The following is a 144,179-nucleotide window of genomic DNA, read 5'->3' as shown; positions in this document are numbered from 1 at the left end:
TGTGTGTGTGTGTGTGTGTGTGTGTGTGTGTGTGTGTGTGTGTGAGTAGCCAGACAAAGTGTCTGGGTTCACAGAAAACCAATCGAGACACCTGCCGGCTATCACTGCCAGTCGCTGATAATGTGAAGAAAAGAATGCTTTAGGCCTCCGGCACATACTGCCGCCTTGAAAAGGGCAGGCTGGGCTTGGAAGAATGTTTTTCTCATCCATCGTTTGTTTGTTTGCCCTCCACACCTGTGACTCTGGCCGCCTGGTGAACGGACCCTAATGAAATAAAACACATTAAAATGGCAGTTTTGCTCTCTGATCATTTTTATTAGAAAAAAGAACGGCGGCTCCAGGCGGAGAACAGATTGAAACAAAAAAGGCTCCAGTACAGACAGGAAAATAGCTGCTTGAGCAACTGACCCACAGTTACAACATCAGGATTAAAGCACTTCACCATTTATCATGCAAGGAGGGGATACTCTGCAAGAAATACATGCGGGGGGGACGACACATCACCTCTGCACAACATCGCAACATCTGCGATAGGTAGGAAAAGGCCACAGCAGATCACAAGAACATCACACGTCATCGACAGGGGCAGAGTTCACTTCCTGTCCCGGCCACAACAAGAGCAGGTTAACATGTTTTCTTCTTCTTTTTTTTTAGCGGGTTTGTATGACATCTCCGTGAAGTGCAAAGACCGGCTGATTTCCAGCGTCTCCGCAACACCGACGATACTGTAAACAATCTACACTATAAGGCGCACAGTTGAAACAAATTGGCCAACGAAAGAGCCACAAACATCAGTTAGTAAAGGGTTTGACGTGAAAACGCATCGTCATCTTCATCATCGACACTCTGCAGATCTGGCATACCAACTGTCAATATACCAACTGCAGGCAGTTAAATGCTGTTTAAGTGTATCCAAATGAGCACTACGCAAAAAACAAAAACACAAACACATTGAAAGACCAAAAATTCTTCTTCCTAAAACATCAATCTAAACTTTGTTTTTTTTCTTCTAAATTAGGCACACGGTACAGCACAGTAAACGTTTTTTTTCTTCAATACCTCTTTTGGTTGTTGACATCGAAAGGACGTGGACACCGAAGGGCCCTTTTTTTTCATCGCACACACAGAACACTTGTCGTCCCTCACTGCTGGCACTTATCTGTCCAAACCTTAAACATTAAAGGGAGAACTCTTCCACGACAGTTTCCTTCTTTGTGATATTTAACCTGCTTTAGGACCCTAAAAACTAGTCTTATCCAACTATCTAGAAGGTAACAACCACCACGGAATATCCTACAAAGACATAAGGCATTAAAATTCCTCTTCGCCTGAATTACATCAGTCATACAAAGTCTGTGGGACCTCTTGCGTCCGTCCACAAATTAAGACAAAATACGCTAAAAACGAAATACCTCAACAACCTCGACTATCCACGCGTTTTTTGTTTTTTAACACCGATTGTCTACATGATCAATAAAAATCTAAGGACGTAAACATGATAAGATGTAAACACTGTTAGTATCCAACTGGCTTGGACCTCTAAAAGATATTTGACCCTGTGTGAGACGTGAGAAAACACCAAGTCTTCCGCACATGAGATGGAGGAGGAACGAGGTAGTCCACTGGAGAACTGATGGGAGGGAACGGCAGTTATGGGGGACTGGCTCTTGTGCATCGCTTGGACTGAGGGTTTGATCCGTAATCTTCATAGCATAGTTCTGGTTGTCTTGTTAGTAGTTGAGAATTTTCAGATTTGGCAGGGAGAAGCTGTTGAACTCTGGTTAGCGCTCATCTCGACGACAATCCGCCATCGAAACTCTGAACTTTCAGAGGATTTTCTGAAAGCTGTTGTTTTCCTGGTGAATCTGCAGACATTTGTTGTTTGAGCATCAGAATCAGTCTTTTACTTATTTATTTGTATGTTGTAATTAATCAGGGCTCCTCAGACGATGCGGTAATCGAACGTGTCCTTCTCGGTGTGGTCTGTCCAGTTGGACGAGGGCATGCTGCGGTAGGGGTCCAGCAGGATGCGGAAGCAGCGCACTATGAGCAGGGCCAGGAAGATGAAGAGCAGCAGCACGAAGACGAAGGCCGCCTTCTGCTCCAGCGTCAGGTAGGAAGGCACGTGATGGCCGCCGCCTGACGAGGACAGCGTGCTGCTGAAGAGGCCCTCGGCCATCCTGGGCACATCCATGCTTGACCGTCTCGGCTCCAGCTCTTTTGTTGGTTGAGTAAAGATTTTTGGAGGTGAAGATGGGCTCGGTGGACCTGTGAGAGAATCCAAACAGACGGATTATACTGGAGGTATTGTCCTCTGTGGTTTGACAAATATATGAACTCCATGTAATCGTAGAAACAGAAAAAAGTCCTCGCTCTATAAAGGCTCTCTATTTCTGGAACTCCTGGTAAAACTCCCGCTCCGTGAGTAGAGGAGGCTCAGGGGACTCCTTTGGCCTTGAATGTCTGCAGCTCAGGGGGTTTGAATTGGCGCTTTGAAACCACAGCCTGCTATTATGAAATATCCAACCTTGTCTAGTTAATTATATTCCTATGCAACCAATCTGCATCAGCAGTTTGTATTCAATGCCACCATTTAGTTTTAAAAATGTTGTTGGCATACAAACAAACAACGACGGTTTGATTACCAACCAGGTAAAGCGGGCAACTGCCGCTGGTTTAAACTAATGTAACCGAAGATATGTTCACTTTAAAGGTGCTACAGTTTAAATTCAGAGCATCTATGATTTGAGACATTGCCTCCACCCGGCTCTCAGCAACGGTGCCAACAGCGCTAACAACTGCAACAGTGCTGGCAGAGCTAACAGTGTTAACCTGAGGGGAGAACCAGAGAGGACATTCTCTGCTCAGGTAGACATTACTCCACTATATCTTTACACAGCTAATTGTTGTTTGCTGCTATGTGAATTTAAAATTGAGCACATTTAATTTCAATATCAACTGATGTGATGAATTAATGAGGCTCCTCCTGTATTTCTTAATCTTGAGGCTCTAAAGATTAGTCTTATGTTGGTGCCCTGTGTCAAAAAGACATGGCTGGTGATATTCTACATTTGTCTGTTTGTCAACCAATCCCATTGTCTCCTGAGACGAGTATTTTGTGTGCATCCAAAGCCCTCTGTGCCATAGAGCTCTATTGTTATCCAGAAACTACGGAAAACACTTTTACACCAGATGACATGTTCCTGCCGTAAATGTTCACAAGAGCACCACATGTGTATTAATCCACAGCTGAAGATAGTCCTCAACAAATGCCTCATTCAATCATGTTTGAGGGGAATGTGCTAAAAGCTACAGTGCCCAGATGTTTGAGGAAATTACTGAGACTTTTAGAAAAAATAAAACAACATATTTGTAATCTTCAGTAGGAACCAACGGGTTTAAAGCTGAAAGGTTAGGAAGTCGGAAGGTTTTGAGAGCAGCTTACATCTTTGGTTTTAGTTTTAAATGAGATTTGTTGACAATAAAAAAAGGGACCTGGGGGGTTGTTAGTCCCGTTATAGCATTGTGCTAGAGTGAGTTTGCTGCTGGTCACAATGGGCAGAATGCAGAAACATTCACCTTGAAACCCGACAGAACAGAGAGCCCGCAGGGGCTTGTGTTAGTTAGTTTAGTCAGCTTTAGGCGCCTCGGCTTTCTTCTCAGCAGTGGACACCATTTTCTCACGACTGATTTTGAACAGGAGTAACAGCTTGCAGCTTTTGTGTGTGGATCATTTGTTCTGGCAGAAAGAGGCCCCAGCACAAGACATTTGGAGAAAAGCGTTGACTCGACTGTTCTACGAAGAAGAGGGTTGGAGTTTAAATGTATTAATCCAAAAAGAGCCAGCAGGACTGCTCATCGTTTCATGTCTTTTCTCCTGCTGAGCAAAGGGATTGCTGCAAACCACTTCCACATTTTGTCTTATTTTTTTCCTACAGTACAGGAGCACTACACATACTTGTTTATTCAACCCTTATGTGAGACTTTTTGCTCGTTATTTCTGAAGCTTTAGGGATAAATCATGTTTGTTTACCAACTTAATTGAGGACAAACAGCAAGTCTATCAGAACAACAAGCAACATGAGCTGTCAGATATAATTATATGAACCAAAGTTTGCTCAAACTTTCTGGCTTGTAATCACTTAAAACAAAGTGACGTCTACCGTTGCATCTCTACCATTAATAGTGTCCAGTTCAACCAAAGGAGCATGTTTCATTTCCTTCATGGAATTCATTTAAAAAAAGCATCAAACACTGTAAACTAGAAGGGCACTCGGAGAGCGCAGACCTCCGCCAACGCCGTTTCCATAAGTGAAAAGTAAGGTGTGTATCCGCCTCGTGATTCGGATCCGCTTTAAAATGTAATGGGTTCTTCATTGGCCCGCGCTACACCCACCCACCAAGTCTCTGCAATCCTGCTGACAGACAGAAAACATGAACGCCTTGGCGGAGGTGAATAATCCAACAAATTTACAAGAATAAAAATTGCAAAGATTAGAGGAACATCTGAATAATTTATAGAGTGCGAGGTTGCAAAACACGGTTTTCCTTCTTTTCCTATTCTGTTAAACTTCTCACGTCTGCTCCGAGTTAACTTTCCTGTGGCTGTTGGGGAAACACTTATCTGAACCAAATTGTCTGGATATGTTAAATTGTGGTAAATGTACCCAAACGTCCTTCACAGTACGTCCATTGCATTGCCTAAATGTGCATGCACATAATTCCAGTAAGCACGGTAGATTGAATCAGAAGGTATACTCTGTAATGTGAGTGCACATTACAAGACATTATGTTTGGACGGAGGCGGAGGGTTTAATTATTATCGCCTTTCACAGCAATAAAACATATTTTTCCACTTTAACTTGTATGTAAATAACATTTTGTAGAGCTCAAGACATGGAGACAGCAGCTTGGGGCGGCCAAAGCGTTCGAATGCCAGTAACCCGGCTTTGCTTTGCTTAATGAGCTCCACCAATCAGATCAATCAGATCAGTACCAGGTTATCAGCTGCCTCCGAGAAATGTTTGCATAACCCAGACTCCAATCTTTTTTTCGGGTTGTGTCCTTCGGTCACGCTCCTGTAAGCATGAAGATCCGTCAGAGAGATTGATAACCACTAGAGAGGGGGGGGGGGGGGGGGGGGGGGGGGGGGGGGGTTATGAGGCTTCTTGGAGTGACAAGACGGTCAGAGGATCTTTCTCTTTCTGCCGAAAGAAATAATAAAAACCATCTCTGTAGGCCACTCTCAGGAGACGGAGCAGCCTTCAGTTCTGCCTCGCTGATCAGCATCCTGTAATCCATCACACTTACAACTCAAAAAAATGATATTTCAGAGCTGCGATTCATCGCCCTCTTCGCGAGAAACGATAAGTAACGGGCTGCTTGTCTTTGTCTACCGCTTCTCCCCCCCATCATGTCAAATCATAACCTCGTCTTCTTGTCAACCACAGGCCCAGCGGTGTTTGCTGAGTATTAGCACATTGGGCCAGAGACCAATCTGCTATTCTGCTACTCGCACCTCAAAGACTCCCATCATCAGCGGCTCTACATGACGAAGAGTTTAGAGCTTTCCTCGACAGTCGTACACGGAGATACGCTCAACATGTAAGCTATTAATGCCTCGACAAGTTTTGAGAGATTTAATTTTTTTCAAAATGAGATCTCCGCCGTTTGAAGAAGGTCATGTTATCTGTCTGCTTTGATCATCAGCAGCTACATTTCAGGAAGAAAATTCATTTAAAAAAGCGCCCGGAAATAGCAGAAATACACACACGCCCTCTCTGATTTTTAGAAAGTGGCCTGCATAATGTAAGTGCACAAGTTTATTTTTAGTCCAATGGTGCCGCATCAGCGATGGCTCCTGTGGTGAGGAGACGAGATGAAACGATGTCATGCACGGAGAGTAGAAATTGACAAGGAAGTGAGTGTGACACGGACACGGAGCCAAATTTAGAAATGAAGCAGATTATGTTGAAAAGTTGATTTAACCGGCTGCAGGCCTCTGTGTGTGTGTGTGTGTGCGTGTGCGTGTGTGTGTGTGTGTGTGTGTGTGTGTGAGAGATGACTATGACTAATGGAGAATTCAAACTGCATTAGAGGAGGTAAAATGAAATCGTTGAGGGGAATTATTGGACTTCATTTTCCAGTATGCTGTCAATCATTTCTCAATATAAAATGTCCTGCGTTATTAAGTGACTGTTGAACGGTGACTTTGAGTCATACAATGTACCAATACAGCATAATACAGTAGTTCATTATTAAATAAGAAAGAAATATATAGAAATGTACATTTGTTCTTTGTTTTCATCGCACATTTATCGTATTTTCTTATTTTAAGAGAACATTGTATTTCACTGCACATACTGTTTGTGTATGTGACAAATAAACACATGCACACCTTTTAATACCAAACCTAGTGAAACAGCAAGAATTTGAAAATTGTAATAGAAAATATATATCTAAATTATAATTTTAAAAAAGCATTATATGCAAATGTTTATAGTTCAAATGATAACTCTCATTTTCTATAATTTTGCATCAGGAGATTCAGATTTTCTGTGTAAAGAAATGCAGGCAACAGAGGATAAAGGGTGTGAGCAACATTACTAAATATGACGCCAGGGTGGATAAAAGCAAAGATATGCATGTAATAAAACTAAAAATGCTGCAGAGTAGTAAGCTATAATGCTCGTACTGATGAAGTCTAATGTATTTAGTCTGATCCATCCAAACGCATGTAATCCTACTGTGATCAAAGGTAGACGCACCCGCAGCTTCAACGCACGAAAGAAAAAAAGCTCAACAACAATTCAACGCAAAACGAAGAGCCGCCATTTAAATGCACGTATGTAAAAAAGAAACTGCACATTTTCTGTCCGATATACTGGCTTATACTGGTTTATGATGCGATGTCTGAACACGAGCCGGTACACGGGGCACACGCAGCCGGACTCCCCTGCTGCACACGTGGATGCATCAAAACGTCGGAAACCTTTCACACCTTTCACAGCAAAATGAATCAAATTATGACATCAACATATTTAAAGGGGGAGGAAAAAAAGAAACGCTCCGAGCTGAATGTTAATGTGGTCGCGAGGAGTGATCAGTGACCGAGTCTGTAAACACTAACCTGTTGGTGTGTGAGGAGGGGAGAGCTCGGGAATCTCCGTCAGCGGCGGCTCTCCATCCTGTTCAGATCCGACGTTTCTGTTTTCAGACTCCAAATCACTCCCGCGCGCTGGTCCTCTGCAGACCGCAGGGCTCCTCACTTCTGGTCAGAACGAACAAAACTAAAGAAGAACCTCCAAAGAAGCCTCGCAGTGGTGCTTCTGTTCCAGTTTGCTGACTGAGCAGACCTCACCCTCTGCTCGGCTGCTCCCCTTGTTTTTGTCTCCTCGTCGCAGACACGCAGGGATGTAGTGGGGTACCCCGTCGCCCCTGGCAACCTGTTGCCATAGCAATCCTCCAGGTAGGCTACTGTGTGTTGAGGATGAGATGAAAGGTGTGGCCCCGAAATATGAGAGTATAGTTATCAAATATAGAAAAATAATATAACACGTTACACATACAATTATATTTGATTTTGAATGTCTTATATTTGTGATTATGAATCAATGTAATAATATATATGTATATATACACCTATATACACATATACATATATATACATATATATAATCACATATATACATCTCTATAAACATATATATACATATATATAAAATCACATATACACATATATACACCTATATGCATATATATATATATATATACATACATATACATATATATGCATATATATGCATATATACACATACGTATATGCATATGTATGTATAAATATATATACACGCATATATATATATATATGTATACATATATACATATATACATATATACACGCATATATACATATATACACATATACATATACACATATACATACGCATATACACATATATACACCTATATGCATATATATATATATACATATACATATATATGCATATATATATATATATATATACATATACATATATATGCATATATATATATATATATATACATATACATGCATATATATGCATATATATATATATACGCATGTACTGTATATACATATACATATAAATATATGTGTATGTAATTAAAAATGCACAATATCAGTGGAGGTTAAAGGTGAGTATATAGTGACTTTTATATTTAATTATCTTCTTCCTTCAATCATTTAATGTATAATGAAGACACATTACCATGATGCAATATTAATAACATACTGTATATACTGATATAAACAATATCCAGGAGAGATATTCACACCCAGTGCATCAACACAGACTTTGCTGCAGATTGTACGACTAGTTGATCTGGCTGGATGTGGGCAGCCACGATGTAGAGCTGAAGGTGTGATGGGCATCTCAAGCAGAAAACACTCCCCTGTGTGTGTGTGTGTGTGTGTGTGTGTGTGTGTGTGTGTGTGTGTGTGTGTGTGTGTGTGTTTATTTTTTTTACGACAAGCTTCAGAGTCTTTGCTGTCTTATTCTGACAGGAGGACAGTCCATGAAGGACTCTCTGAGGAGGTCAGAGAGTGACTGTGCAGAGCAGTTTTAGTGGGGGGGGGGGGGGGGGGAGGGGTTACATAATGTCCTCAGTCAAATGCTGTGCAGTGTCTCCACCTGCTGGAGGACAGTGAGGACTGCAGGTGAAGACAGATTGAGATGTTTTTCTACTTTTATATTTGTCAGGGGCATACATCATTGTGATAAGTATCCGAAGCTCAACTGCAGGAGAGGATGTCTTTTAAAATGAAGCTAACATTAATCATCTTTTTATTTATGCACCCGGCTTTAGCTCTTCATTTTGGGTGATATGCGCTTATTCGCTTTCCTGCCAAGAGTTTGATGAGAAGATAGATACCAGTCTCATGTCTGCATGTTAAATAGGAAGCTTGAGCCAAGAGACAGTTAGCTTAGCTTAGCACAAAGACAAGAGACAGCCACCACGATGGAACAGAATCCCCTGGTTTTATACTTTAAAGCCCCTTTTTACACATTTTGTATTCAAATGAAGGAGATCTAAGGGGGGAAACACATGTATTGTATGTATGAAACATAATACATTTATGTATTACAAGTATTTTATCCTCAGTGGGCTCATTTTGACTATACATGACTAAATTGATCCTTTACAATGTCACTTAATGAATAAATCATCTTCATCTTAAAATGACAGGCTTTAAAGGGGCTTCTGTTACATCTTGAGGAGTGTGAACAATACAGGTATCAATACAGTGGCAACAACCACCAGTTTGCCACAAAATCTGAAAAACAAATCTCTCACCAATTCTATAAAGGCAACCGTACTTGAATTATAACCAGATTATACAACCTTTTTTTTCTACATCATGTTTAATAGTTTAATATCTGAAATGAGGTCTAAAAAGTTTAACAAAGCCTGTTTTAAGTCATCATTTGCTTTTGAGACGAGCATCTGAGTTACTGTCACTCTATCATGACATTCTAAAAAAAATCAAGACCTGATTGTTGCAATTCCCCTGACTTCACTGAACATAAAGCTGCTAACAAAAAATGTATTTCACACCCTCAGTATAAAAATACTAGACTGTGCACAACACGATTATGAAAGCCTGGGTGAGGGAGTTGCCGATTGGACGGCAAGGACAGCGGAGGCAGCCGATTGGCTCTTGCTGCTGCTGTGTCAGTCTCTCAGTCCTCACGCTCCAGAAGACAAAGATCAGAGAGAGAAAAAAATCAGAGCCCACTTTTGCCCAATTTCACCATTAATAGCAGGTCGCTGGAGCAGATCTGTGCATCAGCGGCATCACAGAACTAAACTATGTGATCTATATGAAAGTATTTGTTTCTCCCCTGAACTACACGTGTGCCTGACACATGAACAAAGAAAGCAACAGTTTTATTGTACTGCATTTCTTTGTGTACATTTGTATAACTTATTTGCTGAATCTTGCGTGCACACAAGGCAAATACGCACAAACCACACAGCTGATCTCAGACGAAGTGTAGGCTACTACTAATTAACAAGATTGTTCCACTTGGAGAAATCCCTGATTGGAGGAAAATGATCGCTACAGTCAACAGAAGTCACCGTTGGGCAGATGGCTTCAGAGCTTTAAGTGCAGATTTGATGCATGACACATGCAGCTGTTTGTATCGAAATGAAGGGGCAGGTGCACAGATAGGATTCACAAGACACAAGAGAGAGTGTAAAGAAAAGAAACAGGAATGATCCTTTAATCTGCAGAAACCTTACTGACGGGCCGAGAGAAATATAGTTAATAAACACTCCCAATGCGTCAAATACCACAGTTTAGGTCAGCGATGCTCAGCGTCTGACACACGGAGACCCTGTTCAGCGTCAGTATTAAAAAGCGCTAAGAGTAACTGATGTAGTGCGAGATAGTCCACAAAAGGCGGGTGGGTCAAACAAACACAGGACTTCTGCCCAGGAGACCGCTGTTCCTGTCCCGTGCAAAATACAAAAGTAAAGTAAATGCTGACATTTTGGATCATTGAGTCGTTCGTCTTTTACGCTCTTTCCCTCAACCAAAGTATTTTTGTTGCCTGAACCTAACTTTGGAAATCGAGCGTCTATTGACACGCCGTCCCTGACACGCCGTCCCTGACACGTCCAAAACTGACGCCATTGGGGGGGGGGGGGGGGACGGGGGACGGACGGACGGACGTAGAGCATCATAGTTTCAAGCTTATATGGCCACTGACCAAGCTGCGGTACTTGACGCATCGGGGGTGAGAATGTGATGCGTATGCTTAACATACTGGCAGTATTAACAACTGCGTCACCACAATCTGCCGCTACTGAACTTCACAACTGAATTTTTAAGTTCATATGCAGCTGAATCATTCAGACGAGTTGTTTCGCTTCTAATCTTTCCTCATGCATTAGTCACCGAGGACCGAGGCAGGGCCAGCTCATCTTGCAGCCCCCGCTGGGCGAACATCTCCTCTGCTCTCTGCTGTCAGTTCTGCATAAAAGAAGAAAATAATCTTGTGGAGGGGCTCTACCTGACCTTGTCAGCCCTAATGCCTCCTTCTACTAAAGGCATCAAGTCCTAGTACAAGTGGATGAGAGGGAACAGATCCGTCTGCCAAAACCAACGGGGGGTACATGATCGGTTACAGGTGGCAGTGAATGTTAATTTATACGGACTCAGTTGACTGCTCTCAAATCACATGCTTATGAGCACATACATATTCAATGGTTCTTTTAAGGTAAAAAAGGTACCGAAACGTTTCAATATAGAGAGCTGCTCATTCGTGCAGGTATTTAAATATATAAATAAATATGTTTTTGAAAATACGGTGTCAAATATAGTGTCATCCCAAATTTAATTATCTTTGCCGTGAAAAGAAATTCTAAATTTAGACCATCACGTGACATTAAAGTGTCCACACTGAGCAGAAATAACGATGTGTCTTAAACCTGCATTCTGTCTAATGTCCACCAGGGGGCGACTCCTCTGGTTGTATAGAAGTCTATGAGAAAATGACTCTACTTCTCTCTTGATTTATTACCTCAGTAAACATTGTAAACATGAGTTTATGGTCTCAATCTCTAGTTTCAAGTCTTCTTCAATACAGCATGATGTTCATTTAGTACATTATGGTCCATTTAGAGTCTAACAGACCATAAAGCAGGGGATGCTTTAGGGCGGGGCTACTGTGATTGACCGATCACTACCACTATCAGAGTATACGGCTTCTCTACGTCACTCCTCCGCCATCCAAGATGGCAACGGCCAACTCGCCCAACACAAGGCTTCAAAAATGACAGTCCCAATGGGTGATGTCACGATGACTATATACAGTCTATGGTTTCGACGCCCTTCTCCCTACCTTACCGAAGTCCTGGCAAATCGTTTAAAGCAACAAAGACTTGAACCTTCAATAGTTTCCCTCCTGCAAACACAGAACAAGCAGAGAGCACTGCTGCCTGGAGCTGAACTCTCTCACTATTTTTTTCTGTGTCTCTTTTTGCGGATTAGGGGAGTGTTACGATTAATTAATTCACTGCCAGATGCTGCAAATTTAGATTTTTGGGGTTTTAAAAGAGCACTTGTGTTCGTGTTGACTTTTGACAGCCATTACCAGTCAAATGCTTCAACGAAGCTATCTGTCGGTGATCTGTTATCTACATATCACACTATTAGCCCGCACCTCAGTGCTCTGCATTTATCTACAGTTTCCATTCACTCTGCAGCAGCTGACCACAGACAGAAGAGCACAGAGCAAAGCAGACTCTTTTTCTCATGAACAGCACCCACCTAATATTTAAACTCCAGCTTTTTTATCTTGTTCATGTGTTTAAGTTGACAGGTTCAATACGTTGCTGTTCCTTCCAACTGCAGAGATCATGTGTACACCTTTGACTCTTTCTTTACTTCACTACTAATGAGAGTGTGTCCTCTGATGTTGTTCTGAGTCCGACTGTGGTTCCTGATGTGCTCTGTGTTACAGTGATACAGCGTCAGGATGACTGGAGAGTGACTTACACTCCTACTGACGTCTGTGCTGTAGAAGGATCAACAGTGGAAATACACTGCACTGTTTCTACGGTGGCAGGTTTACGTACATTAGTCGACTATAAATGCCCACATGATCACATCTCAGCCGCACTTTATGGAGGAAGCAGGTTCTTTGAATACTTCTTAACAATGTTGGGTCGTGACACACTTTTTTGCCATGTAAACTATTGATGACCTCATCGCTGCTGGTGCGTTGTGTCTTTACATTTTGTGTCGGCATGTCTGTTTGGTAACTGTGCACAGGGAGTGTGAGAGGGAATGATGGCAGGAAATAAAAGTGTATGTTCAGGAGACTATCTGCTCAATACTAATATTTCTTTGTAACGTCTCTGTGTGTTTACTGTTTTCCTGCAGACGTCCAGCAGCTGTTGGTGGTTCAAGGAGAGGTTCCCCCTGAGCAGCAGGAGTGGAGCTACAGTCTGGAACAGGAGGACCCAGAACCCCCACACATTAAAGAGGAACAGGAGGACCCAGAACCCCCTCACATTAAAGAGGAACAGGAGGACCCAGAACCCCCACACATTAATGAGGAACAGGAGGACTCAGAACCCCCACACATTAAAGAGGAACAGGAGGAACTCTGGACCAGTCAGGAGGGAGAGCAGCTTCAAGGGCTGGAGGAGGCTGATGTCAAGTTCTCATTCACTCCTGTGAAGACTGACGATGATGAAGAGGAAGCTCAGTCCTCACAGCTTCATCAAAGACAAACTGAACAGATGGAAACAGATGCTGATGGAGAGGACTGTGGAGGACCAGAACCAGGCAGGAACTCAGATCCAGATAGACATCCAGAACCAGATACTGATGATGGTGATGATTGGAAGGAGACCAGAGAACCTCAGTCAGGTTTAAACTATGTGAAACCTGATGAAGTTCATGTCAGTGATTCAAGACGTAGCGCTGGTGAGAAACTATTTAGCTGCTCTGAGTGTGAGAAAACATTTCACCAGAGTGGAGATCTGAAGAGACACATGAGAATCCACACAGGAGAGAAACCTTTCAGCTGCTCAGTTTGTAAGAGATCTTTTAACCAGAGTTCACATTTAAAGAGACACATGAGAATCCACACAGGAGTGAAAACTTAGAGCTGCTCAGTGTGTGATGAAAGATTTCACCACAAGTCAGCTCTAAAGCTTCACACGATTACTCATACAAGAGACAACCGGCTTTAGTGGTTCAATTAGTCATTCAAGAGAAAATTAATTGGCAGCAAGTTTGATAATCGATTAATCGTTTCAGTCATTTGTCAAGCATAAAATAACAAATGGTTATATGAGGATTTGCTGCTTGTCTTTGACCTTCATGATAGTGAAGTGAATATTTTGGGGTCTTTTGGACCATTGTTCAGACAAAACGAGACATCTGACGTAATCAACTTGGCCTCTGAGCAATTATAATGAGCATATTTCAGCATTTTCTGACATATCGATTGATGGAGAAAATAATCAGCCGATTATTTACACACTTTAACATTAAGCTCGAGTGAATATAGCTAGAGCTGCAACTACAGTGAAATAGAAACGTGTAACCAAAAATGTGTCTCTATCAGCCATGTGAGCAGCTCCTTAAAGCAGGTTTCACTGCATCTTTTACAGCTTGATGCTACCGACGCTGGCTGAGTAAAGTCAGATATTCCCCCCTGTCACATTGGCAGCCGACACCGCCATCTCTCCCAACATCTGGGATTAACAGCGAGGCCGATAGCGGCATCGGCGAACTGATAACATTGCTGTAACCTTAATACATATCCATCTCACACATTGCCAAAAAAACTGGCAGCCAACACATGCTGCATGATGCGATGCCAGCGACTTGGCAGCTGCCGGCTCAAAGAACCTGTTCATCGCCACTCGATACCTCTCAGCGGCTCAGCTGTCCTTTTATTTTGTAAATCGCACCTGGCTTGTGTCAAGATGGCTGTGAATCAAGAGGAGAAATCCATTAAGTACACCAGCGCTGATGGACCCCGGCTCGGATGCCTGACGCTGCCCCCAAAAACACCGGTGTCTGATAATGCGTACAGAATAAAATATATGTATCCCATGCTGCTTCACTTTCACATATTTCCTTTACACATTCAATTTTGCTGTTTCTTCTTTTATGTTTTTGTAAATTTTTAAGAGAAATAAGAGATATTGATGGTTTTCTTTTCTTTTTCGTGTTACACAATGTAATGCAAATAAACAATTTTCGTGCATGAAAAGAGTTATCTGAATACCATAACCAGCCCAGAAGTAGATCTCTATCTGATTAGGTGTTTTAATAAATTAATACATAAAAAAAAAGAAAAGAAAAAGACTTACTTGGCTGTGTGCAGACGGTCAGATCAGGCACACAGTTCCAAAGGAGGCTGAGGCAAGAAGAGCAGTAATCAGACACATAGAGAGAGCAGTTAAGAGGGAAACAGGTAAACAGGTACAGGAAAGGCTGGATGGAAACTGGCGTTCATAGATGAACACTGAGGGTGATTGTGAGTGGGTCGGATGGTCTCCGACACTCTGATACTTCTCACTTGATTTATTACCTCAGTAAACATTGTAAACATGAGTTTATGGTCTCAATCTCTAGTTTCAAGCCTTCTTCAATACAGCATGATGTTCATTTAGTACATTATGGTCCATTTAGAGTCAAACAGACCATAAAGCAGGGTATGCTTTAGGGCGGGGCTACACAGTGATTGACAGGTCAGTGGAGAGAATGCTCGTTAAGAGAGATGGGTTCATATTCAAGATCAGACCAGAAAAAAAAGAAAGCGACCCGGAGTACTGGGAACTAATAGATTGGGGAGACAAGAGGAGAATGCTCAGACTGGGAGCTTAGCCGACTGACAGACTAGCTAGAGGAAAGGCAGGAGATGAGAAATTTATAAGCGAATTTGCTGCAGTGAAACGAATATGCTGGGAGACAGACAAAAGAAGAATTCCTGACCGGGTAGGCAGAAAGGCTGGATAATGAGGGAGTGGGGTTGAACAACCAACTGGGAAGAAGAGGAGTTGACTGAGTGGATAACTCCGGGGGTGGCCGGTAGCAGAGGATCTGAAGAGCTGCACAGCAGAAAATGTGCCACCGGAAACCACGGGGAACAGGCTGGGATCCTCGGGGGGGGGGGCTGACTTGAAGTGAACCCTGGAAGATGACAAGCAGAGAGTCCACGAATGATTCCTGCTGGGAATGGATCTCCAACTGGTTTGAAATATATGAGAATATGAGAACAAATGTGTTCTGTTTATCCCACTAAACCCCCTCCATCACGGCTGTGCATCATGAAATATGATCCTCGAATTTCCAGCAGCAAAATCATAAAAACATTTTTGATCTTAAACGATTTAACCAAACCTTTCAAATGGTATCTTTAACACAGACAGCTGCACAGGAGCTTTGCCAAAAGACAATATAATGATTCAAACCAGAAACTATTTGATAAAAGAATAACTGAACAACATGCCAAATTTGATCGGACATCCAACACTAACTTGGTTCGATGGCCAGTCCACCCTACGGAGGTCAAACACAGCAAACTGGTGCCCAGCTGAAGATCCATCCTTCTTCAAGGACATTTGTCTTAAGTCATATTTTCAATTCAACTCAGAAGAAAAGCACATTTCCACCCATTTTTGTCTGCCCGCCTCTTTTATCTTGCAGTTTTCATTGAAAAAAAGTCCAACTGAGTCAGAAATCTCCAAAATGATGTGAGACACTGACTCCGTGTAGCACAAACCTGAGAGCGGGCAAAGAAGTGAAGTTGTTCCCAAATGTGCTGCTCAACTTATGACTGTAGTAATGTGTGAAAATAATACTGAATCATATCAGGGTATGAAACTAAATGGCTTTTTACACGTCATAGCAAAATCAATGTTTGGTTACATTTAATCCCTGTTACTACAGTTTGCACCGAGGGAAGTCGTGTTGACTTTGCTGCTTTAAATGCGTGAAAATTGTCTGAAAATGCACAAGTGAAAGTATTTCTTTACCCTCCAGTTCTCTTCTTTCACTCCCCTGACGGATGCCTTTCATGTTGCCTGTTTGGCTCTTTCACAAAGCCCAAGAAACGTAGAACTAATGACTTATCATTTTGTGTTATAAAGTCAACACTTGTTTGGTTTTTCATGAAAAGCACAAGCGCTGACGAGGGTTCTCATCATTTGGAGACGTCGTGCTTCTGCAGGAATAGTTCTCATCTAAAAGCTCTCTTTTATATCGAGCATTTCCAGAAAAGGAAACCTCAGTTGACCACATCACTTAGGCTCATGCAACAACGTTACGCAACCCAGCATTTGCATTTAAAAAGGTATGTCCAACACTTGCAGGCGGTTCACATTCAACCTGAGTGCACTTGACTCCGGGCAGCTGCATTTGTGGACTGACGAGACAATTCCTGGGCTCCCGCGGTCTCTTGCCCTGTCCCTTTCATGACGCCCGCATGCTCAGCTCGCAGAGATCTCAAATGAAATTTCTAATGAGGCCGCTAAGTGTGAGGAAAAACACGTCAACCACACACTTTACAAACTTTGGTGATGCTAAAGTCCCCCCCGAGTGCCTCCCTTCAAGCATCCAAGTCAGCCATCAAGGGTACTAAAAGCACAGCTCAGGGCGTTATTGATTTCCTCCTCTGATGGGTTACTTTGCTTGACACCTCTTCTCCCACAGCAGCTCGTCTTCATCGCTACTGTATGAACTCAGTGGCACCCCCCCCTCCCTGTAGCTTTAATTAATAGCTTTGTGCTTTCCTTCAGCTCATCTATCTCTCAGACTAATTGCTGGCAGAAGCGTTCTCTGCTAATCCAATTTGGAGCCTTGAATAATCTTCCAGGAGCGTCCCGAGCATTATTGAGTATTTGTGGGAACCTGCAGGTCTAATGGCTACTGTGTGTGTTTCATTTATCTGAGAAGGATATCCTCTTTGTGGGGCTGTTATCATCATTACCGAGCTGACTGAATGGATATGTGTCACTGACAAAGACTGTTTGAATTGAGCATTTTGGTCGTCGCCATCTTGTTGTTTTTTTGGCAACCACAAGCGACACCAGAGGTTGAAGCTAAATACAGACGAACGCTGAATAAGACATTTATAGGCAATTAAATTGTTATAATTAACTGTCATGAAGTGAAAACACACTGTGAAAGGTGGTCTGTTTGACTTGAAACTAGAGATTGAGACCATAAACTCATGTTTACAATGTTTACTGAGGTAATAAATCAAGAGAGAAGTAGAGTCATTTTCTCATAGACTTCTATACAATCAGAGGAGTCGCCTCCTGGTGGACACTAGAGAGAATGCAACACAGCAGTTTCATCTGTAAAGTCCAGAAAACAGTAAAGGCTGTTAGAGGCTGTCCTCTCAACAACAGTCACATTCACACATCAGTATTTCACCAATATAAATGAGGTCATGATTTATTAATGTTTTGTCTTCTATTTTATTTGTTTGCACATAAAAAAATACAAATATTGTAAAAGATCATCGTTCATCCACATTTTAAATGAGCTTAAAAAGTCTTTTGTGTTTGGGTGTGGTGAAAGAGTTAATGCTGTGGTACCCTCTGCTTCTTCTAGTGTAGACAAAAGCATTCATCTCATGCTGCCACTCACTGTCAGATGCATCTTCTTCACCATTAAGCCTGAAATACGAAGAGTAAAAAGAGCCAAGTAACTGGTAAAAACATAACTGCAAAGGCCACTGGTGGAGTTAGAAGAAAGGATTGAGACTCGTGCAGCTTTGTGCATCTGGATCAATTTATTTTTACTTCTAATTACATTGTGTCCTTGATCTACATACAGAAAATGAATCAGTTCATATACAGTCATATCATGCACTGTATGTAGGTGTCTCTGTGCACGTTGTTGAAATGTGTCTGTGTCATTGATACAAAGTCCTGCACATTTAAATTGATTATTCAAGACCAACTTCGGGAAGCTGAACATGAGGATGTTGATTAAGCCCATCAGACTTCATGAAGACGTCCTGCACCACCAGTCAGCAGCCACATGGTGTCAGTATGTAGCTACGAATCCCTTTCAGGAGAAACAAACCGCCTCAGAGCGGCATCTTTCCACAGAGGAGTCCAGTGTGTTTGAGGAATTAATGGCCGTGGTTCAGCATTGTTTGGATGGGAGTCTGGGGGCGTTCAGTACAGACTGATTGCACACTGTCCGCTGAGAATGCCGGCGCTGATGAGCTTCGGCCAAACTGGACAAGTGTTTAATTTACTTAAGTGACTTTCTGGAAGAATTGTGGGCCCTTCAACCACAGGACACAGCAGAGAAATCAGCCACATACTCCATCTCACGCTGTCTAGTCCACATCCCCCGCATGGCATAAACACAAAGCCTTTGTGTTTCTGGGATATAACATCATTCCCGACCTCTGCCCCCCTGTGAGAGGAAATCACAGTTTAGCTCATAACTCAATGCCTTCGCCTTCATCTGGTCCGACCACTCGAAGGCTTAACTAACCTTCTGATGGTCACGACAAGGTTTTGTTGTGTCGCATTCTTTGAATTAATGAGGCAAGCTGAGGAAGCCTCACCTGACAGAATGACACTGATTGCATTACATACATTTAAAGGGTCTTTCAGTTACACGTTTGGCCGTACAGACTGAGGGGTGTCTGAGTGACATTTTTCAATCCGGTCAATCAGGCCGAAAGCTTGACTTATATATCGCACTGACAATTTAATTAATATAATTGATTTCACGTCACTTTGTTCAGGAACTACATCTTCTCCTTTAAAGGTGCAGTATGTAATACCTAGAGGGCAGCATTTCACTTCCAAACTGGCTCCATACAGTCTGCATTTACAGCCATCAGTCAACAAAGCAAACCGTCCGGCAAGATTATGCAAAATTCAACCAAATTGCTAAAACTCTGAACGCCGGTCAAAATAACACTGCTGTATTATAATCTCCTGGTGTGCCGTTGATTGACGTTAGCCTCCTGTGTGTCTACTGTGTCACTACCCGGGGAGGTACAGTCCATGCACGTTTTGACAGTTTGTTTATTGGGCTGAATCCAAAGTGGCAGAAACAAGAAAAAGACCCACACCTTCCTCCCCATAGAGACCACCCTACGGGGAGGAGAGCGGTCGGCACTCTGCTATCACTTCCGGGAGTCGGACCCTCAGTCGACAACTGCAGCAATGGATGGAGGCTGGTGGAGCGCCGGGTCTAAGTTGTGTAAAGGTAACGGAAAGTTAGCTGATCCGGTGGGGAGTCGGGGCGGTTCTCGGTCCGGGGCTTTGCACTGGCTGAATTCGAGCTAACTGCTAACTGGGAGGGGGGGGGGGTACGTCTCCTGGAGCTGCCGCATGCTCTGCTCCCGGCGAAGCAGCCTCCCAGCGGCGGGTAGGAGGAGGCGAAGGTGCGAGTCCTTTTCTTGTTTCTGCCACTTGGGGTTTAATAAACAATAATGCAATAATGTTGCAGACTGGATGCTACGGAGGGTCATTATTGCCTTTCGAGGTACAAGTGGTATTACAAAACAGGACGGTCCGGGGCTTGCTGGTTAGCATGCTCATTTCAGTAGATTTGTTTTTGGAATACTTTTAAACTAAAATTCTGGCCACATCTTACACATTACACTTTGAAAACATTCCTCTGGCTAGACTGACAAAAAAAGGCAAATCACTTCCGTCATTATAAGTAGGTTAACAGTCTATTAAAAAAAAAGAAGGGCACTTGTTTATCCGCCTAAAACCACAGAAACTGTCTTAATGAGCATCATCTCATTACAATCATCACCATAATGAGCGTTAACTGATGCATTAGTGCAGCAAAACAGCCTGAAGTTGACTAAAAGCTCAATAACAAACCTTTTTACATTCTCAAGACTATTAATAAGTCTGTGTAGGTTCGGATTTCAATAAACACAAGTGAAGCTTTTAAGCACACGTTAGCCGAATGTTTAATAGTGTTCTTAATCATCTCCAACAATGCTGTGGCATGCAGAGCTGAGAGCCTCTCTGATACTCTGCTGCTGCAAACTGTGATGGTCTCCTCCTACATGGTCCTCATCTTCGTCTCAACAGCTCCGTCTGTGTTTTTCTTGTCCACTCTCACTTACTGTATAATTGCAGTTTAATTATTGTGTTATGTTATCGCTGATTTCCTGCTGCTGCTTCTCTTACCGAAGGACCAGTGGATGGCCTTTACTGTGAGGCCGCTATTACACCGTAGCTCTGTCTTTCATCACTTGTCAACCTCAGACTATTTGATAATATCTGGTCTACGCAGGAATGCACATTTTTCCACAGTGAACTGACAGCAGATCATGTTTTTCATGTTGAAATGTTTCAATGGCAAAGAGGGAAAAGAAACAGCAACCGCAGATTGGGCGCACAATGCGAATCAGCCACAGGGCTTTATTGTATTATCCTGACTTTTTCCTTTTATGTAAGCACTCACTGAGCTCAGCTGGTGTGTGGTTTTGTTTTTTTGTCGGTCAAATAAAACCAATCAATCCAGCAATTAATTAATTGATGAGGAAAATGGCTGCAGGCAACAGATGCTTACTCCTGTAACACAATGTTTACCATGCCGTCCCGTTGTATGAAAACACAGCACAGGCGCCAGGAAAACATGTCGGCATTGTTTCTTTCCTGCAAACAATGGATACGTTGAATGTGGACGTTTCTTTTTTTTTTGTTGCTCTTTTTGAAAGTGGATGTTTTTTTGCATTTGTAGTAAGTGACGTAGTACACCGAGCCACGAGCACAGCGAGTAAGGGTACGTGGAGAATGCGTCATTGAAAGTTACGCGGTTTAGTAATGAGCATAAAGTCCACAAAGGAGGAGGGAGGGGTCGTTAACGGCATCGAACAAACACAGGACCTTCACCCAGCAGACCGCTGTTTGTGTCCCGGGAGAAACCAAAAGTTAACAGGACGTTTACTGTTACTGTTACGTGTAACGTTACATAAGACATTATTTATTTACTCGTCGTCACGTCGCGTCGTCACGTCGCGTCGTTACGTCGCGTCGCATTGTGCGTTTCTGAAAGAGCGACACGAGGCTGATATGAAACATACTGGCAACACCATTAAGGTTACACAGAAGCATTATGTGAAAGCATGGACAGTGTTGATGGGTTGGAAGAAGTCCATCACTTCTGGGTTTTCTTACATTGACGACAAAAAGGGACACGAAAAGGGTCGAGGAAGTGCTACTGATTGTTATATAGTACACCCTACTGCATTGCGGTTCGGTTGACGTTCGGTGGAGGTAAACCTTGCTGCGTGGAATGGCGGACTTTGCCGTGAGTGACAGCATGAATCTGAGTGACGGGCAACACACCTGGCATTTGAACAACTTTTCAGAGTAAATACAACAATAATGTTTGTTGTGTGCATTTACTGAAGAAGATTGGCTGGGATGACAATGTCTTGTCATTTAAACAAATGCAGATGAAGTCCAGGACTATACTCTTTCTTGTAGAGATGAAAACATACATTTTCATTGTTAACATCATATATTTAATTGTGTTACATTTACATCTTCTCATAATCACTTTTATCAGTGTAGTCGCTAACTTTGTCTACAGTTTGGTGATGAGGCCGCTGGAGCACTGAGGGTCATGCAGAACTGTAAGTGTGCTGCAAAACAAACAAGCTAAGAGGCTAAAAAGCTCCGTAAAGCAGCAGAATGGGGAGTCAAGAATATCACACATTCATATCACACATGCTTATTTAATAGCTCCTTAATATGACAATGTTGTTTAGTGGAGCTTTTATAGAAAAAGAGCTCGCTGTGGGTGCTTCAAGGCTGGTGTCCTGCTTTGACAAAAATCTGTGCTTCACTTTTCATCTCAACATCTTCCACATGTACGTTTGTGTAACCAAAGCAGCACAAAGTGCCAACCGTGCTGCACGTGTGCAAACTACAAGGAATAATCACATATTCATAAACCAAACACTTTTCCCTGCTCCCCCCCCCCCCCCCCATGTGTGATAGCAATATGACTCATATGATGCACGTCTGTTGATTCATCGAACGAGAAAGCAAATGGGCGGCGAAGACAAAAATCAATGAGGTGAGTCCTCAAAATCAATCCTGTGGCTGCGCTCCTGGCTTCCATTTTCTCCTCACACACACACACACACACACACACACACACACACACACACGCTCCACATGACCCCCAAACTAATTTAGGCTGACAAAGACTAAACATGTTACCGCCTGCACAGAGAAATCTACATTCCTCAAAACTGTCATCTCTTCAATCTCACACCGACAGTAATGATCCTCCATTTTGGGACGTGCAATTTCAAGGAAAAACGAGTTTGAGGGGGGAGAAGACGTGTCTCAGAGTGAGGAGGGGAGCGAGAGAAAGAAAGAGAGAGAGAGGGAGGTTTTTTTTGTGCTCTGAATCATTAGTTCGATGGAAGCGCCGCTGTTCCAGGACTAATTGAGTATCAGCGCGAGCCATGGGTGGGTCAGCCTCAGAGCTGCTGTCGTCAGCATGAGCAGGTGGGCGGCTGAGAGAGGTGAAGCTAGCAGAAATGGAGCCAAAATGGAATCCCTCAAGTTCAAGAAGACGCTAGCTTTAACGGCTACAGCGGACGAGCTACAGAAGGGCCCCGGCTGTGGAAAGTTCAACATCTGCATTTGTCCTTCAAAACTAACGATGCACAAAAATCGGAGAAAAAAAGTTTGGAAATATTTGGTTTCACTCATCAGAGCGACAGCTTTCACCATTCTGCCCCTCTGTCCCTGGAGTCACTTTCCTTCCAAGTAATATTAGTTCAGTCAGCGTGGAACGAAATCATAGGGAAAGTTAAACTCGTAACACGAAAAAAATCCAGACAACTTCCAGACCAGACAATGCTGTAGCGACCTGTCAATCACTGTGTAGCCCCGCCCTAAAGCATCCCCTGCTTTATGGTCTGTTTGACTCTAAATGGACCATAATGTACTAAATGAACATCATGCTGTATTGAAGAAGACTTGAAACTAGAGATTGAGACCATAAACTCATGTTTACAATGTTTACTGAGGTAATAAATCAAGAGAGAAGTAGAGTCATTTTCTCATAGACTTCTATACAACCAGAGGAGTCGCCCCCTGGTGGACATTAGAGAGAATGCAGGTTTAACACACTTCAGCATTGGCTTCACTTGTCAGAACCAGGAGGTTGATGCCGGCTGAAAACTTATATGTTAAAACTAAATATGTCCACAGTCAAACCTTTAGAATCTGTTTTATTGAGTTGTGATGTTAGAAAGGCACCGCTAAAATATGAATTCAACCCCGTTGTCTATGAATTAAGTTTATACGCTTCTCATTCGTTTTTTTCCAAATACATTTAGACGGAAATTAACTTTTTTCCAGTGAACTATGTGGTACATTCTTGTGACACAAAGCGTAAATCAGGGTGGATTGTGGGTAAACAAAGCAGGAGGGCATTGACTTGACAACAAAAGCACTTCTGTAAAAATGTCTCCTGCTTCAAGTCACTGTAAACACGATCATGATCTCTACCCAAGTAAAGTAAAAATATTTTATATATATATATATATATGTATATTCACTTTACTTAGAGCAAACTATGACCATGTAGAGTAACTCATAATCACATTATAATGCACTTCCATCTGGCAGGAGGCTGAGGTCCATCTGAAGCAAGACCTCACGCCACACAAACAGTTTCTTCCCGTCGGCAGTCGGGCTCATTAACAAAGCCCGGGTCCCCCACTGACTCCATCATCCCCAGGACATTTCCTTCTGGTCTCTCCCCTGCACATCCCCGTTTCTATATTTAAACACACTCATCACTTTTAACATTTCACTTACACTTCACTTGTTTTACAGTCCTGTTATCTGTTTTGTTGTGCACTTTATTTTATATTTTACTGTAAATTTGAATATGTTTCTATTTCTTGCACTGTGCTGATTGTGATAGTTTAATGTTATTGTTTATTGTTAAATGTTACGCACCACCCGCCACGACAAATTCCTTGTAGGTGCAAACTTCCTTGGCAATAAACGGTTCTGATTCTGACAACAGTGATTCTGATCAATTATAAATTATTATAATGTAAACAACTACGGGAACTATATGCTATGAATTTTGCAAAACAAATGTCAGTAAGTGACCAACAATTATGATGCATCTAAGTCATTATAAAAGGCTTAATAATGTGTTATGATTATTACTATAAAGCATTGTGACTATTTATGAGTGCTTACAACTATAATTATACAGCGCTATAAACAGATTATGGATTATAGGTATATTTATAGTAGATTATAGGTATATTTATAGTGGATTATAGGTATATTTATAGTGGATTATAGGTATATTTATAGTATATTATAGGTATATTTATAGTGGATTATAGGTATATTTATAGTAGATTATAGGTATATTTATAGTGGATTATAGGTATATTTATAGTGGATTATAGGTATATTTATAGTAGATTATAGGTATATTTATAGTAGATTATAGGTATATTTATAGTGGATTATAGGTATATTTATAGTGGATTATAGGTATATTTATAGTAGATTATAGGTATATTTATAGTGGATTATAGGTATATTTATAGTGGATTATAGGTATATTTATAGTGGATTATAGGTATATTTATAGTAGATTATAGGTATATTTATAGTGGATTCCGGATGTAGATATGGTATCAGTTGAAAGGTTTAGTTTGTTTTTGTTTTGTGCAGTAAAACATCTGTGTTAAGATGAACAGGGCTGTGATCTGTGATCTGTGGGTTCATTTCTGACTCTGACACGTTGCAACAAAGCACCAAACACGGAGTTTGTTATCGAGATCCAATTACGCTTCTTTTTTTCTCTCTTTCACTTACTTTTTGTCGTCTGTGCACTCTGAAGTCAATGCAGTGTCAAGGTTTTTATCCCACTCTCAAGGATGCAGATGACATATTACTCGACCGACATGCGAGTCACATAAACAATTAACTTATGACCTGCAGAGTAATCAGCTCCGCAAAGCACAACTCAGGATAGAGGCAGAATACAGAAAGAGACAATTTTCTCCCTCCCTGCGAGGGAGGCAGCACAAACCGGCCTTTAACCTTCACTCAGCGATTAGAAATAGAGTCGAGGGGGAAATGACGAGTTTACGGGAGCAGCTTTAACCTCAATATAGTCGGAAAATAAGAGCGTGATCACGACGGAAGAAACGATCGAGACTTAATTTAAGGTCGTGACTGTAATATTTCGCGAGGGGAACTGCGACCGCTACACAATTTGGTAAACTATCCGTCAGCAATAAAGACTGCACTCTGCAGAGTCTCATCAGCTCGCTGTTTTTTATTTATCTTTTCTAAAGTTTGACATCTTCGACTATGAATATAGACTCAGGACAGCACCGTTCTCAGCGAGGCAATAAATGAAAATTCAATGACACACAATCAGCAGTTCATCGATCGTGAGTCTAAAATCCATCAAATGTCACTTTGGATGAGGAGCGACCTGCAGCGAGGTGTTTGTTTAGCTCAAAGTCAAACTTGATCAACTACTTATATCTGCCTGAAGTTCTCATCAAGAAGGACTCACACGTTGTTATGTGCAGGTCAAACTGAATCTGACCTGCAGTGTTTTGTAACTTTACCTCCGATGGACTCATCTGCACTCTTTGCCTTTAACTGAGGAGGAGAGAAATGTGATCCTTGGCCCTTCAGGAGGAGTTTCACCTCATCTTGGCTCCATGATTTCCTTCACCTCATTTTTATTGCGCTCAGCTTTCCAAGCATGAGGAACGGCTGGATATCAGACGCCAACATCTGTCTCCTTATCCCCATAAACCCTTGAGTTTTGGGTCGTTTTCTGTATGTGTTCGGGATTATCTTCTCACTCTTTTACTGCTTCAGCAAGCCACACTCGCCGCTATCCTGTTAGCCCGCAGATACTTAACATTTTGACTTTGTCTGTGTGGCTCTTTGGGTACAAAATAGTAGAATTAACAGGAATACACACTGCAGAGTTCAAATATATATACTCCAAGCGTGCTTATTTGAGTGCCCAATAGGTATAAATATACAGTAAGTATGGAGTTATGAAACAGGTTTGTATGATGTCCAATAAAAAGTGACATCATCTTTATTTGCTACATCACGCTCGCTGCTCCATCGCTCTCATCAAAAACAGCAGCATCAGATGTTTGACACCCGCTAAAAGAACAATAACTGGTCAGTCTGGTCAATAGGCGAAACAATAGCAAAGGATTACAATTAAAGCTCCGTTAATATACTTTTAAATACAGTATATAAATGTATATCAGTACACGGTGCTGTTTGTGGTTATGACTACACAGAAAGTACTCACCTAATCGGCAGCTTTTAGCCTCTTTATATGCATTTGTTTTGCTTTCTCGGCACATTCACTGTTCGGTTCAGTACATCGGCCTTGGATCCAGCGGTCAGTGGCCCTCGATGTCTGATACCGATGCACCGAGGGACCCTTCAGTGTCTGTGTGACACACTGACAGATCTCAGAGTACTCATAGGGTTTGTGGGAGGGGAGGTTAGATGGGTCAAACAAACACAGACCTTTCACCCAGGAGGCCACTGTTCATGTCCTGCGTGAAACCAAGTCAGCACGATTTAATTTTACCTTTGTTTCGAACTCAAGTAATTCCAGTTACTTTAAACTTATTTCATGTAACAAACGTACGTGTTTTAACTCAAGTGACCTAACAAACCTGACCAAGTATTTTTATTGCGTAAGTAAACCTTCGTTGGAAGTTTATTTTGAAAAGACACTATGCATGTAACAAGTGGAAACTGACGCTAGAGCGGGAGTTGGGAGTGAGAACGTGTTGGAGGTGAAGTCAATTTGTACGGAGCTTTCACAGAGAATCCAAATGTGGTGAACACACAATAGCACACTGTTAATTACAAGATGCTACTGAAATAAGCTTTATGGACTATTGTAAAAACAAACTATGTGAAACCAAGCGTGTGCAGAATCCACGTTTGCATATTTTCCGACATAAATCGAGGCCGGTCATGAGTGGAAATTCCTTTCAAGCTCTGGGCGTCGACTCTTTTAATAGCCGATCCAGTCACACAGACTACCGTCACACTGTCAGCTCACACAAGCGAGAGATGTTTGCGAGACGGTGAAACCCCCCCGGAGCTTTCCTCTCGTGGAAAGTTGATCCGGCAGCATCAGTCAATCAGCTCATCGATTGTGTCTCCTTCGGCACATCGCAGAGAGAAAGAGAGGAGCTCTCTGTTTGTCTGAAGAGGAAGGGGTTGAACTAAGAAATAAATGCTTATTCTCTGCAGTACTTTTGACCTTAGATAGTCCTGGTATGCTCTGTTTTGAAATGGACAGTTGGTCTGGCAGGCCGGACTTGTGCTGACTGAGCTGTTGGATGATGGTTATCACTCTGGACTGGGAGGGAGCGCCCATAACCGGTTGTGGAGGGGGATTTCCAGCTGGCTCCTATACTGGTCCAGTCCAGGTCTGCAGAGGGGGAGGAGGTGGTGGGGTGGGGGGAGGGGGGCCGAGATGTTCCCCGATGAAGACAGGTGTGCAGGGGTGAGCAGGTTGTGGCGGGGTGAGGAGAGAGTGAGCACAGACGAGCCCCGCGTGTGAAACCAGAGTCCTCACGGAACAGACAAGCACAGGTGGGTCCTTGTCTCCGGGCGAAAGCGCCTGAACCGCTGAGTCGAGACCTCTGCTTCGCCTGACTGTTCTGGATTGAACCGGTAACACACACACACACACACACACACACACACACACACTGGGTGTGTGCGTGTGTCAGGCATCGGGCCACGAGTGCCATGCGTGCCGACCATACCAACCATAGCCGCCTACTGACCTCAGCTCTTATCGAGACGAATAAAATACAAGAGAGACACGTTAGCTGCAAGTACACTTACTCAGTGCAAGTACAACTTCAAGGTACTTGTACTTTTTACTCCATTTGTGTGACCGCTTCAGTTACTTGTTCCACCCTCTTCCTGTCCAGGTTGTGATGAACTGAAGGATGAAGTGTTCCTTTCATGTGTTGTGAAAATCCTCCTACTTCTTTATCTAAATAAACTATTTTGAGAAGCCTCTTGGATCAGCTGGAAAGTGCATCGTCACACAGCTGGAAACAGGCTGTTTGTTCTTTCTGGAGATGTGATGATCTTATAGAATACGGTGCATTGATGTAGATTCAACGAGCCAACAGGATATGAAGGAGTTAAAAAGAAACAGTTAAGAAACATCAGATATGATAAAATAGTGAAAGGGAACATTTAAAGGCACTATGAGTACTTTTACTTTGTACTTTAAGTACATTTGGCTCATAACACCTTTACTTAAGTCAGGTTTTGAATGCAGGACTTTTACTTATTTTCAGTGTGGTATTAGTACTTTTACTTAAGTAAAGAATCGAAATACTTCATCTATCACTCGCTGCAACGTACACTGTTTCCAATGAAAGTTTTCTGTTTGTTAACACAGTGAGGGGCATCAATTGGATTTATTTTTAGTTTCTGTGAGTGTTATTGCCTCTAGATTACCGTGAGTGCAGATGATGGAATTATTCAGAAATGTTGGTTCGATGTCTTTATAGATTATTTTTGTATTTATTGTTTTATTGTTATTATTATATATTTACAATAACACATGTAAGAGTATGTCACACTTTCACTAACCAGCAGGTGTAAATTGCAAGACATGATCAGATGTCATTATATAGATAATACATTGACAATGATAATAATTTCATATTCTGCATCTGTTGTGTGTAACTTGACTTACCTGTCGGCATCATTTTCAGGATGTGTCGCAACACGGAAAAAAGGAGACTGTAAGAAAAACCAGACAGAAAGCAACAGAAGGTGGATTTGAGCCTCCAGCTGAGCCGCTTGTGACTTTTACAGATGAAGACAAAGTGAGACAAAGTGAACCCATCTCACCACTGAACAATAGAAAAGGTAACGTACAGTAGTGAAGCTTTGGAAGGCTCTTCTGCTGCCCTCTCTTCTTCTCTTCTTATTGCCTGTGAAATTAAATAACACTTGAACGCAGTTGAAGAGATTGAAGAGAGAAGACTAAACGGGATGAATCAATTTGTCGTTATCGAGGTATGAAAACACTGCGTTGATTCATTTCCTCCCCGAAAAACATGGTTTCACTCAAACATCTGCGGTATTTCTCAGTAGTATTAAATAATCATCACAAAATGTGCAACAATCAACGTTTAACAACAACCCCAGGCCTTGGTGATAAAATCCTGATTGCGTGACAGAGATGCGAGACGTCACCTTTATAACCTTTGAGTCTCGCCACCAGTGAGAAGAGCTCTGAGTAAAACACAGACACAGAAAGTCTGTCATGTGAAACAACCAAGAACCAATACTGTTCGATCTCTGGATAATGCCTGACGAGGTGTCTCTTATCAGGACTTAATGGACCATGTGGAGGCCACGCTGCACGCATAACATGCGACTAGTTGGAATCCCTCTTTTCTCTTCCTGTACAACGTTTAGTACTTTTATTGACTCAGCACTCGAGGACATATACACAAATGTGTCCAATCGTTATTTGGGACGACAAGCTAACCAGCTGATCGTATGAAATCTCATTTGACAGTCAGCTCGTAGGTCATAGCAGCGAGCAGACAGGTTGGCTGTGTGTGTTTGGACATAAGTCAGCAAAAACTGAGGTGGAATTTATCAATTTCCTCCCTCGTCCTCCACATTCCTAACAGACCAGGTGACGGAGAGCCAACAGTCCTCGACAGCTCTGTGTTCAGAAATCGAAGCCCAAGATTCAGGGATCACATCCGAACGGTTCGATATGAATCCGTCTCATAACAGAAACACATCACATCATAAAAGATAAAGAGGCTCGAACTGCCATTTCACTGTGACGGTAAAGTGAGACCTGACTCAGGAAGAAGCATCAACAACTCACACAAAAGACACAAAGAAAACACAAAAACAACATAATCATGGAGGGAAATCACATAATAGGTGAACTTACTAAAGCAGATAAATATGATTTTCCCACCAAAATGAATGCGTGTATGCAGGTTTTTGAAACGTGTGGAAACCTTCTGTTAAAAGGTAAATGGGACAAATACGACTTTCCGGTGTTTTTTTCTGGCGTATCCACTCTGGTGTCATATTTCATCTGACGAAAAAGCCACATTATTTGTTTTCCTACAACAGTCCAGCCACACGTGTCAATTCCTTCCAGTCTTTTCAAAATAAACTTCCGTCTTCACAATGAAAAACTTTGTTAGGTTTAGGAAAAGGTCGTGGTTTGGGTTAAAATGACTGCGGCAGTAACGTGACAAACAAATCAACCTTGACTTCTTGTTTAATCGTGGCACAGACAACATTCTCCTGGGTGAACGGGTTTTGCGCTCGATATATTGCCCGGTTAATTTTTTACGTGTGGTATCTAGAAATGACAGTGAATACATGTTTTCGTAGTTATAGCTGAACGTTGTATGAGAACAGCCTGCATGTTTCCACCGCTGCCGCTCGGAGCCGGAGCGGATAAATACCCGTGATTACTGCAGTCGTTTGTCCCGTGAGTAAATGCCGACTGTGACCTTTTCCCACTAAAGACAAAAGCCACATGGGTGTTGGTGTTTTTGTGTTTTTTCTCAGAAAAGTGGCGAAGGGGCCAAAGAGGATCGAGCACGCTGAGCCAAACACAGCAAAGATGGCTCCCCCTCTATAAAATGTGCTGAACAAGAGGCGGTTAACCAAACGCTTGTGAAACAGCCGTCACTGACTGCTGGAAGGTTAGACACAGGCCAGAATCACATGTGGGTCAGCTGAGAGTCAACAATCGCGTGTGAGTCAGTTAAAACAACTGACTACACTAACAAGCAGGGCTTTAATCAGCTGCTTCTGAGACTCCATATAGTTAGAAGTTTTTTTTGGATTTTGTAACCATTTATCTTCTCCGGCTCCGTCCGCTCCATTTTCGATCAGTTAGGAAGGATTTCAAACAGAGGACAGATCTGTGTGATGTTCCCGGCAGCCCAGACGTCGTATAACAACTGTAATTTCTCCTCTCGTTCGCCTCAGCATGAAAGGCTCTTTCATGGAAATGCTTATGAAAATGGAGCGAACGGGCGTATAAGATTGAGAAATGTAATAGTTTTCACTGAAGCCATTTTCGGGGAAAAGGGAGTCTGTATTTTGCTCGGTGGGGGTGGGTGGGGGGGTTGGGGGGTTAGTGGGACGGATGTCTTGTCACTGTGTGCTGCAGCTCCGCGTGTCTCTCCAACGGTGTTTATGGAGCATTTAAAAAGCCTCCAAATGTGCTGCGGTTTGTGGCCTACAAGTCCTCCCCAAACCTCTCCGGGCGAGCCGCCAACGCGGGCTTACAGTGAAAATAAACAGCACAGACACCGTGGGGTGAGAGTTATGGGGGGGGGGGGAGTTGCTGACTCTTTTCTTGGCTTGTAAAATAACCTCTTCCACTATTTTATTTTTATCCGGGCAATGTGAGCAGCTTCCTCTGGTAGTATTTCCACGCGCTGGATATCAGGACCACCTCCTAAATGTGCTCCACGGCTCGCAGACCCTTATTTAGCCTCCACTCACGGAGCTGAACGAGCAAAATGAAAAGGGATCAAACTCCTGGTCCTTTAATTTGCCGCCTGTGTATTTGCACACGCTTTAATGAGCCCCTCTTTGAAATTGCCAGATCATGAATAGCAATTTGTGTTGTTTACAATCTTGTTGCTTATCCTAATGGCATCAAACTCCACTTTGTAATTATATCATCACTCGGTGCATTTTGTACATAATAATGTCGTCGATGTCAGACTAATGCTTGGGATCAGGCATCAGCCCAAACATGGGCAGATCTAAAAGGCATTCCTGCGTAGAGTGTCATCTTGGAAGACGACCAGTACTTTCTTCCTCTTCTCTCGCTGTAATCGCTCGAGGTTCAACATGTCGTCGATCATTGTGCGTCATGCAGAAACATTCCTCTTGATTTCCTCCTGAGAGTTCAGCTCCAAATGCACCAAACACTCATGAATCCCACGTGACTAGAAGTTGGAGGCGTGTGGCCGATTGTTTGTTATTAGCATATAGGTAACGCCCCCTAAACGCTATATGAGGGAAGGCACAACTGGAAGGATGCTACCAACAGGAATCAATGGAACAATAGTATTTCTTTAATAATCCTTAATAATCATTTTAATGACACTGAAAGAGTGTTTCCCAAACTACGAACCATCGCATCACAATAGGACTTTTTCTATGACTCTTGAAAAAGTGTGTTTTTGCATAAATCAACGTTAACGACCATTCTCACTGCCATTTCCACATCACCTTCTAGTATCTTCAACAGGTAAACCAGCCTCATCAAAGAGATATAGACTTTGTTATATGCATGTGTTATTGAAAACATAAACTCATGTTAAATATGATGACACCAAATAAATGCATTAAGCGGCGTAAAAAATGAAATCAATAAAAAATATAAATAAAAACAAGAATAATAGATAAAATAAAAGTTAAGCTGAAGTTCTGCACTGTATAACGCTCTCTGTTCCAGTAAGAGTTTGTCTTCAGCTGCACTTTGGCTCCGTGTTTGCAGGAAAGTTTCATTAATTAGAAGCGTATTTATTGGAGGTAAAAGAAGGCAAAGCCCTCGCTCGACCCCGACTTTCCGACTGCAACCACTTCTCTAATTGAAAGAAGTAATCCTGCTGACTGGACGCTTCTCAGTTCAAACACTGGAAACCGGCCTGATTGGACAGATTTCAGCATCACGACTGCATGATGCAAATACTTGACAGCGTGCAGTACGAGAGTGAGTTCAGGACAGCGGCTGCATTTGAAATGTTTGATACATTTTGTCAACGGATCCTAAGAGAAGACCAAACCCAACACTGAATGTATATTAGTGTTTCCAAAGCCCGATGTATCTTATTCCTTCTGGGCCACAGAAAGCAAAGAGAGAGCAGTCCTCACCCAGTTTACCTTTCAGCATACACCCAAACCATGATCTATTCCTAAACCTTACCAAGTTGTCTACTATGAAAATGTAGGTTTATTTGGAAAAGATAGTGTATGCCGTGCAAAACTGAGTGAGAAGGTGTTGCATGGTCAGGCCAGTCCTTGCATGGTAGCTTGCTGTTGTCATGATGACACGACACAGATCGGAGCATGTAGCAGCTAAAGAGCCAGACATGGAGGAGCTGGTGGAAAGCAAAACTGAGCTAAAAGTAAAAGGTAATATTTGTCTTTTCTTGTAGCCTGATTCCAGACCTGTAAAGCTCCGCTCATCGCTCAGTTTCGTTGCCAGTGTGGATGAGAACTCTTCAATAGACGCATTTCTTTAATTAATGTGAAAAATGTTAACTGCTCCGGGCAGAATAAAGTGCAAAGTAAAGTTTGGGGGGGGATGGATAAATCACTCGCTACCGATTGGTTAAAACAAGAGAAAATAATCACCCTCCCTCAGAAGAGAATTGGCGAACATGAATGTCAGACTGAAGTCAGACTGGCGATTATCAGGCTATTTATATTCAGTCAGGTGGCCAAAAACAGGCCTCCAGATGAATGCTGATGCTGCTCGGTGTCTGCTCGGAGTGTAAATAAGCTACTGTTTGCCGACACATCCGCCGTACCAACTTTCTAAGGTGATAATATGTCAACGTCGTGTTTACAGCTTGTCACGCTGCCTCAAATTCAATTCATTCAATAAAGAAGAAGAATCCCTATTGTTTGGGTTTCATTAGCATTTTACTGTCGGTGAGCTGATTTGCACTATTTCATATACTTTGATGGTTTATTTATAACAATGAGTTTTGAATAGTAGATAAACACTTCCTCTGAATAACATAACGTTACATTCGACCACTGATACGAACCACAATGCAACCTCGGGAAAAAATAAAAGCAGGACGACCCATCTCACAGACTTCTTAGTACCCCTCCCCCCCCCTCCCAAACGTGGACACACACTTCACACGCGGTGCTTCAAAGCCTTCGCAAAGTTAATTAGAAAAAGGGACTTCTGAAAAGTTCAGCCCGGCTCCTTTCACCCTGCTTCAACAATCCATCCTGACAGGGAGAGATCCAGCTGCCGACTTTTAACTGAAAAACTTCCTTTACTGTCAACTTCAGCGAGACGTTTCCGTCACAAAACGAGATGAAAGTCGTGCCGGGTAGCGTAACGAGCTCAAATGAATGCCCGCTTTTAATGAGACACTTTCTCAGATCTTTTCAAATCGAGCCTTGGAGGGCGAGCGGAGATGCAGCCTCTGCATTTGATCCTGAGGAGGAGTGGAGCACCGAGGCAGCCCACCAAAGACCTCAGTCCCACTAAGTTAAAAGATCTAATTAAAAACACAAATGTCCTCTGATCCGAGATTACATGTTGGATGATAACGACAAAGTTCAGTCCTGAGTGAATTATCTCAACAACGATCAGATGTTTTTCCATTTCCACTTGTCCGAAACTACGGTTCACGACAGGATACCTCTTAAAGTGACCTCATCTTATGACTTTAGAGACCACAGAAATTTTGCTTCTGAGGATTTCAGGGGGTCTGAAGCGTCAATCAAGGGGTCTCGGAGCCCCTGAGACCCCCCCACACTGATGCTAACATAGCGTAGTGGGCAACACATTCTGTGTATCAATTTGTGTTCCTTCGTGCACTTGTTATTTCGCGTGCATGAGAGCGTTCACACTGACAAGTATTGGAAAACATAATAGGTCAAGAAGTGGAGCGTGGAACGTTGGACACTTCTCCCCCTCAGCGGTCGCCATCTTGGCTTCGTATAGCGGAAAGGGAGGGACCACCAAACGTGTGAAAAGAAGACGCAGCGGTGGCGGTTATGGGCAGATTATGAGACAAAGGGCCCCCGGGCACGGACATGCAACACTTCTACTACTATAGGAGCAAGAAACACAGCTGAAATTCAAAATCTACGGTAGATTTCTGGCCTTAACAATTCTCAGAAGTGAATTTAATGATGAATTAGCATACGAAAATTATAAAAAAACAACAACTTTGCTAGCCTATTTTCGGACTACGGAAACTAAAAGCTCTCTTCCTGGGCCTGTCTAGTTCATAGCACCGGTTAGCATCACAGCTAGGCTAACGTTAGCGTTTAGCAACAGCCTGAAGAGGTATAGCCAATCAGGGCAGGTCGTAAGGGCGCCCAGCGGCGTAGTTTAGGTCTCACGCAGATACAGCCAATCATTACGTGTGACGTCATCTGTAACAGGCAGGAGCCCGAGCACATCTGGTACCCACACCGGAAACCAGCACCTTGAGGTCAGATCAGATCAGATCTTTATTCATCCTGCATTCTTGTGCCAGAGATTGATCACCATCATTGTTGCAGGAGCTTGATTTACGATTGTCAGCGTGTAATGAGTGTTCATTTAAAGTGATGAAGGGGCCTGATGTGTGTCAGCATTCACAGAAACAGCCACTACATGACAACAATAGAGTAGAAATATAAACATCTATGCACAATAGAGTAATAAGCAATTATATTAATGCAAAATAGAAGAGCAATGCGATAAATAAGTAAGATAAAAACAGTAAAAAGAAACAGAAAGATATCCGAGAGAGATCCTTTGGATTGTTAACCAAACAGTGGTCCACAGTTGACAAGATTTATTTTTTCCTTTTGAGTGAAATAAGCTTTGAAACACGGTGACCGACTGCCCCACTAAAATAAATAATGAAACGTTAAACACACAGCACACTCGGGGACGTGAACATGCTTGTTTCTGGGTTCGGCACATGTTTGCTGGATGGTGAAAGAGACGGTAAGATTTGATTAGATTTCACTTTGAAGCTGCTGACAGTGATGAATGAGGGAATAAGAAAAACCCACGAAACGCCTCCGGAGGGCACGAGCGTGACTTTAAAGAACGGTAAACCAGGATCAGTGTTTTCTAAACATCTGCCTGTTTTTATAGAAGAGAGTTAGATATTAACAAATATATAACTATAAAAAAACACCAACTCCCTGGCAACTTGTCAGTGCCGGTGATTATTTCACTGACAGGTCTCGATAGTGAAATATGGTGCGAGCTTCTCTCTGGCCCTTTGCAGCCCTTTTCTTTTTTTCCCCGGTGGAAACATAATGAATTGTGATGCCAGCTGTCAGCGAGCCGCTGCCAGCGAGCAGACGTCGGGAATAGAAAGTCATTTTGAGGAGCACGCTATGATTCCACTGTAGATGTGTTTTTTTGGAAGGCCGGAGGGTTGTGGGGAAGGTGCGGGAGGTCGAGCCGGAATGGCTGACAACACAAAAACCCATTTAAAGGGGAGAAAGAAAAAAAATCCCCAGTCAGACAGATTAAGGGAGGCAGGGGGCCGCGTACTGTAATTGGAAAATGTTTTTTCTCTGTCAATCACACCGTGATGTTTTCTCACCATGTTTTCCTTTTTTATTTATTTTTGGGACATCTAAAGTGCAGACGAGGTCAAAGCCAATAATTGGATTAGAGAATCAAAATATTTTTGTTGAAAAACGTCTCATGGGGGGAAAATTTCACCACATTCATTTTTAACTATAAACAAAACATGGAAGAAAAACAAAAGAGGTAAGAAAATGTCAGCCTTACTTTTTTTTGCAAGTTGCGAAATCTTGTAGCAGGGATTTGAACATCGCTCCAGGCTACAGAACATTTCTAGGTTTCACTTGACGATGTAGGAAGCTCCTGGGAAAAGAAAAGAAATGACGGTGAAACATGGAAACCTGCTTCATCCTGATGTCTAAATCTTCATACCGGTCTTTGCCTGCTGTTCATAACAATAAATAACTTTCAAAAATGCGTCGCTTTACTTCAGCTTCGTTCCAGTATATTTAAGATTATACTGAATATGTGATAGAATTCATTGCACTGCCCCTCAGTCTGACTGGACGTACGTTAGCCGTAGCTACAGCTAACTGACACTTTTTGGCTTTTGGCTAAAACGTGAAACCTGTAGCTCGTAGAACTTGTAATCAGTTGTTGTGCCTCTTAAAGAAACATTTGATTGTGTGTGATGGTATCAATCTGTTCCATCACACACTGTTGCCTCGGACACACTTTGTCCTCAAGTATTTTGTTTTACCAAATATCAGGCGCTGAATTTACTGTATTTTTATATTTTGCTTTAATTTGAGTCTATTGGCTAGCATAGCGGTTAGCTAGTGGCTATAGCATTGCTCACCATATGACTGTTCATCTCACTGATGAAACCTCATTAAATATTCAACAGAATTTCTTTCTTTTATCGGAGGAATTCACGTTAACTCGAGGAGAGAGGACAAGGAGCCAGGAGTTATGAGCGAGGATGTACGGGTGTATCCTTTGCGGAAGTCTTTTTGCACCCGCGACGTATAAAAAATTGACCCATTCTTGTAACATAATGCCTCATTTTGTTATATGGTTGCTGCCTCGACTCCTCGTGTCTCCTCCTTTGCCTCCTCCACTTGCAGCTCAGGTGGGAGGGACTGAGACGCGAGGAGAGGAGGCGAGGAAAGGAATCAAGGACGTACAAACTGATTGCAAGGACAGGATAAACTAATACCAGAGCAACGACCCGACTCACACCATCATAAACAAACAATCATGAACATCTTTCACAATTTTTCGGTTTTACTTTAGTGTATACAATTTGTTTTCGAGAATTCAAAAAGAAGAAAAGAAGGAGCAGCACCCCCTTGTGCCTGAATTGTAAATTCCTAAAGTTAAAGAGGCGGCCATGGTTCATCCAGAAGGAAGAAGAGTCATGAATCTCAACATTAAAATCAGTTAGAAATGACGCATATTTTAAAAAGTCCGAGTTGTGTAATTTTTTATAACCATACTCACTATTACCTTATTCAACACCAGCAGCTGTCAAGAATCAACAAACAGAATATGTTGTAACAAACATATCGCTATAATTAGGTGGGATTTGCTTCTGTTTTAATTTGCTGAAGCAACACTGCAGTGAAGTGACATTTCCTGGTGCAGCGATCGGGCTTATTGACAGGAGTTAAATAATGACTTCAGCGGGGACTTATTTCCATCTGCAGTCATTCATCATCCGCAGCCGTGTGAATGGAAACACGCAGACCTCTCTGGGACTGCGGCCCATCGACTGGCATTTTGTTGCAATCCAATAATTATGCCGTGGCTAATCGCTGTCTATTATCCAGCCTGGGTTCAATCTCCACCTGCAACAAACACCTCCATCTCTCAGCCTCCTCCTCGTGACACACAGCCAGGGAGCACACACACACACACACACACACACACACACACACACACACACACACACACACACACACACACACACACACACACACACACACACACACACACACACACGATTATCTAATAGACTGCTGGGAGGAAAATTGCATAAACGAATCGATAGCGCCTCATTAGGAGACCTGTTTCGGCTAAAAGGTCAATCTCGCCGCCCATCAGAGTCCTTTCACTGTATATATTAAGAGAAAAACATCATTTTGCTTGAAGGTTTATCCAAGAACAGCTCAGCGGTGAAGCATTCATGGGAGGACAAGACATCAAATTGAGGGCCATTACAGTAAAGTTTGGCTCACTAGCTTCCTTGAAATGGCAGTAAAGCTGCTCTGGTGGCGATGTTTGGATGCTGCTGCGGGCCTTTTACATGTATAATCAACCTGCACAGACTCTGCATTCAGACTGGAGGAACCTGTGGAGAGTACAGCTGGAGACACAATATGAGGGTGATTGATAATATGTGCTTTTCTGACACTAATCTCCTCCGGTTTATCTCCCCGAAATGAGTTTCTTACAGTTAGGGGGTCGCAAACCTGCATTTACATGAAGCTTTGCAGGTACTTTTGGTTGTATCTGCTTATCTTTTAAAACATCCGTATCTGAGGTGTCTGCCTCGTCTGCTGTACAATGGAGGGTTTATTCCTGATGCTCACAGCATTGAAAGATGCAACCCAGTCGCCAGAAAAATGTTGGCCTTGTACGTTTTTTCAAACCACAATATATGTTGAATTTCGGCGTTTCTGAACCAAATATATGTTGCATAAATATGTTTCATATCAGCCTTGCATCACGCTTGCAGAAATGCACAATGGCACGTTGGTTAACGCTGTCAAGCGATACGTTTGGTTTGGGCAACAAAATTACTTGGGTATGGTTAGAAAAAACATCACGGTTCGGGTTAAAATAATAACAACATCACAATGTAATGTACCAACGCAACGTCACGTAACAACATAACATAACAATGTAACAACCTAACAACGGAATTTAACAATGTAATGTAACGTTACATAACAACGTAATGTAACGACCTAACGCAACAATGTAACGTGACAATATAACAACATCACAACATAATGTAAAACGTAATGCAACAACGTAACGGGACAACGTAACGGGACAACGTAACGACGTAGCGTAACAACGTAATGTAAAACATAACGTAACAATTATATAAGCGATTAGGATAAATAAATAACAGCCCTTAGAGGACTTTCTTATGTAAAGCTACATAGCAAGTGTACCGACATAACGTAACAAGCGTAAAGTGAACGTATACTTTTGGTATTACACAAACATGAACAGCACAGTGATCTCCTGGGTGAAAGTCCTGTTTGTTTGACCCGTTCACCGCCCCTCCCTTAGTGGACTTTCTCTGCGTTATACTCATTATTATAACATGTAACTTTCAATAACGATCCCTCGATATACTACGTCAACATATCGCCGCATCGCTGGTTGTACTACCTCCCTTTCTCTGACCAAAAGGAAAAGTGCAGAGATTCATCGTATCAGTGGTTTGTAGAAACACCAACACGTTCTTTCCTGATGACGGGTGTTTAAAGCTGACATAAGAAAAAAAAAAAGATCTGAACTATTTTCTTATAAACACTTATTACAAGATTCTCAAAACCTGGGGAAATAAAAATAAAACTGCCGTATTTTAGAGACAAAATATTTGTGATTGGTGTGAACTGAGCCTTTAAATTCTTGTGATAGTTTAAGTCGGATTGAGCTGGTGGTCAGAGTGACTAACCCGAACCTAAACCTTCTCACATACACAGTGGAGGAATGTTATGTGCGAGCTAATTACTGCATTATGTGTCCATCCCTGTCAACATGCTGCAGGCTGTATGGTGGGCGGACAAAATAAAAGAAACACCTGTCAAATAGTGGAGAATGTGCCTCCACCGAGGCTGCTCAACCCTCTGAAGCTTACATTTCAGTGATTTACAGACTCGCTATTTACTAATAACTCACAAATCATTTCTTCGTAAGTTTCCTGGAAGAAATTTATCTAATTTTCTACGAATTATAAGAAAACAAACTAAGTTGCCAAGTTTTGGACGTTGAGCTCACCTGCTGGGCGCCGACTAAAAGCTTAGACTAGCTTAGCAATTTAATGTAACATATGAAGTGCACCAGTTGAACACCGACTCAAAATCTCATAGTTCTTTCAAGGAAATTAAAGCTAGGCAATATATATTTAGAAACTGTTTTTATAAAAATAAGTTCTTAATTGCATATATATATATACACATATATATATATATATACACATATATATATATGTATATATATACATATATATATATATATATACATATATATACATATATATATATATGTATATATATGTATATATATACATATATATATATACATATACATATATATATATACATATATATACATATATATACATATATATATATGTATATATATGTATATATATACATATATATACATATATATACATATATATATATGTATATATATGTATATATATACATATATATATATGTATATATATGTATATATATACATATATATATATGTATATATATATATGTATATATATGTATATATATGTATATATATGTATATATATACATATATATATATGTATATATATGTATATATATACATATATATATATACATATATATATATACATATATATATATACATATATATATATACATATATATATATACATATATACATATATATATACATATATACATATATATATACACATATATACATATATATATATATATATATATATATATACGTTCCACCAATCCTCTGAGAGGTAATGTGAGGTTATTGTATTGAAGTGCAGCCCATCACACCGCTGCGTTTCATGCATCACCCATAGAAGGAACATTTCAACACATTCACCAGTGAGACACTTGTCATATTTTCATTTTATTCCTAGTATAAGAGACATACAATGGTATTCTGTGAGACCAAATTCATAGTAATTCAAGAGGCGTAGCCTGGAACCAAACAGGAAAAAAACAAAACATAATACTGAATCAATGAGACCCCGTCCAGATAGAATGTATTTACACCAAATCAAATACTGATAGAGCTATTTAGAGGCGAGACCGCTCCCTCTCCCTTACAATCTGTCACCGGCAGATACAAAACAACACACACTTCCACTCCTCAAACACTGTAGCTGCCACAATTCCTCTTATGAAACATTACGGTCACGCCCTTAAATCACGTTGGATGTTTTGTATTTGTTGTTCCAAAGCTATTTAATGCTCTGCTGCCTGTTAATATCCAAATACACTTTTTTAAAATTATTTATTTTTCTCCTTTGCACAAACGTCACGGTCGGCCGTATTTTCCTTCATTTACTGGAGTTGGAGTTATGAGTAGCAGACTTTATATCGGGTCAAATGAGTTCTGGGGAATTTCAATCAATAAAGCACCTCTTTCAGATACAGTAAATAACGCAGTGCTGTTCTCACAGAATTGACCGCGGTTCCAGTCGACCGTGAACAAAAGTGACTCTGCTGAAAAGTGCAACAGCGGAGAGTCTCTAAGCCGACATGGCGTCACCTTCCCTCAGAGGGGAAGAGCTCAGCAAACGTTTGGCACCTGGGAACCCGGTTCCACCCTCGCATCGATCCAAGAGACAATCTCAGCTCGTCGGATCAGAGTTCATTGCACTTCTCGGCGTTTCCACATATTTCCTAACTCTCCACTACTATTTATTTGCTTCCTGCGTTGTTGAAGTTGACACCTGGTGACACAGGTAAGTCGACAGCGGTAAACCATCGTAGAAGTCCAATGTTATGCCTGCATCCATTCTCAGATTCTTTAGGACATTTCTTTTATTATATTTTTTACATATTTGCCACATACGTATCTGCTCCGTCCATCAGCCTTCTACGATGGCTCCAGGTCTGTAGATAACTTAAGAGGAACTGTGAGCTGATCTTTAAGAAACCCAAAGTGATGCTAATGCTACCGCTAAAAAACAACCAAAAAGTGAACAATGGCACCTTTTGGGAAAGTGACACCCAGTGGAAAGTGACATAAAACGGAGGCAGTCAAACCTGAATGTCTGCAGTCTCAGGCTGTGTATTTGTTTTGCCAAACTCCCAAAAAAAACGTCTGCAGGCTCACACTTCTGGGATGAAAGAAAAAAAACCACACATATAAAAAAACAAAGGAAAGAGCAATGAAGGGTTTCATTCCAAAACACTGAATCCATCTCGGGAAAAACAAAAACAACATCTATCTATCTGGTGTTTTATATTTTTCATAACAACAAATGATAATTTGTAAAAAAAAAAAAAAAGAAAAGAGCTCAATATAATCAAGATATAACATATAATTAATGAGTGAGTGTTACAATCATACTTTTATCAGACACAATCTTTTAAATGACAAATATCTCATTCTGGAATGAAACTCTTCAAATATACAATAGATACCGTGTGACACACACTGACGACCAGAGAAAATGAAACACCTACAATATACTGTAGCATAGTAGCCTTCTGAGCCCCTTGCATTAACCCCTACCCCCATGTCACACACTATTATTAAATAAGGCACACATTTACACATACAGTTAAAATTTGGCTAGTAATTATTCCTTTATTTACAACCAATAGCCACAAAGTTAATAATTAGAATAACTGCAGTCCATTCTATGTTTTTAATGTTCATTCTCATAACGCCAGATGGCGTGGCATGTTTTTATTTAGTGGTATTCGGTTTTCTTTATTTCCATTTCAGAGGATGTTAGACCCACGAGAGATGAGGAGCACCAATCTTACAGAAACACTCTCGAGGAACTTAGAACGGACCCGATTGCGTCACTTTGGACCCGACATCTGCTGGGACGGGGAACAAAGGAAAAGAGAGAAGAGACGAGAATAGCTGCTTTGTTGAAGTATTCCCTTTCTCTTATCAACACGAACAAATTTGGTTCAGTGTATTTAGCCGACTGAGAATGTATGGATGAAGTGCATGATTTGGTGTCCCCAAGACATTTCCTAGGGGGTGGGTGGGGGGGGGGGGGGGACCGTTTGATATGCCCAAAAGATGAAAGAGTATAGTAAGGCAAAGACATAACTACTTTCAGGGGAATTTGCTGACTTTTCACCACAGGTTACATATACTGCATATGTATATGTATACATATACGGTGTGGATATAAACACACATATATATACACACACATGCATAATATAAACACATTCGAGGGTGGGGCGGGTGGGGACTGGTTACCAACACTACATCAGAAAATATTAAGCAAAAGCATGAATCTAAGCATCGCAGGAGCCTCCGGCTTTTTTAAGTCTTCAAGATGACTGATGTGTTTAGTTCTTCCAACATCAACACGTCCCGAAAAACTAAGTTGCATTGTAAATCCACACTGAGGACATTGGCAGCCTAATATAAGGAGGTGGCGTCACGTCACCTGAGTCTGCGGTTCTATAATAAGCAAGTAGCTGAGCAATACCAATATGGTACAAAGATATTCGTTGGACAAAAAGAAGAAGGACAAAACAAGTTTGGTTGAGGCTTTCGTCCACAGTGACACTGGCTGCCACGCGACTGGTTTACTCGTGAAGGTCTGCAACCTCGAACCCACTGCATTTCTTCAAAGGGAAGTTCCTTTAAGAAGACACAATGAGGGAGACTCCCTCTCTAGTCCAGGAGTGTACCTCGTCAGTAGTTGAACTTTCCCTGTTGGTTGACGGGGGACGTGGCAGGTATGAACAGGGGCTTTGGAGGGACGTCGGGTTTGAGAGAGGCGGCCCGGCGGATGATAGCGCCCCTGTGTTGGACCTCCTGCTGCTCTCCATTGTAGCTGTGCTGGCGTGTTAGGTACCCGTTGGGGATGAGGGGGTAGTGCACCTCGCAGGCGCTGCCCGTCGAGTTCATCCGTGCCAGGAGGGGAGGCGGCTGGTGGGGCCCGCCGTTTCGTTGGCTGAAGCTGTGCTGGCGAGGTATCATTCCTCCTCCTCCTCCACCGCCTCCGCCTCCTACTCCGTTGGGCATCTTGGTGGCCGCAGCAATTAGCGAGTGCCTCTGAGAGGAGTGCCTCCTCTCCAGTGTGGACTGGTGGTGTGGGGGAATGTCCGGAGGCACATCCATGCGTCGGGTGAGGCTGTCTCGAGGTAAAGTGGATGAGCTGTAGTAGGGGGCCGATTCCGTCTCAGGAATCTGAGGTTGGATGCGGTTGGCGAATGCAAGCTGACCGCCGCCACCGCAGGCCATCAGACTCGACGGGCTAATCAACTGGGAGTTCTTGCTGCTGCTTGCCTCGTGGATGTGCTTCAGGAGCTCATCCAGTGAGGTTACCTCCATCACCTTCTGGGAGTAACCAGGGTAAGGTTGCTGAGATAGCACACGTTCAACGTTGTGGATTTTGCGTTCCTCTGGATGGAGGTGACCGACTAATGGCTGCCCATTGGACAGGCCATGGGAGTACGGGAAGACCTGCTGGTGAAGCAGTGCTGAGCTGGGCCTGGAGCCAGTGTTGTGGGACTTTGGTTCCTTGGCATTGTTGCAATTCTGGTTCTTCTCCCACTGGTTCTTGAAGGCTTTCATGCTCTTGATGGGCAGTTCTGGGGTGGAGTCTGGTGTAGGCAGACCAGACAGCTCTGACGAATGGTGGAGGTGGTGGTGGTGGTGGTGTGGGTGGACCAGGTCTCCCATTGTCATTGCGTGATGGCCATTTCTCCTTGGCTGGTGATGCTCCTGGCTGTTGGCGAAGAAAGAGTTGTAGATCTTTGGAGAGGACACCTCCAGCTTGTCGTCCCTACTCTGGCTGTCCAGGAGGCCATTGAGCTTGGCCAGGCTGCGGAGGGACAGGGCGTGTGGGATTGGCGCCTCGGGATCTTTCGACAACTTCTTTGTCTTGTGGCTTGTGTGGTTACAGTAGCAGGAGACCAGGAAACCAGAGAGGAAGGCGCCAAGGACAAAGGCCACCAAAACACAAGCGATCAGGAGAGTATAATGGACACTGTGATTGGTCTTCTCCAGCTCTGGCGGCCGCCTCACACCTTCAAAACAGAAAAAAAAGATAGAGAAAAGGGAATTTCAGTTAGAGCTTTTTTGATTGAGCCAGAAGAAAAATATATATTTTCAAGAGCTAATATAGGTCAAGTAGCAGCTGGGACAGACAGGTTGTGTTTACAGGGGCTTCACTATGAGGTAAACAGCATGGGAGAGGTGTTTGAACTAAGCTCTTGGCTTCCTTTCCCTCCACTGTTACTAGATCAATACGGCCTTTCTTCCTAGGACCTGTGCTTTCTCCTTTAGACTGACAGAGGCCAAGAGCTCCCCAGTCAGTGAGAAATCAACTCTGAAATGAGTTAGAGCTTTAAATATTGATGGAAGCACAGCAGCAGGAACCTGATGTCATTTTCACAGGCTCAGCTTTCCAATGCGAGGATCAGGGGCGAGAGCACCTGGTATGATGAACGAGCCAAAAATAACAGGTCTATCCGAAAGCTCACAGAGTGCGGCGCCTTTTGCCAACACAGACTCAAATGAGGTTGTCAAGTCCTTTCAAAATGAAGCCGAGGGGAGAGTCTGCACACCGAAAAAACACACGGTTACTTTGCCGAGGTAAATCTACCGTGTGAATGTCCTTGGGCTGTGTGACCCCAGCACTGTGTATGCCTAATGGCGTGAAAGGTAACGATGATAAGAGGAGTGAAGCCTGCCACCTCCCGTAATCAGAGCTCATTTGCAAGAGGCTGCCGCCATCTGTGGTGTCAGAACCTTCTCTCCGCCCTTAATGACAGCTTCTGTGAAACTGATTAGTCTGAGCTGCACCGAGGAGGGGAGAAAATGCAGGTGTTACAAACAAGCTAAACTCAACCGCTAACGAAAGCTTCGTTGAGGAAGGAAAATAGAAAATGATGTCTAAATCAGGCTTGATGAGAGGTTCAGAATGATGATGATGATGATGATGAGGAGGAGGATGATGATTGGAAAGAGGCGTGTAAGGTAGATCAGGGCAATAATTAGGTCTGCATTTGAGCAAATTTAAAATCTTTTTCTCTGAATTAAGTGACCCAGACTTGATGAACGACGGCTCTTTGCTCCAGAAAATTCTGGCAAAAGAAATTCACAGAAATTCATCCCTGAATGAATTATGATGTGGGCAATTGGGTATAGTGTATAATCTTATACTGCAGTGGTGATATATACGGTATATTCTGCTCTGGTAAATTGAGAGACTGTTTATAGACTAAACTAGACGGGCACTCAGAGAACGCAAACCTCGGCCAATTGAGGCCAGATGCCGTACCTCGCACCGTTAACCAAAGTGAACAATAATTTGTGTATCTGCTCCGTGACTCGGAACTGCTCCCAAAAACCGGGCCTGTAGTTTTTCCATAATCCTGCTGACAAAAGAGTCAGACAAACCAAACCGGAAACCGGTAATTACCAAATGGGAATGTCTGATTTTGGCTTGTTCAGTTAAATGAAAGTACTTCATCAAAATGCAAAAACAATTCTTTGATTTGTAATAGTTTCAGAAAAAGGCCTCAGATTTCAGGGATCGCTACCGTATAGAAGATAGAATACAGAATGTTATCCTGTAAAATTAGAGGTTTATCTCCATTTCTGGCCAACAGTTTTTAAAAAGAGTTTATTATTTAGGTCATGAAGTTACAGTGAAACTTGTTTTTGCTCTTCATTATCAAGGGGTAGACTTTTGAGCAGGTGTACTTGTAAAGCCTTATTACCTGACTGTCATGTATCACTACATTCATTTTAGAGGGCTGCTCTGCCACCAGAGAGAGCGATATGGTGGTGCACTATAATCTGTTTTAGAAATGATGCTTTGAATAGAGCTTCCAATTAAAAATATAAAAAATTTTCTCTCATGATTGCCTCGACTTATGCACACATTAAAAAGCCGTAAATCGTAATTGCAATCCCAGTGGGACAGGCAATCAGAAGTGATGCTGCAGTGAGCCTTTTAATACCTGCTCTTTTAATCTTGGACATTATTTTTTCGTCAGCTCTTCGTGGGTCTGAGTTTGTGGTTTCGGACTGATCAGCGTCCTGGCGTGCAGCTCTTGTAATGAGCGGTGAAAGGCTGCTCTCATCTCGCTGTGGCTCCCTGCTACCTGTGAGTCATCGGCTCCCCTCTGGACCACGACTCCCCCCCTCCCTGTCAGGCTGTGGATACAGGCAGCTATTGAACGGTTCCTCCCGGTGGAGGGGAATGAGTCAAGCGGCGCGACAGGGGGTCGAGAAGCGCAGCCGAGGTAAACAAATCCAGAGCCTCCGAACGACCTGTCACAACATGTTTCGCGAGCAGACTGGATGACTCAATCACTGGGTACGTGGGACATATGGAGCCACCGGTCACAGTGGAATTAATACCCTGTGAATCATACAGACAGCCTGGCAAGAGGCTTGGTGGCACACAGGAGGTGCCGGCCAACTGTACACACCGACTTGGCTTTCTTTGAGCTGCTCCTCAAGCGTCTGGAAACTAAACTAGGGTTTGAACTATTTGAACCTTTTATCCGTTGATGTTGGGGTAAATCGCCACCTCAAGTAGAGGCGTTAATTAATGCCGCTTTACGCTCATTTCACAAAATCCCTTAAAGGTTTACATAGCTGCAGAGTCAGTGTTGCTCTCTAACGTTGTCACATTATATTTCTGTGTCGACTCAACGTGGTCTCGGCACACAGAGGGCTTAATATAGAGATACCCAAGTCTGCCAAAAGGTAAATAGACAGATGGGCTGCATGAGTAGAGGCAAGGGAGGGAATGGGAGAGAGGGATGGGGACAGCCAGGGCGGTGGGGGGGGGGGGGGGGGGGGGAGATAAAGGGATGAAATTCAACCTTGGTGACAAACTGGCGATGAAGAGCGGAGTGATTGTGAGAGGACTCAAAAGATCCAAGAGACAGTGGAGCAAAGAGCATAGGAGGAGTGTGGAGATGAAAGCCAGAGAGATGGAGAAAAGAGAGAGATGGAGAGAATGTATGTGTGAGGAGCAGATTTGAAGGAGGAGGAGGAGGAGGATGGGGAGAGAGGCAGACAGACGTGATGGAGTGAGTGACAGACCGTCACTCTGCCGGGTGTTTTGAAGCCCGGTGCTCTGCGGCAGCTGTGATACGGTTGGAGAACAACCCCTCTCGCTCCTCCGCCGCGCCGTAGGAAGAGAAGCAGTGTGATTGCATCCATATTGTTAAAAATAGACGGTAGGTTATGTAAACAGGCAGGTTTTACACCGGTGCCGCGTATTACTAATTGGAGAGGTTTCTTTTTTTTTTTTGCATAAGGGAAATAAATGAAGGAGGTCTGGCGGTTGTTATGTGTGAAGTATTTTGTATTTTCTTTCCTGCAGGTGAACAAATGACAGCGGCAGCGACGACTTCTCCCGAGCATGCGAGTGATTAAGCAAACGGCTGCTGTCTTTACGAGCTCTCGCAGACGTCTTAAATCGACTTCATTAACAATACAGCACCCATAAGCGTTTCCATGACACCAATTACCGGTAATCTGAACACTTTTGAAGTTTCACACAATTCTCTTCGCATCAGGACATTTAAAACAAAAACTCTCCAAAAAGTTCCATTTCAAATATTTCCAGGAAGGAGAGCCGGTCGCTTTCATTTCAGACGACACTCTCAAGGTCAGATAGGACAATGATTTAAACAGAGGAAGAACTGTTTTTTCCTTTTGCACCAGACTTTTCCATAACATCGGGCTTTTCTCAAGGGTGCGATTAAATGCTTTGTAACCCGGAGAACAACTTGTGTTCTGTTTTTCGGAAAAATCAAGTGAAGACGTTCCAAAATAGCCCTAATTAGTTTCTGCCTCTGCAAGCTTACAAGTGCATGTAATTGTTCCCTTAATGGCTCCTCCATCCCAACGAGAAGCCGATGAGACTAAATGGCCCCAGGCTTCACAGGCAAACATTTACCCACCACCACCACTCCCGCTAATGCTGGAGATTTATTTCCGCCACACTAAAAACATAACAATTTAAGACTCCCTAAAGGTTGAAGAATGGAACAAATATTTCTTCTTTTTTTTTTAAATGCGGTTGAAGAGCAGAGCAGCTCTGCCTCGCTGCTGTGAGCTTTAGTAATTTGACAGTTTTAATACCTGCTGTCTGTGCACTGACAGACATGGTTAGCAAACAGAGCATGATCGCATGTGTCAGCGTGCGTGTACACACACAGACACACACACACACACACAGTATACGTGATGTGTGTGTGTGTGTGTGTGTGTGTGCAGGGTTCTGGCTGTTGAGTGAATTCAATCATGTACACTTGTTATTAGGAATTTGCATAATATTCCACATCAGTGCTCAGCCAATTGGATGCACTTTAATATATGCAACCGGGCTAAGGTGATATGGTTTAATGTAACGGATCCATTCCAATTGAAAAATAGTGGTAATGAGCACTGCATTTCATTCCAGGTGTGCTGATGCAGAGAGAGCATAGATTTCATTACAGGTTTGATTGAATACTGGTAAATTAGGCTGCCGTGGCATCTGGCAATCAGAGCCGTACTGTCTGTATGAAGTCCTTCAATATTTACACCTGTGCTTTGAAGGGGAAGTCAAGTTCTTCTTGAGCTGCGGTGGACATGTTGCTTTAAACACTCAAACAACAGATTGAGGGCTGGTTCACTCTAATTACAAAAAATATATAACATATTTTCTCACTTCTTTGCTGCAACTCCAGTAAATATGGAAGTGAATGGAGTTGTGTTTGTACAGATTAAAGCATTTCCATGAACGTCACTCATTTGATTTAATTGCAACAAATGGTCCCAATGAAAACTTTGAAGTTCCAATTTTCCCCCACTTTGACCAGCACAAACAAAGTCCAGTTCACCTTTATCATGTCAGGGTGAAGGCAACAAGCCATCCCACAATAGTGCAAAGTCTAAACTAAGACTAATTCAATTAAATAAGAAAATATGGTCTTTTGTAATTTGGGTGAACTGACCCTTCAACATCTTATCACATGTCATTAAACCAGGCAGAGCACATGCACTGAGCTATGTCCTGTTGTTGTTTACATGCACTTGCATCAGAAACTTTAAAAAAAAAGAGGATTTGATTATTTGCCATTCGGTGGCTGGTGAAGCAAAAATGGTTCCAATGCAAACTTCACACTGTTGCTGTGATGATTCACACTGAAAGAGAGAAAGGCGACATTGGAAGAATCTTAACTTAAAGAGACAGTCCACACCAAAGTCAGGTAATCCACAGATATGGTTTAAATCCATCTTGGTTTGTAGCTTAATAGCTGGCAATATATAAAGAATATGAGTTAACTCTGACCCTCAATAATAAAGGCCATTTATGGGACAGTCATCTTAAAGAACTGACTCATCACAAGTAAAACAGTGTGAGGGAAATGAGATGGTACATCTTAAAGGGTGACTCCTAATAAAGTGTAAAAAATATTCTCCATTTAATCTTTGTCCTCCTGCTAAAATCCAAATCTACCACCGTGTCCCGTCTGTGGAGTGAACTGCTGCTTTAAGAGATGGAGAAACTGCACTCAAGGCACCTGTGCACAGCTTCAGCCATCGGCTGTAAAAAGAAAAAGGCGGATCGTAAAAAGACGGTGAAAAGGGTCAGTGAGAGAGCGAGAACTCAACCAAGGAGGCAGGTGTGCAGCTAAAGGGTTAGTCCAACTGAAGGGAGACAAGGACCAGGCAAAACAGGCAGGTATAGAAATAGGAGAAACACTCCCCAGAGGCCAATGAGACAGATGAAAGGGTGAGGGGCAAGGGGCGAGGAGCCGGGACGACTGCGTGGGTGGATCTGATCACTGCGGGCCCCGTGGATCCATCCCGACACCGAGCTCAGCTTTACTACCCGATACGCAATAAAGAGCCATTAAAAGAGCCCGTTATGGAAAGTGAAGTATCCGGCATTGCGTGTGTAATGCCTTTAAGGTTGGTCTTTACAACGCAGTGCAGAGCGTGTTTCTGTAGTACAACATGATGTCACTTATAATCGCCATAAAGTGCCGGTGTGGAGGGAGAAACGGCCCAGTTCTGTGTGACCTTTAATGAGAGCCATTACACTACGACGATGACTCAGGGAGTTCAAAATTGGCAGTAACGTTTCCAAAAAAAGTGAATTAAATGTGTGTGTGTGCACGTCTGACTGGTGATGAATCATGTGAAAGTAGCCGGCAGGGTCGACACAGACGAACGGGCCGAGTGAAGTCCGACAGCCGGCGGTTCTATTTAACCGTCGTAATGGACATCTTCTGGATGTGCAGCCTCAATCTGACCATAAAAGATCTAAAACTAAAAAAAGCTATTTCATATTTTAATGTCCAACTTCACACTCCGTCTACAGTTTGAAGAAAGAAGAAGTGACAGCTGCTTTCTGGGTGATTGCTGAAATGGAAAAGTCAAGTCATGTCACTGCTGCTGCATTGTGGTGGATATCTCTCTGCTAGTGACGGATGAAACTTCTATGAATTGAATGTTGACATTGATTTATCCGTCATGTAACTTGCATACTTGATGCCAAATCAGTACCGGTAGTTATTTTAACCCAAACCACAAACCTTTCCTAAACCTAACAAAGTGGTTTTGTGGCCTCGATATAACGAAGCTGTTTCCTGTGAGGACAGGAGTTTATTTTGAAAGGACTGTATGCATTTAACGAGTGGAAATTAAAACGTGTGGCTGGACTTTCTTAGAAAAACGCACCTAAATGAGGAGTAACTTGTATGAGGACACATTGCAGAGATCGAGTTGTTCCAACACCAGGATCAGAAATGCCTCTGATGCAGCCTAAGATGCTGGATCGGGTATCGACGAGTACGCGAGTCTATGCACCGATCTGATATCGAGTTATCATATCATTTATCGGCTAATTTACGCTACACAAGAACAACAACCACACGTGTCACTCGCTACCAGATCCGTACATCCTGCCTGATCGATACATGTGCAGCTCTGCACAGAGATGAGACAGAAGCGTTATAGCTACTTACATCATCTGACATCGATGAGGATTTCTGTAGAAGTGCAGGACTTATATATTGCAGTAAAAATCGAGGCCACAGAGAGTAACGTGTGACCGGAGCAAGAAAACGCTCCAACACTTGCTCGGGGTTCAGAGGAACAACATTAAAATGTATCATGAAGACTATTGATACTGATGAAGCATGAAGCCTCTCTGAGGATCATGACGGGGGTTAGAGGGGACACACAGCCGGAGTCCTATCAGTGACTGGATGATACAGGCAGTGTCTGTTGCCATGGTCTTCACAAGTATAAATAACCCTTTAGAAAACGAACTGGCATCGATGTAACCCCCCCCGAGACCGCCGGCTCTTCTTCATGGAAAGGTTCAGCCCGAGTTCACTCTCCGCTCTCCTCCCGTAGCGTTTTTATGAGTTTGAAAACCCCCGGCTCCACTTGATTCTATTATCGAGCCATCTTCCCTCCACTTGTCAGCTAAATTAGCTGCCAGCTTGGCTTTTTAGTCCGACCCACGCTAGTTCATCTGGATGTGCAGAAAGAGTCACGGGAGGGGAGGAAAAAAAAAGGTCAAATAACAATAGAGGGTGGAGGAAAAAACACACACCAGAGAGGTCTAGAACCAGGAGTGTTGTGAGCCACGGTTTTGCTAACATGCAGTTTTCTGGAGAGGTGGGCGATCCGCGGCCAGAAACAGCTCGAGAGAAACCTCACCGCTGGTATTTTTCTAAATAGCAGCGGGTCAACAGGTTCCTGCCCCTGGCTTTTAGTCTTCCCTGGTGTTTACATAATGTAGTGCAGCTACCCACATCTGAGCCAATATTCCAGCTCTCACGTTTCTCATGCGTCCATAACGGAGATATGAAAGAGAAAAAACACAAATGTGGTTAGGATTACCAGGGCTGCGTGTGTTTGAGTGGATTTATAGACGGTTTACTTCTACTCATGTGTTCTTTAAGAGTTGCTTTTCTGGAAGAGGAAACTTTTTGGAACTTTCCTGAGCTGTCACATCTGTCTCAGCTGTCACGCGTACAGTATTAAAAAGGGGAACAGCTCCCCCACAGCCACACAATAATGTCAAAAAAAATGTCACTGGCTGAATATATTTGGGTATAGTGACACAATTCCACTCGTTAAGGAAATTGCTGGTTTAATTAAACATGTGTTTTCACACATTTCTGCCAGACGAGCAGATGTAAGAAGGTTGGAGTTCAGATTCCTGCTCGAGATTTCCAACAGCTGTGAGGATTAAACCGCCATCTTCCAATTGACTCCCATGTCCTGCTGTACATTGTGTCGTCTCATGGACAGCTTTTAGATTTACGCATTTGATTTAACACACCCAGCTTTCTGTCATTCCTGAGCATAACACCCGTCCTAAGAGAATTAAACAGACAGGTGATTGCTAACCATATCATTTAGTGAGCTAGCTAACACCGTCTTGTGTTAATAGGCCCATTTTTACCCCACAGAAGACATTTTGACATATCACAGCATGGAAAGCACAGGTGTACGTAATAAAACTAATGATGGCTGAATTCCATTTAGCTGCTTCAGGTTGATGGTCCTGGAATTGTTCACGCTGGCTCACTGTCACACTGTCACATTAGCCGGCGCTAATGTTATTAGCAACACCTGTGCTTTTCTTGGTACGACAAGTCAAAATGTCTCGGCTTTCAGTGCCGAGTGTTTGAATTAAAGTTATTATGAGGAACTTTCATTTTGTGTTGATTGTGGACAAAAGCGATACTGTTTTTCTGAGCACCAGGGTCCCTTTATAAAAACGCAAATTGTATTGCAGCAGGGTCTGACAGTCCACCCCGCGCAGTCCTGGTTCTGGTTCTCTAGTGCCTCCCTTCCATCTCGGAAAAAATATGCAATTAACGAGCCGCTCAATGCTCGGTGCAGCCAGCTGTATTGATTAAAATACATATCTGTTCCCTCAGATGAGCACGAGATACGAGAGGAAAACTGAAGAGCATGGCTGAAATGGATCCAGTGCAGACAAGTGTGGAATACATTCTTAAGTCCCTGACTGCAAGTCCCACGTCCAGTTAAAGATCACAGCGTTTGATCACTTTTCTTCAACACTGAGTCAATAGTGTTTTCTGTGCAAATGACACAAAGTCCTGAACTAAATATGCAGTAAACTTTCACGTTTTCATCTGGCAAACGTCGTCATTGTTGCGGCTTAAGTCTGACTCAATCTTTACAGAGGCCAGTGACTGTATTCTCTACAATGGCGCTGAGCACGATGGCCAGTTAACAAGAATATGTTGTGTGTTACAATCTGGATACACAGTGTCGCATTCTGTAACTTGTGTTCAGGTATCTTTGTCTCTCTTGACTAGCCGCTCTATATTGGGCCGCTATCTCTGCACCGTTGTCTACTGGCCCACCTTGTGGCTGCTGGGAGATTTGTGACACAGCTGTAGGAAGTACAGACAGAAGAGCAGATATCTGGTGAGCAATGGACGGGGGCTGAGGGAGATTGGAGGCCCTCCTGGAACTACGACGCCGTTACTTCCACACCGGCTTCTCTCCTTCCTTATCAACCCGCCGGCCCCGGCTCCTCTGATTGAACCGGCGGCGTCACAGTCTCTGGCTGAAATAGATTGCGTTGCTGTTTCTATTACATCCTGACACCCCCCACACCCCCCCCACACCCCCGCTCTTGTCCGACTCCCTGGCTCAGGCCCCTGCTGGTTATTTATTTGTTATAAGCTTTTCTCATTTGAGCCTGAGTAGCTCATCATTGCAGCCAGAGAGTCTGTCTGCCTGAATGGAAGCTTGTTTCCCTCGCTGAGGATTTATGGACTTCTGACATGGTGCCTGTGCTAGCAAGCAGCAAGGAGAGGACAAAAAAAGAAGAAGCTTGTCCTCCCTGAATCACGTCCAAATGACCCGTATCTTCTTCCCAAACTTGCAGGAACATGATCGAGTCTTTAGAAGGGGATAGACCCCAACACTTTCTCTGTTCTTCTCTGCAGCTCTTGTTTCTTTACGTGATCATTCGAGGGTTCACAGGGACGTTTTGTTGCACTTCGTGTCATGGTTATGTTAATCAGTATGGGGGCGAACGAACCGTCAAATTAAAAATTTAAGAAATAATTAGACTTGATCCCATAAAGATCGAGATGTGATTAAATATTCAAGAGCTGGCTGGAGTTTTATAGGTCATGTCATTTATTTGGGCAGTTGGGTGGTGCGCTGTAAAAGTTGAAGAGTCTGTTGCTGCGAGATTACAGGTCGGACGCCTTTGATAAAGTGGGAATAGAAAGCTTAAGTGAAAAACAGAACTTTATTTTGTAATTACAAAATCACAAAGATCCAGCCCAACAATTCAACCTTTAGCTCAAATGATTTGTGTAATTAATGGCGTAAGTCATTTTTTTTCCAAGTAAAAAATGGCAAAAAGTTGAAGAATCCACCTTCTGAAATAAGAGGATTATCTGCTGTTCTTTGTCTTCTATTATAACAAATTGAATATCTCTGGATTTCAGACAGTTGGTGGGATGAAACAAGCAATCTGAATACATCACCATGCGCTCTGGGAAATGGCGATGAACATTTCTCACTGTTCCTCTGATGTTTTAAAGACTAAACAATAAATTGTAGAGCAAGTCACTCCATATGTCTTGACGGGGATTGTTAATCTTTGAAAAGCAATACCTAACATCTGATATTGTTGCTTCTTTGATACAGCTTTTAGTGACCTTGATTGAACATTGTTTTAGCTCAGACTGTCCCGGGTTAAGCCACAGACTGAGGGCAGTTGAGTGCCGGGAGATGAAAAGGGAAACGGTTCTTTAAGACGGTGGATATTGCAGCTAAAAAGCTGGAGAAGTGTCATTGGGAGTGAAGGAAGCGCGGCTGGGCATCATTGATGAACGTAATACGGCTACGCCCTTTAAATAACTTACATTTCCATCCTTTTCCAACTGCAGTCATGTTGCTCCCGTGGTGTACCCTCTTTGTAACCGTTTTGCAAAACTGTGTTCTTCGTGCTATTTCTTTTTAGCATCCTTTTGCACGAGAACCATGGACCGTGTAAAGGAAGTGGACGTAGTCACCGTGACGGCACTCATTGGTTTCTGGTTTTGAGGCCTCGAGTTCGGCATTTTGGCCATCGCCATCTTGGCTTTTGAAACCAGAAGTGACACGAGAGGTTGGAGCTAAGTACAACCAAACGCTAAGCAAGATACTTTTAGGCGACAGTCTGAAAACAGACTGTGAAAGGGTTAAAGTTCTAAGACGAAAACACGGACAACTCCCAGACCGGAAAACGTAGTGGTAGAGACCTGTCAATCACAGTAAGCCCCGCCCTAAAGCATCCCCTGCTTTATGGTCTGTTTGACTCTAAATGGACCATAGTTTACTAAATGAACATCATGCTGTATTGAAGAAGGTTTACAATGTTTAATGAGGTAATAAATCAAGAGAGAAGTAGAGTCATTTTCTCATAGACTTCTATACAACCAGAGGAGTCGCCCCCTGATGGTCAGTAGAGAGAATGCAGCTTTAAGACATGGATAAGGATACGGATAAGGATGTTTATTGTCATTGTACGAACATACAACGAAATTAAGCATCGACTTCATTTTTCAGACCTGGAATATAGAATAATATCAGCTTAATCTGAAAATTCTACATGTCGGAATTAGCCTAATTCTGAATATCCAAATGGAATATGTTGTTTACATGAGCCGTATCAAATTCAGAATATTGTCATATTCGGAATATTAGTTAAATATTAGTGTGCATGTAAGCATAGTGACGGAGAGATTTCGTTGAGTTATAGAAGCTGGTGGAAAAGCAGCGAGCCTGGAAGTTGACATCAGGACTTTGACTTCTCTGTACGTGCTGCACAGGGAAATTAAAAATGTAAATGAATGGTCACATAGAGAGCTACCTGGTTTGTACTCTGAGCTTTTTTCAATGTGTCGCAAAACATTGAGGGAATATTTGTGCATGCTGACGAGCTAAATAAAAGATGAGGAAAGGCCAGGAGGGAGCGGTGTTGTTTAGACGCAGGTTCTCTACTTAATTTGAGGAGTTAATTAGAGCCGAGGCTGTATATTTATTACAAGTCATTAAATCTTTCGTGGTTGCTCCGTCGAGCACATGGAGATATACGGGATGAAAATAACGGGACAAGAAGGTCATCCTCTCTATCCGACGCATGTTTAGTCAATATGTACGCCGTGGTGGTATCGAACACTTATTCATCCGTCAGCAGAACCGTTAAGTGGAGCATGGCGTCATGTAACGTTGTGACTAATGAAGCGTGTGAATCAAGAAAATCAATTAGCAATGCTTTCTGCCTTTCACTAAGAGGTTAGTTTAACTAGTGAGTTAAGCGTTAGTGAGCTAATGAAAGTGATATTTCACCCTGGGGGAACATTTACACATAGTCGCATGCATCACATGACTTCCTGCATGGTCGGCCTCAAGCTACTTCCTGCTTTTACTGTTCAGGACTCGTTTTCTTATCAAAATTGCGAAGAAAATGCAATTTTTTTTAGCCGTTTCAAATGAGTGCCATTGCCATGAGAACGCAGGTTGGGTGATTGGACTGATGCAGTGCAGGCATGCGTGCTGTTCTTCCAGAGAGAAACATGATTCTTTTCTTAGTCTTCGTTTGTTAGTGTTCAGTCTGGTTAGAGGCGTACGACGAGGCATTCGGGGCCCAGCAGTGCAATCCCCTTGCAGGTTCACTGAGGACGGACATCCCTCCCCCTTACCCTCCATCTCCACACTGATTGGCTCCGAGTCAGGTGACCCTTGCTCCCCAACGGGGGGAGGGCCATCAGGACCTGTACCTCTTTCAGGGTCACCTGCCTCCTTTGGGAACGCCGCCCCATGATAGGTTGTGCTGGCGCTTGTGGGTGTGGTCTTCCCTGTGGTTGTGACGAAGGGGGAGGAGGAGGAGGAGGAAGGAAGGGGGAGCAACAGAGTGAGTGATTAGTGAAATGTGAATCAGCCTGGAGAATCAACTTCAGAGAGATGAGGGTGAGTCCTGAGTGGAAAGTAAAACCGTCACCATAAAGACCCAGCCATGATCGCGAGCAACACGATGAGCACACAGAGCAGAAGTTAATTCATCCGTCACTTCGCTTCCCCTCAGATACACAATGAGGGCTGGCTGCCGTGTTCTTCACCAGCTGCTTAATACCCACATTCAACCTCTCCGGGGACCTGTGATTTTGGCATTCCAACATTTGCAATCCACGATTCTCCAGAATATGTCTTGCTGTGCTGCTATTATCAAGCACTCAAAAACAACTCATATCCTTTAAAGGGCCAGTGTGTAGGATTTAGGGGAATTAAAGGTTAATGTATTTATACTAAAACTATGAATTGTTTTGTTTTTGATAGCTCAGAATGAGCCCTTCATATCTACATAGGGAGCTGCTTCTCTTTCATGGAGAGACAAACCAAACACTGGCTCTTTCACATGTTTACGTTGACCTGAAGGCCACCGTAGTTCTCCGACACGCTTAGTGAGGGAGGGGTGAGCAGAGGGCTAGACGCCACTGAATCCCACACACTGCTCTTGTAACAAAATACATCATTAGCACATTTCTGCGACTCTTTTAGCATCACAACACAGCAGTTTGATTATCTAAACAAACACGTTGTCTTGCGGTGGCCTTTCAAGCTATTTCCTATTATATCTGATCTAGTTGTCCTTGAAACAGCAGCGCTAACAATAACAACACTTGGAAACGCTAAAGGGAATGGCTTTTGAATTCTTCTACTATTTAAATACACCATCATGATCGGACAGAATGACCGGCTTTCAGTTCTCATCCTGCTTCTCCTCCCGTATTTCTAACATGTCTTTGACCTCCGACCACCGTTGAAACTCCTCTGCGTCCGCTCTGCTGAGCGTTTTCACAGATAAGCTGAAATAGATACCGTCGGCTGGCTGACTCTTTTCCACTACCTCACCCGAGCCGAGCCGCTTCACAGGAAAACTCCGTCACCTTGAGGCAGATCAGCGAACATTATGACATTTGGCCAGAATTCGGAATCATTTCAAACGCATGCCGAGAAAACCCGCTGGGCGTTTTCGCTGCCACGGGTCGCCGTATCATCAAACGTGTTTGTCTGGATGACACACTCCACATCTTGATTGCATTATTAGCTCCGTGTTGTCCTTGAGGTCCGGTGAGCAGCATGCTGCTATTGGCTCGGGCTCCTGCACTAATAGGCCAGCCATAATGCTAGCATTCTGCAGAGGCTCACACCCAGACTGGAGGAGAAAAAGAGAAGAAAAAAAAGCTTGTTCTCTCTCTCACTGCGAGCCAGTTGACAGCGTTCACTCTGAATGAGATGCCCCGTCGGTTCGCCATCTGCGCCGGGCAAATTAAAACTGTACACCAGGGGGTGTTTGGCCCTGGCACATCGGAAAATAGCTCCAGGACTCCATTACTTCAATTCATAACAATTGTGTTAAACTCAGTGTGCATGAAGGATTTGATTTTTTTGTCCCCTTTTTACTGTTGACAAAGTACCAAAAATAAAAAAGATACAACAGAGGATCATGTGATTAGCTACAGAGGCAGGTGTTTGTCTCGTGCCCTTCCCTCTGCTGGCTGTGAGTGTTTGGGTCTTTTGGAAGACGGGAAAGGGAGCCCGTGTGTGACACCGGCTTTGCTTTGGCATACGTGGTGTTGCGTTATCTAGGAAAGCTGATAATTGATCTTCAGGGCGGGAGACTTATAAGGCTTTTGCTGTGAATCAGCTAGAAAATAAATAAATAAATAAATAAATCGAACAACAGAGACAGAATCCGACTGCATGTCGAGAACTTCAAAACAGTGCAGCGAAGCATCGGGGTGATGAGAGCCCCGTGGGATTAAGCAGGGAGGGTTGCTCGACAACACTTGCTACCGACTGAGTGGTAATTCCTCCGGCGGGGAGGCTCTGCAGACTACTGAGGCACAGTGGGACTGTGGAGGTCTGGGCCGAAGCCTCTGCAGACAAAGTGGCCTCTGTTCTGAGAGAGATAGAGAGATAGAGGGAGAGAGAGAGAGAGAGAGAGACTGAGGATGGATGCTTCTGCTGAGCCGTAATGGACCGACGACTCCCAGCATGACGGGCTCATTGCGGATACTAATCACTGCGTTGGATCCATTGGCTCCCAATTCGTCCGGCGACAGTCTGACTGTGAGCCTGTCTTATAACCTCGTCATGAAGTTGAAGCGGGTGCTTCAGTCGTGCAGATAAAGTGTTGGCCAGCAGCTATCTGATAGAAAATGACTGCTTTTGAACGATGCCGCATTAGAAGGTTGTCCGAACTCCACCTCTTCAATCTTGTCAGAGACGGTAGCAAGCTTACCGGCATTTCTATTTCTATAAATGGGGGGGGGGGGGGGGGCTACGCGGCGTGGCCAGCGGGGAAGTAATGGGACGTGACAGGGATGATGATCCTTCTTGATACAGGGCATTAGGCTGCCTGGTCCATCAAAGGGCCGACGCCTCAGACAATGGCTTCAATGTTTAAACTGTCTGAGGAGGAGAGGCGGCACCGGCCATTCAGCTGCCGCAATAAAATGCTCTGTAACCTCCCAGGTTGTAAAGTATAAAGAATATTTACGTGGTAGGGACTGAATACATCGGATCCTCTCAAATATTTCTTCGACATGACGGAGCTTTTTTAACTTTCCTTGTGACTTGTTTTACTCATTACCAGAACAGGAACACAAGTAATCGGAGAGGTTGTTAACAAACAGTTTTATCAAATGTATTTGATAAAAAAAAAAAAAAAAAAGGTCGTTGCGTTCTGTTTGCTAACCTTTAGTCTGTTAGTGCTCAGATAGATTAAATAGTTAAGACATGTTCACTGACCGTACGCCAAATCCAGCGCCGTGTTCTGCTTGCGAGTCGTCGCCAGAACATCTGGTGAAAGACAAACAGAAATTCACAATGACATCAGTGTGTTGTTATTTCTACCATGTTGACGTGTGTATCGGCCATCATCAGCGGCCAATATTATATTCAAAATTTCTATAAAAACACTCCTGCTTGATGTACATAAAAAGATTGAGAACCGTGTTCCAGCAGGAACCGTGAACGGGGCGGACAAACTACTCTTCAAGCTCTCAATGCCCTCTTTGAAATAAATACATCGTAATGCTCCATTAGAACCCGATAGATCCGCAATCATTCGAGCCTGCTGTCGCTCTGCCATCAAGATCCGATGACGGTCAATAGGTGTGTTTCTCTCTCTCTCTCTCTCTCTCTTTATTGCTTATGCAAATCACTGGGAATAAATAAAAGTTTCCATCTCACCGTGGCAGGTTTCAGCGTGCTGATGGTAACCGTTCTCCACATCCTGTTCAAAGCCACCTCTGAAGGGAAAGAAACAAAGACACACACACACACACACACACACACACACACGACAAAGCAAGACAAAGAGGCGCATCAGTAAATTTGCATCAAGGCATTTTCCTAACTGTCCATTTTTAACAAAGCACCTCTCGAGTCTTCCCAAAATTGGTTTTGTTGATGAGGAGTGCTTGGAGACGGGGCGGTTAGTGCACCGAAAGGAAACTTAATTTGTTTTGTGTCTGGCTGAGGTCAGAGTGTCTGCGTCTCGCATTTGTTGTTGGGGACAAATCAGCGGCCCAGACCTGAAGGGAAAATCCACCCTCGGATCTTCAACGAGGTTGCATGTCATCAATTCCGCGGCCTTCAGCAGATTCCGGGAGTTAAGTTTGTGACGAGAAGTTGCAATCAACTCTGTTGCGTGTCCTCACTTTCCCTCGACTCCTCTGCTAGTGCTCCAGTTAGTCACTTCCTCCGTTCTCCAGATCTGTGCCACTCTCGTCACACACACATAGCACTTTCTGCAGCTGCACTGTATTTTAGTCAACTGAGGCTTCTGCTGCTGAAATTGGCACCCGGAGTTTGCCTGCTCTGCAATAGTGGAAAAAACTGGAGGGAAGCGTGTTGATTCGGAGCGATTGACACTAAAACCTGTCATTTACCACTGATATTCTTTTATGGAAATGCTTTCGGCTGTCGAAACCTCCCACATTGCTAATGGCATGGGGAAGTACATGTACGAGACATCTATATTTTGGCCGTCGTTCTGCAGAAATAATAAAAATGAACATAGAGATTGAAGTTTTAGTGTCAAAAGCGGTGTTTTTTTGTGGGTTTTTGAAAGGAAAAGGACAAAGTGTGCAGATCGTCTTGTTGAAAACACTTTTCATCGCCTGTTGTTACTCATTGAGGAGTATCAGGACTAAATCATGAATTCATTGATTGGTGTTTGTTGTCCCTTATGTTTTATGTACAGTACGGATGAGTTACGCTTTTTAAACACATTTGTTTCATTCAATCATTATACTTGATGATTAAATCTAATTAAATCAACATGAAAACAGAGGAACATTTGAGCAAAAAAAAAAAAGGGGAAAAAAGGCTCAAACACATCAGATGAATCCTTCAAAACACGTTTTAACTGTGCAATGTCTGCCGTTGTGAACTTGCTGCTGTGCAATCCAAATCCTCTGAATTGTTCTTTTGAACCAAACCCTCCAAACCGACACAAAACCCAATCTGGCAATTATTGATTTTCTGCCGCTCTGATGAGAACGTGTCTACAATTGATACGCTGTTCTCCCTCCAATGGACGCACCGTCCTTCCCCCTTTCGAGTCGATCCCAAATCAGAGCCTCATCCAGACGCACCCGTTCAGCGGTCGAGTAATGAGACCGAGCCGCCGCGCGGCGGAGCGGAAGCACTCCCGGCTGCGCGGAGCGCCGCGTCAACGCCAACAATCTTCCCACGTGTTTGTAATGAGCCGAATGAAATGAGACACGGGCTCATGTACAAGCACAAGCACAATGATCCGGTACTCACGCCGAAACACTTTCTCCTGCACAAGCATGCACGCTCGCCTACTTTTATAATAAAACCAATTACATGCAAACAACTCTCATTAACAAGCAAACTTCTCTCCGCACAGACACAATGCATGATCCGGTACATTTGTAGAGACTCACAATCCTCAAGACAAACACTTCTCTGCTCCTGAGAGAATCAACACGTGTCTAAAGAGTGAGAACACGGAGCCACAAATCCTCAAAGAATTAATCACCTCAATTTTTATTCAGTGTGTGTTAAAGCAGCTAGTCGGCCGTCAACCTTCAGCTTTAGGGATGTGCGTCTGCAGAACCTGCTGCGAGGAGGCCTCTCAGGCAGACACACACCTGGTGCACTGACTTACATCATTCTCTTCCTCACTGAAAACTCTCTTCATGTTTCCAGAGGAAGAGGAAGGAAGAGCGACAGGCTGATGCTCGGTGTTTGTGTGAAGGACGAAGTAGTCGGGGAGAAAACATATCTTGAGAAGATAATAATAATAACTTTATATATATATATATATATATATAGCACCTTTAAAAGCAGAGTTTACAAAGTGAGGCCCAACAAAGCACGACAACTAAAGCACGGCCACCTTTAGATGTGAGCCTCGACTTTGGAACAGCTAGAAGGGCACCTCCTGAGGATCTGAGGCTGAGAGCATGGCTCATAGGGGGGGGGGCGGCAACATTTCTTCTATATATTTCGGGGCCAGACCGATACGTGCTTTAAACGTGATCAGTAATATATTGAGATCAATTCTAAACCGATCAGGGAGCCGATGGAGAGGAGTATCTTTACAGCTTGGGAGCAGTTGGTGTTTGACGTTGCGTCATAAATGGTGCGATCGTTTGTTTAGTTTGGTGTGGATCAGAGTGAGAGGTTTTCTGAAGTTTATATTTGAGTTGTTTAAAGCAGTGTTCCAAACCTTTTGGGCGAAATAAAGATTTGTCTACTCTACAGTTCCAAGTGTAAAAGGTTGGGATCAGTTTAACCGAAGACATATTCTGAGATCGTTTGATCGAATAGTTTTTAGAGGAAAAATCATCCAATGATTTGAAGAAGAGGAGACTCGAAAAAGTACGATGGCGACTTTGTAGCACCCTCCTCTTCTTCTTCTACTTGTGAGGAACATCTGTGTCGTACTGCTGCTCACATCCTCCCCAACAGAAAAAAAAAAAAGAGTAAAGATCAAGATGGTGCAAGTCACTGCAACTTCCACCACGTCAGTCCAAACAGAGGCTCTCTCTATCACGACTGACCACAGAGTCCAGGTCAACCAGAGGACACAACTCCATTCTTTAAAACAAAAAACGCAGAGGCCGACTGAGTAGGGAAGCAGACGTCCCATGATGCATCAGGGCCCTTTCAGACCCAACGGGATGTGAGATGCGCTCACCTCTCATCTCGTGAAGCCTGGAAGACGTTCAAATCAGGGAGCAAAAAAAAGTACTAAATAAATACCCACAGTTCTGCTTAACATGTATGACGTTGCAGCAAAATGCCGTCCCATTCGTATTCACATCATGTCAAACACTTGCAGCCTCTCACACTCAGGTGACGTCAGTTAAGTCCCTGAGGGTTCAGGGTTTAAGGCTTCAGGGGGGCCATCGGGATCGGGTCTTAGTATTTCCTTCCGTCTCTCGCTGGCTGCATCGTTTCTATCGACCACGCAGGTATTTCGTCACAGCACTTGAATATATTCACATATAAGATCCAAACACCACATCCGCAACATCTTGCATGTTCTGTCGCACATTTTCCAGTTCTTTCCTCTCGGTTCGTCAAACTAGCAGAGTGCTGTAAACATTGAAGTGCGTGCCCCCCCCCCCCCCCCCGAGCATGCTCAGTGGAGTTTTGTTCACGAGTCGGCCGACAGGTCACCTCTACGTCTGAAAGAGCACGGCAGACTTGTTTCACGCACACGAGCAAACGGTTGAATGCGACCAGCAGGCAAGAATTAATTTTGTTCTGCTCGGCTTTCCAAACACAAGGAAGTGCTGGCTGTCACATATCAACATCTGTCTGTCTGCCCCCCCGCCCCCCCCCCCCCATTAACCAGTCTGGGTTCATGTCCTCAGTCACAGGCTCACATCTGAGCATAAAGGCCAAACTGAATGTCTTTCCACTGGTTTGGTAGTTTGGTGTGTGATCATTCCTTGTATCTTAGCATTGATAATAAAAGAGCTTTGCACTCGGGGGGGAACAATGTTGATTTCATTCAGCAACTCAGAGAACTAAATATGTTTGCATGGCAGGCATTTCATTTGAATGAATGCAGTGTTGACTCAAGCTTTGACAATGCCGAATAGAGACGTTCACTTAAGGTGAGTATAATCTGCACAACTAATTAGCGCCTAATGAGAGTCCATAATCAAGGTAAAAGGCATGAAACTAAATTGCTCATTTCAAAAGTAACCTACGCGACAGCATGAAGAATGCCTTGAATACAGGTTTGTTTTTTAATCTTCAAACATGAAAGTGAGTTTAATGATCTGCAGATCAAAATCAATGAATGACCATCATGAAGAAAACATGATCGCGGTCATTTCACTGAATGTGTTGCACTTTTCAAAGACACAAAGATACAAGAGACGTCAAAGATGGAAAATAATTCCCACGACACACACAGCTGTTTGTTTCTTAAAGGCACAGGCCCATGATTATGATGAGTCATCACGATCAAACATGTTGGAAATTTGCGTCTGGAATCCGCACTGTTGACATTACGCAGCTGGAGAAACTTTACGCTGCTGTGAGTGAGTGAGTGCTAATTCATCATTAAATTCAGTTCTGACGGGTTCAGTTCAAAGTCACTGATCAAGTTCATTCACCTCCAGCTCAAGAAACCTCACAAAACGTCAAAATAAATTCCAAACATGGGTTCATTTGATAAACTGACCACTAACTGGAAGGTTACTTGCCCGCATGAAAACATATTAAACTTAGTAAAACGACTTATTTACAGCTTTTTAGCTCGGCTCAAAATCTCACTGAAAGCTGCCCTCAAGTCCCCGAGAAGCAGTGCATTGTGGGGCAGTAAGCTCACAACTAATACTATGAAAGTCCCGTGTAGTTTATTTCGTCGGTCCTAAAGCTATCACACCTCATGCGTTGGCTGATAATGAACTCCATCAAATGAACTGTTTCTCCAGTTTGAGCCACATTTGCTTAAATAGAGTCCAGCTGTTTTAGGTTAAGTTTAAGTAAACCTGTACTTAAAATAAACTAAACGTCTATAAGCTGATTTAAAAGCTGCTGTAGACGGTTTACGTCTTCAGGAAGCCAGGAACTGTGAATACATGGTTGGTTTTGGTCCTTTCATTGGATTTTGTTTTTGAGCAATAACAAAAAAATAAAAGATTGCCATCCAGGTCCTTTTACGGTCTTTCACCTGCACTTAGCAGCTGGTCCCTGTTCCAGGATCCCTATGTGTCCTTGGCCGTCTTTTGTTTTGGCTTCATGCTTATGGACGACGCGTAAACCAAAGGACCCAGGAACAGCACGGCGCCGAGCCGCCCGGGTCGCATAAATCTTTCAAAGTGTGAGAGATGAAGAGACGGAGAGAGAAAGGGAGGATGTGAATCCTCTCTCCTCTACCTCTCCTGTCCTGTCCTCTGGATCAGCCACACATCAGTCATGTAGATGCATGCCACCTAAAATAAATAAATAAAAGAGACTGATCGGCCATGAAAAGAGTGATGTGAGAGAGGAGGGAGTCCCGGGAGGAGGAGGACTTTAGAGCTGCTTCATCTTTAACTCCGGTCAGGTCTGATTCACATCAGTTCATCCTTTCTCTCGTCCCATCACTGTCCCCCTTTATCATCCTCATTCCCTTTCTCCTCTTTCACCATCTACTCCTGACCTCTTTTCAATGATAGATATATATATAAACACATTATATGATTTGACTTCATGCAAGATTCAAATCTGATGTTACTTTCACGCCTCGCCGACAGCCTGAGCCGACACTTTCTTTTCTTGAGTAGTAAAACCTAAATGAAAAACAGATGTTCTGTACTTTGGAATCAAACTGATAAAACTCGCTCTCCCTTTCCTCCCTCTTCTTCCTCCTTTGTGCAACCTTTTCTGTCTTTCCTTCACTTCTCCCTGCTTTAATACATCTCTCTTTACATGCATCTTTTCCTTCTTCTTCTTTCCCATTTTTTACACTCCTTGCAGCCTCCTCTCCTCTAGTTTCCTTTGTTCTCTCGTCCGTCCGTCCATTCTCTCTCTCTCTCTCTCTCTCTCTCTCTCTCTCTCTCTCTCTCTCTCTCTCTCTCTCTCTCTCTCTCTCTCTCTCTCTCTCTCTCTCTCTCTCTCTCTCTCTCTCTCTCTCTCTCTCTCTCTCTCTCTCTCTCTCTCTCTCTCTCTCTCTCTCTCTCTCTCTCTCTCTCTCTCTCTGGCAGCGAGCTGATAGTTGAGTCTGAACAGGATATTTTGGCTGATCTCTCTCGCGTTCTGGTCCATCGGTTTTCCAGCGCGGCTTCGTCCTGCACGCTAAACACCGACTCATAAATCAAAACCTCAGCGAGCAGCTTGGAGCACCTCGCCAGCGTGAAGCCTCTCCCCCTCTCTCTCTCCCCCTCTCTCTCTCTCTGTGTACTCGTGAGAACCTTATAGTCCGGACCTCAAACCACAGACCAAATCTTAATTACAACCTCAATTCAAATCCTAAACTAATTCCTTAAAGTCACGACAAAACTATTAACTATTTTTTTTCATCTATAGCTTGCCAACTCTTCATGCCTTTTTAATAAACCAAAAGATCCTTTTTTTTTGTCAGAATCTCATTACTTTTACCTGCTCATAAGAGATGCTTCTTTAATTATCACAGTGTGCACCAGGAGGCAAGAACACAAAGTTCCAGCCCATAAAACGTTCACAGATTCCCCTCAGATTAAAGTGTCTTACTTTACTGGATATCCTGCTTGTTTTGAACTAATTAACTAACAATATTCCATCTCAACAGGAAGTAAATCAAAAGATGTACACCCCCCCCCCCCCCCCCATCCAAAAGTAAAACAGAAAACAGCTTGAAGTCACTTTGAAAAATACCATTTTCAGCTTTTACTCTTTTGTACAAACCACAGAAACAAGACATAACGCGTTAATAAGTAAGCTGAAGAGGTGCTGGTGGGTGACAGAGCCAGGAGTATCAAACTTCTCATGAATCCATTTCCCAAAGCGTGGACCTTTTAAACGAGCAAATGAAGCATCAAGTTCAAGAGGGTAAAGAAATATGCCAGGAAAAGTACCTCGTGGAGACTCAGCGTCACGGCAAAGAAAACATGTCAAAATAAATCAAAATGTCCAATCGAAACATTTCAAACCACTCCTGCAGCAGAATCCACCTCTCTGCTGGTAATCTGTACGTTCACTCAGTTTCTCCATCACTGAAAACCTCCTCAGAGCTCTGAAGCTCCAGCAAGCTTCATTGGAAAAGTGGAATGGTCTTGGGACATACTGAACACATGAATGAACAGAGAACTGCTACACGAGTGCTTTTAGGAGTTCCAGTGGTAGTTTGGGTGATTTTATTCACCGTGGTTCTGGGTCGGCCCCCCTGCTGTGCGCTGAAAACTGCTGTGAATGCAAACTGGCTACAGAGCCACGTCCCAAGTGTTTGAATCTCTGTGGTGCTTTGAAAATACAGTTTCATTCAGAATAGTTTTCCTGCTCTCCGAGCAAAAGTTAGAGGAAAAAGATAAATAGCCCTCGTGTGTTTGCAGGCTAGCTTAGCACAAAGGCTGTGAGCAGCTAGCCCGGCTCTGTCTGAAGTACCAGCACCTCCAAAGCTCACCGATTACCATGTTACATCTCCATTGTTCAAACTATACAAAGAACCGGAGAGTGAAACCCATCACACCGGTTTCCAGTCTAAGGTTAGCCATCCAGCTGCTGGAAACAGCTGCTTCAACAAGACTCCAGGAATTCAGAGGCTTTGAATTCCAAAAACACCACAAAACTGAACAATGGAACCCAAATATTACACAGCAAAATAGGCAAATACAAGAGGGCGCACAGAAACATGCATCTAAAGGGAGAACAAAAAACATATTCCATTAGCCTCTGTCCGTGTGAGGGCAGGGAAGGTAATACGTCTGGGTGGCCAAGCAGAGGATATGCAATAATTCCAGGTCTGCACATTTTTCAGCCGTCAGAGTAATCTATTGGAAGCCAGTCAACAGTGGAAGTGGTGCTCTGTGCATGTGTGTGTGTGTGTGATGGTGGGGTAAGTATAGTGGGATGTCAGCATACAGAAAACTCCACACACACAGTTTACAAAAGTCCACAGAGGTAAAAAGAGAAAACACCCGGCGTGGTGATTCAGGAACAGGTTGTACATCAACCACACGGGGACACGCAGAGACCTCCACGGTGAGGAGGCACAAAGGAGGAGAAAACAGAACCTTTAACTGCCTCGGCTGATCCTCTCCACCCTTTACTGCATCCATCAATCTATCTATTCCCTCCATCTCTCCATCCAACTACACATCCATCTTTCTTCCCCCGTTTTTGACGGACAGCGCGGCACACTTTTGATTTAATGGCACAGGCTTTAGAGGGAAGTGGAGGGGAAAGAAAATATAGAAAAACAAAAAATAGAGTTCTCCTCTGTGAGACATATGGTTCATTAATTGAAATTTTTGTTTCAACTTCCTGTCAGCTGACGTCATTCACAAACGCTGCAACCAGAAAACTAACCTGGCACTAATTTAGCATGATTACGTTTAAAACTGTAAAACGGACAATTTATTGTATAGTTGTGACGGAAATCCTGGCGGCTCCTTTAAAGGCACATAGAGCACTCTGATCTATGCACAGCATCCATATATTACTTAGACATGACAAAGTAATATGTTTTGACAAAACAAGACATGAAAATATCACTTTTTATATCATATGGCAGCTTTAAATACTCTATGTATATTTTCAAAACGGTTTTATCATTGGCTGAGCTGTTTAAAAACAAAAAAGAGCCCAAAATAAGCTTTTCTCCCTCGATAGTGTCTCCTTGTTATCTACAAGCATGGTGACGTCCCGACTGCAAACAGAAACAGCGATATCGTCCGTCTACAGGCTCCACACAGCAGCTCATCAGCTGCTGGACTGCAGCACTTTTAAACAACATTAAAACCTGAATGCAAATGTAGAGACGGGTCAGTGTAGATGCTGAATTTTGTGACACGCATTCCTCAAGAGCACTTATAAGCAAACCCTCTCGGTCAGATGCATTCATCACGTAGTCCGCTCGTCTGAATCTAGATCAGCTATTGATAATGAAGAGTGCGTCGCCACAGCTCAACAGCTCCCTCGAGGAGATATGAAAATGATCGCCTCTGCTGCCGCTCGGCTACACGTTATCGACTTATAGTTACAAATCTGTCCGCTGTGCCCGTGAGTTAGAGAGCTAATAACGTCTTTATATAGCTGTGTCCGCCCCGTGAGCTTTCAGACGGGCCGCCCAACGCCACAGCGGCTGAACTCACTAATTAGCACGACTTCGTCCAGAGAAGAATTAACGGCCCGAACCTCCTGCTGGAGCGTTTGATTGGAAAAGCAAATGTGCTCACGCTTTCATCCCCTCGGTGGTTCATGATTGGAGACCTCTCTGTTATAAGAGGGGGGGGGGAATCAACAATGAGTCACATCAGGCAGAAAATTGCTGCTGCACTGTTAATGGGCTGAAGGTTTGCAGCATGCGGCCCTTCTGGCTACACCTCAGCATGTGATGTTAAAACAGGTGCTGGTGCACGAGCTGGTGAAGAAAACGTGCGAAAAATAACATAAAAGGGAAAGCAGTGCACTAACAGTCTTCTGGCCTCCGCGGGTTGAGGCGTTGGTTTACATTTTGGGATTGGAGACCGCAGATAATTTACCCCCCAACATTCAATTTCACTCATTTATTTCTCATCAAGGCTTTGTTATTGGACTGCACCTTGCGTGATTTGATGTATATTCTTTATGTATGTTCTTGCACCAAATAACTAATATATTTATGTTTACTTGCACATGCACACTTGAACATTGTGCAGCATTGTGCAGGAGAGGTTAGAACGAGCTCCCCTGTTAGATACACACTCTTGAAAAAGGATAAAAGCTAAAGAAAATAAACTGTATAGGTCATCAAAATTTCAAGACTAAGCAGTAATAGAAAAAAGTATTAAAAAGTGCAAATTACATAGAAGTTGAGATGCATAGCAGTAAAATCCACAGTGTTATAAAACTTTAATTAAAGGCCTTTTTAGATGTTTTTTGAATAACGATAATGTCGATGGTGAAACTAACTAAATACAAACGTCTGTAAACTAAACGCTACAGATGGCCACCTCTTTACCATGCACACACAACTCACCAACCGTTACCGTGTATATAACGCAAACAGAGGCTCTGTACAGTGGGGCTGTGGCTGCCAGCTGTCAGACACTACTTCTGACTTTATTTGGGCTTTCATAGCTTTCACTGAGCCTTAAAACCCGCTCAACGTATTGTGCTGTTTTGCTGTCAGTGCGTTGCTCTTGCTGCTCCACAGAGGACTTCTATTTTGAAAGGCGAGCAGCTGTAAAAACCTCGTTATTGCCCCAAATATGTACAGAAAATGTAAACAGTAACTGTGCTAAGGCCACAGACTGTATACAAAGATGGATGACAAGACTCCAGCCCCATCAGCCCCCGGTGGCTGACTGCAGTATCTACTGTGTACTAGAACGTGCATCATTTGATCATGAATGTATTCATAGGGATATTATGGATACTTGTTGTGTCTTTCTAGCCAAGTAGCTACCGTGATGCTAACGCTAGGTGGCTCTCGCGCTAAGAAGCTGCGGCTGAGCTCGGCTCGGGCGGTTTGTTTGGGGGCGGGACCTTGATACCATCACTCCAGCCCCCCCCCGATCACGACAGTATCCATCCCGTATCCATATACACATAAAGTCTATAGCTGCAACACACCACAGTGCAGCAGCGACCTACACGCACGAGCATAGTTCGTTGGTTTATGTTTTGACAACTTTAAAAGTCTTGTTGTAGTTGAAATCAATCCAGAATCATTTCAAGGTTTTTCTCATCACACTGAATTACACTTAAATCCCTTTCACAATAACGCATCAACACTTCAGTGCACCACATTAGAATGAATCAATGTGATTAGAGACTGTGTGTGTGTGTGTGTGTGTGTGTGTGTGTGTGAGAGACTTACTTGAAGCCAGGTGAGACTGTTGCACAGCTGCCTGACTTGAGCCAGATGCAGTAAGGGTCCCGTGAAGACAGACAGCTCCTGCAGACAGACAGACAGACGGTCAGTGATGGCGGTAATTGTGGAGAGCAGCGTGTGTGAAGAACACTGAGCCCAGCTGCCGTTAGCTGGGTGATGAGGCACCGCGCTGCCGCCGGCCTAACAACACCCATCACTTTTCCTCACATCCGAGCTTCAAGTGCAGCTCCGAACGAACCACGTGACTGAGAAAACAACCGAAGCTCATCAAGCTAAAGATAAAATGTCTGCAGAAATGGCCGTGAAAAGTTGCACAAATAAATAATTTAGCATCTCTAAGTGACAAAACAAAAGCAACGTCATTGCTGCATAAATCCTCACATCTTAGCTGTGGCTCTTCATTAAAGTCTCATCGTCTTGTTCTTATGCAAATCAACTGGTTTGTTTACGTCTGTTGACACACACAGATGTGCAGCAAACAGTAGTGCTAAATGATTCTCATGACTGGATGATGATGATAACACATGGTTGTTATTTTACTACAGTATCACCAGTGCATGTTTCAAACTTTAACTAATTATCCCAGCATTGCTGCTTTCTTCATAAGACACAAAGATAAAGACAGAAGACTGTAATCACATAGTTTTTCATTCAGACTGTGGATTTTTGTTTTCCTACTGAATTGAAGGAAGAACAGAGCTCGTCTTGTACTCTTTGCACCTCTTTCAGGCTTTAAAATCCCAGTCCATATTTGTTTTGATCATACAAATTAGTATTCTATAGTGTTCATTGCAAAAAGAGGTTTTTCCAGAGATGGCTCATTGATTGTGCCCCGTTGTCCAAATAAAAAACAAACAAAGAGAATCAGACAAATCGGATTTTGGCTTCGATCCCCAAAGTACAAGGCAACGTCATATTCAATAAGCCCCCCAATCCGGACATCCAGTATGAAACAGCAATACGATTGTGGATCAGAGTTTTGAATATGTGAATGTCGTGCGTTCAAGCTGAAACATGGTGCGTTTAGTTGCTTCAATGACAGTAACTGACAAAACTCTTTTGTTCACATCAACCTCTGGTTCTGAAAAGTGAAGCCAATACTGAAGTGCCTTAAAGCTGCATTCTCTCTGCTGGCCATCAGGGGGCGACTCTGGTTGCAAAAAGAAGTCTATAGGAAACGTACCATACTTCTCTAAACATGAGTTTATGGTCTCAATCTCTAGTTTCAAGTCTTCACTACAGCATGATGTTCATTTCGTAAATGATGGTCCATTTAGAGTCAAACAGACCATAAAGCAGGGGATGCTTTAGGGGCGGGGCTACCTTGTGATTGACAGGTCCCTAACCACAGCGTTGTCCGTGTTTTCGTCTTAGAACTTTAACCCTTTCACAGTGTGTCTTCAGTGCAAGTTAACTGTAACATTTTGGTCACCTAAACATCAACAGCGATCGGTTGTTCTTAGCTCCACCCTCTCGTGCCCAAAACCAAGATGGCGACAGGCAAAATGGCAAACCCGAGGCTTCAAAAGGACAGTCCACTAACCAATGGGGGACGTCACGGTGACTACGTCCACTTCTTATACACAGTCTGTGGATTACATGCTGTACCTTTAAGCCAGTCACTGGTCACTCAGGCCTCATTGATTAGCAATGACTGAACCTTGAGTGAACAGCCAGCGTAGTTCCGGTCTCATGTCAGCAGTCAGCAGACGAGTCAATCACCTGCTCCTACTTACAGTAATGTATGTCTTGCTTTGTGATTTAGCGAAATAACATGCTGAGTGTACTTTAAGGCGGTCCGCATTAACCACCATCAGCAGCCATTAGTCACGTTCCCTACGGTATGAAATCACAACATTCAGTACTTTTCCTCTGCGGGTCCGTTTCGTTGCTTCGACTCTTCCACTGATCTGCTGTCAGCCCCTCTGCCTCGTGTTCAACTCTGCGGTTTTATAATCCTGCACTCTGGAATGAGTTGCATGATCCTCTTGGCTTTCATCCTGCCACTGTATAATTACAAAACAACGCTGGGTGTCAGTGTCAATTAACAATATATTTTTTTTAAATTCACAGCTGCATAACCTCCAAGTGGTTTTTGCCAAACAGCAACAACATAATGAGCACGGAGTCCGCAGCGACGGCACAGAACAATGTTCACCTGCTGCCAGTCGACACTCACTTTAGAGATGTTTTCATGCTGAATAACAAAATCAGATGTGATGCTGAACAAAGATCTGCAGATTTTTAGTGCAGTGCGGCGTCACGTCAAACCCAGTTTTAATGAGGACTCCTGCGGCCTGTTTTAAATATCTAAAATGATTTGCAACCGTCTAAAGTGAGCGTGCAGGTGTTGCACCACCTTCACCCCTCAGTTTGCAAACGTTCCAGAGAAATCCCACTGAGAGCACATTAGTGTTTCGCTCTCACAGAACAGAGGGAAATCACACAAAAGGAGTACCCCGTCCTACGGCTGCAGCTGGAAACGGAGCATAAACGCACAAACTCTACGTATGCGAGCACTCTTTTGTTATGGAAACAACAAGATAATAAGAACGTCGTCACCTGATCTCTGGATGCCACAAAGAAACATAACCAACTCAGACTAACTGACACGATTCACACGTCTTGTCAAGAGGAAGTAAGTAAGTAAACATACGTTGGTCCCTTCAGACATGTCCACAAACACTTGCTTCTGTTTTTCTTGGGAGCACAGTCTCTAATAATGCAAACAGCCCTCCAGTTCATACAGATGTACTGAACCTCATGCAGTTGGTTTTCTGTGGAGACTGCAAACCGTGGCTGTTTGGTTTTTAACATCTCCTGTGAGGCGTCTTTAAGCCTTTGTTGCCGAGGACTTTTACTGACGATGAGCATCCTGGTGAAGAAACATCGTCTCCACCGGTTTCATGTGCGTTTCTATCAACTGGTTTGGCCAGGCTTTACGCATGGCTGTAATCCGCCTGTAAACAGAGCAGAAGAAGAAGTAGAGGCTGTCGCCTTGGTCTTCTTACTCATCTACAAGAGAAGAGAGGTCTTCAGGAATTAGTTTCTACTAGCTTCACGTTTTAATAGTTCTTTCATGTTTCATGACGTCCAGAAACAAAGACAATATAAATATGTTTCAGAGAAGACGCTGTCAGCAGAGACAGCTGACCAGTGATGTGAGCTAAACGTTTGCTACGTCAGAACTTATTCGCCTAAAATATCCCATTTAGGGCATCAACTCTTTTTTCGACAACCTCAAGAGAACGTTTAACTTTTTTATCTTTTTTATTGAATTTTGCCAACTTTTCTATAATGCTATACTTCACAAAGGCTCATTGAAACATGTTCCTGAAAGCACGGCTATTGTGAGCTTCACTTAACCGTCTTTTACTCACGAACTATTGTAGAGTTAAGTGTTTGTGTATTGTGCTCGTACTAAATCCTGCTGCAGAGTATTTTCACCTCAACATGCAGATGAAGTGGTGAAATCTAAACAAACCGTCTCTTCATCAGCAAAAGCCACTTCCTGTCTCTCGCAGCACCGCAGACTGACAGAGGACCTCTGAGCAACTAGGTCGACAGAAATGTACCCCGCCAACCTGTGTGGCTGCCAACTGAGCGACACTATATAGTGCAGCTTTAATACATTATTCATAGGCCTGCCATAAGGTATGTGTGCATCTCTCTCCTCCTCTCCATCACCGGGTTCCTCTACAGAGACACGACAGGAACGAACCTCCACACTGCAGCACTATGGGAAAAAAAGAGGCCAGCTGAGGTTTCAGGAAGAGACCGACATTGTCCTCATATTCGCAGTTTATGTGCGACGCAGGTTTGCGTGCGTCCCTCGTCAGGCTTACGTTCTGTCGCGCTATAATGAACAGATGTGCGTGTCCGTCGGCCTGCAGTCACCGCGTGTGAGGAAGCTCCATTAGCTGCTGAGGAGAGAAGGGACTCATCCAGCCTCTGACTCATAACCTCCAGCTGTCGTTTAGCCGACGTCCTGGGAATAACCGCCCCGACTTACTGGAGATGGTTTTGGGCTGATGTGACGCTGCTGGTGAACGACGGAACACGGAGACGTTTGTCTGAGAAGTATAACTTTTAATAGACGTAGATAGGTGGTTAAATACTGCTGTCGCGCTACATTTTAATATGTAGCTTTGAGCTTTTATTAATATCTAAATCCGCCTTTGTCATTCTCAATCAAATTAAACAATGGGATTCTAAGTAAAAGGAATATTCTGTTTATTAAAACTTTGATCTCAGTTTATAGTTTTGCTATAAATGTGGCAACATTGCAACAAAGAGAATAATCACGTTTTTTCAATTAGAGAAGTCACTATGTTTAAACTGTTCCTATAAAAAAAAAGGAAATCTCCAGACTTGAAAATCCTACGGATCTACAGATCTACAGGGTTTGGGGCCTCTTTTGCCCTTTTATTGTATTTCTTTATTAAAACTCCCATTCCCTACAGTTTCCTAGCCGCTGCTGAAAAACAGAATATTTTCTGAAACCTAATATTGGCAGCAGGGCCTCGAGTGAAAAATAAATAAAAATAAGAATCCTGACGATGCAGGGTGAGGGAGGAGAAACAAGCCGAGAGAGAGCGAGAGAAATGCAGAGGCAGAAATGGAGGCAGAACAGAGAGAGCGAGAGCGAGAGAGAGAAAATCTCATCTGGAGGGAGACGGATTCATTGGTGTGGTAAAGGAGGATATGGTGGCTGAAACCTGACCTCCTGGCCAGTGCTGATGAGGCTTTCGGGGGCCCCTAATCCCAGGATGAGGTGTGCTGTAGCTCCAGTCTCTAGAAAGGATTTGGGGATGTAGCCGGTCCGTAAGCTTAAGAAACACCGGCCCCATCAGTTCTATCCCCGTTCCGTCTTCTCCATCGTTCAACAAAAAAACACAGCGGCCACCATCGCTGGCTCACAGCCAATCAGCTGGATCCAATTTATGACAAAACATGTTGAGAGCTTCTCCAGGCCTTCGCAATGAGGGTTTAGCATGCTATGGGGGTATATGTATTCCCTGGTGGAGCTGAGGAGAAATCCTTCCTCTGGGTTGAGAAAAAGAGTGTTGGGGCGGGGGGGGGGGGGGGAATACATGGGGCCAACATTCCTCACAGCCCCGGAAATAGATCCCAAAGCTGGGGAGCAAGTACATTAAATGAGGCCAAAACGACGCCTGACAAAACAAAAGGCTGCAGACAAAGAGAGCGAGGAGGCTGTGCTGTGCTCTGCTCATAAACTTGTTCTGAAAGCGACGTCAGCCTCTTGACACCAGCACTTTCAAGGTTCTGTTTTTGTACCGTTTACGGAATTTACAGCAGACGGTGACCTGTGGCCGCTGTGTTCATGGGGCGATAAGTTGATGATGAAGTGAGAAACTTAGTTCCCCAAATCTGGGAAGGGATGAGTCGAACAAACACAAGACTTTCACCCAGGAGACCGCTGTTTGTGTCCCGTGTCAAACCCTGTGAACGCCGACTTGTTTCACCGTAGTTTTGTTACATAACTAACATACCTCACCAGCGGCAGTTATGGAACAAATGTAGCTATTTACGTAACAGACATACTTTTTTTGATCCCAAACCACAATCTTTTCCTTAATCTAACCAAGTGGTTTTGTTGCGTAAACGTAACGTTGGAAGTTTATTTTGAAAAGATTTTTGCCGCGTCCAAAACTGACGCTAGAGGGACACCAAGAGCTTCTTTGTTTGAAGAGTCGGGCGACTGACTAAGTTGGGAATGAGAATGTGCTGCATGTACACATGTGCATGAAGGACTTTTACCGGGAAGTATCGCTGCAACAGAAGGACGTGCAGCGACATACAGCGACGTGTCCTTGAATACCAAATACATCCATCAGAAATACGACTAAAACTGAAATGAACACAGAAAACATAATAATTATGATAATAACAAGTCCCTCTCAAACATTTGACTCTTTGTAAAATTCAGACACATTTGTGCTGAAAGGAAAAGTTCAGGCTGAAAATCAGGAAACAGCTAAACGATAGTTTCAAAATAAGACTGGGAGTGCATCTGATTAGTGAGCTGCTGCATGTATTAACAGGTTACACAATGCATGTGCATGTAAATGTGTTCTCTGATTTCCTGTTTAACCGGATTTGTGTCCATGCAACAATACTGAATAATATAAAACTACCCAAAGAACAGCTAATTTGTGCAGAAGGAACGTAGGAATTCTACAAGAATATTCCACTGCTTCCCAAATCTGTTAATTACAGAGTTCACCAGTAAGCATGCTCGCTGTAAATCAAAAACAACACTATTAGTCTCTCAGCTGCACACTAAAATGTAGCTGTATGAAAACACGGGATCACATGCACTCAAACATGAGGCTCAGGCAGGAATCGGATCAGAATCGGCTTATGAAAACATTCAACCCCCCGCTACTAACCACACGTGGTAGCTGCACCATATTTCCCCGCGGCTCAGTTTAATCTTACTCTCACTTACCTGCCAACACCACTAATAACATCAGAGTGCTTTTTTGGGGGGAAATTGAGCCCAACAAACTCCACGAACCAGGCAGATAATAGCGTAACATCTGCTATTTGGTGCAGGCTTTTGTCCAAAAAGCATCTAACAGCATCAGAAGTAGACGCATTTCTTAAACTTGGTGGCTGCAGAGGAAATTGATCCTCTTTCCTTGAGCTACCTGGCAGTGTTCGTGCTGTTTTCTTCCCGGCACACAGCGAGGAAACCCTGAATTCGTGCAGTGCTTCTGGGCCGCAGCACTCAGTGTGGTCTCAGTCTTCAGGCTGCCTTTGACACGTTCCAAAATCGGTGTTCTTTGTCACGTTGTCCCAAAAATATATTAAGTTTTGCTTCTTTTGTTCTCAGGTCCACTGAAGGTAAATCTATAGACACTCTTTATAGGACTCCAGCTCATCAATTTCCCCAGCTTTTATCCCCGTTTTAATCTTGCTTATGATTATTTCATTGTTGATACATTTTTCTTATTCTTGACTGCATTTGTTTGATCTATAAATTGTCAAAAACAGAGAAAATCTCCAGACACAAGTTCTAAAATCCTTGGAACGGATGCTTTTCTGGGTCCATGTAAGGTCGTGGAAATGTCCTCCAGCTCCTTCTCGGGGGATCCCGAGTCGTTCCCAGGCCAGATGGAGAGTATAATACCTCCAGTGTGTTCTGGGGTCCGCCTCGGGGTCTCCGGCTATCCAGGAGGCATTCGGATCAGATGCTAAGCCACCTCAAGTGACGTGAGTTGGCAGCGGCTCTACTTGCAGCTTCTCTAGAGGTGAGCCCAACCAGCCCTCCTACAGTCACAAGCCAAAGTTCGTAGCCCATCGACTTGTAAATTTAGAGCTTCACCTAAAGGCAAAGCTACCCTCTTCACCCAAGACCCTCTTCCCAAACCCAAGACTGAAACCACTCCCAACCTGCAGCGGGGAAATCCACTGTTTTCTGTCAAAGTTCATTTGCTTATCAAGTACGTGACTATTTCACTAATTGTTTCAGGGTTTCTGACCCTTTATGGCAGAGAGGTAGAGCTCTGCTCTACAGGTGACTCACTTCTTGCAGGTGCTGTAGTCGGAGCAGCGGCTCAGCGGCACGCGGATCACACAGCCGGAGAACGCCACGAACAACGCATGGTGGTCCCGATCCAACTCCAGACCCAGCACCCTCCTGTCCTCCCCCCGCACGTTACATCTAGGAGCAGAGAGGAACACCGACTGTCACGATCAGACATTTTACTTTCTTTCTTTTTTTTTGCAGGCGACTGGCGCAGTCTGGAAATTATACAGAGAGCCAACTGTGAATCAAACTCGATGCAGATAAGACTTTTCAAGCTGTGCAGTCTGAAAACAAAAGAAGAAGCACCCCCCCCTCTAGCTGTACAGGGTGATGCAAAGTGTTACAATAGACCAAAGAGTGGGTGGGCATCAAGGCAGAACAGAGAGAAAGATTCTGAGTAAAGGACAAAACTAGAGACGCACCAATGGCAACGTCTTTGGCCGATTCAGATTTTTTAAGAGTCAGACCTGCTGATTCCAACTGCAGCAAGGTTTCAGTCGTCCATAGTTGTTATTAGCATGAAACACACATTTCAAATGATAAGGAAATACAAACATGTATTTTTGTCCAACTAATAATCTTGGCATTAGTAGTTTTAATGATTTACGCTACTTAGAGCTAGTGTTAGGAAGTAAAAATGTGCTGCGTATTTATTCATGTTTCTCACCAAATGTTCTCAAATAAAATGTACAAAATGACATTACTGAGTAGAACTTGAACGCATCGTAATGCCTCCACAGCTTATTTCTGACTTACAGTAGTGACAAATAATGAGCTTTATGTCTTCTTCACTCACGCTGAAGAACTCACCATGTGTGTGTGTGTGTGTGTGTGTGTGTGTGTGTGTGTGGGATGTTACGGTCTGTGCCACTTCATGGTGACGTTAAACTAAACTAAATGTGACCGTCAAAAATACAGAAATATGAGCCTGATCGGTGCATCTCTAACAAACAAAAGAGAAAACAACGAGGGAGAACAAATTAAAGACAAACATGGAGGGCTTAAAGCCCAACCAACACCCACAAACACAAAAAGACAGACTGACTTGTTGGGGTTGTAGACGTCGATGTCCTCCAGGAGTTGGGTGCTGAAGGACGCGTTGGCTCCCTCGGTGCTGGCCAGGATCTTCAGCACGCGGCCGTTGTCCGAGCCCAGAAAAACCACGGTGTAGTTCTTATACGGCCCCGCCGACGTGTCCACCGCTATCTGGGTCAACTTGAATCTGTAGGAACCAAAAAAAGGAAAGAAATGAAATGAGACGATTGCAACTATCTGCGGTTAATTAGACGGGGGCTAACGATGCCAAATGTTCTGATTAGCATCTTAACGTTGTTGTTTTGTCAAAGTCAATTTCCCACGGTAAACACAACAAACAGTGGGCGACCGCTGAGCTCATTGTGTGAAGCGTCAGCGTGCGATCAATCACTTCATCTACCAACCCACTACTTCCCGTCCTCCATCGCCTACTTCCTTTAATCCCTTCATCGTATTGATTCACCGTCCACCATCTCTCCATCCTCCCACGGCCGTTTAATCCGTCCGTCCGTCCTGTTGTTGAGCCACGTGCCTCAGCACGCTGCGGTCTCTTCAGGCGACACACGTTTGTATTTATGAGTGAACTATCTGGAGCACCACCCTGCTTCATATTCACCCGGCTCCACACAGTCACACCTGGGAGCTGCCCGGTATCGCCTCCACAGGAGCAGCTGAGGATTAAGAGTCGCGCTGAAGGGCACCTTGAGTCCAGCGGTTGTTGACAGAGGGATGAGCTTCAACAAACTTCCTCCAATAAACCCAGATTTTTGCTCGGCATCACATCGCTTCTAGAATCTTCTATAAAAAAAAAAAAGGACACCAGCGGACCTCACTTCTCCCTCATTGCCTCCCAGATGGTCCCACCGAGGCTGGTGCACACACACACACACACACACACACACACACACACACACACACACACACACACACACACACACACACACACACACACACACACACACACACACGCACACACGCACACGCACACACACACACACACGCACACACACGCACACGCACACGCACACACACACACACACACGCACACACACACACACACACGACTGGCACTTCCCCTCAATGGCGTGTGTGATGTGCTTCTGGTTAGATTTCATTTATCTAGCTCCTCTCCGTGGGGAGCGGCGAGGCAGATGTGATGTTTCTGGCGCCAGATGTGAAGTGGCGCACGTTCTTCCCCCAGTGTGGAGCCCGTGCAGTGTCTGGCTAGCTGTCAGCCTGGCTCTGCTTCAGGAGGCGGGAAGGAGGCTCCTGTGTACAGTCTATGTGTGTGTGTGTGTGTGTGTGTGTGTGTGTGTCTGAGGCCGAGTCATGGATGCACTGGTGGAATCAGGGGCGGCGTCTGCAGCCTAAGAGCCCCCACGATCGGAATAAAAAAGTGCCCTCTTGGATGCCCCTATGACGGATAAAACATGCCCTACAGGATTCCCTTCCAGTACACAAAACATGATGGTGCCCTAAATGATGCCTTTAAATGGGGAAAACCTGATTAAGTGTCCTCTAAAGCTTTACTTGTACTCGCGCTTGACACCGTAGAGCGAGACGGCGAGCATGCAGGGAGGCGTGTCTGTGCTCTATGCGCTGCATTATTCTCCGAGTGTGAACAAACAAAGTGACCTGTGAAGAAGCAAGAAGACCACGAGTGAGACCCAGAGATATCCCCAAAGACTGTAGGTGTAACCGGCGAAAAGCTATCAATCAACCTCCATAATGACGAGGAGGGTTCGTAATTATCTGTAAACTCATATCTCATATTCATGGACTACGTTATTGCCTTCATTAAAACCCTGTTAAGAAACAAGACAAGTATTAAAAGCATTATAAATAAAGGTTGAATATCCTGTAAACCGTTTGATTTGGCTTCAAAATATTTACTCAAATGTAGACGTGTAAGACCTCCTGTTTCTAACGCATCTCAAAACAAATAGGCCTTCTCTGTGCGTCTCTGATGTGGAGCTGAGACCGAGCATCCAATACAATCCGATGAGTTTTAATGAGGGACGAGGTCGTGTGTTCCACCTGAGCTCACTCATCGATACCAATCACAGCCCCGAGTGAGGGAACACTGCTGCTACATTATGTCGCTGTGGAGAATAATACCTGCACGCTCACCGTTAAAGCTGGGATTATAACTGCAGCTCTGCACAGCCTCACCGATGGGCAGCTAACGGTTATGTTTTTTTATTGGATTTCATGACGATGTTCTCGAAGGAGCCGTCTGAACAGGAGCTCCCCATATATTTAGGAGACGTGACGTACAAGGTGCTTTACTGGTTGACATCTGTACCAACAGATTTACCATTATGAAGAATCACAGCTTTAAGGTATTAAAGCTGCAAAAGGTTGCAGGTTGAAGTGGATGTCACGATATCTTTCAATCATCAATGAATTGTTCAGATGATCAGCAGAAAATCTGCAAAATGAATCTTTCAGTAACATCGTCTGGTTCTCTGAAGTGAGGACTATCTTTGAACCGGAGACATCGTGACACCAACTTATGATCAACATATGATCTATTATAGCTCCTGTTAGGAACTTTTGATTGATTCTGATTAACAGCCTCGATGTAATACTGATGCCTTCATAAGAAACGAGACCATCAACTGGCTGTTTCTATGTAGTTATTCTTAATTCTTGTCATTGGTTCCACCAGGTCGGATTCAGACGAAATGATTGGAAGAAATACAATCCGTGAGCCCACCAGCTGTCGTCTGACAATGATTTAGGTATTTATTGATTATAAATTAGCTTTCACACTGGCTAACAGCAAAACAATCGAGTCGTACACGTCGTTTCTCAACTCAGAATGAGTCTTGCTTCCACATATGCTGTGAACAATGAATCAGCGCTCGGTCAGACCGACGGCCGATGGGACCAGAGATGCTGCTGCAGTAAAACCAGAGCTTCTCTAAAGAGACTCTGGTGCTCGGAGACACTCCCGCTTTAGTCCACAGGGACCTCGCAGTGGCTCTAATTAAGAAACTAATTGGTGGGCTAATTGATGGCCCTATATATTGAAAATGTGGGGAATGAGGGAATGATTAATTTAATTGTGCGTGTGTGTGTTCAGCATTCTTGCTTGATGTTCAAGCCGTTAATCAAAATCGTGACCGATTAATTTTCCTTTAAATGTTTCAGCTCCATAAAGAACGAGGGTAACTTTTAATAAACTCAGCTCATAGAACCTAATTGTGTTGCTGCTGGGAGGGACGTCCTCGTGGTAGACTCTTCCATACATTCTTTCTTTGAACTGATCCCTTACCTGCTGGTGGTCCGGGTGAAGTAGGGCCTGTCGTTGACCGAGGGGACGGACTCGTCCATGAGCGGGTAGGACTTGATGAAAGTCAGCGTGTCGTCGGGGAAGGTGGTGGACGACTTGTAGGCGGCCGCCGAGCCCTCTCCGGCGCAGCATCCCGGCCTGCAAGCAGCAAATACACACAAACAGAACATCAGGAAAGTTTCCACAGACACCAGATGTAAAAACACCGGCAGCTGTTGGGTTTAGGGGGACGAGAGGAAAGAACAGGTGTCGTGTGTCGCGGTTGTTTTCTGTTCGCAGATGAAGTGTGTGCAGAACAATAACAGCAGCAGCTGCAGGAACAAAAAAAAACCTCCATTGTGAAAGGCACAAAAACCTGTTCTTGAGAAGTGACAGTTTGTTATTTAAAATATATCCTTGCCTTGGTTTCGGGACCTGATCCTCGGGAACAGGTGTCCACGCTGTCTCGCTGTTCCGCTGCTCTTTGAATTTGCCACTGAAGGCCTTCTCTATGTCGTCCATGTAGAAGGCACAGACTGCTGAGCCCGTGATGCTGTCGAAGGGACCACAAAAGGACGGCGGCATTAGAGCGGGGGCGAGGAAAAGTGTCCAAGTCTGACACAACCTCGTCACGGACATGAAAATACAACTGTATTTATCCTGTTGTCCTGCCTACAGTCCTTGAACACATCATGTGTGACGAACGTTTCCATCAGAAAAAGAAACCGAAACTAAACTTAAAATTGAATCCCAACACGAATCCCAACCTGTTGGCCTGCGTGGTGAAGACGCCGAGCACGGCCGGCCGGTGGTTGATCTGCAGGACGTTCGTCAGCGACTGCAGGACGTCGAAGTAGAAGAAGGAGTCGCCCGGCACCGAGCAGTTGAGCCGGGCTTTGAGGAACGACGTCCAGTAGCGCTCCAGAACCCTCGGAGAACCGCCGTTGTCGTTCTTACAAACGCGTGCGACTCTGGAGAAAACCACCTGAGGCGACAGGAGGGGAAGGTCACGGACAGATGACAATCACGTTCACCGCAAACTCAGGCAGCAGAGCCAACATGTTGTATAATAAAACCCTTGTAAACATGCCGTCTGAGTAGCATTGCGATGTTGTTGGACTCAGAGACTGAAGTGCAGACACAACCAACCACAGGTCTGGCGGGTGTCTGGTCTGAAACGAGCTCGCTCACCTTGCCAAGAGTGGTGTACTCCACCGCGATCTCGCTGAAGAAGAAGTACACGTAGTTCCCGTACTCAATGGCGTGGAGGAAATGGGGCTCTGTTGGGAGACGAGAGAAGAAAAGAGTGTTTGACGTTTCCAGCGTGACGTGTGCTTTAAAAAAAGAAATGTGGATCAAATCTGAATACACCGACAGAAAGATAGGAAGCTCACAGTCACGAGGATAGCAGAGCTGGTTCTGGATCAGTGATGATAAAAACACTGAGATCAAGTCAGAAATAACTTGTTTTATAGAATCTGAACACAGTCCGTTTGGCTGGTCAGGATCACAGAGAACTGGATACTTTTGGTTGGTTTTCTATTTGGTCTGGTTCAGTTTTAACGGTTCACAAATGAAGCGGACAAAATCAAAGAATGTATTTGCTGAGGGGAGAACACGAAGGAGCGGGAAGCTTCTTCTTATTTGTCCGAAATTTGTCTTTGGGAAGTGTAATCCACACTAACCGAGCAACACGAAGAAGAACTACCAAACACGGTTGGAAAGTGTTCTGTTACCTGCATTTTGGATTTCGATTCCCGCAATCGGGTCGGAATCATGAGCTCACTGCAACCCAAATGCACTAGAGTTCACCTGGAATCAGACCCGGATCACCTCTCACAAGCGGTCTGGGACCAGTTGTTGTTTTGGTCCGCACCAGAACACAATTACTGCGTTCACAACTGTCCAAAGGAGCCGCACCAGAGTTGGGTTAAAAACGGACTGAATGTTGAGATGTGGAAAAGCGTCCGAAGGTATAAATACATAAAGAATCAATCGAGATCTGTCATCAGCTTTTGTGGGTTGAGAACAATTCTGAGAGTAATTAAAATGAGTTGAGAAACACAAGACATAACTTTTCAAACACTATAATAACAGGTGCATCATCTTATAATTGTGCAAATAATTTTTCAATCAAACACGCCGAACATCTGCTAGTTCCACTGCTGGAGGCTTACTGTTGTCTGCTGCAAGCAAAAGTCTCCACGTAGCTTCAGAAGACGGATAAAAGTCAATCTTAATGTCTTTCATTGAATAAATACAACAACTCTTCAGGGTTTGGACCCCTTTTCACAACACTCCACGCTCCTGAGTGAGGACAGCTGGGAAGGTCACTCCTGTGTGGTGATGATTGATTCATCAGGAAAACATAATTGGCCAATTAACGAGACTATTAAAGTGAAGGTAAATTACAGCCCTGCATAAAACCTTCACACCATAACGCGACGTGATGCAGTCAGATGGTGATCAGAGAACACAGAAACTAAGTCACTTATGATGTTAATGTTAATCACTTACATAATCTGGTGTCGGCGAGACATGACTTAACCCTGGGCTGCGGTCGAATGGTCTTTTTTTGTTGTGATGAGGAAGGTTCCTAACTGAGTTAAATAAGCAGGAAGTGTTTACGTGGCAGCCATGGTAGATACTAAGGAAAGGTTCTTCAACGCTTCCTGTCTTATCTCCTTCACCATAGGGAGCACTGGACCATCGTTTATGAATGGAAAGGAGATTATGTCGTCCCATTTAAAGCGACGCACCATCCGGCCTTCAGCAACATCCACCGTTGCTGTTTGATGGCACGCTATGGATAAATCTGGACAGGTGTCATTCTGTTTTGGATAGCAATGCTAGCTGGATGTGAACGTGCTAAACTATTCACTACAGCACGCTGGACGCTCACCTCGCAGCCACTTGGAGTCGTACTTGACGGTGCGCAGGACGGGGCTGCTTTCTCCCAGACTTCTGTAAATCACTGCGTCGCTCGCCAAGAAGTCCGTCATGGTGGCCGAGTAGAAATCGCCACCTGAGGGTGGGGTGGGGTGGGGGTGGGGGGGGGTTTTGAGATAGATTGTCAGGGATCACAGTTCCCTGGAATAAGCCACTTCTTTCAAGTGTCTATTTGGGTCACAGGAGACTTTTATTGCCCTTTTAAGAAGTGCTGAAGGAGAATGTTACACCTTTAATGACAACCCTGTGTGAACTCTGCATGAATGTCCGTGGAAACCTGGCAGGACTGAGTCCAGGACTGAGTCCAGGACTGAGTCCAGGACTGAGTGCAGGACTGAGTCCAGGACTGAGTGCAGGACTGAGTCCAGGACTGAGTGCAGGACTGAGTCCAGGACTGAGTGCAGGACTGAGTCCAGGACTGAGTGCAGGACTGAGTGCAGGACTGAGTGCAGGACTGAGACTTCAGTCTGGTGCAGTGACTGTCACCAGTGAGAATACCAGAAAACAGTTTAATACAAAACAATAAAAACTAGAATCATCGCCTCACGGCTGTTTGCCTCCCCCAACCAGTCAGGATGCAGTTAACAACATAATCAACATCCTTTTGTCCGTCAAAAAGATCATCACAATTGTGTGAAATTGTCATAATTAGCTTTTGTGAGCTCACAGTGAAACTTTGGACTCTTCAGCCAAATTTTAATTCCCTCCAGGTGTGAAGGATGACAGCCCGAAAACATCATAAAAAACCACTGTGAGAATACAAACAGTGAACTGTAAATATTACTGGAACTTTAAGGACTGATGACACAGGTCGGCAGCTGTGGGACTTGAACATGTGACATTTCGATTTACAGCCAGCGGGCCGCTCCGCCTTGCTCACCTGCGAACAGGCCCACGTTGGACTGGCGGGACTCGAAGGGGCACCGGGCCTGTCCCACCACCTCCTCCCCTTCCTGCTCCAGTGTGGACATCTAGGTCAGAGAGGACACAGCGACACATTAAATACCTTATGAAGCCTCACACGGAACTGTAAAACTGACCAAACCGGACATAAAAGATGAGACAACACGAAAACATCATCACTGTTTACACATGTAAGCAAGCAAAAGTCCTCAAAGCAGTGGGAACTGTGGCCGAATGCAAGAGGGACACGTTAAATTATTATGGGATTATGAAAAGGCAACACATGCGCCGTAAAGATTGGGTTTTATTTGATGCGCTGTATTCGGGTCGGGTCCATAAAAAAGAAAGAAGCGTGTGAAGTTGGAGGTTCCTGCTGTCTGGAGGCCAGAGGACGGTTTATCTCTCGGCCGCAGATATTTAGCTGCTGTTCTCCAACACGATGTTAACACGGTCGTAAAGCTCAGGTAGGACGGTGGGCGAAGCCCAGCCGAGTGAGTGTGTGTGTGTGTGTGTGTGTGTGTGTGTGTGTGTGTGGAGTTTGAGCGCATGGATTCAACAGCCTCTGTTGCAGCAAGGCGACTGACACAAACACACTCTAACAGCTCATTAACACACAGCTTGGTTCATACGATGCTGTGTCGCTGCGTCAGACGCGAGCAGCGTTCTCTATTGTTGTTCTGTGAAAGACCGAAAAACTTCACTTGAAACCTGAAACACAAAGGTCACGTGGACACAATAACGGGAACACTTATACAACCCGATCAGGGCGAGGAACTCTCTTTCACTTAATCACATCAAATAAGGATCATCAGTTGAGTTAGTCTTGGTTGGTGCATCATTCTGCTTGATTCCGCATTTCTTAGTGTCTTTTTAATCGTATCGATTGTTTTTATGTTTCATCAGTTCAACTTTGACCTTAGTTTGTCTTGCTTTGCTGCTTTGTCTGTCAAAGCACTTTGTAAACTCTGCTTTTAAAAGGTGCTGTATTAATAAAGTTAATATTATTAGTATTAGATGTCACAGTAAAGACAACATTAGCTTCACATATGGGCAGAGAGCTTGATTAATAACTGATGCCTCGTGTATCAAATACTCCATCTGACACACGAGGCACAAATCCGTTTTTGTAAATGTCAGCGCGGACGACGTTTCCTTTGCTTTCATCACCCCCTCGGTCGGTAGGTAGGTAGTAGTTAACGGCTGCTCTGTGTTCATGTGACAACACAATTATCCAGAGAAGAAGAAAACAGGAGATCCAGAACTTCACCACAGAACTTTGCTGCGTGAACTCTGCACAAATGCCCCGAGACATGTGCTCAAACACGCTCCGGCTTCTCAAAGGGTTCCGTGTTTACACCTCCGAACCTGACGCAATCCAACACAACAGCTCTGCCCTACATATCGCTCCTGCCAAGTGTTCACTTATTGTTCAGACAGAGGCTCGGCTTTGTGTCGCTGCTGCGGTGGATTGTGGTTCTCGGGCCGTTCTGGTCCAAAAGGCTAAAAGTGTTTTTAATGCGATTTACAGTTTGGCTTTAACAACAGGAAGCAGACACGCGAGGAGGAGCGAGAAACAACATGTGGCCGAGAGAAGTTGTGCCTTCTAATGGACATGTTTTGATCAGAGGGACACATCTAAACACCTAATATGAATGATTTTGTCGTGGCAGTCAGGCTTTATAATTGGTCCGGCTGTTTTCTTATAAGATTATATATTTTATTCATTTAATTAGTTTAAGGACTGTGGTATTCCTCCAAAATAAACTCCAGCAATGTGACTTTGAACCCTGGAGAATAAAATCAAGAAAAACATATTCAAGTGAAATATCATCGTTGGTAGAAAGAGAAATAAACGTTGGTTACGAGCATCACTTGCTCTCCAATCAGTAATCAGAGTCGCGCTCTTCAAAATTAAATGAAATCCTGTTTTGAATGTGATTATTGACCCGCGGTATTGACCGGACCTCTCGCCCGCAGACTGACATGGTTTGAAGTGAAACGGCAGACCTCAGGAGTCAGAGAGAACTGAAGGCTTCGACAATCGTTACCCCGGCGGGCAGATGAGGACGGACGTGGATTTGACGCTTCAGAGGTTTTGTTGCACGTCGGCCGCGCGTTGAAGACTCTGTCGTCCACACGAGAGGCTGTCTCGGCTGTCTGCTCGGTGAGGCCGTGCGTTCATGGAAGGGCGTTCGTGTCTTTGACCAAACACACAGGCCTCTCGCTCAATCCCCTCTCGTCCTCCGCAGAGTCCCAGAGGCAGATTCCTTGATATGATTTACACTCCCCCCCCCACCACCCTCCCCCAGCCTGGATAGTCATCTCTGGCACTTTTTTTGTTTTTCCCAGACCAGGGGAAAAAGACGAGGGGGGGGGCACAAGGAAAGAATCTGTGTTGTGTGTAAATCAGCCTCTCTGCAGCAGAGTGATGATGATGATGGTTAGATGTAAGTCGGTGTGCCGTTCTTTAAACACATCCATCTTCCTCCTGAGCATTACGCTTTGGACGGACTAGCTGAGCGATGACACTGTGCAGGTCTTCTATGACACCCGAGACCTCATGGATCCCTGAAGAAGTCTTTCCAGATACCGTCGGTCTCTTCAGATGTTGTATTTAGTTCAGAAGCTCCCGGACTAGACTGGGACAATGAGTCAATGTGATCAACTGACCACTCGCTTAATCCCCACCCCCCAAACCGTGATCGTCCAATCATAGCATAGCAGCCATAACTAGAAAAAAAGCGGTTCTGGTCTCTACGGATAATATCCCCGTTCATGACTGTACGTGATTTGATTCTTTGTAACTTAACCGTTTAAATGATATCAAGGCTCAAAGTTAGTCGTGATTAGGGGCGTGGCCTCTTTGAGTGACAGCTGGATGCCTCTGCTCGCTGTCTGCTTGGGGGAAACACTGTTATTTATTCATTGTTGTTTTAATTTGTTTTTTAAATGCCATTCCATTTCTTTTCATTAATTTAGTTTGTTCTTAAATTATATTATCTCTTTATTCATTTTTCATCTTTTAGACAGTTAATTGCTTCCATTTGTATTCAATGCCCTTTAAACATAATTGTGCTGTTGATGTTGTTGTTGTTGTTGCTGCTATTGTGGAACACTTTCTATTATAGCTGCTTTGTCAAGGACAAAACCAAAGACTCACATCTGATTCAGAGATTTGACCCTGGGTTGAGTGGCAACAATACAAAATGACTCAACAGCTGCAACGCTCGTGTGAATCCTTTTCTTCACCGCGTAAACCTTGAAATGACTCCTTGATAGGAACCACCCAGTCAGTTCTCAGGTCAGCGCACTGGACAAAAAGTGAAATGTAAAGTCTCCCCTCTGGACTTCTAACAGCGCGTCTCCCCCACACCGGTAGATTTACAGTCGCTGCTGTGGGACTCGTGCCCCCTCCTCCTCTAATGGCCCGCTGTGAATCACAGTCCGAACCCGTGATGTCACGTCGGCTTCTTTTCCTCCACGGACCTCGAACTGTAAGCTCGACTTTTGCATCGTCCTCAAAACAAATGTTTCTGAAGTATGTTTTCACTTGTTATTCGTCGTTGCAGTCTGCTGCCTCAGGTTAGTCTCTTGACCCTCCTCACTTCCTCCCTCTCATTTCATCTCCTCCCTCTGCTTTGTCGGTTGCATTATTGCCTTCATCAGCACATCTTGTGTTCTGTCAACAGATTGCTCTCTCGTCTTGTTGAGCAAACAAATTATTCCGCCAACAGAAAGCGTTTGAAGTCACCCGGCTATGTAAAAAACCCAAATGTACCAACATCCACAGTGAACAGCGCGAGCTGCTCAGGGTCTCAGTCTGACATGATTGCTCCCCTTTTTATATGCGTTTAGTCATTTTCCAGTTATTCCCACACACACACGCGGCTGCAGTTTGACCCGTCAGCTGTGCGTTGCGTCACCGTTGAAAACACATATTGAAGCGCTGGCTGTTCTTCTCTCACAGCCGACAAAACGCTGCCTTCAGCCTGGTGTGACCAGTGTTTGTGAACGTGTGATTTCATATTAAATGTCCTTTTCCAAAGCCGTGTTTACGAGTTGCTATCTTTGTCCGGGCTCTGAAAGCCTTTCACAGACGTACTCAATCTGAAGAGTGTTGTGCGATGAACAGAACATTACTGCAGCGCAGGAAGAATGTTCTGTAATGCAGCTTCTTATCATGTTCATGTTTTTGACCTTATTTCTCCTTTAGGCGAGACACGACAGGCAGAAATATTGTTTTTCATGCACTGGCCAGTTCTTTATATAAATAAATACTATTTTAAAGTGATCATATTATGCTATAATCTTTTGCAAACTTTTTTATTTAACTGTAAAATATTTAACCTTTTTACTAACCAACTTTAAGGGCATCCTCACCAAAAAAAATGTATAAAAAAACAAATAATATTTATGATATATATATTTATTTTCACAATTATTACAATTTGGACTTAATATTTCATAATCATGCATGTGTCCCAGTCTGAATGTGCAACACTGTGACTTCAGTTTGCACTAATACATAAAACATCTGCTCCGTGTGAACCTCGCTCATCCGTGTTTATGTGCGTTTATGACCCGACATCCCAGATAATGAACCTGTCACAATAAACTGTCTTGGCGCTAATGTGACACGAGTTTAGTTTGTGGTTTCCGTGAGTAACAGTACAACCAGAGGCTGCACCCAAGGACAGGACAACACACATCTCATAACAGCTGTCCTGTAATACGATCTGCTATCTTACCTTATAATTACGGCAGGTGGGGTTGAAGGCGTTGGTGCCGCAGGCGAAGAGCGTCTCGTCGTTACGCGGCACCAGCACTTTGATGTAGTTGTAACATTCGTCCTGTCGGGTGAAAGAAAACAGATTGATGTTACTGTGCATCAGGAAGCAGGTCCTCGTTGGCTACTGGCACGCCAACGACAGAACCAAAGCAGGACTTGCAGCAGGTGGATGTGCATTCCACTGGCTGACACGCACATACAGCCTCTCTGTTTTACAGTCATTATCGTAATCCCCAGGCTGATTTTTGTGGTTTATAATGCAGCTCTGGGGAGGGGAAACGCTACGCCAAAAACGCCCCAGTCTGTCGCCTCCTGATGGATGCGCACACCGATTCTGATAAGCACCTGCACACCGTTGCTTATTGCAAATCTTCTCTGTGCAGGAAGCGAAGGACTGAGAAAATAAAAGCAAAACAAAAAAAGAAAAAGATGTGGATGAGGAAGATGTGTATGTGTCTGGGAGATAATACTCACGCTGTTTTTCCCTCTCACGGTGCACTTCTCCACATCCTTCGTCTTCCAAGTCAGCTTCTGAAAAAATGAACAAGACAGCCAACTGTCAAGCTCAAAGACAAGCTGTTTCTCACCATCCCGGTTGCTCCCGATCGTTCAAGTGCTATTACGAGACAGCTGTGATGAAAATCTCATTAACTTCAATAAACTGTCGTGGAAAAACACAACAACAAACAAACGGATAAATATGAGGGATGCCTGCACAGCTCGTCAGTGGGAAGCTAAACATTGTGGTTCGAAAGTGATAAAATATTAAATTGAAAAAAAATCACTCTGCAAAAATATATCTGGATCTGTGAGAACAGAACACAAACACTGGGAATCAAAGGATGTTTGCATCGCCTCACAGTCTATATGAGGAGCAGTCAATTAGCCCTAATTAACCCGATGGACAGAAGCTCTGCCCGCGGTACACACACACACACACACACACACACACACACACACACACACACACACACACACACACACACACACACACACACACACACACACACACACACACACACACACACACACACACACACACACACACACACACACACACACACACACACACACAATGTATCAGCGCTGGTCATCCAGTGGGCCGCTATGGAAAAAAGATCCATCGACTTGTTTAAGAGGCTCTGACTACTTCAATGTGCTCCGTTCAATTGTCGGGTGATTTACAGACCAGGATTTTCTCAGAGCTCATAAATACCCCGGAGGAGGCTGGCTGTTGGGTAACATCCTGCTTCAGTTCCACATCATTCTTTTGCCAACAGCTCCCGACAGCGTTTGAGCAGACAGGAAGCTTGACGTCTGACTCAAGTGATGGAGCAACACCTGGGCATTATGGGCCGGCAGCGCGACGGGGGATCTTTTAGTCTGCAGTCGGAGCTTAAAGGAACTCCTCGGATATTTAAGACGAGTTTCTAATGCCAATTAAGCCTTTGATAAGTCCCGCCCCCCACTGCTGCTCCATCAGAGCTACCATGGAGCCCACACTGTCACTAACTGCACTCCTTGGAGGAATATTATCAAAAACAAGTTTAAAAGACAAAGATAGAAGCTAAAGATCACAGTGTTAAAGTGAACCACCACATAGCCTGTAGATAGAGATAGAAGACGATGAAACAACACTGTTACAATCATTAAAAAGCAAGAGCAGCATACCTTCAGTAGCTAGCGTAGCATAGAAGTGCTAACGCTAGTTAATGTTGTGCTAACGTACTCTGCTAACGTTAGCTCCACAGATTGTTACGTAGAAACGTAACGTTTTAGAACTACTGTATATATAGTATAGTATAATAATAATAGGCGACTAACCTTAGACTTGAATACATGTGCATATTTTTTATTACTTTCTTGACATTGAGTCTGGAGGAGATATTTGCACATTGTTTAAATGTAGTGTATGTTACAGTATCTCCTTGTGTTTCCACCAAATGAAAGAGAAAAACAGCAGCATGAATCAAGGATAAGTACAAGTCCTGTGCTTGAGATGCTGAAAAGTACAAACTGGAGAAACTTTGACATTTAATTCTCTTTTTGGGGGGGGGCTGTTTAGGTCTTAAATTGGTCTCGAGGTGTTCTCAACTACAACCTGGCAACAAGCCACCCTGTGGTAAAATACATTTTGATGCCTTATTGGAGCCGAGGGGTCACTCCTCTTGGACCATACGCTCCTAAAAAACAATTTGTCCCACAGGCCCCTCGTTCTCCTGTTCTCAGAGCTGGTTTTCCATTTAATCGGAAAGCTTTCAGTGCAGCAGGTCACAAACCACTTAGAACAGGTGAACGCAATCTAACTTACACGGGAAAACACGCATCCTAATTGAGGAGGGTTTCCTTTTTTACACCTTCAAACCAATTTTATTTCCTCTACATACACTATGACGAATGCATTAAAGGATAAGGCATATTATTCTCTATTTACTAATAACAATACCATTGGAATAGCTAAATGTGTGAGCAATCGTTTCTGTCGCATCCAGAGCCTGTTGGCTCTTTCTGCAGACATGGAAAAAGTCTAAAACATATAGTTTTATTACTTCCAAAGGCTCCGTAATTCACTAAAGTGGAAGGAGTCTCTGTCCTTCTGTCTTTCTATTTTCTCGACAGCCGTTCATCCGCTCGGCTTCACACTCAGCGGGCACATTGCTCAGTATCCAAGGAAGCGCGGCGTCGAGCGTGAAGTTGTTTGGATGAGCAGTTCTTCAGAAAAGCTGCAGACAGCGATACCGAACGGCAAGCAGTCAGCCCGTTCTGAACGTGCACGTTTTGAACGGACGCGGTGCTAGTTTCCGTGTTCTACAGCCGTGTTCTGTAGATTTTAGTTAACATTATTCAAACATAAGTAAAAAGTGCATTTGTTGGAGACTGTTTTTATACACATCGACTACAATGGCCGTGATCATGGAAATAAAGGAACATGTCCACCAGGGCAAAAGGGGCAATACTTGTTGGGATCAAGTCCTTGTTGGTTTTGTTCTTCTCAAGAGACTTGTTAACAATAAAACATAAACTATTGCCAGCCTTATCCTTTAAGGGGAGTTGCCTTTGGCTTTAGATGGTGTTGCATATCTTTTGTCTGCTTTTTTGCTAAAACAACAACAGAATCAATAAGCTGAGCCAGAATAGAGGAATAACTGACTAATGATAACATTGTCGAGCAGTACTCGTCTCCCTGTGGTCTCAGCGCTCTGTCCTCAGGCCCATGCACGGATCGTCTCCGACGCCACTTTGTGAAGATCTGACGCGATTCAGTGCGAGTCAGCATTATGGTAATAGGCCCTGCCTTGTCCACGCTCCATTTGGTTTACTAATAATTACTTATGGCTACCCAAGACCGGGGGGATCAGTGAGGGGGAGAATGTGAAAAGAGCTGGTTTAAAAAAAGAGTGAAGGAATGGATCTGTGACGTGAGTCCGTCTCAGGAATGGGAGAGTAAGAAGCAGAATAACGGTACAGTCTTCAATAAACATCCTCACGTCCCTGCTATCACACCGGAGGCGGCAGAGGTTTGGGTAAATGGATAAAAAAATGCATCATGCAAATATAAAAACATTCAATATCTAAGTTATCATATAACATAACTGAAAAAAAGATAAACTGCTCTAAAATTGACCCAAATCAATAGTTTGGATCTCCCTGACATGGAGCGGTGGCCTTTTCAGAATGAATATCCGTGTTCAGCACTAATCTAAATACAACCAAACATATGGCCGGGGCCTCGGAGGGCTTTTATTTAAGCGCAATCATGTTTGACAAATGAGATTCAGATAGGAAGGAGCGTGGCACTTCAAAAAGCCACAAGAGCCGCGCTCCACTTGTATTGGATATATGTCTGAAGAGAGATTGCTTAATACTTGAATGAAAAGGCAGGCAAGGGCAGAAAGGACAATAATGAGGTACAAACATTACAAGAGATTCCTGTAACACACACACACACACACACACACACACACACACACACACACACACACACACACACACACACACACACACACACACACACACACACACACACACACACACACACACACACACACACACACACACACACACACACACACACACACACACACACACACACACACACACACACACACACACACACACACACACACACACACACACACACACACACACGACTAGTCTGCAGAGAGCCCTGCCGTGCATCAAGTCCTTCTTTGGAGCAGGATGAGGTCGATACATAAATATAAAGAAATATCACGTTCAGTCATATCGGACACTAAATGACCACAAAAACCTTGAAACTATTTTGACATTTAACAAATAAAGCTGGGTGATTCTCTACCGGTAAGTCAAGATCACGAGGTATAAAACACTCCAGAGCAAACTGTTTGCACGGAGCGATTGCATACAAAGTCAATACAAAGACGCAAAGAGACATGAATTCAGACTTTTTACAAATGGGCATCACGGTGTAGTTATTTTGGCTGTTATCTGTTTATTGCAATGAAACAGGACAGACACTGTGTTTATTGTGTTGTCACCGCTGCAGTAAACCAGCCAACACGTGGCTTGCTAGATACAGTGTACACGGCTCGCACCACATAATGATGTTATCAACAAAGACACATTCACGTTTGGCTTCCCAAAGTATGTGGGACTTCCACAACTCGTACAAAGCAGTAACAGTGGTTATTTCAGCCGTGGTTGATGAAGCTGTTGGTGTCTACACATTACACATTAAATATTGCTCAGTTAATACATAGACATCGACTCAAACACACGTCATAGGTTATATGTTGGACCCATATATCAAACAATGACTCAGAGGTGACTGTGGACAGAGTCTCCTACCTGCTGTGGGATTATCTGCTCAGACGAAGTGGCAAGATTGATGGCAAACACATGGTCCCTGAAAGAGATAGAGAGTCAAGAAACCATCAGTGAGGTCGTCTCCACACTCTTTTTGTCAGCCTCGACGCGCTCTGAATGCAAAAGCTCCAAAAGCCTCCGATCCCACCATTGCACCAAAACTTGGACTGATTGAAAGCTGACCAGCAACAGAGGGCGGAAGGTAAAGTTTGTTGGCTTTTCTACAAAGTCTTCCAACGCCAAAACCTTTCCCCAACTGTCGACACAACCCGTATGAATCACTCGTGAAGTGAGGCATGCACTTTGTTGTTTGCAGCTGTGGAAAATATCAAGTCCACTTAGGTACATTAGCAATCTCTCTACCTTTTCAGACGGCGTTCTTGGCAGTGAGCGCGCTGCAGTTTGAGACCGAGCCAACAACTGTAGAGGAATTTATTTTGCACAACGAAAAAATAGGCGGAGGAGGTGCAACAACAACCTCGTACTTTTTATATAATTAACCCTACGGCATCTTGATCGAGAGGGGAGCAACGTGCAATTAGGCTGAGAGGTTTGCGGGGGGAAAACTTCGGACATTCAGCCAAAACTGCAAACAATGAAAGGTTTGGTGAGGAGGCGCTGCCTGGGATAAGTTTGGGTATTTTCAAGTCAACAGAAAAAAAGCAGAAAAATCCTGTTGAGCCTTTTTCCGAGTAAACAACGTAAACGAAGCTACATGAGCTCATTTGTAATGTCACAACGAGCAGGTGAGTGGGGGCGACTGACCGGGCAGCGATGTAGAGCATGCGGTTGATCCTCAGCATCCGCTGGAAGTCCAGGCCCAGGCGGACGGTGTCGTTGTCCGACAGGAGTCCCTGGAAGCTGGGATAGAGGTAGGAGGCTGCGTGGGGGAAGAGAAGGAGAGAAAACAGGAGCGTTTAAATAACGCGAATAACAAAAGACACCAGACACGTTTTTTTCAATACTGGGAATTAATATCAACATAAATACATTAATATTAACTGTTAATATAACTGTAATTGTTCACCATGCAGGCCTGCTTTATTAAACATGCAATTCATTCTTAATCGTCATAAATTAGTGCTTTTACAAACAGCTGTTGTTATTTTCATACTCATAAAGAGACAGAAGGACAAGAAGGCTCAACATTTATCCATAACTAATCTGCAGCTTAGCAATAAAAAACATGACACCTTCACAGTGTAAGAAACACTAAACCAAGGTTGCAGTTTGGCAAAATGTGCCGAAAAATACAGAGCATGCACTGTATGCTAATGTAAACTCGTGCAGGTGGATGAGCAGCGGAATAAATAGAATCCAAAGTTGCAAATTAGCTGGTCGTGTCACAGGAGTCGAGTCTGATTTGAATAAACGGCTCCTGGTGAGGAGTCTCGACCGTCTGTGAGGACGAGGAGACCAATCAAAACCATCTGAACGGAAAATGTGTCCGTCTGGTGAACCCGCATTCATACAGCTCTCATCTGTCTCTGAGGTCATCGAACTCTGACTCTGTGTTGTCATGCGATACAATGGAAAAAAGACATAAAGACTGGGATAGGATGAAGTGAGGCAAAGAGAAAGAGAAGGACGTACAGTGAACTCTACGGTCACTACGGCTGCTTTCCATTTCTCCTTCTTTCTCTTCTGCATTTGAATTCCTTTTTGCCATTTCTCTATCCCTCACACTAACTCACTGGAGGGACACATTCATTTAAACAATGGGAGACTGTGTCCACTACTTAAATAGGAGAGTGACAGCCAGATCAGTAGATAGTATATATATACTGTATATATAAAATTAAAGGATGCTCCAGGCAGATATAAAATTAGCCTGCTCGCCACTGACACCAGGCTGTCTTCCACATCAAAGGGATTTCCTTTTTCCGTTTCCTTTTTTTCCTAAATTAAGATTCCGCTGCAGGCCACGGCGCTGTGGATCTGTAAAGTACTGTATTAAGTGCCCCCCAGCCTCCCATCTGACCTGGGCTGCTGCCGAATTAGCAATCCCCGCAAGAAATGCACCACAATCGGAAATGAGTCTCTCTGCGGGGAGCCCTGTGTTCCTCTAACCGCTGGTCTCGGATCGACTGTTTAAAGATTTAAACCCTTAATGTCTGGGCTGAGCGCTGGACCTCTCTGTTCTGTCTGGAGAAGAGACTCCCAGCGGCCCGCCCCGCTATCCTCCCCCCGGCAAATGAGGGTTTTCTATTTACTCTTCAGCACTTTCACATCCTCTAAAGCTGGGGGGGGGGGGAGGACGCTGCTCAGGGCCACTTCCAGGATATAGTTAATATACAAATGCTCATTTTGTGGGTGAAGTATTCCTTTAACATAAAAGATGAAATATGGCAGCAGCTCCAGTACAATAATAATACAGCTTACTTTTCTCAAACCTACTCGGCGTCACAAGACGAGACGTCGAGGTGAGTCGTCCCCCCGCTCTCCAGGAGTGGAGCGGTGACTCGGGTATGATTTTATCGACTTCTATAGACTCGTGAAGGACTACGAGTCATAATGGGCGTCTCGCGGAGTTGTGCGGGACCTCGTGCCCCGCTGTCCCCCGCTGGAACCAGAGGTGATAAATTGCTCTCATTACACCTGGGATGGAGCTCCACATATAGCACTATTAGTGCAGCTATTCCTGCTAATGCTCGCGTTGCTCTCTTCCAGATAGATCAATTACAGCGTGCGGGCCACGGTCTCAGCCGCCTCTTAAATCAATTATGGGCCATTACATTCAGCGGCCGGGACCTCTTCCGTGGACCCTCCCCCCCCCCCACGGCCCCCCCCAGGCTGTGGTGTCTTAAGAGTGTCACGGATGTCCAAGATCCTCCTCTCTTAAGCTCCAGTCACACGAAGGACTGTGTGATGATTCCACCTCTCTGGACTGCCAGAGTACTTGTATAGTGTTATCGTTTCACTTATTTATTTTCTCCAAATTAACAGCAATTTTATTGAGTGAAGATGTTGTTTTGAGTGTGATTTAGCTCATATTTACATTAATGTGGTTTATATATCAATATGTCTCTTTCACACCTGTAGTTCGGCCCACTAGGTGTGACCCAAAGAAAACCTGATCCATTGTTGCCCATTTCAGTTGTGTTTTTGTGTTCTGGTCTTTGTTGTGTTCACGCTAACTCTTAACAAACATCAGGTGCAAACATAAAGACATGTGGACAGACAGGAAACTCGTCCTTTAGAGGAAATAATCACATTTTCTAGTCCGCTCAGCCTGATTGACAGATTTCCTGCCAGCCTGAATGAACCAAACGAACCGAGCGGACATGTTGGGAATCTCGACCAAATGCAACCAAACAGGTGAAGAGCGAAAGCGTACCCAAAAGATATTTGTATAAATATCAATATATTAGCCTTTAGCTACGTGTCCAGTTTGTTTTCTTTGGTGTAAACTAATGTGAAAAGGTATGCAGCATCTTTTGTCTTTATTAGTTTGGGTGTAACTTTCTTCCTGCATCATAAGATCTCTCTAACGAGGAACAGTTCATGATTAGATCCTCATTCTTTACAAACTGTGCCTCAGGTGTCTTCATGCATCGTTTCCTTTTTGTTTTCACGCCAAAGCCAACAAAAACACAACGATAGCCATACATATTCCAGCAGCCTGAACAAAACATGCCCTTAAAACACATCCGCCGCGTCGCCTCTAGTGATGATAAAACGCCTCGCTGACCCCGGCCTCTACTCCGGCAACACGGCAGATTTTTTCTTAACTTACACTCTCTGCCCACGAGGCTGATGGGCTCCAGGTCCTGGGGGAACGGCGTGGCTCCCGAAGACAGCCGAGGTAAGAAGGCGGCCAAGGCGAGAGCCAGGACGGCCGGCAGGACGGGTCGAGGCGGGCCGGGCATCGGCCTCATTTTGGCAGCAGATGAGGCCTCACCAGAAACACATGGCCCGCGGCAGATTCACCTCCCACCTGGAGTGAGACAAAAGGGTCATCAGGGTCAGAACAGTCAGGCAATACAGTGTTTCAACACAGTGGATGTTTCCTGCTACAGCTTCTACTGGAATCTGGAGTATAACGCAGAACTCCTGACCCTGAAATGTTGTGGAAGAATATGTCAAAAAAGTATACGGAACAACGGAACGATCACGGCTCGACGTTTAAAGGCAGCAGGTCTTATTTGCATGCAATGCCTTCTGTCAATGCGGCGATGTGACGGAGTGTCCGCTGAGATGTGAGAGTGTAACCACACAGGTAGACGGAGTCAGAGAGAGAGAGAGAGAGAGAACCAGACTCAGGAGGGGAGGAGGCGGGGCCACGAAGACCGCCTTATTTACTGCCCATAACGACGAAAGCCTTTCACAGACGACTTGGCACAATTAAACACTCGCTCTTCGCTTCGGCCCGCCCTGACACCGGGCCCCTGACACCGGGCCCCTGACACCGGGCCCCTGATGGCAGCATTAATCACTCAGATTAAAGGTCTGTACGTGAGCGAATGGAGACCCGTCAGGTGTACCAAGACTCTCACTCACTACCTGCTGGGGTTCGGTTGTACAGCTCTACATGACCCTTAACATGTTAAAAGGTTAAAAATATCTACGAAGAGATAAAAAATATATATATAAATGTAACTGATTGAGACTAATGGAGTTATTAAGCTACAACGTTAAAATAAATGAGGTATAAAAAAAGTATAAGAACAAAAAAATGGTGAAATAGAATAAAATGAAAGCTACCATTCAGAGATCACGTTCCCCAAATCTAAATCTGTATTATATGTTATTATCATTTTTTATCTGCCTCATAAAACACATGAAAATGGCAGTTTCTTTTCATATAAAGTCCAGTAAATCATCAACCTAGGTGATACTTTTGAACCTGAATCGTCCTTTAATGCTCAGGTGACTGAGGTGGTGCAGGCCTACTTCCATAGATCAGCTTTTTCTTTCATCTGCAGACTTAGAAATCATCATGAAAGCTTTTATCTCCTCCAGACGGTATCTGATACAAAACGCTGCTGCCAGGCTTTCAACACGCAGTAAGAGAACCGTGGTGCCCTTCGCTGGGTACCAGTGACTTGTAGAACTGATTTAAAGATCTCACTGCTTGTTTGTAAAGCCTTGAACGGCTCCTGTGTGTATCCGAGATCTCCTTACTCCCTATGAGCCTGATCTCTGCTTGAGATTCTCCAGCAGGGCTCTAATGATTCCTCCACTTGTCAACAAAGGTGACCGCCATGGTCGGCCACTTTCCACCTAATTGTACTATTTGTTTGCATGCTTGAGATATTCTGCTAACCAACCACACCGACAACAGTTAGTCCGTCGTGGCGACCAAGAACCTTTCAGGAAAAAGTTGTCTGGAAAGTGAATCATTTATTCTGAATGACTGAATGCAAAAGGAAGAGTTTGCTTTGGATAATTACTGGAGCAACTTGGCAGCTAAAGAAAGACAACGCGAGCTACTCATGAAAACAAACCTCATTCACAGAAAGGATAAAGATGTCATGATAGCACAGACTGTGTTTTCACAGAAACGCAGAACAGAAAAACAACAATGGCTGCTTATCATGTAAAAAAAAAAATCCACCTGCATTGTTTCAAAATCCCAGAATAACGTTTTCAATAAACGGTGACAAAAGAGTCCCGAGAACGACGCTCCTAAAGGGAATGCAGACTAAACCTGGGGTTGAGTGTGTGAATAATCAGCAGCTCACAAGGCTGAGATCTGTTTGATATATCTGTGGAAGGACACGGTGACAGACGGGCGGCGGAGGGATTTGTCGAAAACAAACTTCGAAGCGCGATGACGACCTGCGCTCCCCCGCCAACTTATTTAGGGCAACGTGTCCTCCACAGGGGTCCTAACAAGCCGTCCCTAATTTATGGACTGTGTTGCCTGGCAGTGAGACTCGGGCCACATGGTTTTTAAGTGGGAGCAGGAAATTAAGTCCACAGAGACATGAACCGCCATCAATATTGATAATAGTCTGCTTCATTTAAATGCAGGAGAGCTGCGTTCAGCAATGAGGTCAAGCGATGATCACAACGCAGTGAGTCGAGGGGAGTGGGCGGCGGGCTGCTTGTGTTTACTGTGTGCACACGGCTTGTGTGGCCTGCCTGCGGCGACATACGAGGACAATATACCTGATGGATTAGCATCGCGCGCTATGGTTTAGGGGGGCCTTTGCCACAAACAGATTATGTTATGTGGAATCGAGACAAATCCATGAGGAAAATCCTTTTAAATGTCAACCAAAAGGGTTTGAAAAGACTTGAAAAACAAAAAAACAGCTGTGAAACGGCAACGAGTCCCAAACGCAGCCACCGAAAAAACATACGCAGCACGCCGAGGGAGCGGAACATGGTGGTGAGGAGGGAAGCCAGAGATCATTTATTGACAAACCGGGTACTTTGCTAAAAAGGAAGGCAGCCGGCAGACTGTGATGACGACGCATGCAAAACAAGACGACCGCCGAGAGAACAAGAGCTTATGCAAGAACACTCAGACGCACTGAATGTCAAGCTAACACTTCTACGACAGGCCATGCATTATTATCCTGAGCAAAAGAGTTGGTTCACGCTATGAGAAGCTGCAGAACATGAAGAACTCGCTGCTCTTTCACTGCAACGTTTAGAAAACTGTGTTCCAAGGAGAAGCACACTAATCTCCTACTGAGTATTTCGGGCCATTATAGTCGTAAAAGAGAGGAAAATATAGAGTCAGTGGAGAGCGGGAATATTCAGAGAAAACCTTGAGACAAAAACACTGATATTCTCTGAGATTGAAGTGGTAAATGTACCAGACGGAACTCACAAATTTACAAGAAAAAACGTATTATCTGAGATTTAGAAGTCATGTATTTGCGAGGCGGGAGTCCTGGAAGGTGTATATACGCGTTTCCCTTCATGTTCTGTGTTCTTTTATGAACATAAATAAATACTAACATAATAATGTATATATTTTGCACTCTGTGCCTCATGCTTATGCAGGGTGGGATTAGGGTGAGCTAACATTCGATGTGGTTCCTCGACATAAAACACGCAAATTAATGACTTTATAATCTCAGAGAATATTCAAGTTTATTTCTCATAAATCTGTGAGTTTACTCTTGTAAATTTACCACTAACTGAACTGAACTGAACTGTCTTGGCCCGTGGGCATTCTCCAGAGGGGAACCAGTCACAAAGGGAGTCGGTTCAGAACGAATGAATGAGCCCTCAGTCAACTCCGTTGGTGAGGAGAGAGATGCTTTGTCAGCATATGGTCATTCAGGGGAAGATATATTGACACGGTCCAGCAGCTTTGCAGACAGATTCATACACTCGTAAGTTTGAGGCTCATAGAGTCGTAAACACGACCCCACAACGAACCCACATCAGGGAACCAAGGACAAGTCTGTTCCATAACTACTGTAGTTTGCTAATCACGCCGTATGAACCAGTCTAGTACGTAAGTAATTAAGTACGTAATTACGTACCGACAACGGACATGAAGTAAGTATGTCAAGTATTTAAAGTTGGCAGCGAATGCTCCATCGGATTCTTTGTTCTTTAAATCATGTTATTAGTTTAACACAATCGTATCAGTTGTGTAAAGACGACATTAACAAGTTATGAAAATGAGACGTTTTATCAGAGGAAAAACATGTTTGTATGAAGTATTGAAGGTGTATCATGTATTATAATATTGAAGATATTAAAAAGGTAAAAAAGCACCAACTTGGTATCTGTACCTACAATAAGCCCTCGTTATCGCAGCATCTTATGGAGCCAGTTTGTTATACTTGAGCGAGCCGCTGGGAAACGACTATATTCTGCAGAACCCTGACATTTAAATTCATTAAAAACCCCGAAACAATGCCCGTATTAAAGGTTAAGGCTCTGATTTGCTTCTGTTCCAGCTCTGTCCTGAGAATACAAGCAGAGTAAGGCGGCTGCTCGTCACGTTTTTTTGACCTTTTCCACACACAGACGGACGCAGCTGAAAAACACACCTGCCGTCCTCGAGCGCCCACGTTTACCTCCAAATGCAAATGTGCATCAACAACACATCTCCCCTCTGGAATCCTGAACTTTCTTAATCTAACCAAACACAAAGTCTAATCAGTTAATGACTTTCTGTGCAGTCTGAGGGGGGGGTGAGCTGACAGCTGTCGGAGGGAAATAAGCCATCGCTTATCTCATCTTTGCTCTCTGTGTTCTAGGGTTTGGACAGGGACGGCCCGGATCCTTTTGTTTTTAATGAACTGGACTTGTTGAGCCATCTGGGAGACATCGGCAGTCGGGCCTCTTCAGAGGAAGAAGGGGTTTCTGAGACGCTGGCATTCCATTGATTATCTGACATTCATTTGGATTAGCCAACAGATTCATGAGATGCATCCGCAGAGTCTCACGACCCTTCAATTAGGTTAATGCTGAAATATAATATTAAGAGGAAGATATTCTTTGTCTTCATTGGTTGGCATTAGAGGGCCAGGAAGTCATTCAAATTCATACGTAAACTCTTACTCTTCAGTCCCCGCTTGGTCGCGTAAAAAGTCACATTATCCTCAATCTACTGCACTGCACAGTGAGCACCTGTCCACTCCTGGGACGGCTATTGTCGGCCTGCTGCTCACAGCTAAACAGCGGAGCATAATGCGAACGCCGAATCGCCCTCTGATATTCCCCGACCAGGCTATTCCACTCGTTTTTTAGGACAGCCGCAGAATAGAGAATACCTCTCTCCTCTGTGCACCCGGATACCTCTCAGCCCCTTGGCTGTGAAACATCTTTAAGCCCCCACTATCCTCCCCACGCTGACATATTTGTGGCACACAAAGGCCGGAATAATGAGCGAGCGCATCGATCATTTCAGACACAATTAGCCACGTTAGCCTCTGCTCTCGACAGGCCGCTACCAAACAGCTTCCTGAGCTGGAACGTAATATATTGAGGGAGATATATTTAAACTTTTATAATTTGTAATAAAGCAACAGAGACGGCACTCACTGGGAACGGTACATGAGCAAAAAGAGGACAAATAAGACCGGATTGTTTAATGTATTAGAAAGGTGGTGTTAGATAATTCATGCAGATCAACATACGGAGCACGGCCGTGGCACTCAAGTGTCTCCAGGACGCCCATAACCCCCACTGACCTGCTCCGACAACTATCACTCTTCCTTGCTGTGTTGTGAGGATATCTTAATAAAAAAAACTCAAAAGCAGCTGTGAATATTAAAAAAATAAAGCACTAACAATTTGCATGATAAAATAATAGCAGGGTGTCAAGTTGTCCATTGCCGTGCCGGACCAGTATGTAAAAAAACCTGCCTGATGATTTTTTTGTTGCCAAAACATCCACATGGGAATCTTAATTTGACGGTGGAAGAAAAACAACACATGATCTGAATGGCGCTCGCTGAGACAAACACTTCACTGTTGGGGCTTGAGTCGATTGTCCCTCCCTCAACTCTTTTCGGTGGGTTCATCAGACCACCAATCTCGCTGCAGTCCCATGACACGAATCACACATCACCATCAGCACTGAGCTGCTTTTTCCTCTCCGCGATCGCATTAGACCGCAGTCGACTCTGCGTGGCTGACATTCAAACACAGCGGACGATGATGAACAAAAGGAATCCCGATGATAAATATCTCAGGACACTCAACTCTGCACTCAACCCTCTCAGACAGGAGCAACGTATAACTGCTAATTAGATTTACAATGTTTAACCACGTAGATGTCGTCGCAGCAAATTGGAATTGGTATCAGGCGGCAACCTCTGGTTCTGAAAAGTGAAGCCAAAGTGGAAACGAGAATAAGTCTAACTGTATGGAAGTCTATGAGAAAATGACTCTACTTCTCTCTTGATTTATTACCTCAGTAAACATTGTAAACATGAGTTTATGGTCTCAATCTCTAGTTTCAAGTCTTCTTCAATACAGCATGATGTTCATTTAGTAGTTTATGGTCCATTTAGAGTCAAACAGACCATAAAGACGTATACGTCCAAATACGGTCACTTCTGTCCACTGGTTGCGAAAACCCAAGATGACAACGCCAAAAAACGCCGAAGTCAAGGCTTCAAAACTGCAGTCCACAAACCAACGGGTGGCGTCAGTCTCTGTGATGGTGATTTGAACGACTTTTCTTTGTATACTAAAGATTTAAAAACTGCTCAAAACATCCATTAATTGTGTGTGTGTGTGTAGAGTTTAACAGGTTTGATAGAAGTAAATGGTAACTGTTCTAGTCCAAATGGAAGTCGTACTCTTATAAATCCACAGGAACACACAGTGCCGGTAGCTTTATACCATTATTTGTGGGTCTACTTTCATTCTTAAATCCAATGTCAGAGTTTAGATTTCCAGTGCTGCCTGTCACCGACCGTAAATAGGCATCTAAGCTGGGCTGTTGAATACCAACATGTCCGATAAAGGAGCCGGGGATTTCGGTTGACTTCAAAGGCCCCGCAGGGGCAAAAACAGAATGGCTCCAGGGGAGCTGTAGCAACATTTCAAAAAGTCCATTAGCATCCCTGGTCAAAGAGGAGTGATGGCTGGCTTCTCGCCTTTTTTTTTTTTTAACCAAGAATAGAAAATCAATGGTCCCTGAAGTCCTTTAGTTCTTGGATTAGTATGTCATCTGCCTGGTGTCAGTATAATGTAGTCTCATTGTCAGAGTCTGCATCGTGCCCCAGCAGGGAGAGGGTAAGATGGCATCCAGGATGAGATGTGTCTGTCAGGGGAGGTTGGGACCCTCCTTGCCATCAATGCCACTCAGGCGGTTCCCAGGGGAACGCTGCTTTAACCTCAGCGCCCACAGAGTTCAGACGAGTGACGGGTAGTCCCGTCGCAGAGGCCATCGATTGTCACCCCGTCTCAGACTACTTTACTCTGTCCTCATCGAAGGATCCCCGCAGATCAGAGCCTGCTTTTGTCCTTCTGTGGCGGATCTTTAGGGGTTTGATGTCAAAGTGAAAACCAAACTGACAGCAAGGAGCCAACGAAAAGTTCTGAAAACTGTTTCAGTGTCAGTGCTGCAATGAAGCGACGTATTTATTGGTGTCTTGGTGATAACAGCAGCGGATCAAAAAACACACGCTTCAGATGGTATCAGGGTCACTGATCGGATCAGCAAAGAAAGGGGAGCAAATATAACTTTTAGAGATGCCTCAATGCAAATGGTTTTCGTTGTTTAGTTTTGTTATAGCAGCTGGTGCACAAGGCTCCAGATTATCTCACCAACGTCCCAAAGTCAAAGTGTAAACACTCAAAATTCTAAATGTTATCCTTTTACTTTGTTCTAGTTATCTCGAGTGGTTATTTGCATAAAAACACAACATAAAAGATTGTATTTTCATTGATGAAATAATACTCGGCAATATTGTCAGTTGCTCAGAGCTATGATAAGGAAATCACACAGGTCGTAATTATCTGTAATATCTATAATATATTGCTGTGAAACAACTATTTATTCAAGTTTCTTGCCCAAAAACTACATTTTACAAGATTTCATTTGAACACATCATGATACTATATAATTAACTTTTGCCCCAATACTCATTTTTACTGAATGGAGCTTGAACGGATCGTGATATAACTGGATGGAACCTCCCTACGTTAGCCGTTATCTCCACTCCCGTCGATTATCACACAGTTTTGTTGTTATTAATGCTGATCCCTGATCACATATTGTTACTGAATATTGGTCAATAACGATCTGTGGTAAAACTTTATTTCACTCTATGAAGGCTAAACTGTAGTTAATCCGCGGGTCACATGCGTGCTGAACATCAGGGATCAACTACGGTCCGTTACACCACTGCTGACTGAACATCCAGTATTCAATAAGAACCCCCCCCCCGCCCTGTGCATGGGTATCACTCACAGAGTAGAGCAGCACTGCCTCCAGTCAGGCCTTCTCTCAGGACTTCTTTCTAAAGCCAGCGAGTTGGCCAGACTTCACACAGGGGGATCTATGCGGGACTCAGACAGTGAGACGGTTCTCTGATCGATCCGCAGAACCGCTGCAGGCACCATCCATCGTCTTCATGTCTATTTGCAATGGATGAAAACGAACAAAAGAAATAAAATAAAAGCCCAGAGGGCGATCAGCGGAAGGAGGATCAGCCGCGCTCCAGTGGAATCCTCTCCATTCGTCCGCCTCCTAATTATTTAGATTCATCTTCAGAGGGGCCCTAATTCCCTGACCGGTCGGTGCTCCCCGTCACTCAGGACGAACCTTCAGTCTCCTGCGGTGCTTGTGGCGTCCTACCTCCGGGTCAGCTAATCAAACAGATCACTTTAAAATATGCCCTCATCTCTCCGTCTCCTCATACATAGAAGTGAATGTTAACTACACCCTTCTCCTCTCAATCTCTCCGCCATCAATAATTCAGAGTGTTATTGAGAAACACTACCTGAACCCTGTATTGACAGAAATCCAAGCACCGTCATTCCCTCAAGGGCGTCATAATTGGATACCTCCCGAGGCCGCTGCTACGAAATGCAGAGCGAGAGGGGGAAAGAGGTCGGGCTGTTGTTGTTGTCTGTATTGTTGTGTTCCCACTTTTACCTTTCTATTTTCAGGGACTCTAATCCGACCCGAGAGCCTGAAGTCGACTGGAGGACAACCCCTCGGGAACATTTAGAGGTGGGTCAGAAAGTGTCCTAACTCTGCAGAGTGGGAGTGTCAGTTCCTTCATTGGCAACGACAACTGCGTATTCAAATTAAAATCAACACATAACCTCACCTCACGCAGCACTCAGCCCCGTGACGAATGAAAGACAGCTGCCAAATTTACCTTGGAAATAAAAACACCAGTGAGGAAGATGTGCAATACATGATATTACACCGTGCACGGGTATCTTGAAAGTGTTCTCCCCCCGTAAACTGGTTCATCCGTATGCACGTCATGGAAAACACAACAGCCCTGTTCTAATGCTGTTGTCTGGTCCGCTCAAACAACAGAGAAAAGGAGCTGACACAGAGGAGACAACAGCAGATATAATCTCCCGGCCCAGAACACTTCACACCGCCATCGTGCTGCCTGAGCCCGTCATGGTTCACACAGAACTGCTGACCCGCCTGCACAGGGGCGTGAAGAGAGGCACAAGCCCGCCGGATGTAGCAGACATCCAACAGACCAGGCAGGATGGAAATATGCTAACACCATTCGTGTTGCCAGGAGATGAGCTCTCAGACTAAACCAAAGCTAAGAGACTTCTGTCAGTTTGGGTCAAATCAAAGCGGGTGGTTAAAGGTTCTAGAGACACAAACTGGTGAGCAGGAGAGCGCACGGACTGGTTAGTCTACATGTGTGTGCATGTACACTTACTGACATCACTGTAATAATAATACAGAACAGGGTTTTCTAGAGGGCCGGCTTAGCATTCTGCTGTCAGTGCAGTAAGCAGAAAACACTCCAAATAAACCCTCAGACACAGAAAGAAAAGCTCGTACGTCAGCAGAACTGACAACAACGATTACACTGAAGTTTGTCTCAATGGCAACACAGGATACAGCAGCGGCCTCACGGCTAACCTTGAAGAGTGGAAATGTATCTGTGCTTAAAGCTAAATGATAAACACATTTTTATCAATTCATTTGAAGCCATGGCTCAGGACGATGTTTAAAATCTACTTTAAACGCGCGTGTTCTCTTCAGACAGAGCTAGAAAAAACTAATAAAACGAAACACTGTCTTCAAAAAGTCAAGTTTGGTTAAAGTTAAACATTTCTTTGTCTTCTGCCTCGTTTGTTTTTCAGAACAAGAAAAATAGATTAAAATCGTAAATCGGAGGTGCAGTGAATTAATTGGAGCCGGCTCTATCCGTGCCACAGCTGGATTGCTCAAAAGCAATAAACATATGGAGAGTTAGGGGCCTCTTAAAACCGACAGTTGCTCAGCGGGTAAGGTTTAAAATGAGATGCCTCATTAAATAAGTAAGCAGGGCAGTGAGGAATGTAAGAGAGCTTGACCACGGAAAAAACAAAACAACAGCAACAAAGAGACAACCATCTGGCACGGACGACACCGGCCCATCAGATTTACATGCTGGTAAAATGCTCAGTAAACTCTATAAACCTCAGAGCCATAGCAATGTACAGCACATAGGTCTCCTCGTTGGACTCAATCAGAGCCGGGACACGTGGAACTTTCCCTTTTCCGTTGCTGAGGATGCTCCAGCCGAGGACCACCGCTACGAGGACTTCACGGAGGCTTTGTGTCCGTTCACTCCGCAGCGGTCAGAAAAAAAGGAGAGTGAGTGAGACTCCTCCATTAAACACAGAGCCTCTTTGATCTCCATCTCCCCTGTGGTACCAATTAGCCCGCTGCACCGTTTGCATTTCCACACTCTTTGAGCTTCCTATTTTTTGAAAGACATCCTGCATGAATTATCAATCTACCGGAACTTTTTATATTCCCTCGCTACGGAAAGCTGAAAAATATGACTGGCATATCTCGAAAAAGTTTGGCTCATTCGAATGAAGGAACTACGAGCGTGGAAAAGGGATGAGATATCACATGCTTAGTTTCACTCAGTGTGGAAATCTTTTTCACTTCACCACGAGGAGGCCTCTCGCTTTGTTTCTCGTCTCGTCAAAAGAAGAGGTCGCGGCGCGCCAAACACGGAGCTCACAACTCAGAATATAAGAGACGTGCAGGCAGAGCAGCTGAGACTCGATCAAAGGAAGATAAATAGCTGTGAAGATTCTTCCGCTGCCTTTATCCCTCGTTAGCAGAGGCAATCACACAGCCGTCACCCAGGAGATCCATCCCCGTCACGTTACCCCCAACAACGCGTGATGGGGGGGGGGGGGCAGCAGCAGGGAATGTGTGACAAAAGTACATTTGGTTGAACTTAAGAGCTCCGCTTTTATAAATGAACGATTTTTTTTGCAATCTGATTGGTCGATGCTGATGAAGGGAAATATAAATCAAGGGTAAGAGTGAGGCTCCTCGGCCGAGAGATAATGGCACCATCATGGCCGCGTGCTTCGCAGTTCCTGGGAAGATTAAACACTCTATCATTGTCTTTGGGACAAACGGTCTCCGTACGTAGAGCACGCGTGCCATCATTACACCCTTTGTTTTTTTACCGCTCAAGCGTAAACACACCAGAAGCCAAGAGAAGAAGAAGACGAAGAAGAAGAAGAAGGAGGGATGGAAGAGACATCCGTCTGATCGGGACGGTGCTGCCTCTCGGGTCGGCAGCCCGCGGTGGCAGCTGACCTCACTCTTATTACCTCTGTCACACATCGATGATATCATCTAAACACATAGCGGGGAAAAAAAGGCCCAGCAGCTTTCAAGCTCGGTTTGTCTCGTTTTAAAGCCCGAACAAGTCCGTCCCTCCCAAGAGAAAGCCGGCGGCCGTGGGCGACCAGACACCGAGGAGCAGTGTGGCTCCTCTCACCTCACAATGTGTCACGGAACATGGGAGGAAGAGAGTAGGAGCTGGGGCATGAAACAGAAATGGGACACGAACAGTGACAGTACATCTAAATGAGGAAAAGGAAAGGTGGTGTGTGTGTGTGGGGGGGGGGGGGGTGACAGCGTCTCACAGCTCACTGGAGTGGAATCAGCCAGACAATCAATTCCAGCACTCAGATTCAGGCTGGCAGGTCCTGCCTCACCGGCACTGAGCGCCAAATTATCAACAGGGCTGAATTACTTTAATGATCAGCCGAAGCTGTCAGAACGAGACGAACGTACGACGGAACAAAAGTAGAAAAACCAGACTCGCTCGAAGGCCGCCAGCCTCGTGATAGCCTGCAATTTTCCACCTGGTGTAATTAAGCACTTCATGGACAACTCTGCTGACATGGTGGCACCCATTCTGTTTACCCAGAGAGTACATATTCACATAGTACATCCTGCATCTGCTAACAGAAAGCGTGTCAGTGCACCATCACGGGAACTGTTCAAGAATAACAATCAGCAATAAAGGCAGTAATTTGCTGCGAATATTGAGCTCCTTCAGTAGACACATTATGAAATAATATGAGGTCCCTCGTAGTATTTGTCCCAAAATGAAACTTTTTAAAGATGCAACACTTAACGTGGCTTTACAGCTGAGGCAGTCTCAGATGGCTGAACATAAAACTAAACAAAGCAGCAAACACATACTCTTTTGTGCCCGTTGCTTACGGCCTTTGGGGTCAGAGTTGGAGAACGTAACCGGTGTCCCACACAGACAAATGAAATGCAGATCATGAGAACCAGTCGCCAATCGGACAGATCCAATCCCATTCACTTCTTCAGAGGCATGAATCACCGCAGTCTTCTGACAACGTGGGCGCTTTACATGGCTGTGTTGCTTGCATGTCGTCTAATGTGTTGTATGTTAACGTCCAGATCTCAGTTTAAATAATGTAACGTATCCAGCACTTAAGGAGGATGAGCTCTTATCTGTCTCAATCCGTACGGTCATTAGAGGCTCTAATTAGGACTCTAACCATCATTCCCCCCCCTACATAAAGATCTCTGCAATGGACACTGAGTGCAGGCGTTGTAGTTATGATGCAAATACTTGAACCTACGTGTATCGTATCGTGAGGTGCTTTGACAATACACAGCCGTACCTGCAATGGTCACCGTTCTACTCTCAATCATTGCATAGAAGCAGAGCGCTGCTTAATATCTACTGCCAGCTGTCTAGTCGTTTGAACGTCCATGTTTCCTTGACGGACACGTCTTTTAAAGCTTCTGGAGCCAGGAGTCCTTCTGCAAAGCTCCGCGTCGCCCCCTTAAATAAAAAAAACTAACACTTCATAGCGGCAGATCAAAGCGGCGCATGTAGTATTCATCTGTCGGCTCCCTCACCATCCCTGAGCCCCAGTGTTCCACTCATCTGCATTTTAAGGTTTTTTCTTTTTAGAGACACGAGCGAAGCTGACACAAAGAGAATAACAGAAGTTGAGAATGGACCAATTCACACTGGGAGGGGGGACAGGAAGAAGTTCTTCCCAGTAACACTAACAGGACAGCAGAGGGGACAAACGGGTCCAATCCACAGCGGGGCCAGATACTGGCGTGAGCGCGCTGTTGAGCTCGGGTGGCGATGTCATTAAACGCGAGTACGTGATAAATGCTCTCTGCTTGTCAGATTTCAGATTCTCATTAGTCCGTGTTCAGGAGGAGACCTGGGGCCATTACTCTTGTAGCTGCCATGACAAGAGGCTGCATGTGTCTTGTTGTATGAAGCGACAGCGAGTGTGAGTGTGTGTGTGTGTGTGTGTGTGCTTCTTTCTGCTGGGATACATGAAGTCGTTCCAGATGACGTGTCGTGGCCTCCGGCAGCCAAAGTCGAAGTCTTCTGTTGTCACGACAGCTGGTTGCATCGATTGCATGTCTTGGAAGTCTCAGCAGCATCTTCTAGTCATGATTCATGTACAGTTCTCTCACACAGACTCTACTTGGGCGGGCCGACAAAGTGTATTTGCCGACCCATTTTAGCATTTTTATTTTTCTATCTTTCCGAGAGAACGTCGCCAACCGGGATCGACTGATCTGCTCTTCACCTCCAACACCGTGACCGCTCTGCTGAATTAAAATGAATCCAAAACTAATGCTTCCATGTTACCTCTGATAAGTTACTCAATCAACGTTCTTAACACAACACAACACAAACAAGTTGTTCTCCAGCATGTGAGGAGCGTGGCTAGCGTGGCTAGCGCACTGTTAATGTCAGCTACCGACTCAAACAGGATCAACAGTTCAATTTCACAACTGTTGATATATATCTGAGTTTTTGAGTTTAAGTAACGCAAGCTTGTTGGCAGCCTTTGCTGTCTTGGTATAATCCATTTTTGACTTCATTTATTTCGTTTTCTGAGGGTTTCCATTGTTTTTAGGAAAAGCAGAGTCGGGATTTCTGGCACATTGTATATTTCCAAGGAGCATGGAGAAAGAGCTTAAGGTTAAGAGCTCCAGCAATACTTGTGTATTATACTAGTGGGTTGTTTTCTGGTGCAACATGTCCCAAAAGGACAAAATCAAAAACATCGTAAAATAAATGCTCCATCATGTTCGGAACATTTTGCTGCACTCTGTTTGCCATGAGGAGAGCATTATACACAATACACGTATGTATAGATGCTGATGTATGCAGACAGAATGGCACCGACGCTGCCAACAGAGGACACCTCCACCACCACCGAACCACACCACTGGTCCACATAGTACTTCACCATCTGTCACCAAGAGCTGCGTGCTCTCTGCCATCAACAAACTATTGATAAAAACAATGTTTTTGTTCCTGTATCGTGCTCCTTGTGGCTATTCTTTTGTGATTGATGTTGATTAATTCTCCTTATGCGTCTACAGGCTGTGTCTGTCTGTGAGTCAACATGTTTATTAATACACGTGGAACGAATGGAGAAGCAGGGGGAGCCATCATTAAACCAGAAAATATTAAATTCCTCCTGTTTGTTTTTTGTTTTTTCCCCAAAGGAGAACACGAGGCAGCTGATTGCAGCTCTTTAAATTAGTTACTTTATTAAGTTACCGGACTCATCAAGCTGTGTGTTATTGAGACGACAGCAACAAACCCCTCTCTGTCACAGTACTCCTGAATCTTACTCACTAGCAGCCTTCCACTGAACGACACCGACACCGCACCAATCCTCTCAGCCTCTCAGCCTCTCTGCCAACGTCTTGTGCCGTCAGCCATCATTATTACTATTTTCTTTCTGCAGCTCTCCACTGAACCGCGGCTGCCGGGAGGAGGTTAGCGACACAAAGCATCCACAGGAAGGAAAACACAAGGACACCCGCCGTGCGACAGAAGCACCATGTTCTCTGCCTGACACAATGGAGGCTTCTCTAAACGTGTGATAGCAGACAGGATGCATGTAGCCAGGGAAACACATTCCTTTATCCGCTGGCGCTATGTGACAATGTCACACTTTTAGAAGCGCTTTGTTTCTTCTACAGAGGGAGGCACAGCCGCCGGCCGTCCCAGAGATGAGCCCGGGTCTCCTGTTACCGTACCTCTGTCCTCCTCAGACAGCCACGTGGGCTCATCACGGGACAACACAGGAAACATGATGCCGGGGAGGGGGCGGCCCGCTGACACTTTAATTTGTCGCCGGCGATGAGGATTGTCAAACTCATCCGGAGAGTTCATCAGCCGCCTGGCCTTATTCGCTCGCTCCGCAAGACGACGTCTGAGCCCTCTGGAGGAACGCTGAGCCACGGTGACCTTGATGCTCAATCGCTGCATATTTTTCATTACGTGCGAGAGGAGGGGGGGGGGAGACAGCTAGGAAAAAATATATTCTCTTTTCAATAATTGACATCATTACTCGCCTTAAAAAAAGAACAGCAGTGAGATTGTTCGGGGAGCTGTAAAATCTAGCGAGATAAAGAAATAAAAAGAGAAGCTTTGAGGCGAGTCGACATAGATTGGAGATGCAGAATAATAAACAGAGGGGTAAACAGGGAGACAGGTAGTCGGAGCGATCGTTTGAAGTTCTCGGGGGAGTCTCTGGTGTATTCACAGGACTCCTACAACTGAAACATTTCTGACAAATCTGCACATGCTAATGTTAGCGCAAAAATAATAAAACATAAATCTGTACTGTCTCCAGAGGGACAGTGATCGGGTTTGGAGGTCACACCAAAGGAATAAATTAGCATTACTTGAGAAGCTTTAGTGCATATTTACTCTGGATGCTCTACAGTAATGTGGCTCGCTGAGCTGTGTTTGATTAAAGACGTATTTACCTGCAGCAGAGTTTTACCTGCTGGTCATGATGCTTTTAGAGGCAACACTTTTATGCGGAGCTGCACTCTGATGTGAGAAGTTATTACGCAGCAGTATGTCTGAACCAGGGCTGGCAGGACGTGTGCTTATCCCCACAATCACGATGCTTGGCAGCCAATTCAATAGTTTTTAGGATTGAGATTCTGCAAGTATTGCAATGGTATGTTGTATTGCCATTTCAGTTTACTTCTTCAACATGAGACCAAGGGGGAAAAGTGGAATCATACACTTCTAGGGACTTTGGAATATCACTAAATTGATGCAGTAAAAACGTTTGGTTTTTTGAAGCAAGTATAGTCAGAGACGTCCCGAAGTAAAAAGACATTTCTTATCTTGTCACATCTGTGCTTCCTCCTGCTAACTTTGCCATACGTGTCCATGACAGAGTTAGCTGGAAATGTGTGAAACCCAAAGTGTTTACATACTTAAATTAATTTAAAGATCCTTTATATAACAAAGACGACACATTAAAGCTCCATTAACGGTGTGAAATAGTATACACTTCCTGTTTCCTAAGTGGGCGTGGCCATGGCGTACCCCCCCCCCCCCCCCCACAGTAGTCTGAACCACGCAAAGAGCTTTCTGTTTCGAACTGTATATGTGGCAGAGCTCATCCGAGCTGGTGCAACCAGGTTTCACTCAGCATGTACCAGCGTTTCTGTTGACATTGCGTTTCTCTGCAATCGTGCCGTGAAATAAATGTGAAGGTTTCAAAAGCAACAACGCAACGAAGCGTGCTCGGCCCTGACGGAGAACATTTGCAACTTATTGTTTCAATGTTTGCTTATGTTAAGTATTTCACAAAGAATCAAAAACACACACGCTTATAAACATGTACTCTCTTCAGTGTACAAACTGTATGACCGCTGGTGGTGCCTTGGATCTATTTGTCATCATGTGGCCTGGTTGCCATTTAAAAAAAACAAGTGTGTTTTTAAAGGAGTTGCTTCAGAGATCCATGTCCCCTCTCAGCATGAAATGAAGAAACTGTGTAAACACACAGTATCATTTACAGCCACTCTGGGACACAATGAAGGCTGGTATGTTGAATAAGGTGCTGGCATATTTACAACTATAATAATACCACGCCGTTACGGCCTTGCTGATTTGTAAGCTTCTCGGGTGTTTCAATAAAAATACATTCTGGCGGTTATGAAATGAAGAGGCTGCTGTGAGACTTCAGCAGTCTGAGCTCCAGAAATCAATGGATATTTTGGGCAAATTACCGCCGTTTAAAGACACAATCAGGGAATCGTGAACCTCTCCGTTTAGGAATAGTTTGAAATAAAAAAACTCAAACAGGTGGCATTCACACATGAGGCCTTTCTCTGGAAGAGGACGACTCCCTTTAATCTCTGTGATTCCATTCCCTTCCTTCTGTCTCAGTGATCTGGAATTTGCAAATGTCTCCTCTCAGTGTTTAAGCTCTTTGGACATATGCTGTTGCCGCCCCGGACCACGACACAAAAGGCTTCTTTAATCAATCTCCTCAATGACGGAGCACATTCTGTCACTAATGACGCCGGGCTTTGAGGCTCGCTTCAGCCTCTCGCCTCCAAGTCAGATGGCGGAAATTGATAAATCCATTGCTGCCTTGCAAACTAAGGTTTGTTGGTGATTGGATTCTGATATCGCCCGACCCACAACACAATCTTCTCTCTCTGTTGGGGTAAAGACATCTTTAAGTCTATGATTCAGCAAGATTGTCCCTTTTTTGTTGCACTAAAATTGCTTTTCAATGAACTCCAGTGTAGACGAAGCGAACACACTGGAACACAAGGAACTAGCAGCTGAACCTGCAGCCTGCAACTATGTCCTGGCATCTGGTTTGGACAGCTTTTATAATATAATCTAAAACTGATTTGTGACAGAAAGAATATCTGTGTTCACCTTCGTTTTGGCAGAAAGGAGTAAATCACCATTTCACTTCAGCAAACATGTGCAGAGAGACGTCGTCGAGCTGACGAGTGCAAACAGCCAAAAGCTAAAAGATCCTGTTCGTCTCAAGAAGCTATTCTGGATCCCAGCCAGGTGTCCAAACAGATCAATTTTAATGTGCACAGGAGTTATCTGAAGGGTGAAACTGACAGAACTTTAACAGGCGAACACATGAACTTTATTGTTATTGAATTCATTTGGGTTTCGCCCTCAAAGTAAACGTTATTCAATAGCGTGGAAGATTAGCATAAATGAAGGCTAATTCCAGACCAACTCTAAAATAAGATTCATTGTTTTGTGACCTTTACGTGTTGTTTTAAGACGAGACGTCGTGAAACGGTCGACCCTGTGCTCATTTCAATCGTAATTATAAACAGCCTGGAGGCGGCCGTGGAGGGCGTCCCGACTTTCACCTCAATTTGAATCGATGCCGCGCTCATTATCCAAATTCACCAAATGTTTCAAACCTGAGCACAAAGCGCACATTCACTTCGCCTTACTTGTTCTTGCACATTGAACAAAAAGAAAAAGAGATTCATCTGATCGTCAATATATTTGTTCAAACTGGTTTTATATTTTTCTGAGCTTTAACACCGCGATACACACATCGACCAATCGCCATGTTGGTGTCGTTTACTCGTCACCCCCTCCCCGGTGGTTTAAAAGCCTTTACGGGGAGAAGCTTTCCCTAAACTCTGCTGCAGATTAGTGTTTGCGGCCCTCATTCTGGGAGTGTTTTGCTTCTCTGTGAATATGGAAAATGTAAACAGCGGTCTCGGTTATGGGGAGAGAAAGCCGGCAGATTGTTGGTGCTGACAGTGAAAGAGCCGTTATCACAAACGGAGGGCTGTTCTTCTGCTCGCTGTCAGTGCTCGAGCGTGGACGAGCGATTGCAGTCGCGCGCGTGTGTGTGTGTGTGTGTGTGTGTGTGTATTCTTGTAACAATCTGGCTCCTGTCCAGCAGCTCAGAGTGTCTTGTAGCGTGTGGACATCTCATAAAACATTGCATGCTGTGGGAGGTTTGTACATTTTTATTTATGTTTTTTGCTAAGCTGGCGAGTTTAACGACCTCGGTGAAGTTGCATCACTTCAGCTTTCCCACGTGTGTATAATTAGCCGCTGCAACATGAAAGTCAGCAGAAAGTTTCTTCGAAGACCAAAATATTAGTCCGAAAGGCATGTTTCGGAGGAAAGTCGATACGGTTCTTTTTGTAGTCATAAAGATCATCGCATCGCTGTTGAATAGCAGCAAATGGTGATCGATAACAAAATTAGAAATTTCGCTGCGTGAGAGGAAAAATAATGAAAGGGCGGCGGAATTTGCTCTCCTTTCTCACTTTTCTTCGAGTATCTTCTTATGTTTTCTCCGGCACCCTGAGGTGCTGAAGGGAGCATCACAACTCCCACTCAGACGGCTGTCAGGAAGGCGGAGAACACATCTCATCTGCGGATCGATATCCCCCCCGCTCAGGGCTCGGAGGTTCACTGAATATTAAGCAACCGTGGGAAAGTTATCCCGTCACGTTCCAGGTGAGGAGAGCCGGAGCAGCAATTATCCCATCCTCCTCCCCGCCCACCGAGTGAACGCGAGGTTTTTAATGAGAAGAGAATCCGATCCATTAACACCCCCCCTTCATTTAAAAACCTGCATTTTTATGGTTAACTCCGTCTGGAGCCATAACTTGATTAGGCAGATTGCTTTTTTCTGTTTTCACTTCATTAAAGAGTCGGTGATGTTTAGTGGTTTTTGTTGAGCAACAACAATAACACGGCTCAGCATTCGCAAACAAAACTAATCACACAAGACTGATGTGGTAACGTGAACCTCTTGGTTGCATGTTGGTTTTTTGACACAGCAGCATCCGTGGTGCTTTACTGAGGCAGCCAGCAGACATGCAGACCTGCGACCAAATGTCTTGGCCAAACCTTACAGCCTTGGCGTAGAGCACTGTTACTGAGAATACGGCATTCATCACGACCCAGGAGTCAAAATACAGTTCACGTCTACCAATCACCAACGACGGCTGACTATCTTCTAAGTTACGAGTCAGCTACCAGCAGAGAGTGACAGACTGAAAGCTTGTATGTTAGATATTCTCCCACTCTGAAGAACAAATAGGAAGCTTTTTTATACTTGAGATTCTAGTCAGACTGAGACTCAAATGTGAGGCTCACACCAGTTTCACTGCAGCATCGTGAAATGAAGTTCAGCGTCTTCAGTGAACTGCTGCTTGGCCAGATGTTACTGGCAGACTGGGTGAAGGGGGCACGAGGTTGTCTTCGATTTGCATTTCCATAAATCTTTATATCAATACTGACCATTTCTATTCCTTTAAGGTTCAAGGTTAAAGTATTTTTGCCAAGCTGCTGGTGTAAGATTTATTACTTCAATAATCATTACATTTATATTAAAATGTCTATTACCAGGACATCAAATTATCACTGTGTGACCGACTGGATAGTTTCAAGTCTTCTTCAATACAGCATGATGTTCTTTTAGTACACGATGGTCCATTTAGAGTCAAACAGACCATAAAGCAGGGGATGCTTTAGGGGCGGGGCTTACTGTGATTGTCCGTGTTTTCGTCTCACAACTTTAACCCTTTCAGTGTGTTTTCACTTCATGAAAGTTAATTGTAAGATTTTGGACACCTTCAAATTCAGCATTCGGTTTAGCTCCGCCCTCTTCTGGTAGCCAAAAACAAAGATGGCGACGTCTAAAATGCCAAACTCGAGGATTCAAATTGACAGTCCACAAACCAATGGGTGGCGTCACGGTGACTACGTCCACTTCTTCTTCACAGTCTGTGGTGACAGCCCACATGATTTAAGGGTGTTTTTACGATCCCTGCCCAACGCAGCTGGAACGAAAACGCAATTGGGGAACAATTCCACATCCTAACGAGCAATGCTAGTCCTGTCAGACAAACCGGGATCTCACCAGAAGTCATGTTGCAATGAGAAACACCGATGGGGATTTCAGTCAAGCTGGAGCAAAGTCTCATGGGTAAACATTGTTGAGACAGCGTCTCTGTAAATAGAACAGCCCGCTGACATGTACAGTGCATCAGCGACGGTGTGCGTGTCTACGGTAGGCCGGGTTGTAGCGGCTCCCAGGCTCCCACCAGCCTACCATCAGTCTGAGCTCTGTCTCTTTGTCAGAATCCCTCAGCCTCCCCTCGCCTCTCCAAGCGGAGCCGAGCGGAGAGACTCTGACAGCTCGCAAGCGCCTCCGCTGCACACATCATTGATACTAATGGGGACGGAGGGCTGGTGCAGTGTGGCATGCGTGTCACTGGGGTGTGTGTGTGTTTGTGCATACGGGGGAACCAAAGTCAGGATTACACAAGTGGAGCATGTGCGGGTTTTGCTTTCTGCGGCACAGAGATCAATTCACGCTGCCGCGGCAGAATGCCATGACAACCAGTCTCCTCCCCGTCACCATCTGCCCCCTCTGTGCCAATTTGTCACGGCACATCCAAGTGTGGCCGTGCCCTCGTTTAACATTGAGCGAGAGCACGACTCAGGGAGGAAAGGAAAGGGGAGGAATAAGGATTGCTGACGGAGACCGTGGCCCTCGAGGGCCGAACGGTGAGAGAGGTGAACCGGAGTTTATCAGACCAGAGGTACACAGAGGGGCTCCTGGCGTCTCAGGTGCAAAACTCTGCAACACCCTGGATTTAAATGTGGACCCGGCACATGTCTCCACTTTTTGCCAATCTTCCCCCGTCAGAGCTTTTTATGCAAAGGCTGAAATCTAAATAAACGACAAACTGAGACAGCTGCGTTCTCAGTGTGGCTCTGTTTCTGAGGAATGTGCTGAAAACACAGGTGCCAAAAACTATGTTCCTGCTGATAGGTGGTGGGTGTAGCACAGAATTAATGTGTTCAGGGTTGACATTTACCACGGCCACAACAAGGTACTCTGTGGCCACCAAATAGCCCCTGTAGGTGGCCCAATGTGTCCCTATTTATTCCTGTCACTCGCTTTGAAAGCCCTGCGGTGGACGAGGAACGACTGATGTGTGACGTTTGAATGAGGAGTTATCTTTGGGGATGCGATCGGGAGGTCGGCATCAATGCTTTCTAGTCGCCGTTAGCGGTTAGCAGGCGGTGGGCAGCGCAGTCCTGCTGGGCTAAATAACGGCGCTAACAGCTAACGGTGACTGAGTTTGCTTCGAGTTCTATATGATGCGTTCAGGCCCAGGAAAAACAAGTATTCAGAGATGCGTTCAAATGTAGGCTAGAAGCAAACACGGACCTGACCACTTTTCATTTAGTTCCTGATAATTGAAATTGTGTTTTAAGAGACTGCGAGAGAACAAAAACGTTTCAATGTAAATACATAATTACATATATTTATTCTGTTGATGTCACAGTTGAGGAAGGCTGTGTTATCCTTTTCTGTATTACTTTTTATGTAATCTTACAGTTAAGGGCCAGTGCTTTAAATATTTGCACCATGAAAAACAACTTGGAAAACAATATCAGATTTGCAACAGAATTCACTGGCAAGTGTCTCTGGACCCCATTGAGACGGAGGGCAGGGTTCACCAAGAGCCCCCCCGTGTTTTGCTTGTGTACAAAGAACCTTCTTGTTTGTTTTCATGTTACGCATGTGGGCCATGAACAAATGTTCATGCATCCAAAATATGCAGCAAAGCATGCTTTTTACATTACATTACATTACAGTCATTTAGCAGACGCTTTTATCCAAAGCGACTTACAATAAGTGTATTCAACATCGGTTTTCGAGAGAACAACTTCACTTCTGGTGGGAGGGACACAGTGCCGGCATTGTCAAGTGAGTGGGTGACAAGGTATGAAAGCAATGCCACTCAGCCTCCGTCTCCCTCCCTCCCTCCCTCTCTCTCTCTGTCTCCCTCTCTGTCGCTCTAATTTTTTGGCACCGTAAGACTTCTATTCAACTCAGCGGTCTGATCATGTTTCACGGCCGTGCACCGGCTTTGACTGCCGTTCTGTCCCATTTCACCCCCTTTGATGCGTCTTTGTGTCATCAACAACGACAGGCAGGAAATGGATGTCCACATCGGGGGGGCCCTCAAGCCACCGCGGTGCCAGCGATCCAGTTCCAACACCTCGCTCCCGTGGGCTCAACCTTCTCACCGAAGCCATCGCACATTGTCCCCCCTTCCCCCGCGCTGTCAGCAAAGAGCGACGCAGAAGTGGTGGGCTTCTAGGCTTCTATTCACTTTGACCGACGCACAATCCTCCACAATGGCCCCCGTGTTGCACATGTGCAAGGCCAGCCAAACGAGGGATCACGGCACAATGGCGGCGCTTTGAAAAGGGGGCATGAATAAAGAGATAGCCCAACGAGAGCGTTTGCAGCGCCAAATCGCTGCAAACAAGAACTCATGGGGACAAAAAAAAACAATGCGTTACATAAAGTATGTCTACGAGTCCATTTGTCTACCTGGGTGTGTGAGGCCGAGCTGTGATTGAAAGCTCTCCAGAGTCTTTTTGGCACTTTGGAAGAGCACTTGAAAATCAGGACCTGCACTGGCTTATGCAATCAGGTACGGGTGTAATAAGGGGAAGGCCATTAGCAGCTCTCTCTCTCTCCATTATTGTGGCCAATCTCACAGGTGAACTTGGATTTATAGCTCGCAAACGTGTCATTATTTCCTACATTCATCCAACTGACCCAAAGTACTGTGTGGGTTTCTATTTCTTGGGATATATATACATCACAATATATACAATCCTGGAGTTGCATGGATTGCCTTCATCCGACGAACACTGAAAGTATTGTTGAGATTGAGCTCAAAACAGCTGAAGTTGGTGATATTAATGTTGTGTGCGATTCAAAAAGAAAAACAAAAATCATGAACTTACAGACAGGTTTTGGCACGTCCAACGATCCACCGATCCCTCACACTTCTCCCAGGAAGTGACCTCAGCAGGACGGGCGTCTCGGAGGCGGGGATTTGAAGATGGGGAGGGTTGGTGGGGCGTCAGGGGTTGGAACCCCCCTTTGAGGTTCTCCCTCTAAGAACGTTGAGTCTTCAACAAACTTCCTGTGGGAGCAAACAGAAAAAAGAAAGAACTTGAGCGAGGACTACAACACAAGAGGAACAGCTGCACTGCAAACAAACACAGAGCTGAACAACCTCGGGGCCTTGTATCTTTTGCCTAAACGGGGCCGCTGACCCCCCAGAGCCCCCGCATAGAGGGGCTCCAACTCCTCTTAGTGTGATCTCCTCAGTAACTCTGCTGTCATAACATCACAGCTAACACAAGCAGAGAGGCCATAAACAGAACCAGATGTTACAGGCCCAAAGGAGCTTTACTTCCTAATATCAGTGTGAATACTATAAGACTGTGTACTTTTGTATTAATATGCCAATGTATCCATATTTTGTTTAATTTGACTTTTGCATGTGTACATTTGCTAAAATATACACAAACATAATGTCAAAGTCTTGAGTTCATGATTATCCAGTTCTCGTGTCGAAACCTCCGCCCACTCGCTTTGTTTAAACCATAACAGAAACATAACATAATGTCTGCAGCAAAGAATAACAACGCTCTGAACAGAAAGAGCATTCAAACCAGATTGGTACACAGGTATCAGTGTGCAGGTGAACCGGCTTAAATCTGACCCGTCTTAAACAGACGGCAACCTCCGCTTCTGTGAAGCCAATGTTGAAGTGCCTTAAAGCTGCATTCTCTCTAGTGTCCACCAGGGGGCGACTCCTCTGGTTGTATAGAAGTCTATGAGAAAATGACTCTACTTCTCTCTTGATTTATTACCTCAGTAAACATTGTAAACATGAGTTTATGGTCTCAATCTCTAGTTTCAAGTCTTCTTCAATACAGCATGATGTTCATTTAGTAACTTATGGTCGATTTAGAGTCAAACAGACCATAAAGCAGGGGATGCTTTAGGGCGGGGCTACTGTGATTGACAGGTCGCTACCTGAATCATATACGGACTCCTCGGAAGTCCAAATATGGTCACTCTAGTTTGCTGGTTGCAAAAAAACAAGACGATGGGTGACGCCCCGACAACACAAGTCCACTTCATGATCTTAACCTACAAAATCATTTACAGCCGTCTTGGTAACGCATGTTTGTTTTTTTCCTTAGAGGCTTCTCAGGCGTCATACCATTTGTCATGGTTGCTGGTAACGTTTTTTTCCACCCAAAATTCTTCTTTTTAAAACTTTCTGCATCTGCCTGAAGCTCGTCTCGGCTTGCGAGAGACTCATTCATGTAGCACAGCCGCTCTGTCGTTAGCTCACCTCTCCAACTGTCCTGTCGTCTTATAACCGTCCTCCCGTAGAACATGAAAGATGAACTTCCCGTAAATCCAGTTTTGCAAGTACAGCACACACACACACACACACACACACACACACACACACACACACACACACACACACACACACACACACACACACACACACACACACACACACACACACACACACACACACACACACACACACACACACACACACACACACACACACACACACACAGTCTCTGATGACCAGTGGTGACTAATGGCAAGTGGATCATTGATTTTCTGTAACTAAGCTCACCTTCTACACACATACACCTAGACCCTCCTGGTACACAAATGAGGATTTGGGGGGGGGCTGTGGCCGCAGAGCCATTCCTCACATCCTGAGCCATAGCTAAAGCCCGTCCAGCTCGCTGACTCACAGCACGGCAGATGAGCTGCATTGCTTTCCCAATCCCCCCCCCCCCCTCTCTGAATGAGGCAGCTGACTGCAGCTGCTGTGAGCTCAACACCACCGCGGCTTCATAAAGCCACCGAAGCCCCGTAAACACTTAACAACCGTGGCCTTCTGCAAATCAAGAGGAGCGGAGGCTACGGACAGAATGCGTGGCCGGTCGGTGGAGAAGGCTGATGGACGACGTGCTAAGACGACACCGGGTCTCCGTCACCGGGAAGTGGCCTGGGGCAGTAAAGAGAGAGTGATGTCACCTCTGTTTGAGAATGACTAGGCTCCATTACGCACAAACCGCTGACCACTTCCTTCCACCTCCCCACACATCAGTCCCAGTACAGACAGGCCACAGCTGTTTCTCTAGTCAACAATCACCTCCGTCAATAGGGCTGGGAGATAAGGTCCAAATCGATATCACACTCTTGATAAAAAGGTTTTTTTTCACAGCTTTGATGCTTCTTGTTATAGATTCGAAAGGCTGCGTTCACACCAAATCATGCGATGCGGCGATTAGCTGCAGGGTGTGTGCGGCGATGTGGAACTGTCACTTAAATGGCTCATTTGTGTAATGTCATGTTGTGAAGCTTACCCCCCCCAATGTAGCACAAGTAGACATCCTATTGCACAATTACTGTTTTCTGTCAGAGCGTATTTATGATCTTGACATTTCCAACCACACTTAAAGGCATCTTCATTCATTTCACAAGCAGTTTGACACAGTTCACAAACAGAGTGACTGTTCATTGTTGCAGGAAAACACGCCAACAAATTCCCCAGAGGATCGCTCCAACAAGCGTCCACGTAGTTAGCTGTTACACACACTCCTGGGCAGTTTGGGTGCTTGAGTTTTGTTTGTTACCCTCAGAGTTGGTTTTTAAACTTTCCTGTACCTGGGTTGTTTTCATGCCTTCCTATGGGTCTTAAAAAGAAACATCTGAATCAGCAGCTCAGACTTCTCTAGTGCAAAGTCATCTAAGATAATCAAAGTGACGTCATGCAAAACACACGCTCGAATTTAAGCTCTGGCGAAACCCTTCACAAAACTTCAGCACAGGTTTTTCATCTAAATTAGCTTGAAATCATGAAGTGGGACATGATCACAGGACATGATCACACCATGATTACCTCCACTGAAAGTTGATACTAAATGATTTCCCATCCCAGAGAACCAAAGTCTTAAAAACAACATGCTGGTGCAGAGGTTGGGTAGATTAGAGTGAGCAGATTCAGCTAAAGAGGAAACACTCGGTGGCCGTGTGTCGTCCGTTGGCCGTGAAAGCTAACAGCTAACCATGAGGCTGAGACGCTTTGTTGTTTTGCTCGGTTGTTGTTGTTTTGCTCCCCCAAAAGTAGGTTCCAATATGGATCTCAGCGCATGAGATCAGCTGGTGGGATTGCTATCAAGCTCTGCAACTTCAGCTGCCGGGGCGATTAGACTGGGTGCTCGTATAACGCATGGGAGATGAAGGATAATGTTGCCGTGATTGTTTCACAGCCACACTGCGATCATTGTGCCCCAGCGTCAGCGGCGTCCTATAATTTCTAATCTCATTTTCTAGAAATAGTCCCGCAGAGAGGCCCCTTCATCACGTCCTAATAGTTTTGAGGTGAGCCCCATTAACCAAATGAGCTTTTTTGGAGCACAACATTCCTATTAACAACACATCCCTCATGTCCTCTGAACGTGCACCGTGCGCTTCCCCCAGCAGACTGCATGCACCCGGGCAACATCACACTTTTAGGATATTCAACCTCCCAGAGCAAATTTTGGCAAACTCCTTCCCTTCCAGAAATTACCCGTAAACCCCGTAAACAGATACATCCCACACAGACTGACACACCGCATTCCCATCTCCACTCCCACCATGCTGGATATTTCCCCGGAGGCCTTGCAGCGCTCACTGGCTTGTGGTGGTGATCAATGGCCCCTGGCCACGGGCGTCAGGGGGGCCCTGGGCTCCGAGAATGGAGGTATTAATAATGCAAGGTCCAGGCCTGTCATATTCTCAATTAGTACGGAGGAGGCGGGAGGCCCAGCGGCTGATTGATTAGTAATTAGATTAATTGCAGTCTTTTAGAAAAGGAGGAGAATGTAATAGACTTGAAGCCTGGCTAGTGTGATGGTGGAGGAGCCCGGGCGGCTGACAAATATCCACCGAGGCTATTAAAAAAAAAAAAAAAAAGACTTCTCAGATTAGGAATCTCTCATCTAGTCTCCTCTGAGATGAGATGAGGGTACAATTCAGGACAGAGAAGCCAGAGTCTGTGTAATAAACAAGAATTCAATCAAAGTCCAACCCACTGTATAATAAAGCTGTGCTTACTTTCTACATATTACTTTCAAACTGTCTAATAAATTGCTCAATTCTCTGCTGGCCTCTCTCTACAATGCACCTGCGTACAAAGGAAAACAACTCGGCTGCACCGCCCACACTGCTAACCGAAGAAGACACTCGGGTTATTTGCCGTTTTCATTCGAGACAATCCCCCCCACCCCCCCACCTTCCCAATCGCACATTTGTGTCTTGTTAGCCGTCGCTATCTGGGAAACATGACATGATAAGGCCCACTGCTCTCCAGTTTTCATGTAATGCGTGTAATGATAGTGTTGCTGAACACAAGCGTTCGCTAAAGGGTGCAGAGGTGTGGGAGAGTTCAGACCTAATCTCCCCCGTGGTCCTTTTGGAGATGAAACTAATAAAACGCACATCAAAGCTGTGGCACACACGTTGGGAGTCTGGGGGGGGGGGGGGGGGGGGGGAACTAAAAGGTAAAGCTGCTGAATGCATCTGCGAAAATATTCATCAATATCTTCTCTTCCATACAACGGGCTTTCTGCTAAACCTCAAATGTTGTTTAGGACACTATAGTTTTTCTAAAAATGAGTTCGGAATGAAATTAGATTGTCAGTATTCCGGACTGATACTTGATTAAAAATCAATTATTGCGATTGTATAACCTCCAACATAATAAATGCGATGCATGTTTTTGTTCGAGGACACGTTTATTGTGGAATTGATTGGGACTAAAGCCGCAGTCTGTACTTAATTTCAATTACCAATGCATGCGTCTCTTGGTCAAAACGTGTTTTGGAACATGTCCAGCCTGATATTGAAAATATTGGAGAACACTCAATTAAAACTGGCATTAGGCTTGGAAATAAGGTTCATCCCAGCCCTGTATCAACACCACTGCTGCAATTATTCCTGTCAAAATCACGTCTCCGTTCACAGGCACGGGTGTTTGTTTGCCGAGTACATTGGTGCGGCCGCTCTAATTACATGAAGCCACACTCTACATAAATAGCCGCACACTATTGAGGGGATGAAGCCTTCCAAATAGGGGGCTGCATTGTTCGTCTCGGCCTGCCTGTCTCGACTGTCTCGAGCAGTCCCAGCGCCCCATTGGTATGTTTAGCGCAACAACCGTGCCGCTTTCGATTTCTGGAAAGAAATGATTAATTTCTGAGAAGCCTGTAGAAGACATTGGCCCAACTGCAATAATTACAAGAATGCAGCCCGTTGTCCATGTCCACATCTCTGACACGATGTCGTGATCCCGCCAACTTAGGGCTTCGCCAACATAGGGCATGCTTTTTTGGACCACTTATTGCATGTCATGAATCATAAGGAGACTGGTCCTTATCACCATCTTTGACAGAGAGATGGGTCTTAACGCTTACTTGTCAGAAATGAGCTCTTGAAGGGGCTGTCAGGATGGAGTGGAATATTAGAGCCGTTAATTATTCTGCGTTTCCATCCTGCTGGGAGGCAGTTCAGAGTCAGTTCCTCATATCTGACAAAGCTCCTCTCGGCTCCACTGCTGCTGCTGCAGCGAATGTCTAAAGATGGAGCTTTGTTGGACTGCCAACACTGAAATATGTTGGCACATCATCCCCAGAGGACAATAGAGCCAACACATTTCATCCAGCATTCAGAAACTGTCAAGAGTTGCCGTTGGCCTTCAGATGCCTTCAGGACTTCGATCGGAGACACAAAAACGTCAGGAAGTAAAATATCATCGAACTTTGAGAATCTGACCAAAATCCTGAAACCCCCCCAAAGAAATAAACTCAAACCCCGTTATGTTGATAATTCTGAGAGAAAGCAGATGTGACTGCCCAAATATGTCGTCCATGTCACCTTTGGATTGGTCCCAATTCTGAATCATTGAGAGAAGTAAAGACCTGTACCCGACTGAAGAGACCTCTACCCAACTGAAGGTAAAATAAGCACACGTGCACCCTGTGTCCACCCGATGCCTCGCAAGAATCACGGGATCACATGACACACGAAAATCCATCTCGTCAGGCTTCAAGTAATGTGTTTTTTGGGCGGCGAGCCAGTGCACGAACCAATCTTCATCCTGTAAGGATCGACTGGCAGCTTCGGACGGAGCTCAGGTGTGTGTGAGACGACACGGAGAGGACGACCGTCGGTTCAAAACAACAATGGCGGCTCCTCAAGGAGGTTGGCGTGGATGCTGCTATGGCATCAATTATACCAGGACTGGAGAGTATTTCCTCTTTGAAAGAAGAGCAAAGAACGACACTGAAGGCTTTTCTTAATGGAAAAAGACGTTTTTGCTCCCAACTCCCTTTGACAGATGGTTCATCCAATCATCTGCCGAGGCTTTAAAGTGTCTGCCCTTTTTCCAATTCCCAATGACGGCAGATCGTTCTGTGTAACAAACCATCAGGTGGGTCTGAGTTAGGGGCCGGTACTGCTGTAAGGTTTCGCTAAATAAATAAAGATGACTTCTGGACTATAATCTCTTCAATTACTAAAAAGACAAATAACAAAATTCTATTATGCGGACTCCTCCTCCTCCTCCTCCTCCTCCTCCTCCTCCTCCTCCTCCTCCTCCTCCTCCTCCTCCTCCTCCTCCTCCTCCTCCTCCTCCTCCTCCTCCTCCTCCTCCTCCTCCTCCTCCTCCTCCTCCTCCTCCTCGTGGCGACATGCTGTGTTAAGTGAAAGCGACCCTGACTCGTCCTTTTTCCAAACCGCTCTGGCTGGTGTCCCATTGTTTTCAGCTCCGCCGGCGGTTGACAACTGGCCTTTTCGGCCGCGGCGCCCTGCGGCGTGAACTCTGGCCTCGCGGTGTCGGCCTCTCGACTCTGTCTCTCCGCCAACACGGGGGCCAAAGCCACACAGGGTGGGGTGGAAGGGAGGGAAAAAAAACTGCACACTTGCACCTTTTTCTTCCTGCGGCATTGGTTTTGAATTGCAGCAGAAATTGTCCTGGTGCAAACTGTTCTAGAATAAATGGAGGCAGTCCGCAAGAGGTTAAAATAAACCCTACTTTTGGTTTGGTTGCTTCGCACAAGTTAAACTCATGCATAATATTGTTTACGGTTAAAAAGGGGTCTAAAATTTGAAATTCAATGAAGATGCAAACGATTTCCAAGCAATCTTCCCTTGAACATGCTCTGCAAACTCTGAAGGACGAAGGCACAATCGCTAACCTAATAGATGAGCTGCAGCCGCGGCGCAGACAACACGATTAGATTGTGTTCATACTTGAATCCTTTATCAAAAAGCTGTGATATTCCACTATAACAAAAACGCTTGTACCTGCAGTGTTTCAACAGAGGTGGGCTGCTCTTATCATCCTCACTGAATAGGACTGGGGCCCATAATGTAATAGCCCGGCAGCGTGCTCATAAATCACCTGAAGAGGCTGCATGCCACATGCACTGACACTCCCAATCTGCCAACCTGTGTCTTTATTAAAGCGCACATTATACTGAAGGGTGCCTTTTCTCCCCACAGTCGCTCGGCTATAAACACCTCAGCTCGTATATATTTATGCAAACACAAGTATACAAATACTTTCCTCTGCAGGCACAAATCCATTTATCTGAGCTTCTATATTCAGAAAATGTGTGAGTGTGTGTGTGTGTGTGTGTGTGTGTGTCACTGAGAGAGTCAGACAGAGACTGCTATTGTTTTTATATCTTGTCTCCCTCAGTCTTCACAATTACAGCAATTGTCTCCCTCCCACTGAGAGTGACGCATCAGTTTGGATGTATGAATGTCTATCCAGATTTGCTTTGCCTTCATGAATCTCTTGCTGTTATTGGTTATATGATAACAGAGTGCGATGGTTCTAGGGGCGCCACCATCGCGATCCAAAATCGATTAGAATGAGCTTTCTCTTTTGACCTTTGAGGTTCTGGAGTAGCCAGCAGATATCTGGGGCCCGGAGTTCCTTTCCCGTCGTTTTATTAACAGTCCGATTAGCGACTTCAGATACGAGACTAAAGTCGGACCTGAGAGACGACGTCCACGACTGGCTTGTATCACGAGTAGCCAGTTTACAAGCTAATTTAAAACCAATAAAAAGCTAAATCATCGTCAGACGATAGCCGGTGTGTTCCCAGATTGCATTTCGGCCGATGGGTTCCGCCTCTTTCGCTCTCCACATGGACTGTTTACCTGCGTACAACCAAAGCCTGTTCCAATGTGATTAGCCGCTACTACTCGAGCTACAGTCGCAAACCACAATGCTTCCGAAGTTTTGGAGGTTCCACTTTTCGAGACACCATGGCCACCGCCAGGGTCGGAGACGAGGGGAGGAACAGAACTGGGAAACCCTACTGCTTCCCTGAAATCACCGGTTTTGGACACCTCTATTTGTCGGTGTGTTGGGTTCGTTTGCCTTCTCGCCGTCCTTCCAGTAACTTTGACAGCTAAATTGGAAAATGTCGAAAAGCAAAACGTCATGTGAGCTGACAAGGAAACGGCAATGAAGTGAGATGTGGCAGTCGGCCGCGCGTGTTGACAGAGAGGAAACAATCAGCCCTTCAGTTTGTTCAAATCAAGCCTCCTTGATATGCTAAACGCAGCCGCCGAGCGCTCAATCAGTTCACCCTGTGCTGCATTTCCCGGGGACCCTTTGGCGAGATCTCTGGCCTAATTAACACCGTGTGAGGTCAAAACTTAGAGATAAACTTCTTCTCCGTGCGGGAAAGGGCTTTGAGCAAGGCACCGAAAGAACAAATGGTCCCCGAGAAGCTGCCCTCAGCTGATGTGCTTAAGGTTAGCTCACAACAGCTAAAGTCTGCATTTTTTTTCAGACAATATTTGGGAAGACACCATAAATAAAAACAGCTATGCCTTAGGTGTGCTTTTGTCCCATGCCTTTGAAGCGTATATACTTTAAACTTGTACTGAATTACAGTTCTCTTACAAAAACAACACATGCTGTATGCAATATGTGCTTTGCAGAATACACATATACAAGGATAGAAAAGAGAAGAGGCCCCTGAGCTCTAAGGAACCATCCAGAGAGACTTCAGACTAATTACAGAAAGATCTTCCTCTGTCTGTCTTTGAAGTTACAAGGTCAATCTCTACGTGCTTTGCTCCCATTAGATTGAATTAATGGCTCCTGTAATCACAGTGTTATTGTCAGTGTACTATTGTTCAGCTCAGCATGAAAAATGGTGCTCATCAACTGTTGCAAGGTCTTTTGTGCCATTGGACCAAAGGATTTGAAGTCCGCATGTGAAGCACACAAGTGAGGACAAATCTCTGCCTGTTATCTAAGCGATACGACTATCTGTGTCAACTGGTGGCCTTCTGCAGGCTGCCACAAGCAACATCATGCAAATCACAAACAGGAAAAACACCAACTCCCTTTCCCCCGCCTCAGAAAAAGAAGCTGTTGTAAACCAAAGTGTTGAGGATGGGGATTGAACAGAGGGCTGTTCGTTGGAGGTTTTTGGTCTCCAGACTCCCGTTGCTGTAATCTGACCAGTGGCAGCCGTCCAAGGCGATCTCTGAGGACCGCCCTCATCCTCAGAGCTGCTGATGGGATCTCTCCGGCCACTGAGACTGAATCTGTATCCAGTTTATGAAGTTATTTTTCCTCCCACACCTAACTCCTAACTTCTTTTCTTATCGGTGTGAACTGCAAAAACCTGTGAGACATTTCTAAACCGGACCGTGTGATTAAAATGGTCCCAAAGTGGATCCTGAGGGACGCAGCTTACACACGACAAACATTTGACGACTCACGTTTAAAAATAAGAAAGTTTAGTACAACTGCAACCAGTGTTGGAACGGAAACAAGATGCAACCACAAAAACAAAGTTCCCTCAGAGCGTTTACTCATTTTTAGAGCGTTTTCCAACGAAAGTCTGCAACACGAGTGAATATCTGCTGGCTACACACATACGGCCTGAAATAAACTTCTGCCTTCTCAGAAAGCTCAGTTAGGTGTAGGCAACCAACATGAGTTAGGTTCAGGAACACATTGTCGTTTGGGTTAAAATAACTGAGGACGTGCCGTCTCATGGCTCGTTATCTTTTTCGTAGGTTTTGTTACGGATGCTGGAAGACACCGGTGGTAAATTTGCATCAGTGCCGGTGTGAATAGTTCTGTTTTTTTGTATTTTTGTGTTGTTTTTTTGTTGTTGTCACGCCTCCGGTGTGCAAACGCCTTTACTGAATGCAGAAACTTCTTATCCGCTGCTTTCAGAGGTGTTTAAGGAGGCACGTGTTCCTCAAAACTATCATACAGGTGAGCAGAAGTGTAATATTAAAATGTGCTTTACAGATGTGGCATCGTGTGTTATCGTGGCTCTGCGGCCTCTTTGCCGGGGTGGACGATGACGGCTGCAGTCGATATGGTTTGCACCCTCGAGTGCAGATGTGAGCGGTGATTTTGCGTCCTCCCCCTCTACGGTGTCTCAGTCCCACCTGTCCCCACGTCACCCGTCCTGGAAGAAACCGGTCAGCCGCGGATGAGCGGAGGGAGCTCCCGCTGCACACGCTTCATATGTTGACAGTACGGATCAAACACGGTCTCACAGCCGCCGTTTGTTATCTTGTCGGACGCGAAGAGGAGAGCGAGGCAGACAGGTAATCCAGGATTACCTCCGCGCGACGTGTCGTTTCCGTGGACGTGTTTGTTCCTGCTCTTTTATGTGAAACATTTGGGGTGCCGCCCCCCCCCATCCGTCTGCTCCCGACTCTCCTCTGGCACCCGTGGACGGCGCGGCCGTGGACTGGCATAGACGACGAGATAATGAGCTCCCGTTGCCGTGTCAACGCAGGCCCCCGTTTTCCCGACGACCACGCGCAATAAGTTTCCCCGTTGTGCAGAGCTCTTCAGTAAATACAGCATCTGGGCGGTAGATTGAGACTTCATATTGTCTTTAAATCCCTCCGACAGACGGCCACAGACGGACAACACGGCCACGAGGCAGACTGCTGGTGGGCGCTTTCCCTATAAGACACACTCACTAAAGAATATTTACATATTTCAAAGTTAATGAAGGCCAAAGTTCACATACGGTCTAAATGCAAGAGGCTGGTGATAAGTGCAGTGTGCAGATAACGTCCTTTATGTCTGACGCAGCAGACAGACGCACTTTGCTCGGCCTTGGTGACTCACTGAAGCCGTTTAATGAGAAGAAACAAGGTGATATTTCAATGCGCTTATTCTTAAAATTGCCATAAAATGAGCCTTTAGGTGGAGCGCTTCATCTCCCTGGAAATTACAAGACACTGGTCGTGATAAAAGGCTCTAAAAGCAGAGTCGTGGACATTAAAAATAAATGTATCTTATGTTTCATTTTCTTTTCTGTTTACGACTCAAAGGTTCATCCTCCTCTTCCTTTAGTGGATATACTCTGTATCATTTGTGTGCTGCCTTTTTGGCCAGAAATTCAACACAAAAAAAGGAGCTTTTCCATCTCGAAGAGCGTCCTGGTTGAATAAAAGGCCAAGCAGGAAAGAATCTACTGCAATATGAGTTCACGGTCTATCGGCCACTCAAACAGGCCGTGTGTATCCGTCACGCTATCGGCAGTGACCTCAGTGTTAAAAACTCATTACACATTTCAGTTCTTTTGGTTTTGTTAAACCCTGTGTATGAAACATGTGTAACTTCAGGTGTGGTGATCATTGTGTGTCAGCTTCAGATAAGAGATATTTGTGACTGTGTACAATCATTATATACACAAAGACACATTGACGTTATATGTGAATGTGAACTAGTTTTATCTGGTAATTTGATCATTCATCTCAGTTTCCTAACTTATTATTTGCCTTTTACAGGTCAACAAATATCACCTTTCATTCACTTTATCTCTGTTGCTTTTATGTCCTCGGGCCTCCTTGTGGGTCACAGTGGAAAGAAGAAAAGTCGGGGTCTATAAGTCCAACGGTGGAAGTTTGAGACATTTATTTAATAATTGTTAACGAGATGAATCTCACAATCACATTGTCCTCTGTGTTTAAAGCAGTTTTCACATCATCCCGTGTGTTTTACAGTCATCTCACTTCTGTGACTGTAGGAAATGTGGAGGATTAAACCTGCTGGTGAGCTCAAAGTGTCTTCCTCTACAACGGAGGAAGACTAAAGACGGAAATGATAAACGTTGATGCTACTTACTGAACAGCCGCAGGTTGAAAGAGCAAAAGCGTGTTTTATTCCAAACGTCTGCATCCGCGAGACGCAGCCTCGTCTGTGCATCTCCTTTAAAGCACCTCGCTCTCTTTTACTCAACAATAAATGTGTTGTTTGCGGAAGGGCCGCATTCCAACATGCTGCATGTCTCCATGTGCACGGTGACATTTCTTGTAGGGCGGCATTCTCCCCCCCCACCTGAGTGTCTCTGTGGTGTGTGTGTGACACAAGAGTGTTGAGACGCACACACACACACACACACACACACACACACACACACACACACACACACACACACACACACACACACACACACACACACACACACACACACACACACACACACACACACACACACACACACACACACACACACACACACACACACACACACACACACACACACACACACACTTCGGTCTCTGTTTTATTCACCAGCTCGCTATTATCGCGCTTTGAAAATGAGGCTGACTTCCTGTTCGTCTGCACCAGAACAGCCCAGACTCGCATCTCTGGTTTGAACTTCATCTTCAAACAATCATTTATTGTATTTCTAGCTGCTTTGTTGATACATGTGAATTCTAACAGTTGTGTTTCTCCCTCAGTATTTGCGGACATCAATACGGATTCAGTTTCACTCAAACGGCTTTTTGTGAGACATAACCCGTTAAATGAGAAAGATGGCCGACCCCCCCCCCCCTTCTTTAGAGGGTTAGTTCATTAAAGGGCCCGGGGCCTCGGCCCCGAGTCAAACACGCTGGCTGCAAAGGGACAAGAGAGGTGGTGCTAACGCCCGCCGCCATGTCGAGGCCGGTGCTTTAGAAAGAGAGGGGGGGGGGGGGGGGGGGGGGGGGCGGCGTGCTAATGGCTCTCCAAGTTCGTCGGAGCTGCCATTTGTCCGCCACGAGGATCACTCTCTTTTCCATCGTCAGTCTCCTCACCATCAGAGGGGGAGAAAAGTACAGACGTGTCCCAGAATCAAAACACTTAAGCTTTCAACTTACTTACATGTACGGAGCAGGAAGTGCATCGTGATGAGGAAGGGATGCTGAAGTGGAGACAACTTGAGCATTTTCAACACAACAGAAGAGAATGAGATACGGCTGAAAAACCACAGGAAGCAAGAGACGGCTGTTTCGTTTTCAGTGGTCTATGAAATAAACCGGGGGTCCGTCTCCCCCCCCCCCCCCTCTCTCGCTACCTTAAGTGATTCTTATTGAAGCCTTGCAAACGGCATCCAAACAGGAAACATTAAGTCTCTGGAGGAGAGAGTAAGCGATTCTGCCTACGTGAGCGGGGGGAGAACAGGGTGAGAGAGTGAGGTGAGGTGGGTGAATATAAAGCAGGAGGAGAGAAAAAATGAAAAAGAAAACAGTGTGGGAGCGACGGCGTGAAGGGAACAGTTGAAAGAGGTGGCGGGGCCCCAGGTGAGCCCTGTGGAGGGGCCTTTCACGGCCCTGTAGGCCGACTGGGTCAGCTGATAGACTCGCTGCCAAGAGAAACCCACAACGGAAAGAACCCCCCCCCACACACACTCACTCTCAGGGTAAAACAGTACAAACACACACAGCTCTCTCGGCCTCCGCCACAAAATAATTTCCTTTTCAATCTGCCGCGTGATAACCGGGCCGCTGTTTGTTGACCTTTACCGTGACGCTTTTGTCGCCAGGCAATCGCTTCTTTGGCTTGAGGCGCAGGAAATATGAGTCGGGCCGCTCGGCTCAGCGCTGTGAATCCACCAGGGTGGCTGGGGGGGGGGGCGCCTTGATGACAGCCGCGATGATTGGATCATCAAAGGGGACGACTTGATGCGATAACCGGCATTAGCGCAGCAACAAATCAATTAAAAAGGGAGTCACAACGCTAAAAAAAGGCCTGTTGGCACACACGATGTTACACGAGGTGGTCACAGGCCGGTTCGGACTGGAACACGTCCCTGAATTAAAGATTAAAGATCCTTGAATAAAAGTGAATTTTGCCCTTTTTTGACCAGACAAAGGAAAGTCATTCATTGCGCTATTACAAGCTTTGTTCTCAGGATATTTAGCTGCTTCCATTTCCAGAACACAAGATTTTTACGTTTGCTGCCCCTTTAAGAAATCTTTCATTTAGTTCATTTGGTTATCCTAAATTTTCAGAAACATGACATTATTTGTTGCCGTTGTGTTTCATCCTTCGGTTCCCTCTTGACATCATTTTGAAGGACATCTCCAGTGATGGTCTAGCTGACAGGGATACCACCATACACAGGTGTGTTCCTCTCTGTGACAGTCTGATTGAAAACACATGCAGTCTTTGGCTATAGCCAACTACAAATCTATGAAATCCCCTCCTACACGCTAAGAAATGGTGACATTTGCACACAGCAGCAGATGGAGGCGAAAGCAGCACGTCCACTCTTGACTGAACCAAACATGCTTTGACATTATTCATCTGTTTAAAACCAGTCGGTGGGAAAGCAGCGGCATGCAAAGTGGTCCGACCTGCATGTGCTACCACGTGATGCGTGCTCACAGCGACTCTACAACATTACAGAGCAGCAGTTATGAGACTCCGGTCCAGACCGTTTGAATGTCGATATGATGCTGAACATGAAGTAGGCATTTCAGATGGTTCAGTTATTTTAGATAAACTAGAAGTTCATTATCAGCTAAAAGAACACAGGAGAATGGAAAAGGAGAAATATCATTTTCCAGGACATTTACTGGTTATAAATGACTTGAACATTGGTCTGCTCTCCAGGTTTTCCAAATTAAAAGAAAACCGTGCAGCCATTTTGACCAGGTCTGTTAAAAAAAGCCACATCCCAAGAGACGATCCCAGTAAACTCAAGGTCAAGTTAAAGTAAATGAATTCATTCTGGCATCTCGAGCAGACACAGGGAGCAGTTTCCCCTCTCAGCGGTTCATTCTCTGGAGACTTCTTCTTTGGCTGTTTGTCTCACAGAGACTTGGACGCTCTCCATCCTCCTCGGGGTGAGAATAGGACGCGCTGAGGCGGTTTGCGGCAGATCCGTCGAGGTGGCAGCCTGCGACAGCGCGAGTCCTGTTCGGCTGACGGGCGGCGGGGGAGCAGGTGGGCAGGCTGAGGCTTATCTGCCAAAACAGCCGGGGTTACACCCCCCCCCCCCCCACCCCCACCCCCGCCGCAAAGAACCACCACGACTCGACGACCTCATGCAGAGAGAATGAGAGGGTAACAACGGGGAGGGGGGAGAACAGAGAGGCAGAGATACGAAGGAAGATCAGCAACATACGGAAAGAAGAGCAGGAGAGTCTTTAGATCCTGAGCTTTAAGATGTTAGTAGACGAAGCAAGAAAATACAGAGAGCACATACGAGATGGATAGATGTGAGGAGGTGACGACATGAGGAAGACATTCCATGCCAGTGAAAGTAGTTTCATGTTCCTGTAACGATACCTATCACGGTCTGGGTTTGGCATCATTCTTGACATTGGCTTCGACTAAGATAGTTTTAATACCTCAGAGGAATGTTTCTACAAACCTTGAAAATATTTCACTTTTCAAATAGGTTTAAATGTCAAATACTCTCGATGTGTTCTGGAAGTATCTGGTCGAATGAAGCGCAGAACTGAAGAGGAATCTGCAGTCCGACACTCAAAGAGCGGATTAAAGAGCGGACAGATGAGCATCGCCAACGTGTGGATTGAGAATCCATGAGTCATCCGATCGGCCTTCAGAGACCACCGGCCACACTATTCAGAAGCAATACCAGCCGACAACGATCAGCAGCCCATTGATCAAAATGTGGCCATAAACTTCAGAAGCCGACAGAAAGTGAAGGATGAAATATGAATGAAATAAAAAGAAACACATTTGCATTGCTTCAAAATGCGGCGCCGAAGCTCAATGAGTCAATGAGAGAAATGTGAAAGGAAAGCGTCTCTTGTATTTCACGTCATTTCGTGTTTCCTTCTTTTAAGATGTAGGCGATCCAAACTGAATACATTTAATCTGACGTATAAGAGTCTCAGTTTGACACTCGGCTCATCTTCATATAACATGTCATTGGAGGAACCTTTCAAAAATGCATGTGGACTTACCACCGGGCTATCCTGAGAAAGCTTTTATGATATATGTGACTATTTAAAAACAGCTTTATCTTCTTGTGCTTAAACACTGAAATTAGCTCAGGTTTCTGTCACTTAGCTGACTAGATAACATTTCATATTTCCATAATCACATCCCAGGTGATATTGGCCGTTTAGAGTTGTTGCAGAGCTCTAGTTTGGGAGGAGGCCAGAAGAAAAACAGGAAAAACCTCTCAGTCCTCTCTCTCTACCCGTCACCTGGGAATGACAAGTTCACCGGTATTTCTGGAGCGGACCAACTCTGCTGCAACACCCCCCACTAATAAAACCATCTCCAGGGCTTTCCGCAGCGCTGCTGGGGAGCTCTGCTGGGCCTCTGTGAGGACGCGTGAATGTGAGATCCCGGCTGACACTTTAATTGAGACCTTGATATTTTGTCGTGTGAGTAAAAGAGCGGGGCGGATGTGGAGAGACAACGTTCCTGAGTGAGAACAGCTGATTACACAGTGGGATGACTCTGAGCGGAGCTCCAAAACAGGAAGTTGATCTGCTAAATGTTGCAGCAACGCTCTCCTTAAGTCGTGTTTCTTTGCAGCGCAGAGAGGAGAAAGCACACAGGGTCTGTCTGCTGCATATTAACAGAGGCTCCTCTCTCTGCAGCGTTACACAACATTACAGCGCCTCCACCTGTGATTGATGAAAGCGCCGTGTCTGCGAGCGCCTCTTTTACATACAAGAGCCTCCCCCGGAGCTCCGCCATTCATCATCCGACAGCGCTCGCCGTAATGCATCGCAGACCCAAAACAGGTCCGAGGTCGCACACTGCTGCCACCGATCCCTGCGTCCCACTCCAAAGAGAGGGGGAGATAAGCTAGCAGTTCAATGCTTGGATCAGCTTACCAACTGTACCTGCATCTGGGCAGCCCATCAATACGGCCTGACCTCAGAGACTGCAATGTCTCACCGACGTTAAAGACCCAGTGAAAGGAAACATGAATCTGCCCACTTTTTAAACCCGTGTTAACGCTCCATTTTTGTCTTTTTTTTCTTCTGTAAAACAGTTCATCCTGCACTGGTGAAATAAAAAGTCACAAAAACGTCAGAGTACAGAAGCTACGGACGCGCTAACTTCCGCTTTGCTGTGACTTCAAGAGGATAAAGCCAACCCTAAAGCCACCTCAGCATCGTGACAAACAGCTACTGGCAGCACTGCTGAGACAACTTTGTTGTAGGAATGAGTTCAAGCATTAAAGGGAAACATAAATGTCAGCTTACTAGTCGGGAAGAGTATTACCCGGCGTGTGAATATGTTCTACAGCGTCTTCTGTGCCGAGTCAGACAATGACCCAGATGATGTCAGACTTATCTCAGACTAAAAGCCTGGAGGCGTGGAGCTGGACGGACATTTACCATCAACCTTATGAAAAGGTCAAGTGTTTGAGATCGACCCCATAGCAAGGATAAAAAGTCAGTTAGTCTTTTGGGTTCTTTCTGCTTTTGATTTTGACAAATCATGTTTTTAAATCTGTCTCTGGGAGTGTGATACTGCTCCTTCAGAGAGGAGTAACCCTAAAATGTTGCAGCTGATGAATGAGCCACGCGGCTTCACATTGCTGGTTCTCCAGCACGGTGTTTCAGATATGAGGTGGAGAACCGTGAAACAACAGAGTGTTTCTTTCACTGGTGCTCGGGTTTGACCTATAGGCTGTATATGAGAAGTGGATAGTCATCGTGATGACACCCATTGGCCAATATGAGGCCTTGAGTTCTTCATTTTGTCCATCGCCATCTTGTTTGTTTGGAACCAGTGAACGGAAGTGACCATATCTGGACTGCTGAAGAGTGACGTGGAGACGCAATATAGGGCTCTGGTAGCGACCTGTCAATCACAGTAAGCCCCGCCCTAAAGCATCCCCTGCTTTATGGTCTGTGTGACTCTAAATGGACCATAATGTACTAAATGAACATCATGCTGTATTGAAGAAGACTTGAAACTAGAGATTGAGACCATAAACTCATGTTTACAATGTTTACTGAGGTAATAAATCAAGAGAGAAGTAG

At 44.5% G+C, this 144,179-nt stretch overlaps 2 protein-coding genes across 2 annotated transcripts; both read right to left on the bottom strand.

Moving 5' to 3' along the window:
* Positions 1 to 1,942: 1,942 nt before the first annotated feature.
* Positions 1,943 to 2,194, bottom strand: LOC142937945 (cortexin-3). The gene has a single exon (XM_076081082.1). It carries the CDS (start codon positions 2,192 to 2,194, stop codon positions 1,943 to 1,945), a length of 252 nt encoding a protein of 83 aa, XP_075937197.1.
* A 41,742-nt stretch (positions 2,195 to 43,936) lies between these two features.
* Positions 43,937 to 102,133, bottom strand: sema6cb (semaphorin 6Cb). Its single transcript, XM_076081181.1, has 18 exons — positions 101,992 to 102,133; positions 99,021 to 99,135; positions 98,238 to 98,295; positions 93,885 to 93,941; positions 93,370 to 93,471; positions 88,599 to 88,689; positions 87,672 to 87,794; positions 85,961 to 86,049; positions 85,537 to 85,754; positions 85,191 to 85,322; positions 84,773 to 84,928; positions 81,503 to 81,679; positions 80,455 to 80,592; positions 72,888 to 72,965; positions 62,102 to 62,160; positions 61,658 to 61,708; positions 58,546 to 58,701; positions 43,937 to 45,852 (listed from the first exon to the last, which is right to left on the bottom strand). Exons 1-18 carry the CDS (start codon positions 102,131 to 102,133, stop codon positions 44,513 to 44,515), a joined length of 3,282 nt encoding a protein of 1,093 aa, XP_075937296.1. The 3' UTR covers positions 43,937 to 44,512.
* Between the last annotated feature and the right edge of the window lie 42,046 nt (positions 102,134 to 144,179).

This window comes from Anarhichas minor, unplaced genomic scaffold, assembly GCF_050575085.1.
Source record: "Anarhichas minor isolate MPS153535 unplaced genomic scaffold, ASM5057508v1 ptg000079l, whole genome shotgun sequence".
Classification (NCBI taxonomy): domain Eukaryota; kingdom Metazoa; phylum Chordata; class Actinopteri; order Perciformes; family Anarhichadidae; genus Anarhichas; species Anarhichas minor.
This window is presented reverse-complemented; position numbering and strand designations above follow the sequence as displayed.

Excerpts from the sequence above, each read along its gene's own strand:
- sema6cb (XM_076081181.1), bottom strand. The coding sequence starts at position 102,133 with ATGAGGCCGATGCCCGGCCCGCCTCGACCCGTCCTGCCGGCCGTCCTG. Across the intron at positions 87,795-88,598 it reads CAACGTGGGCCTGTTCGCAG|GTGGCGATTTCTACTCGGCC; the intron begins GTGAGCAAGGCG and ends CCCCACCCTCAG. Across the intron at positions 61,709-62,101 it reads GCACGCTGAAACCTGCCACG|ATGTTCTGGCGACGACTCGC; the intron begins GTGAGATGGAAA and ends GTCTTTCACCAG.
- LOC142937945 (XM_076081082.1), bottom strand. The coding sequence starts at position 2,194 with ATGGATGTGCCCAGGATGGCCGAGGGCCTCTTCAGCAGCACGCTGTCC.